Below are 137,320 nucleotides of genomic sequence, written 5' to 3'. Positions count from 1 at the left end.
TTGTCTGCGCTCCCTTTGGGATGCCTTTGGCAGCTGCAGCAAGCCTGGAACTCAGGGCTTCCTGGTTAAAAAAATCCTAGCCCTAGGCTGAACCCTGACCCCTAACCCTAGGCAGATAAATCAGCCTAGGTATAGGGATGGTGCCAAGGAAAAAAGCTGTGAAAAGCTGCCATGTTCTGTTGCACTTTTGTACTCCCCTTTGGATGCCTTTCACAGCTGCCGTGTGCCTGGAGCTCAGGGCTTCCTGGTTTAAAAAACCATGTCCCCTAGCTGAGATTGGGAGGCAGGTAATTCAGCCTAGGCTTAGCAATGGTGCCAATGAAAACGTGTGGAGGCAGCCCATTTTCTGGCACTTTTGTGCTCCCCTCTGGGATGCCTTTCGCAGCTGCCGTGTGCCTGGAGCTCAGAGCTTGCTGGTTTAAAAAGCTCTACACCTAGGCGTAACCCTTACCCTAACCCTAACGCTGGTCATTTAAATCAGCCCTGGGTTTAGGAATTATCCCAGGAAAAAGCTGTGAAAGCTGCCATGTTGTTACACTTTTGTACTCCCCTTGGGATGCCTTTCACAGCCGCCGTGTGCCTGGCGCTCAGGGCTTCCCTGGTTTTAAAAAACCATGTCCCTAGCTGTGACTGGAGGCAGGTAAATTCAGCCTAGGCTTAGCAATGGTGCCAATGAAAACGTGTGGAGGCAGCCATTTTCTGGCACTTTGTGCTCCCCTCTGGATGCCTTTCGCAGCTACCGTGTGCCTGGAGCTCAGAGCTTGCTGGTTTAAAAAGCTCTACACCTAGGTGTAACCCTACCCCCTAAACACTGGTCATTTAAATCAGCCTGGGTTTAGGAATTATCCCAAGGAAAAAGCTCTGGACACAGCCAAGTTGTGGCACATTTGCGGCCCCTCTTGGGATGCCTTTAACAGCTGCAGTGTGCTTGGAGCTAAGGGCCTTCCTAGTTTTAAAAATCCTAGCCCTAGGCCTAAGCGTCACACTAACACTGGGAAGGTAAATCAGCCTGGTGTCTAGGCTCTCTTGCCAAGGAAATAGCCGTGAAAGCAGCCATGTTGTGGCACTTTTGCACTCCCTTTTGGATGCCTTTCACAGCTCCAGTGTGCCTGGAGGTCTGGGCTTCCTGATTTAAAAATCCTAGCCCTAGGCCGAACGCCAACCCTAAGACGAGAAAGGCAAATCAGCCAGGAATTAGGCGATGTCCCCCAAGGGAAAAAGCTGTGGAGGACAGCCATGTTGCTGGTACTTTTGCGCTCTTCTTGGCTAGTCCTTCGCAGCTGCTGTGTTCTTGGAACTCAGGGCTTTCTGGGTTAAAAGGACACTAACCCTAAGGCGTAACTCAAACCTCAACCCTAGGAAGGAAAATCAGCCTATGGTTCAGGACGGTCTCATGGAAAAAGCAGCGGAGGCAGCCAAGTTGTGTCACTTTTGCGCTCCCCTTGGGATAGCCTTTAACAGCTGCAGTGTGCCTGAAGCACAGGGCTTCCTGGTTTTAAAAGTCCTAGGCCTAAGCCTAACAGTAACCCTAGGAAGGTAAAATCAGCCGGGTATTAGGGTTCTTCCGAAGGAAAAAGCTGTGAAAAGCAGCCATGTTGTGTGGCACTTCTGCGCTCCCTTTGGGATGCCTTTGGCAGCTGCAGCAAGCCTGGAACTCAGGGCTTCCTGGTTAAAAAAATCCTAGCCCTAGGCTGAACCCTGACCCTAACCCTAGGCAGATAAATCAGCCTAGGTATAGGATGGTGCCAAGGAAAAAAGCTGTGAAAGCCTGCCATGTTGTTGCACTTTTGTACCTCCCTTTTGGATGCCTTTCACAGCTGCCGTGTGCCTGGGAGCTCAGGGCTTCCTGGTTTTAAAAAACCATGTCCCCTAGCTGAGATTGGAGGCAGGTAATTCAGCCTAGGCTTAGCAATGGTGCCAAATGAAAACGTGTGGAGGCAGCCATTTTCTGGCACTTTTGTGCTCCCCCTCTGGATGCCTTTCGCAGCTGCCGTGTGCCTGGAGCTCAGAGCTTGCTGGTTTAAAAAGCTCTACACCTAGGCGTAACCCTTACCCCTAACCCTAACGCTGGTCATTTAAATCAGCCTGGGTTTAGGAATTATCCCAAGGAAAAAGCTGTGAAAGCTGCCATGTTGTGTCACTTTTGCGCGCTCCCTTTGGGGATGCCTTTTCACTAGCTGCAGTGTGCTTGGAGCACAGGGCTTCCTGGTTTAAAAAACCCACAACTTTAGCCCTAACTGGAGGCTTCTAAATCAGCCTTTGTTTTTAGGATGATCCCCAAGGAAAAAAGCTCTGGACACAGCCAAGTTGTGGCCACATTTGCTTTCTCCCTTGGGATGCCTTTGGCAGCTGCAGTGCCCCTGGAACTCAGGGCTTCCTGTTTGAAAAAAATCCTATCCCTAGGCTGAACCCTAACCCTACCCCTAGGCAGATAAATCAGCCTATGTATAGGGATGTTCCCAAGGAGAAAAAGCACTGGAGGGAGCATGTTGAGGCAATTTTTGGCTGCCCTTGGGAACGCCTTTCGCAGCTGCACAGGGTCTGGAGCTCAGGGTTTACTGATTTAAAAACCCCTATCCCTTGGCATGACCATAAGCTGCAACTGGAGGCAAGTAAATCAGCCTAGGGTCCATGATGGTCCCAAGGAAAAAGCGCTGGAGGCAGCAATGTTGTGGCACTTTTGCGCCCCTCTTGGGTAGTCCTTCGCAGCTGCTGTGTTTTTGGAACTCAGGGCTTTCTGGTTAAAAAACCCCTAACCCAGGCGTAACTCTAACCCTAACCCTAGGAAGGAAAATCAGCCTATGGTTCGGGATGGACTCATGAGAATAGCAGCAGAGGCAGCCAAGTTGTGTCACTTTTGCGGCCCTCTTGGGATGCCTTTAACAGCTGCAGTGTGCCTGGAGCTAAGGGCTTCCTAGTTTTAAAAATCCTAGCCCTAGGCCTAAGCCTCACACTAACACTGGGAAGTTAAATCAGCCTGGTGTTAGGCTTCTTGCCAAGGAAAAAGCCATGAAAGCAGCCACGTTGTGGCACTTTTGCACTCCCTTTTGGATGCCTTTCACAGCTCCAGTGTGCCTGGAGGTCTGGGCTTCCTGATTTTAAAAATCCTAGCCCTAGGCCGAACGCCAACCCTAAGACGAGAAAGGCAAATCAGCCAGGAATTAGGGATGTCCCCAAGGAAAAAGCTGTGGAGGCAGCCATGTTGTGGTACTTTTGCGCTCTTCTTGGCTAGTCCTTCGCAGCTGCTGTGTTCTTGGAACTCAGGGCTTTCTGGTTAAAAGGACACTAACCCTAGGCGTAACTCAAACCTCAACCCTAGGAAGGAAAATCAGCCTATGGTTCAGGATGGTCTCATGGAAAAAGCAGCGGAGGCAGCCAAGTTGTGTCACTTTTGCGCTCCCCTTGGGATGCCTTTAACAGCTGCAGTGTGCCTGAAGCACAGGGCTTCCTGGTTTTAAAAGTCCTAGGCCTAAGCCTAACAGTAACCCTAGGAAGGTAAATCAGCCGGGTATTAGGGTTCTTCCGAAGGAAAAAGCTGTGAAAGCAGCCATGTTGTGGCACTTCTGCGCTCCCTTTGGGATGCCTTTGGCAGCTGCAGCAAGCCTGGAACTCAGGGCTTCCTGGTTAAAAAAATCCTAGCCCTAGGCTGAACCCTGACCCTAACCCTAGGCAGATAAATCAGCCTAGGTATAGGGATGGTGCCAAGGAAAAAGCTGTGAAAGCTGCCATGTTGTTGCACTTTTGTACTCCCCTTTGGATGCCTTTCACAGCTGCCGTGTGCCTGGAGCTCAGGGCTTCCTGGTTTAAAAAACCATGTCCCTAGCTGAGATTGGAGGCAGGTAATTCAGCCTAGGCTTAGCAATGGTGCCAATGAAAACGTGTGGAGGCAGCCATTTTCTGGCACTTTTGTGCTCCCCTCTGGATGCCTTTCGCAGCTGCCGTGTGCCTGGAGCTCAGAGCTTGCTGGTTTAAAAAGCTCTACACCTAGGCGTAACCCTAACCCTAACCCTAACACGGGTCATTAAAATCAGCCTGGGTTTAGGAATTATCCCAATGGAAAAGCTGTGAAAGCTGCCATGTTGTTACACTTTTGTACTCCCCTTGGGATGCCTTTCACAGCCGCCGTGTGCCTGGCGCTCAGGGCTTCCTGGTTTAAAAAACCATGTCCCTAGCTGTGACTGGAGGCAGGTAATTCAGCCTAGGCTTAGCAATGGTGCCAATGAAAACGTGTGGAGGCAGCCATTTTCTGGCACTTTGTGCTCCCCTCTGGATGCCTTTCGCAGCTACCGTGTGCCTGGAGCTCAGAGCTTGCTGGTTTAAAAAGCTCTACACCTAGGTGTAACCCTACCCCTAACACTGGTCATTTAAATCAGCCTGGGTTTAGGAATTATCCCAAGGAAAAAGCTCTGGACACAGCCAAGTTGTGGCACATTTGCGGCCCTCTTGGGATGCCTTTAACAGCTGCAGTGTGCTTGGAGCTAAGGGCTTCCTAGTTTTAAAAATCCTAGCCCTAGGCCTAAGCCTCACACTAACACTGGGAAGGTAAATCAGCCTGGTGTTAGGCTTCTTGCCAAGGAAATAGCCGTGAAAGCAGCCATGTTGTGGCACTTTTGCACTCCCTTTTGGATGCCTTTCACAGCTCCAGTGTGCCTGGAGGTCTGGGCTTCCTGATTTTAAAAATCCTAGCCCTAGGCCGAACGCCAACCCTAAGACGAGAAAGGCAAATCAGCCAGGAATTAGGGATGTCCCCAAGGAAAAAGCTGTGGAGGCAGCCATGTTGTGGTACTTTTGCGCTCTTCTTGGCTAGTCCTTCGCAGCTGCTGTGTTCTTGGAACTCAGGGCTTTCTGGTTAAAAGGACACTAACCCTAGGCGTAACTCAAACCTCAACCCTAGGAAGGAAAATCAGCCTATCGTTCAGGATGGTCTCATGGAAAAAGCAGCGGAGGCAGCCAAGTTGTGTCACTTTTGCGCTCCCCTTGGGATGCCTTGAACAGCTGCAGTGTGCCTGGAGCACAGGGCTTCCTGGTTTTAAAAGTCCTAGGCCTAAGCCTAACAGTAACCCTAGAAAGGTAAATCAGCCGGGTATTAGGGTTCTTCCGAAGGAAAAAGCTGTGAAAGCAGCCATGTTGTGGCACTTCTGCGCTCCCTTTGGGATGCCTTTGGCAGCTGCAGCAAGCCTGGAACTCAGGGCTTCCTGGTTAAAAAAATCCTAGCCCTAGGCTGAACCCTGACCCTAACCCTAGGCAGATAAATCAGCCTAGGTATAGGGATGGTGCCAAGGAAAAAGCTGTTAAAGCTGCCATGTTGTTGCACTTTTGTACTCCCCTTTGGATGCCTTTCACAGCTGCCGTGTGCCTGGAGCTCAGGGCTTCCTGGTTTAAAAAACCATGTCCCTAGCTTAGACTGGAGGCAGGTAATTCAGCCTAGGCTTAGCAATGGTGCCAATGAAAACGTGTGGAGGCAGCCATTTTCTGGCACTTTTGTGCTCCCCTCTGGATGCCTTTCGCAGCTGCCGTGTGCCTGGAGCTCAGAGCTTGCTGGTTGAAAAAGCTCTACACCTAGGCGTAACCCTTACCCTAACCCTAACGCTGGTCATTTAAATCAGCCTGGGTTTAGGAATTATCCCAAGGAAAAAGCTGTGAAAGCTGCCATGTTGTGTCACTTTTGCGCTCCCTTTGGGATGCCTTTCACAGCTGCAGTGTGCTTGGAGCACAGGGCTTCCTGGTTTAAAAAACCACAACTTTAGCCCTAACTGGAGGCTTCTAAATCAGCCTTTGTTTTAGGATGATCCCAAGGAAAAAGCTCTGGACACAGCCAAGTTGTGGCACATTTGCTTTCCCCTTGGGATGCCTTTGGCAGCTGCAGTGCCCCTGGAACTCAGGGCTTCCTGTTTGAAAAAATCCTATCCCTAGGCTGAACCCTAACCCTACCCCTAGGCAGATAAATCAGCCTATGTATAGGGATGTTCCCAAGGAAAAAAGCGCTGGAGGGAGCATGTTGAGGCAATTTTTGGCTGCCCTTGGGAAGCCTTTCGCAGCTGCACAGGGTCTGGAGCTCAGGGTTTACTGATTTAAAAACCCTATCCCTTGGCATGACCATAGCTGCAACTGGAGGCAAGTAAATCAGCCTAGGGTCCATGATGGTCCCAAGGAAAAAGCGCTGGAGGCAGCAATGTTGTGGCACTTTTGCGCCCCTCTTGGGTAGTCCTTCGCAGCTGCTGTGTTTTTGGAACTCAGGGCTTTCTGGTTAAAAAACCCCTAACCCAGGCGTAACTCTAACCCTAACCCTAGGAAGGAAAATCAGCCTATGGTTCGGGATGGACTCATGAGAATAGCAGCAGAGGCAGCCAAGTTGTGTCACTTTTGCGGCCCTCTTGGGATGCCTTTAACAGCTGCAGTGTGCCTGGAGCTAAGGGCTTCCTAGTTTTAAAAATCCTAGCCCTAGGCCTAAGCCTCACACTAACACTGGGAAGTTAAATCAGCCTGGTGTTAGGCTTCTTGCCAAGGAAAAAGCCATGAAAGCAGCCACGTTGTGGCACTTTTGCACTCCCTTTTGGATGCCTTTCACAGCTCCAGTGTGCCTGGAGGTCTGGGCTTCCTGATTTTAAAAATCCTAGCCCTAGGCCGAACGCCAACCCTAAGACGAGAAAGGCAAATCAGCCAGGAATTAGGGATGTCCCCAAGGAAAAAGCTGTGGAGGCAGCCATGTTGTGGTACTTTTGCGCTCTTCTTGGCTAGTCCTTCGCAGCTGCTGTGTTCTTGGAACTCAGGGCTTTCTGGTTAAAAGGACACTAACCCTAGGCGTAACTCAAACCTCAACCCTAGGAAGGAAAATCAGCCTATGGTTCAGGATGGTCTCATGGAAAAAGCAGCGGAGGCAGCCAAGTTGTGTCACTTTTGCGCTCCCCTTGGGATGCCTTTAACAGCTGCAGTGTGCCTGAAGCACAGGGCTTCCTGGTTTTAAAAGTCCTAGGCCTAAGCCTAACAGTAACCCTAGGAAGGTAAATCAGCCGGGTATTAGGGTTCTTCCGAAGGAAAAAGCTGTGAAAGCAGCCATGTTGTGGCACTTCTGCGCTCCCTTTGGGATGCCTTTGGCAGCTGCAGCAAGCCTGGAACTCAGGGCTTCCTGGTTAAAAAAATCCTAGCCCTAGGCTGAACCCTGACCCTAACCCTAGGCAGATAAATCAGCCTAGGTATAGGGATGGTGCCAAGGAAAAAGCTGTGAAAGCTGCCATGTTGTTGCACTTTTGTACTCCCCTTTGGATGCCTTTCACAGCTGCCGTGTGCCTGGAGCTCAGGGCTTCCTGGTTTAAAAAACCATGTCCCTAGCTGAGATTGGAGGCAGGTAATTCAGCCTAGGCTTAGCAATGGTGCCAATGAAAACGTGTGGAGGCAGCCATTTTCTGGCACTTTTGTGCTCCCCTCTGGATGCCTTTCGCAGCTGCCGTGTGCCTGGAGCTCAGAGCTTGCTGGTTTAAAAAGCTCTACACCTAGGCGTAACCCTTACCCTAACCCTAACGCTGGTCATTTAAATCAGCCTGGGTTTAGGAATTATCCCAAGGAAAAAGCTGTGAAAGCTGCCATGTTGTTACACTTTTGTACTCCCCTTGGGATGCCTTTCACAGCCGCCGTGTGCCTGGCGCTCAGGGCTTCCTGGTTTAAAAAACCATGTCCCTAGCTGTGACTGGAGGCAGGTAATTCAGCCTAGGCTTAGCAATGGTGCCAATGAAAACGTGTGGAGGCAGCCATTTTCTGGCACTTTGTGCTCCCCTCTGGATGCCTTTCGCAGCTACCGTGTGCCTGGAGCTCAGAGCTTGCTGGTTTAAAAAGCTCTACACCTAGGTGTAACCCTACCCCTAACACTGGTCATTTAAATCAGCCTGGGTTTAGGAATTATCCCAAGGAAAAAGCTCTGGACACAGCCAAGTTGTGGCACATTTGCGGCCCTCTTGGGATGCCTTTAACAGCTGCAGTGTGCTTGGAGCTAAGGGCTTCCTAGTTTTAAAAATCCTAGCCCTAGGCCTAAGCGTCACACTAACACTGGGAAGGTAAATCAGCCTGGTGTTAGGCTTCTTGCCAAGGAAATAGCCGTGAAAGCAGCCATGTTGTGGCACTTTTGCACTCCCTTTTGGATGCCTTTCACAGCTCCAGTGTGCCTGGAGGTCTGGGCTTCCTGATTTTAAAAATCCTAGCCCTAGGCCGAACGCCAACCCTAAGACGAGAAAGGCAAATCAGCCAGGAATTAGGGATGTCCCCAAGGAAAAAGCTGTGGAGGCAGCCATGTTGTGGTACTTTTGCGCTCTTCTTGGCTAGTCCTTCGCAGCTGCTGTGTTCTTGGAACTCAGGGCTTTCTGGTTAAAAGGACACTAACCCTAGGCGTAACTCAAACCTCAACCCTAGGAAGGAAAATCAGCCTATGGTTCAGGACGGTCTCATGGAAAAAGCAGCGGAGGCAGCCAAGTTGTGTCACTTTTGCGCTCCCCTTGGGATGCCTTTAACAGCTGCAGTGTGCCTGAAGCACAGGGCTTCCTGGTTTTAAAAGTCCTAGGCCTAAGCCTAACAGTAACCCTAGGAAGGTAAATCAGCCGGGTATTAGGGTTCTTCCGAAGGAAAAAGCTGTGAAAGCAGCCATGTTGTGGCACTTCTGCGCTCCCTTTGGGATGCCTTTGGCAGCTGCAGCAAGCCTGGAACTCAGGGCTTCCTGGTTAAAAAAATCCTAGCCCTAGGCTGAACCCTGACCCTAACCCTAGGCAGATAAATCAGCCTAGGTATAGGGATGGTGCCAAGGAAAAAGCTGTGAAAGCTGCCATGTTGTTGCACTTTTGTACTCCCCTTTGGATGCCTTTCACAGCTGCCGTGTGCCTGGAGCTCAGGGCTTCCTGGTTTAAAAAACCATGTCCCTAGCTGAGATTGGAGGCAGGTAATTCAGCCTAGGCTTAGCAATGGTGCCAATGAAAACGTGTGGAGGCAGCCATTTTCTGGCACTTTTGTGCTCCCCTCTGGATGCCTTTCGCAGCTGCCGTGTGCCTGGAGCTCAGAGCTTGCTGGTTTAAAAAGCTCTACACCTAGGCGTAACCCTTACCCTAACCCTAACGCTGGTCATTTAAATCAGCCTGGGTTTAGGAATTATCCCAAGGAAAAAGCTGTGAAAGCTGCCATGTTGTGTCACTTTTGCGCTCCCTTTGGGATGCCTTTCACAGCTGCAGTGTGCTTGGAGCACAGGGCTTCCTGGTTTAAAAAACCACAACTTTAGCCCTAACTGGAGGCTTCTAAATCAGCCTTTGCTTTAGGATGATCCCAAGGAAAAAGCTCTGGACACAGCCAAGTTGTGGCACATTTGCTTTCCCCTTGGGATGCCTTTGGCAGCTGCAGTGCCCCTGGAACTCAGGGCTTCCTGTTTGAAAAAATCCTATCCCTAGGCTGAACCCTAACCCTACCCCTAGGCAGATAAATCAGCCTATGTATAGGGATGTTCCCAAGGAAAAAAGCACTGGAGGGAGCATGTTGAGGCAATTTTTGGCTGCCCTTGGGAAGCCTTTCGCAGCTGCACAGGGTCTGGAGCTCAGGGTTTACTGATTTAAAAACCCTATCCCTTGGCATGACCATAGCTGCAACTGGAGGCAAGTAAATCAGCCTAGGGTCCATGATGGTCCCAAGGAAAAAGCGCTGGAGGCAGCAATGTTGTGGCACTTTTGCGCCCCTCTTGGGTAGTCCTTCGCAGCTGCTGTGTTTTTGGAACTCAGGGCTTTCTGGTTAAAAAACCCCTAACCCAGGCGTAACTCTAACCCTAACCCTAGGAAGGAAAATCAGCCTATGGTTCGGGATGGACTCATGAGAATAGCAGCAGAGGCAGCCAAGTTGTGTCACTTTTGCGGCCCTCTTGGGATGCCTTTAACAGCTGCAGTGTGCCTGGAGCTAAGGGCTTCCTAGTTTTAAAAATCCTAGCCCTAGGCCTAAGCCTCACACTAACACTGGGAAGTTAAATCAGCCTGGTGTTAGGCTTCTTGCCAAGGAAAAAGCCATGAAAGCAGCCACGTTGTGGCACTTTTGCACTCCCTTTTGGATGCCTTTCACAGCTCCAGTGTGCCTGGAGGTCTGGGCTTCCTGATTTTAAAAATCCTAGCCCTAGGCCGAACGCCAACCCTAAGACGAGAAAGGCAAATCAGCCAGGAATTAGGGATGTCCCCAAGGAAAAAGCTGTGGAGGCAGGCATGTTGTGGTACTTTTGCGCTCTTCTTGGCTAGTCCTTCGCAGCTGCTGTGTTCTTGGAACTCAGGGCTTTCTGGTTAAAAGGACACTAACCCTAGGCGTAACTCAAACCTCAACCCTAGGAAGGAAAATCAGCCTATGGTTCAGGATGGTCTCATGGAAAAAGCAGCGGAGGCAGCCAAGTTGTGTCACTTTTGCGCTCCCCTTGGGATGCCTTTAACAGCTGCAGTGTGCCTGAAGCACAGGGCTTCCTGGTTTTAAAAGTCCTAGGCCTAAGCCTAACAGTAACCCTAGGAAGGTAAATCAGCCGGGTATTAGGGTTCTTCCGAAGGAAAAAGCTGTGAAAGCAGCCATGTTGTGGCACTTCTGCGCTCCCTTTGGGATGCCTTTGGCAGCTGCAGCAAGCCTGGAACTCAGGGCTTCCTGGTTAAAAAAATCCTAGCCCTAGGCTGAACCCTGACCCTAACCCTAGGCAGATAAATCAGCCTAGGTATAGGGATGGTGCCAAGGAAAAAGCTGTGAAAGCTGCCATGTTGTTGCACTTTTGTACTCCCCTTTGGATGCCTTTCACAGCTGCCGTGTGCCTGGAGCTCAGGGCTTCCTGGTTTAAAAAACCATGTCCCTAGCTGAGATTGGAGGCAGGTAATTCAGCCTAGGCTTAGCAATGGTGCCAATGAAAACGTGTGGAGGCAGCCATTTTCTGGCACTTTTGTGCTCCCCTCTGGATGCCTTTCGCAGCTGCCGTGTGCCTGGAGCTCAGAGCTTGCTGGTTTAAAAAGCTCTACACCTAGGCGTAACCCTAACCCTAACCCTAACACGGGTCATTAAAATCAGCCTGGGTTTAGGAATTATCCCAATGGAAAAGCTGTGAAAGCTGCCATGTTGTTACACTTTTGTACTCCCCTTGGGATGCCTTTCACAGCCGCCGTGTGCCTGGCGCTCAGGGCTTCCTGGTTTAAAAAACCATGTCCCTAGCTGTGACTGGAGGCAGGTAATTCAGCCTAGGCTTAGCAATGGTGCCAATGAAAACGTGTGGAGGCAGCCATTTTCTGGCACTTTGTGCTCCCCTCTGGATGCCTTTCGCAGCTACCGTGTGCCTGGAGCTCAGAGCTTGCTGGTTTAAAAAGCTCTACACCTAGGTGTAACCCTACCCCTAACACTGGTCATTTAAATCAGCCTGGGTTTAGGAATTATCCCAAGGAAAAAGCTCTGGACACAGCCAAGTTGTGGCACATTTGCGGCCCTCTTGGGATGCCTTTAACAGCTGCAGTGTGCTTGGAGCTAAGGGCTTCCTAGTTTTAAAAATCCTAGCCCTAGGCCTAAGCGTCACACTAACACTGGGAAGGTAAATCAGCCTGGTGTTAGGCTTCTTGCCAAGGAAATAGCCGTGAAAGCAGCCATGTTGTGGCACTTTTGCACTCCCTTTTGGATGCCTTTCACAGCTCCAGTGTGCCTGGAGGTCTGGGCTTCCTGATTTTAAAAATCCTAGCCCTAGGCCGAACGCCAACCCTAAGACGAGAAAGGCAAATCAGCCAGGAATTAGGGATGTCCCCAAGGAAAAAGCTGTGGAGGCAGCCATGTTGTGGTACTTTTGCGCTCTTCTTGGCTAGTCCTTCGCAGCTGCTGTGTTCTTGGAACTCAGGGCTTTCTGGTTAAAAGGACACTAACCCTAGGCGTAACTCAAACCTCAACCCTAGGAAGGAAAATCAGCCTATCGTTCGGGACGGACTCATGGAAATAGCAGCGGAGGCAGCCAAGTTGTGTCACTTTTGCGCTCCCCTTGGGATGCCTTGAACAGCTGCAGTGTGCCTGGAGCACAGGGCTTCCTGGTTTTAAAAGTCCTAGGCCTAAGCCTAACAGTAACCCTAGGAAGGTAAATCAGCCGGGTATTAGGGTTCTTCCTAAGGAAAAAGCTGTGAAAGCAGCCATGTTGTGGCACTTCTGCGCTCCCTTTGGGATGCCTTTGGCAGCTGCAGTAAGCCTGGAACTCAGGGCTTCCTGGTTAAAAAAATCCTAGCCCTAGGCTGAACCCTGACCCTAACCCTAGTCAGATAAATCAGCCTAGGTATAGGGATGGTGCCAAGGAAAAAGCTGTGAAAGCTGCCATGTTGTTGCACTTTTGTACTCCCCTTTGGATACCTTTCACAGCTGCCGTGTGCCTGGAGCTCAGGGCTTCCTGGTTTAAAAAACCATGTCCCTAGCTGAGATTGGAGGCAGGTAATTCAGCCTAGGCTTAGCAATGGTGCCAATGAAAACGTGTGGAGGCAGCCATTTTCAGGCACTTTTGTGCTCCCCTCTGGATGCCTTTTGCAGCTGCCATGTGCCTGGAGCTCAGAGCTTGCTGGTTTAAAAAGCTCTACACCTCGGCGTAACCCTAACCCTAACCCTAACACGGGTCATTTAAATCAGCCTGGGTTTAGGAATTATCCCAAGGAAAAAGCTGTGAAAGCTGCCATGTTGTTACACTTTTGTACTCCCCTTGGGATGCCTTTCACAGCCGCCGTGTGCCTGGCGCTCAGGGCTTCCTGGTTTAAAAAACCATGTCCCTAGCTGAGACTGGAGGCAGGTAATTCAGCCTAGGCTTAGCAATGGTGCCAATGAAAACGTGTGGAGGCAGCAATTTTCTGGCACTTTTGTGCTCCCCTCTGGATGCCTTTCACAGCTACCGTCTGCCTGGAGCTCAGAGCTTGCTGGTTTAAAAAGCTCTACACCTAGGCTTAACCCTTACCCTAACCCTAACACTGGTCGTTTAAATCAGCCTGGGTTTAGGAATTATTCCAAGGAAAAAGCTGTGAAAGCTGCCATGTTGTGTCACTTTTGCGCTCCCTTTGGGATGCCTTTCACAGCTGCAGTGTGCTTGGAGCACAGGGCTTCCTGGTTTAAAAAACCACAACTTTAGCCCTAACTGGAGGCTTCTAAATCAGCCTTCGTTTCGGGATGGTCCCAAGGAAAATGCTCTGGACACAGCCAAGTTGTGGCACATTTGCTTGGCCCTTGGGATGCCTTTGGCAGCTGCAGTGCCCCTGGAACTCAGGGCTTCCTGTTTGAAAAAATCCTATCCCTAGACTGAACCCTAACCCTAACCCTAGGCAGATAAATCAGCCTATGTATAGGGATGTCCCCAAGGAAAAAAGCACTGGAGGGAGCATGTTGAGGCAATTTTTGGCTGCCCTTGGGAAGCCTTTCGCAGCTGCACAGGGTCTGGAGCTCAGGGTTTACTGATTTAAAAATCCTATCCCTTGGCGTGACCATAGCTGCAACTGGAGGCAAGTAAATCAGCCTAGGGTCCATGATGGTCCCAAGGAAAAAGCGCTGGAGGCAGCCATGTTGTGGCACTTTTACGCTCCTCTTGGGTAGTCCTTCGCAGCTGCTGTGTTTTTGGAACTCAGGGCTTTCTGGTTAAAAAACCCCTAACCCTAGGCGTAACTCTAACCCTAACCCTAGGAAGGAAAATCAGCCTATGGTTCGGGATGGACTCATGAGAATAGCAGCAGAGGCAGCCAAGTTGTGGGATCTCAGCACCTCAGGATGGAGGTGCAGAGTGGCCGAGAACACCCTTGGGGGGCTCGGGAGTCCTGGAACGTTGCCAGAAGTGTGTGGTGGCTGGACTTTGATCCGACACAGGAGACGACGCCTTTATGAGGACTGGGAAGGTTTCACTGGGTGTATGGTGAAGGGATAAGTTAATTAGAGTGTAAAACACAGGGTTTAGGATTTTGGTACAGGGGGGTCTAAGAAGTAAGATGGAGGAATTGGGGCGTGTCCTGTTCTTCTTCTTCTTCTTCTTGGCCTCCATCTTCTGCTGTGATGGTGGCACTTGGGGATTGGTTATTACTAAAAGTGCACCGGTTAATAAGGGTAGAAGGTATTGGGGAAAAATGATAAGTATTGTACACGTAACTTCGGGTATAAAGATAAGTTACCGCCCCGGGGGCTTGCAGTGTGCCCATGGCTGACTTGCTGTGCAGACCTCTGTCGGGCTGAAAGAAAATCTTTTAGATAAACAATTAATAAACACCGAGACCGAGACAAGATCAGAAGTCTCTCCTCGTCCTTTGAAGCTCCGGGCTCTTCAAGGCCATCCCTGGGCCTTTCCAGGCCACCTAGAAAGCACAGAAAACTTACAAGTGGCGTTCGCTGCGTGGGCACCCCCCACCAACCCTTTCGGCTGGGGATCAGCCTTGAAGAGCTGAAGAGCTGAAGAGCTGAAGAGCCGAGGGGGCAGCTCTGATCTAGGACGAGTTCCCAGGAGAGCACTGACAGCTCCTGAGGAGAGAAGCCTGAAGAAAAAAGGAAAAGAAGAAAGAAGAAAAAAAATGGCCAGAAGAGTCTGCAAAAAAAAACAGCAGTCACTGAGTATTACATCTCTCAGCTTCTACCGAAGACAGTTCGTTGCAGAGCAGTCCGGATCGGAACCGGAAGGTGCCTCTGGATCCTTCTCCTCTGACCTGCTGGGCGGAGTACAGGAGCCTTCGGACAGCTCTGACGACAGATTCGTTGAGAATGTCAAAAAATAAGAATATGGGGCGTACACTCTCCCAGGAGCAGAAGTAAATTTTGTCCGCCTTACAATGCGTGGCCCAAGCATATACAGAAGGGATCCCAAAGAAAGAATTAAAACAGCTATTGTTGTGGGCAAGGCTTAATTACCCACTGGCCGAAACATGCCTGCTATTCGAAGTGGGGTTTTGGCAGGAAATTAATAGGCACTTATATTTCTTAGCAACAAATAAGGATGAGACAGCGTTAAAGCTGCTCTCGCCGGCAAGGATAATGCTGGAAGGCATATCGGAGCAGTCGAAAAGACTGGAAGAGCAACGAAAAGTTGCGGCACCCTCTAAAAGAGGAGGGGAGCAATGCTCTAAAAAAAATTAGCTCTGGCCTCAAGAAGCCAGGAGGAAAGGGCTCTCGAGGAAAGAGAGCAGGAAATAATATTAAAGCCCCCGGTCCCAAAACCCAGAAACCCCAGGAAGCTCCTAAAGCATCCTGAAACTCCGGAGAGTACAGGGGAGTCAGGATCGGAAGGGGGGGTGAAGGGGGGAGAAAAGGGATCGGGGGGGGCGCTTCCTCGCGGGGGGCACGGCACGGCAGCGGCGGAGCCGGCGGGGAGCGGGGGTGAAGAGACAGAGAAGGGAGACACGAGTGCAGACGCAGCTTTTGTCAGCACAGCGCTGGGGGTGGCGGCCGCCCCGGCCGGCAGATTAGCGGAAACGCGCGGGGCGGGCAAAACTCGCAAGAACCGGGGGGGAGAGTCACAAACCAGCGCGGAGGCGGTAAACACGGGCGGCGAAATGGGGGAAATTGCACAGCCCCAAAGGGCCACCGTAGTGAGACGCGGGAGGCGCATGATTGTGACATCAGACCCGGTGCGGAGGTCCGCTCGGATTTTGGAGAGGACCCGGGGGCCGGCGGGGGGCGGGCGGTACACACCGGTGGGGGGAGTGGACACAACGTCGGAGGGGGAGGAGACAGAGTCAGGGACAGACCGAGGGGAGGAGACCTCGGAGGTGGAACAAGGGGGGGAGAGTGACATCAGCTCGGGAGAGACAGAGAGCGGCTCGGAGAGCACGCATGCGCAGAGAGTAGAGCGCAGGCAGGGGCGGGCCCGATCCTTTGTGACGTCTCGGGCGAGGAGGGGCCGTGCTCGGGACTCTACGTCCCCCGGCACCACACCCTCTCCTGAGTTGATACCTTCAGATGAAATCCTCGGAGTCCCAGTCCCTTCCCTTCAAGGGAGACGTTCTGGTGTTCAAGCTCCATTTTCAGTTGAATTAAAAGCCAAGCAAACACGGTCTCAAGTGAGATCGCCGACACGGCAGCCGACCGGAAGAGGAACCGGGGCAGTCGAGCTCATTCCGTCATCCGAGCTGGGGAGGCCGGTGACAGCGCCACCTAGTGGCAGGAGGACAGAAGTGCACGACATGCCGGACCGGTTCGGCGGAGCCACAGCGCCATCTCGTGGCGAGACTGCAACAATGCAGCAATTTTTTCCAACATTATATAAAAAGAAAAGCACTTTAAAGAAAACAATATTAACACAACAAAGGGATTATCCATCGACTTCGGGATTTCATGAAGATGATGAAAGCTCAGATGAAGAACAGCTACAAGGAGAAGATGTCATAAGGATCACAGCATCGGAAGGTGTTCCGACATGGATGTTGTCAGCAGCAGAAGCAGCAAAAAGCTTCTTGCATTCGGTTGATGCAGCGAAAAAGAAATATCAACGGGATCCTCGAGTTTCCTTTTCGGATTTAGGAGCGAGGCCAAAAACCTCAAGGCGAGAAATGAGGCACAATGAATCACCAATGACATCCACAACACCATTGTTCATGCAAATCCCAATGGAACCTCAAGAAGAGGAATTTCAAGAGCCAGTGAAGACGATGGACTGGAAACAAATTAGAAAAGCATTAGCAAAGGAAAAGCATTTTTTTCCAGGATCAGGAGATTTGACAATGCCAGTGACATATGATGCCCAGGGGCAGAACCCAAGGTGGGAAAGGATGGGTCACGAGACACTTAAAGACTTGGGGAAGGCGGCTCAAACTTTTGGGCTGAATTCACAATACTTCAAACAGCTATTAAGAGGGACATTCACTACATATGACCTCACACCATATGACATTCGAAGTATTGTGGCAATGATTCTTACTGACACGCAAAGTCTTGTCTGGGAAAAAAGGTGGAGAAAATATCTTGCTGAATTACGGAACAGATATCAAGGCGGGCCAAACGCGAACCTCACAGAAGGGCAGTTAGCAGGAGATCCTCCAGATGACAACCCAGGGGAGCAAGCAGCGCGGCTTCCGCGAAGAGTGTTGAGTGACATCAAAGAAGCGGGGCGATTGGCAATCATGCAAATTACACCAACAGGAGCTCCAGAAGTCCCGTTCTCTTGCATCAGGCAAGGTCCCACAGAGCCATTCATGTCGTTCATTGATCGACTCACGCAAGCCGTGGATCGACAAGTGACGAACGAAGAAGCGAAGAGGCCTCTCTTGGAGAGTTTAGCTTTCGGCAATGCCAACCCGGATTGTCAACGGGTGATTAGCGCCATGCCAGGACGGCCATCCTTGGCAGAGATGGTGGAGGCATGCAGCAAGGTGGGAACGCCTCAGCATGTCGCATCGATCGTGAAGAGTGAATTAAGAGAGGAATGGGAAGAACAGTTAAAGGGACATTCAGAAAGGCAAACAGAGAACAAGACACTGGAGAAGATGTTCGAAAAAATACTGCAACAGCAGGACGAGAACATCAACAAAGTTCTTGCGACGATGCAGAAAAAGAACAATCCCCCGAGAGGACAGTACTACAAATGTGGGGAGTTTGGCCACATGAAAAGGAATTGTCCACGGACACATACGCCAGCGCCAGCACAGAAGGCGGAAAGGCCAGTTTGTGCGCGGTGCGGAAGAGGCAGACATTCAGCGAAAGAATGTTATTCCCGGACAGACGTGGACGGAAACCCGTTACCGCATCCGGGAAACGGAAAGCCCAGCGCGCCCTTAAACCAGCGCGCTCAGACACAAGTACTGGCGGTGTCACAAGAGCAGACAGGGCAATCATCAGCGAGCGACAAGCAGATGCCCTCAGCAAAACCCTCAGTCGGTTCCACAGTGACCCAGACCTCCTCCCACCAGGGGCACAGTGTGCACTGGCAGCTTCAAGACTAATATGCTTTTTAGATGAAAGTCATGCGGAGATACCAACGGGTATCCGCGGGGACTCATATAAGAAACAAGATTTCTTGATAATCGGACAAGATAAATGCAGTATTCTTGGACTTATTGTCTATCCAACAGTCATCTCAGCGGACAAAAATACAGAATTAACAGTTTTGGCAAGAGTGCTTCATCCACCATTGACTGTACCAGAAAACACTGTGGTTGCGAGGGCTTTCGCATTGCCACCACACGCAGTTGGAGAGGTCATGTCAATCTTCGACGAAGAAGGTTTCCCTATGAAAGAACATGTTGAAGTACATACAACATGGGTGAAACACATAGGTCGAGACCGACCCACGCTCACATGCCAATTGACATGTGGGGACAGGACAATAGCGATCAGAGGTATGCTCGACACAGGGGCGGATGTAACGGTAATATTGTACATCTTTTGGCCACGCAGTTGGAGCTTGGTCGCGCCATTGGGGTCTCTCTCAGGCATAGGGGGAGCATCTCTGTGTCTGCAAAGTGAGAATTCTGTCGTTGTCACAGGACCAGGAGACAAGACGGCGATCATTCGTCCTTTTGTCATCCAAAAGCCGATCACAGTCTGGGGTCGGACCTTTTGGCACAATGGGGCGCCAAGATCGAGGTGGATTTTTAATAGGGGTCACTGCAGCACTCGCCACACTGAAGCTGACATGGAAAACCGATGATCCAGTTTGGGTGGATCAGTGGCCCCTTGAGTGAAGAAAATTGAGTGCTTTGAAAGACCTGGTCCAAGAACAATTGCGAAAGGGACACATCAAGCCAACGGACAGCCCTTGGAATTCTCCAGTGTTTGTCATCAAGAAAAAACTATCGGGCAAATGGAGATTGTTACACGATCTCAGGAAGATCAACGAAGTCATAGAAGACATGGGACCTCTTCAGTTGGGACTTCCATCTGTCTCAATGATTCCCAGAGATTGGCAGCTTGTGGTCATTGACCTCAAGGATTGTTTTTTCAGTATTCCACTCCATCCAGATGATGCTCCGAGATTTGCCTTTTCAGTTCCGAGTATCAACAGGGAAACGCCTCTGCAGCGGTACCATTGGGTCGTTCTTCCGCAAGGTCTAAAAAATTCTCCGACGATCTGTCAATGGTACGTGGCACGAGCTTTGGCACCAGCGCGGAAGAAATTTCCGAAGGTGAAAATCATTCATTACATGGATGATTTGCTCATTGCAGCATCAACACGACAGGAGCTGCAAGAAGCTCGTGACTGTGTGATTGCAGAGGTGCAAAAGGCAGGTCTGGATATCAGCATTTCAAAGATTCAAGAGGTTGCACCTTGGAAATATCTAGGGTGGAAAATTTCACAAAGAACAATAAAACCTCAAAAAATGGAGATCAGCACCAAGGTCAGCAATTTGCATGATCTGCAACAGCTTTTAGGAGAAATCAACTGGATGAGGCCAGTCTTGGGAATCGCGAACAGCGACATCCCAGCGCTGCTCGATCTTTTGAGAGGAGACACAGACATCCGGTCTCCCAGGACACTCACGCCAGAAGCGAAAAAGGAGTTGGAGAGAGTCGCAGACGCGATACAGAAAAGGCAGGCACATCGATTTGTTCCAACGTTGCCTTTTCAGTTGGCAGTGCTGGGGAAGAAAACACAGTTCCATGGTTTGATCTTCCAATGGGACGAATCGCAAAAGGATTCTTTAATAATCATAGAGTGGATTTTCCTACCACACAGGCCCGCAAAAACAATTCTTACAGATTTAGAGATGGCAGCACAAATCATCATAAAGGCGAGAACAAGGTTGCTGACGATGGCAGGAAGAGAATTCTCAGTCATCAGACTACCTTTGAAGCGAGACTATTTCGATTGGGCGATGCAACAATCGAAAGACCTGTTAATCGCGTTGTTGGCGTTCCCAGGAACTTGTACAGTCCACTTTCCGCGACATAGAATACTGCAATCGCAGATATGCTATAGAGCAAAACCAAAAATAAGTGAAGAGCCTTTGGACGGGATCACAGTGTTCACGGATGGCTCAGGAAAGACACACAAGTCAGTGATCACGTGGAGAGACTCAACGACAGGGGATTGGGAATCTGACGTGAGGATGGTTCAGGGCTCTCCACAAATTGTGGAGTTGGCAGCCATTGTCCGAGCATTTCAGTTGTTTGAACAACCTCTCAATCTGGTGACAGACTCCGCGTATGTTGCGGGTGTGGTCAGGAGATTGGAAGGTTCACTCTTGAAAGAAGTCAGTAATGAGGTTTTATACTCATATCTGACAAGCTTGAAAATACTGCTAGAGAGCAGGGAAAGAAAGTATTTTATCACACACATTAGAGCGCACACAACACTTCCGGGGTTTTTAGCGGAAGGGAATGCTCGGGCGGACAGGTTGACGATGCCCATTTCGCAAACACTGCCGGACATTTTTGAGCAGGCAAGATTAAGTCATGCGTTCTTTCACCAGAATGCGCAGGGGCTAATGGAATCCTTTCGCCTCACCAAGAGTCAGGCGAGGGAAATCATTAGTGCCTGTCCAGACTGCCAGCTTGTGCAGCCACCTTCTTCTACTGGAGCCATCAATCCGCGGGGCTGCAAAGTCTTCAGTTGTGGCAGGCTGATGTCACAAAATACCCATCTTTTGGGAGGCTCAAAAATGTTCATGTTTCTGTAGATACATTCTCAGGGGCAGTCTTTGCTTCAGCACATGCAGGGGAAATGGCAGACCATGCTTGCCGACATTTCCTGCAAGCATTTGCAGCGTTAGGTGTGCCTCAGGAGATAAAAACAGATAATGGGCCAACGTATACAGGCAGGGTGCTTGACAGATTCCTGAAGAGGTGGGGTGTCAGACATACGTTTGGTATTCCACATTCGCCCACAGGTCAGGCAATCATTGAAAGAACACATCACACCCTGAAATCACTTCTGGACAGACAGAGAAGGGGTGAGCCAGAGGCAACACCTCACATGAAATTAAATAAGGCGCTGTATGTGTTGAATTTCCTAAATAGCTCATCCTCAGAACCTAATCCACCAATCGTGAGACATTTTTTGAACAGCACACAGGCAAAGCTAAAGGAAAATCCTTTAGTTTTGATCAGAAACCCAGAGACAGGACAAATAGAAGGTCCTTTAAAGCTAATCACTTGGGGCAAGGGTTTCGCTTGTATCTCCACAGATCGAGGTCTGAAGTGGGTGTCGGCACGGCACGTGAAGCCATTCCGAACGCGAGAACACGAGAACGTTGATCCAAGAAACAAAAAAACGAGTACTCAAATGGAAGTCGAGACTCAGACTGCACAGAACGATTCAGAAGAAAAATAAAGAGAAGCTAAAGACTTTGGGGGAATCTTCTCTAGGGTCTTGAATGTAAAACAGAATAATGATTTCACGCAGAAACAGAATTATGGGTTTCATGATGCTTATGTGCATCATCTTTTCATTCATTACAGTAAACAATGGGGGTAATTTACCTATTACTCAACCAAGGCAAAATGCATGGGAGACTTTAGCTCAGGCAGCGAATTTAGATAGTATTTGCCTGACACATTCGAGGCCAGGAAAACCATTTTCAGCATGCATGGTTGGATTGCCAGTGGACGAATGGCTAGTTCCAGGGCACTCCGCAGTTAACATTTCGCAGGTCATTAAAGATCCTGTGAAAGAGTGGTGTGCTTGGACACGTCTACTTCCTGTGGCTTCTACAGAACCTCAGGAATTGGAGATTTTTGGGTCCATGACAATGGAACTCTGCATGCAGTTTGAGGCTCCGAATGTCACAAAGGCGAAAACTGTCGATTTGACTCCCATTCATGAATTCTATAAGAATGCGTCAGCATGGTGTAAATATACAGAGAAAACTACCAAAGGATCGGTCCAAGTCCCAGTGCAATTGCCACAGGGTTTGTTCTTAATTTGCGGGGACAGAATTTGGCACGGCATTGGGGATGCAGCATTGGGGAAATTTCAATACTATCGCCTGATTTGAACATGTTAAGAGAGAAAAAACACAGAGAAAAAAGATCAATAGAACAATATGCGGAAGATTGCAATGATAAAATATTTTCTTGGGACAAGAAAGCGAGTATTGCTACCGCAATTTTCTCACCTCAAACAGCATCAGGGGTAGCCTTGACTCAAATCGACCGCATGGGTTGTTGGTTGAGCAAACATGCACGGTCTGTGTCTGTCGCATTGGATGACATGTTAAAAGACATCAGTGGTATAAGGCAGGCGACTCTTCAAAACAGAGCGGCGATCGATTATCTATTGCTCACTCATGGACATGGGTGTGAAGAGTTTGAAGGGATGTGCTGCATGAATGTTTCAGATCATTCAAGGTCAATTCATGAAAGTATCAAAAATATAAAGGACAGCATAAATAAACTTGGCGAGATCACAGGATCATGGATCGATCAGCTGGTAGACTTCTTTGACATCTCTCCCATTTGGAGAGGAATTTTAAGAATAGGGTTCTATGTTTTAATAGTTCTCCTAGTCCTCATACTTGTCGTCCCATGCATATTTGCATGTTTAAAACACGCTATGAATTGGATAGCAAAAGAGGTCTTCCTAGTGCAAACAGAAGGGGGAGATGTGGGATCTCAGCACCTCAGGATGGAGGTGCAGAGTGGCCGAGAACACCCTTGGGGGGCTCGGGAGCCCTGGAATGATGCCAGAAGTGTCTGGTGGCTGGACTTTGATCCGACACAGGAGACGATGCCTGTATGAGGACTGGGAAGGTTTCACTGGGTGTATGGTGAAGGGATAAGTTAATTAGAGTGTAAAACACATAGTTTAGGATTTTGGTACAGGGGGGTCTAAAGAAGTAAGATGGAGGAATTGGGGCGTGCCCTGTTCTTCTTCTTCTTCTTCTTCTTCTTGGCCTCCATCTTCTGTGGTGATGGTGGCACTTGGGGATTGGTTATTACTAAAAGTGCACCGGTTAATAAGGGTAGAAGGTATTGGGGAAAAATGATAAATATTGTACACGTAACTTCGGGTATAAAGATAAGTTACCGCCCCGGGGGCTTGCAGGGTGCCCATGGCTGACTTGCTGTGCAGACCTCTGCCGGGCTGAAAGAAAATCTTTTAGATAAACAATTAATAAACACCGAGACCGAGACAAGATCAGAAGTCTCTCCTCGTCCTTTGAAGCGCCAGGCCCTTCAAGGCCATCCCTGGGCCTTTCCAGGCCACCTAGACAGCACAGAAAACTTACACCAAGTTGTGTCACTTTTGCGGCCCTCTTGGAATGCCTTTAACAGCTGCAGTGTGCCTGGAGCTAAGGGCTTCCTAGTTTTAAAAATCCTAGCCCTAGGCCTAAGCCTAACACTAACACTGGGAAGGTAAATCAGCCTGGTGTTAGGCTTCTTGCCAAGGAAAAAGCCGTGAAAGCAGCCATGTTGTGGCACTTTTGCACTCCCTTTTGGATGCCTTTCACAGCTCCAGTGTGCCTGGAGGTCTGGGCTTCCTGATTTTAAAAATCCTAGCCCTAGGCCTAACGCCAACCCTAAGACGAGAAAGGCAAATCAGCCAGGAATTAGGGATGTCCCCAAGGAAAAAGCTGTGGAGGCAGGCATGTTGTGGTACTTTTGCGCTCTTCTTGGCTAGTCCTTCGCAGCTGCTGTGTTCTTGGAACTCAGGGCTTTCTGGTTAAAAGGACACTAACCCTAGGCGTAACTCAAACCTCAACCCTAGGAAGGAAAATCAGCCTATCGTTCGGGATGGTCTCATGGAAATAGCAGCGGAGGCAGCCAAGTTGTGTCACTTTTGCGCTCTCCTTGGGATGCCCTGAACAGCTGCAGTGTGCCTGGAGCACAGGGCTTCCTGGTTTTAAAAGTCCTAGGCCTAAGCCTAACAGTAACCCTAGGAAGGTAAATCAGCCGGGTATTAGGGTTCTTCCTAAGGAAAAAGCTGTGAAAGCAGCCATGATGTGGCACTTCTGCGTTCCTGTTGGGTAGTCCTTCGCAGCTGCTGTGTCCTTGGGACTCAGGGCTTCCTAGTTTTAAAAATCCTTGCCCTAGGCCTAAGCCTAACAGTAACCCTGGGAAGGTAAATCAGCCTGGTGTTAGGCTTCTTGCCAAGGAAAAAGCCGTGAAAGCAGCCATGTTGTGGCACTTTTGCACTCCCTTTTGGATGCCTTTCACAGCTCCAGTGTGCCTGGAGGTCTGGGCATCCTGACTTTAAATATCCTAGCCGTTGGCCTAACGCCAACCCTAAGACGAGAAAGGCAAATCAGCCAGGAATTAGGGATGTCCCCAAGGAAAAAGCTGTGGAGGCAGGCATGTTGTGGTACTTTTGCGCTCTTCTTGGCTAGTCCTTTGCAGCTGCTGTGTTCTTGGAACTCAAGGCTTTCTGGTTAAAAGGACACTAACCCTAGGCGTAACTCAAACCTCAACCCTAGGAAGGAAAATCAGCCTATTGTTCGGGTTGGTCTCATGGAAATAGCAGTGGAGGCAGCAAAGTTGTGTCACTTTTGTGCTCCCCTTGGGATGCCTTTAAAAGCTGCCGTGTGCCTGGAGCTCAGGGCTTCCTGGTTTAAAAAACCATATCCCTACCTAAGACTAGAGGCAGGTAATTCAGCCTAGGTTTAGCAATTGTGCCAAAGAAAACGTGTGGAGGCCGCCATTTTCTGGCACCTTTGTGCTCCCCTCTGGATGCCTTTTGCAGCTGCCGTGTGCCTGGAGCTCAGAGCTTGCTGGTTTAAAAAGCTCTACACCTAGGTGTAACCCTTACCCTAACCCTAACGCTGGTCATTTAAATCAGCCTGGGTTTAGGAATTATCCCAAGGAAAAAAGCTTTGGAGACAGCCATGTTGTGGAACTTTTGTACTCCCCTTGGGATGCCTTTCATAGCTGCCGTGTGCCTGGAGCTCAGGGCTTCCTGGTTTAAATAACCATGTCCCTAGCTGAGTCTGGAGGCATGCAATTCAACCTAGGCTTAGTAAAGGAGAGCACTGTGAGCGGCACAATCGCCTTTGCGCCAAAAAGCCGCTTCTTGGCCTCCTGGAGACAGAGAGAGCAGCAGCTTTGGAATGGAGAAGAAGGAAGCTGTACAACACTGGGATTGTGTGCGCAACTTGCCAACTGATAGAAAACAGAACCTTACCACTCTCCGGACTTTTACAAACACATGAACATTCGATTGGAAGCTGTTTTGGACAACTTTTCTTTTCTTCTTGCCAAAAACTTGGCAGACCACCCTGCAACGTCTAGAACACGATGGGAGATGTTTTCTGTGCTTTCTGCTAGGTGGTAGACCACAAAAGACGCTAAAGAACAAGGTACGATTCTCTCCGGAGCTAAGCGCCGCTCCCGGGCGTCTTTCGGCAGAAGCCGCGCTAAGGAGAGCACTGTGAGCGGCACAATCGCCTTTGCGCGCAAAAGCCGCTTCTTCGCCTCCAGGAGCCGGAGAGAGCGAGAGCTTCGGAAAGGTGAAGAAAGAAGATGTACAACCCTGGGATTTTGTGCGCAACTTGCCAACAGATAGAAAACAGTACCTTTGCAATCTCCTGACGTTTCCAATCACATGAACATTCGATTGGACGCTGTTTTGGACAACTTTTCTTTTCTTCTTGCTAAACACTAGGCAGACCACTCTGCAACGTGTAGAACACGATGGGAGATGTTTTCTGTGCTGACACAGTTTTTCCTTGCAAGACACAGTGGAAAAGCTTTCTGCTAAGATGTAGACTACAAAAGAGGCTGAAGACGAAGGTACGATGCTCTCCACATTTAAGAGCCGCTCCCGGGCCACTTTCGGCAGAAGCTGTGCATCGGAGAGCACTGTGAGCGGCACAATCGTCTTTGCGCGAAGAAGCCGCTTCTTCGCCTCCAGGAGCCAGAGAGAGCGGCAGCTTCGAAAAGGTGAAGAAGGAAGCTGTACAACACTGGCATTGTGTGCGCAGCTTGCCAAATGATAGAAAACAGTACTTTCAGATTTTCCTGATTTTGCAATCACATGAACATTCGATTGGAAGCTGATTTGGACAACTTTTCTTTTCTTCCTGCCAAACACTTGGCAGACCTCCGTGCACAGTCTAGAACATGATGGGAGATGTTTTCTTCGCTGGCGGAGGTTTCCCTCGCCAAACATAGTGGAAAAGCTTTCTGCTAAGATGTAGAACACAAAGGACGCTAAAGACGAAGGTACGATGCTCCCTGGAGCTAAGCGCTGCTCCCAGGCTTCTGTCTGCAGAAACCCTGTTAAGAAGAGCACTGTGAGCGGTACAATCGTCTTTGCGCGAAGAAGTCGCTTCTTCGCCTCCGGGAGCCGGAGAGAGCGGCAGCTTCGGAAAGGTGAAGAAGGAAGCTGTACCTCACTGGTATGGTGTGCGCAACTTGCCAACAGAGAGAAAACAGTACCTTTGCAATCTCCCGACGTTTCCAATCACATGAACATTCGATTGGAAGCTGTTTTGGACAACTTTTCTTTTCTTCTTGCCAAAGACTTGGCAGACATGCATGCAATATCTAGAACACGATGGGAGATGTTTTCTGTGCTGGCACATTTTTTCCTAGCAAGACATAGTGGAAAATCTTTCTCCTAAGATGTAGACTACAAAAGACGCTAAAGACGAAGGTACGATGCTCTCCACATTTAAGAGCCGCTCCCGGTTGTCTTTCGGCAGAAGCCGCGCTAAGGAGAGCACTGTGACCGGCAAAGTCGTCTTTGCGTGAAGAAGTCGCTTCTTCGTCTCCGGGAGCCGGAGAGACCGGCAGCATCGGAAAGGGGAAGAACGAAGCTGTACAACCCTGGGATTGTGTGCGCAGCTTGCCAACTGATAGAAAACAGTACCTTGCAACTTTCCTGACTTTTCCAATCACATGAACATTCGATTGGAAGCTGTTTTGGACAGATTTCTTTTCTTCCAGCCCAACACTTGGCAGAACTCTCTGCAACTTCTAGATCACGATGGGTGATGTTTTCTGAGCTGGCAGAGGTTTTCCTAGTCAGACATAGTGGAAAAGCTCTCAGCTAAGATGTAGACCACAAAAGACACTAAAGACGAAGGTACGATGCTGTCCGGAGGTAAGCGCTGCTCCCGGGCGTCTTTCTGCAGAAGCTGCGCATCGGAGAGCACTGTGAGCAGCACAATCATCTTTGTGCGAAGAAGCCGCTTCTTCGCCTTTGCGAGCCGGAGAGAGCGGCAGCTTCCAAAAGGAGAAGAAGGAAGCTATACAGCATTAGGATTGTGTGCGCAACTTGCCAACAGATGGAAAACAGTACCATTGCACTCTCTTACTTTTCCAATCACATGAACATTCGATTGGAAGCTGTTTTGGACAACTTTTCTTTTCTTCATGCCAAACACTTGGCAGACCTCCGTGCAACGTCTAGAACATGATGGGAGATGTTTTCTGTGCTGGCACAGTTTTTCCTAGCCAGACAGAGTGAAAAAGCTTTCTTCCAAGATGTAGACGAGAAGAGACACTATAGAGGAAGGTACGATGCTGTCCGGAGCTAAGCGCCGCTCCCGAGCGTCTTTCTGCAGAACCGCGCTAAGGAGAGCACTGTGAGTGGTACAATCATCTTTGCGCGAAGAAGCCGCTTCTTCGCCTCCAGGAGCCGGAGAGAGCGGCACCTTCGGAAAGGTGAAGAAGGAAGCTGTACAACACTGGGATTGTGTGCGCAGTTTGCGAACTGATGGAAAACAGTACCTTTGCACTCTCCTGACTTTTCCAATCACATGAACATTCCATTGTAAGCTGTTGTGGACAACTTTTTTTTTCTTACTGCCAAACACTTGGCAGACCTCCGTGTAACGTCTAGAACACAATGGAAGATGTTTTCTGTGCTGGCACAGTTTTCCCTAGCCAGACAGAATGGATAGGCATTTTGCTAAGATGTAGACAACAAAAGAAGCTAAAGACAAAGGTACGATGCTCTCCAGAGTTAAGCGCCGCTCCCTGGCGTCTCTCTGCAGAAGCCGCGCTAAGGAGAGCACTGTGAGCGGCACAATGGTCTTTGGGCGAAGAAGCCTCTTCTTCGGCTCCGGGAGCCGGAGAGAGCGGCAGCTTCGGAAGGGTGAAGAAGGAAGCTGTACAACACTGGGATTGTGTGCGCAGCATGCCAACTGATAGAAAACAGTACCTTTTCAATCTCCTGACTTTTACAAACACATGAACATTCGATTGGAAGCTGATTTGGACAACTTTTCCTTTCTTCATGCCATGCACTTAGCAGACCTCCGTGCAACGTCTAGAACACGATGGGAGATGTTTTCTGTACTGGTGAAGGTTTTCCTAGCCAGACATAGTGGAAAAGCTTTCTGCTAAGATGTATACCACAAAATATGCTAAGGACGAAGGTACGATCTTCTCCGGAGCTTAGAGCCGCTCCCGGGCATCTTTCGGCAGAAGCCACGCTAAGGAGAGCACTGTGACAGGTACAATCGTCTTTGAGCGAAGAAGCTGCTTCTTCGCCTCTGCGAGCCGGAGAGAGCGGCAGCTTCGACAAGGGGAAGAAGAAAGCTGTACGTCACTGGTATGGTGTGCGCAACTTGCCAACAGAGAGAAAACAGTACCTTTGCAATCTCCTGATGTTTCCAATCACATGAACATTCGATTGGAAGCTGTTTTGGACAACTTTTCTCTTCTTCCTGCCAAAGACTAGGCAGACCTCTGTGCAACGTCTAGAACACGATGGGAGATGTTTTCTGTGCTGGCACAGTTTTTCCTAGCCAGACAGAGTGAAAAAGCTTTCTTCCAAGATGTAGACGAGAAGAGACACTATAGAGGAAGGTACGATGCTGTCCGGAGCGAAGCGCCGCTCCCGAGCGTCTTTCTGCTGAAGCCGCGCTACGGAGAGCACTGTGAGTGGTACAATCATCTTTGCGCGAAGAAGCCGCTTCTTCGCCTCCAGGAGCCGGAGAGAGCGGCACCTTCGGAAAGGTGAAGAAGGAATCTGTACAACACTGGGATTGTGTGCGCAGCTTGCGAACTGATAGAAAACAGTACCTTTGCACACTCCTGACTTTTCCAATCACATGAACATTCGATTGGAGGCTGTTTTGGACAGCTTTTCTTTTCTTCCTGCCGAACACTTGGCAGAACTCTCTGCAACGACTAGAACACGATGGGAGATGTTTTCTGTGCTGGCACAGTTTTTCCTAGCCAGACATAGTGGAAAAGCTTTCTGCTAAGATGTAGACCAGAAGAGAGGCTAAAGACGAAGGTACGATGTTTGTCAGAGCTAAGAGCCGCTCCCGGCTGTCTTTCGTCTGAAGCCGCGCTAAATAGAGCACTGTGAGCGGCACAATCGTCTTTGCGCGAAGAAGCCGCTTCTTCGCCTCTGGGAGCCCGAGAGAGCGGCAGCTTCGGAAAGGAGAAGAAGGAAGCTGTACAGCACTATGTTTGTGTGCGCAACTTGCCAAAAGATTGAAAACAGTACCTTTGCACTCTCTTTCTTTTCCAATCACATGAAGATTCGATATGAAGCTGTTTTAGACAACTTTTCTTTTCTTCTTGCTAAACACTCGGCAGACCTCCGAGCAAATCTAGATCACGATGGGAGGTATTTTCTGTGCTGGCACTGTTTTTCCTTGCCAAACATAGTGGAAATATTTCTGCTAAATGTAGACCACAAAAGACGCTAAAGACGAAGGTACGATGCTCTCCGGAGTTAAGCGCCGCTCCCGGGCGTCTTACGGCAGAAGCTGCCTAAGGAGAGCATTGTGAGCGGCACAATCGTCTTTGCGCGAAGAAGCCGCTTCTTGGCCTCCGGGAGCCGGAGAGAGCGGCAGCTTCGGAAAGGTGAAGAAGGAAGCTGTACAACACTGGGATTGTGTGTGCAGCTTTCCAACTGATAGAAAACAGTACCTTACCACTCTCCTGACTTTTCCAATCACATGAACATTGGATTGGAAGCTTTTTTGGAAAACTTTTCTTTTCTTCTTGCCAAACACTTGGCAGACCTCTGTGCACCGTCTAGAACATGATGGGAGGTGTTTTCTTCGCTGGCGCAGGTTTCCCTAGCCAAACATAGTGGAAAAGCTTTCTGCTAGGATGTAGACTACAAAAGACACTAAAGACGAAGGTACGATCCTCCCCGGAGCTAAGCGCTGCTCACTGTCGTCTTTCGGCAGAAGCCGCGCTAAGGAGAGCACTGTGAGCGGTACAATCGTCTTTGCGCGAAGAAGCCGCTTCTTCGCCTCCGGGAGCCGGAGAGAGCGGCAGCATCAGAAAGGTGAATAAGGAAGCTGTACAACACTGGGATTGTGTGCACAGCTTGCCAACTGATAAAAAAGCCCCACTCCTCTCACTGGCAGTTCAACATTCTAATTAGCGGCAATCAACAGCAATTAGCTCGTTACTAATCGTTAATGACCCACCAATCAATGCCCATGGAATTCCTATAGGGGATCATTGGGATATCGGTGATCAATAACCCTCCCCAAACCCCCCAACCAGGCCACTTTCCCCACTCTTAATTAGCGTTAATTTGTTCATTAATAGCCTGAATTACAGTTATTAACATTAATTAGTTCATTATTAGCCTTTAATAAGTCTCTCATCAATCAATCGTTAATTCCGATAACGGATCAATAAAATATTGGTGATCAATAACCCTCCCCAAACCCCCCAGGGCAATTTTCCCCTCCTAATTAGCATTAATAATTCATTAATACCACTCCTTAGCCTCGATTAAAATTCATTAGCTCATTAATAATCGTTAATAACCCCCAATCAATCTGAACTAATTCTAATAAGGCATCAATAAAATATCGGTGATCAATAACCCCCATCCCACCCCCGTGACCCTTCTCCACTCCTAATGAGCCTTAATTGCTTCATTAAAACCCCTCATTAGCCTTAATTAGTTAATTGATAGCCCTCACTGCCCTCAATTAGCATTAATTAATTAATCAATAACCCGCCAATCAATCAATCAATCAATAATCAATTCTGACATTGGAGCGATCAAACGCCAGTGATCAATAACCCCCCCCACCACCTCTCCGGCCTCATTAGCGCTAATTAGCGCTCATTAGCTCCTTAATTGTCATTAACAACCGTTAATAATCTCTGACGGCAAGGATCAGCGGTTATTGATCGATTATCGGTTACTGATTATTGATCGGTTATCGGTGATCAATACATCACCCAGGGCATTGATCAGTACTGATCGGTTATTGATCAGTTATCGATTATCGCTCAGTTATTGATTATTGATCGATTATCGGTTATTGATTATCGATCGGTTATCGGTGATCAATACGTCACCCGTGGTATTGATCAGTAGTGATCGGTTATTGATCAGTTATCGATTATCGATCAGTTATTGACTATTGATCAATTATCGGTTATTGATTACCGATCGGTTATCGGTGATCACTACTCGCGTGATGACGGCGTTGGGGTTCTTCTCCACAGCATAGAGCCGCACGCGGGGCATTGATCAGTACTGATCAGTTATTGATCCGTTATCGGTTATCGATCAGTTATTGATTATTGATCAGTTATTGGTTATTGATCGGTGATCAATACTCACGTGACGACGGCGTTGGGGTTCTTCTCGACGGCGTAGAGCCGCACGCGGGTCCCCGCCTGCCGCGCCGCCCTCAGCACGGCCGACACCAGCGGGCCCCGCCCGGCGCCCAGCACCATCACCACCCTGCGGGAACGGGGCAAAAACACCCAAAATCGGGAAAATTCACCCCAAAAGCGGGGCGGGGAAGCAAAAAACAACACCCCGAAATAATCCCAGGAAAAAGAAACCCCAAAATTGGCAAAATTCACCCCAAAAGCGGGGCGGGGACGCAAAAAAAACACCCGAAAAAATCCCAGCAAAAAAAACCCCAAAATTCATCAAAATCCAGCCCAAAATCCACCCCAAAAATCTTCAAAATCTACACCAAAATCCACCCCAAAATCACCAAAATTCACCCCAAAATCCCCCCAAAATACCCAAAACCATCAAAATTCACCCTAAAACCACCAAATCCACCCCAAAATTCACCCAAAAGCCTCAAAAATCCACCCAAAAATCTTCAAAATTCACCCCAAAATCGGGTCAGGGACGCAAAAAAAACCAAAAAATCCCAGCGAAAAGAAACCCCAAATCCCAAAAAATCCACCCCAAAATCCCCCCAAAAATACCCAAAAATCTTCAAAATCCACCCAAAATCCACCCCAAAATCAACAAAATTCACCCCAAAATCCCCCTAAAAATACCCAAAACCAACAAAATTCACCCCAAAATTCAACCAAAAACCCCCAAAAAATCCAAGCAAAAAAATAAACAACCAAATCCCAAAAATTCACCCCAAGAAATCCCCCGAAATTAAACCCAAATTGATCACAAAATTCTCAAAATTCACCCCAAAATCGGGTCAGGAACGCAAAAAACCCCCCCAAAAAAAATCCCAGCAAAAAACCCCCCAAAATTCATCAAAATCCCCCCCAAAATCCACAGCCAAAAATCTTCAAAATTCACCCCAAAATCCACCCCAAAATTTCCCAAAAATCTTCAAAATCCACCCCAAAATCCACCCCAAAATCAACAAAATTCACCCCAAAATCCCCCCCAAAAATACCCAAAACCATCAAAATTCACCCCAAAACCAGCAAATTCACCCCAAAATTCACCCAAAAACCCCCAAAAATTCCAAGCAAAAAAAACCCCAACCAAATCCCAAAAATTCACCCCAAGAAATCCCCCGAAATTCAACCCAAATTGATCCCAAAATTGTCAAAATTCACCCCAAAATCCACCCCAAAATCCACCCAAAATCCACCCCAAAACCACCAAAATTCACCCCAAAATTCAACCAAAAACCCCCAAAAAATCCAAGCAAAAAAAAAAAACCAACCAAATCCCAAAAATTCACCCCAAGAAATCCCCCGAAATTAAACCCAAATTGATCACAAAATTCTCAAAATTCACCCCAAAATCGGGTCAGGAACACAAAAAACCCCCCCAAAAAAAAATCCCAGCAAAAAACCCCCCAAAATTCATCAAAATCCCCCCCAAAATCCACAGCCAAAAATCTTCAAAATTCACCCCAAAATCCACCCCAAAATTTCCCAAAAATCTTCAAAATCCACCCCAAAATCCACCCCAAAATCAACAAAATTCACCCCAAAATCCCCCCCAAAAATACCCAAAACCATCAAAATTCACCCCAAAACCAGCAAATTCACCCCAAAATTCACCCAAAAACCCCCAAAAATTCCAAGCAAAAAAAACCCCAACCAAATCCCAAAAATTCACCCCAAGAAATCCCCCGAAATTCAACCCAAATTGATCCCAAAATTGTCAAAATTCACCCCAAAATCCACCCCAAAATCCACCCCAAAAATCTTCAAAATCCACCCAAAATCCACCCCAAAATCAACAAAATTCACCCCAAAATCCCCCTAAAAATACCCAAAACCACCAAAATTCACCCCAAAATTCAACCAAAAACCCCCAAAAAATCCAAGCAAAAAAAAAAAACCAACCAAATCCCAAAAATTCACCCCAAGAAATCCCCCGAAATTCAACCCAAATTCATCCTAAAATTGGCAAAATTCACCCCAAAATCGGGTCAGGAACGCAAAAACCCCCCCAAAAAAATCCCAGCAAAAAAAACCCCAAAATTCATCAAAATTCACCCCAAAATCCCCCCCAAAAATACCCACAACCATCAAAATTCACCCCAAAACCACCAAATTCACCCCAAAATTCACCCAAAAGCCTCCAAAATCCACCCAAAAATCTTCAAAATTCACCCCAAAATCGGGTCAGGGACGCAAAAAACCCGAAAAAAAATCCCAGCAAAAAAACCCCAAAATTCATCAAAATCCACCCCAAAATCCACCCCAAAATCAACAAAATTCACCCCAAAATCCCCCCCAAAATACCCAGAAATCTTCAAAATCCACCCAAAATCCACACAAAAATTTCCAAAACCATCAAAATTCACCCCAAAACCACCAAATTCACCCCAAAATTCACCCCAAAGCCTCAAAAATCCCCCCAAAAATCTTCAAAATTCACCCCAAAATCGGGTCAGGGATGCAAAAAAAGCCCAAAAATTCCCAGCAAAAAAACCCCAAAATTCATCAAAATCCACCCCAAAATCCACCCCCAAAATCCGCCCCAAAATCCACCCAAAATCCACCCCAAAACTTCCCAGAAATCTTCATAATCCACCCCAAAATCCACCCCAAAATCGGCAAAATTCACCACAAAATCCCCCCGAAAAATACCCAAACCCTTCAAAATTCACCCCAAAATCCAACGCAGGTATTGACCAAAATCCAACCCAAAAATACCCAAAAATGACCCAAAAATGACCCAAAATTCACCCCAAAATCGGCTCCAGCACCCCCAAAACCCAAACCTCAAAAATGGGAAAATTCACCCCAAAAATAGGAAAATTCACCCCAAAAATGGGAACCACTGGGGCAGATTTTGGGGTGAATTTGGGGGATTTTGGGGTGGATTTTTGGATGGATTTTAGGGTGAATTTTGGGGTGAATTTTGGGGTGCATTTTGGGGTGAATTTGAGGGATTTTGGGGTGAATTTTGTGGTGAATTTTGGGGTGAATTTGAGGGATTTGGGGGTGAATTTTGGGGTGAATTTGGGGGTTTGGGGTGAATTTTGGGGCACCTTAGGTTGAATTTTGGGGTGAATTTTGGGGTGAATTTGAGGGATTTTGGGGTGAATTTTGGTGATTTCGGGGCAAATATTGGGGTGAATTTGGGGGATTTTGGGGTGAATTTTGGTGTGAATTTGGGGGATTTTGGGGTGAGTTTTGGAGCATTTTAGGGTGAATTTTGGAGCATTTTAGGGTGAATTTTGGGGTGCATTTGAGGGATTTTGGGGTGAATTATGGAGCATTTTAGGGTGAATTTTGGGGTGAATTTGGGGGATTTTTGTGTGAATTGTGGGGCATTTTGGGGTGAATTTTGGAGCACGTAAGGGTGAATTTTGGGGTGAATTTGGGGGATTTTGGGGTCAATTTTGGGGGATTTTGTGGTGAATTTTGGGGTAAATTTGGGGCATTTTGGGCACTCACTGCACGTTGGTCTCGCCCTCCGCCTTGAGCACTCGGTCCTGCAGGCACTTGAAGATGGCCTGAAATCATGTAAATTTATGCAAATTTATGCAAAGACACACCAATTTATGCAAATCAGTGGCACGGCATCACCCAAACCACCCCCACCAGCCCTAACCCAGACGGTGGGCGTGGCCATGCCAATGAGAGCAGCGGCCACACCCACCAAAGCCTCATTCAGCCAATAAAAAAACCGAATCTATGCAAATGAGGAGCTCCATTATGCAAATCGCAGCTGCATTATGCAAATTAGGGGAGCTTCTATGCAAATTACGCATATATATAGCTTAAAAGGACTCTAAAAGAGGCGTGGCTATGCAAATTAGGACCATTTTAGGCAAATCAGGGACTTTAATGTAAATTAGGATCATACCACAGCAAATCGCATTGCGGTATGTAACTATAATAATTAATATGCAAATAAGGTCATGAATATGGAAATAAGGACTGCCACGTGCTTGCATTTAATGGTGTTTATGCAAATTAAAGCAGTAATTATGCAAGTCATCTGTTAAATTATGCAAATTAAAAGAAAACCACACAAAAAGCTGACTAAATTATGCAAGTCACCAATTAAATTATGCAAATCACTCACAAATACATGCAAAATAAACACATTATGCAAATCAGCAATTAAGGTATTCAAACCTATAACTAATCGCTAATTAACACAAATCAACACCAATCAAATAATGCTAATTACCCCCTAATTTATACAAGTAATTATAATAATAAAAATTTTAAAAATTTTAAAAAAGCATTAAATATAAATATAAAATAAAAATAACAAAATATTTTATTAATATTATAATAATAAATATTCTATTTCTTATTTTACCGCAATATCGATTATTGCGCCGCCGATTAATTCAGCATTGGTTAATTTGCATAAATCAGTGATTCATTTATGCAAAATTTTTTTCATAAATCAGTGATTCATTTATGCAAATTAAGGCAGAGTTGGATCCAAGGCGATGAATGAGAAGGGAGACGCCCATGCAAATTAGCCGCATGAATATGCAAATGAGGAGGAAAGAGGGCGGAGCAAAGGGGGGAGGAAGGGGGTGGGGTATGCAGATGAGATGCAAATGAGGGGGCGGTACCTGCTGGTATTGGCAGTATTTGATTGGATCCTTCTCGAAGACCTCGTAGGTCTGAGACTCCAGGTTGTCCATCAGGGGCTGCCGAGACCCAAAATCCGCGGAATTCACCCCAAAATTCACCCCAGAAATGGGCAAAAAGTCACCCAGAATTCACCAAAAAATCCCCAAAAATTCACCCCAAAAACTCCCCCAAAATTGGAGAAATTCGCCCAAAATTTCACCCAAAATTCCACCCAAAATTTCCCCAAAATTCCCCCAAAAATCGACACCAAAATTTCCCAAACTGTCCCCAAAATTCCTCCAAAAATTGACACAAAAATTTCTCAAATTTCCCCCAAAATTCCCCCCAAAATTCCCCCCAAAATTTCCCCAAAAATTGACACAAGAATTTCCCAAATTTTCCCCAAAATTCCCAAAAACTTTCCCCAAAAATTGCTCAAAAAAATCCCAAAATTCTTCCAAAGTTCTGGAGGGACTGGGAGGGACTGGTTTATACTTGTTTATACTGGTTTATACTGGTTTGTACTGGGAGGGACTGGTTTATACTGGTTTGTACTGGGAGGGGACTGGTTTATACTGGTTTATACTGGGAAGGACTGGTTTATACTGGTTTGTACTGGGAGGGGACTGGTTTATACTGGTTTGTACTGGGAGGGACTGGTTTATACTGGGATCAAACTGGGATATACTGGGAGGGAACTGGGATGGACTGGGAGTTACTGGTTTGAACTGGGACGGGTTTTGGGGTTACTGGGAGTTACTCGTTTGGGCTCAGGGGGTCCCAGTGGGTTACTGGTTTGAACTGGGAGGTTACTGGGATGGACTGGGATGAACTGGGATCAAACTGGGATGAACTGGGATGGACTGGGATGAACTGGGATGGACTGGGATCAAACTGGGATGGATTGGGATGAACTGGGATGGACTGGGAGTTACTGGTTCGGGGTTTTCCCTTACTGGGAGTTACTGGTTTGGGGTTTTTGGTTACTGGGGGGTTACTGGGCTGCACTGGGATGGACTGGGCTGCACTGGGATGAACTGGGAGGTTACTGGTCCATACTGGTCTCACCTGGAGCGGGCTCTGCAGGTAATCCTGGGTACTGGGAGTTACTGGTTTGGGGGTTTTGGCTACTGGGGGGTTACTGGGATGAACTGGGGGGTTACTGGGATGAACTGGGATGAACTGGTCCATACTGGTCTCACCTGGAGCAGGCTCTGCAGGTAATCCTGGGTACTGGGAGTTACTGGTTTGGGGGTTTTGGCTACTGGGGGGTTACTGGGATGAACTGGGGGGTTACTGGGATGAACTGGGATGAACTGGTCCATACTGGTCTCACCTGGAGCAGGCTCTGCAGGTAATCCTGGGTACTGGGAGTTACCGGTTTGGGGTTTTTGGTTACTGGGGGGTTACTGGGGGGTTACTGGGGGGTTACTGGGGGGTTACTGGTTTGAACTGGTTTGAACTGGTCTCACCTGCAGCGGGCTCTGCAGGTAATCCTCGCAGCCCCTGGCGTAGAGCTCGTAGGCCGAGGGCGGCGGCTGGTGCTGGCCCAGGTGCTCCAGGTAGTGCAGGTACGCGGCCAGGGGGGCGCCCGCCGTGCCGGAGGCTGCCCTGCACCACGATCTGCACGTCCAGCTGCGGGGGAAACCAGCACAAATCAGTACAGACCAGTACAGACCAGTACAGACCAGTACAAACCAGTATGGGCACAAACAACAGAAAAAACCCCGAAAAAAATCCCCCAAAAATCCCAGTTTTTCACCATTTTTTGCCCATTTTTTGCCACTTTAAAGCCCCAAATCCACTCCCAGCTCATCCCAATCCCAGTACAAACCAGTACAAACCAGTACGGACCAATATGCTTACAAAAAGCAGAAAAAACCCCGAAAAAATCCCCAAAAAATCCCAGTTTTTCACCATTTTTTGCCCATTTTTTGCCATTTTAAAGCCCCAAATCCGCTCCCAGCTCATCCCAATCCCAGTATAAACCAATATAGACCAGTACAAACCAGTACAGACTATATGCTTACAAAAAACAGAAAAAAACACCAAAAAACCCAGAAAAAACCCCGAAAAAATCCCATTTCTTCACCATTTTTTGCCCATTTTTCGCCATTTTAGAGCCCCAAATCCGCTCCCAGCTCATCCCAATCCCAGTATAAACCAGTATAAACCAGTATGGTTACAAAAAAGAGAAAAAACCCCAAAAAGTCCCCCCAAAATCCCATTTTTGGCAATTTTTAGCCATTTTAAAGCCCAAAATCCGCTCCCAGTTCATCCCAATCGCAGTACAAACCAGTATAAAACCAGTATAAACCAGTACAAACCAGTACAAACCAGTATGGAGCAAAATATCCCAAAAAAACCCCCGAAAAAATCCCAAAAAAATCCCATTTTTTTCACCATTTTCCAGTCATTTTCTCACCATTTTTTCCCCACTTTTGGTCATTTTTTCATAATATTTTCACAGTTTTTTCTCCATTTTTCCCCATTTTTTGGTCACTTTTTCACCATTTTCCCCCCATTTTCTGGTCATTCTTTTCACCATTTTTTCCCCGGTTTTGGTCATTTTTTTCACCATTTTTTCCCCGGTTTTGGTCATATTTTTCACCATTTTCCCCCCATTTTTGGGCATTTTTTTCACCATTTCCCCCCCCCCCCCATTTTTTGGTCATTTCTTTCACCTTTTTTCCCCCGTTTTTGGTCTTTTTTTTTACCATTTCCCCCCCATTTTTGGTCATTTTTTCCCTATTTCCCCCCATTTTTCCCATTCCCCCCCCCCCCCCATTTTTTGGTCATTTTTTCACCGTTTTTTCCCCATTTTTTTGGTCATTTTTCCCCCCCCCATTTTTTGGTCATTTTTTCACCGTTTTTTCCCCATTTTTTTGGTCATTTTTTCCCCCCCCCCCCATTTTTTGGTCATTTTTCACCGTTTTTTTCCCCATTTTTTTGGTCATTTCCCCCCCCCCCCCCATTTTGTGGTCATTTTTTCACCGTTTTTTCCCCTTTTTTTGGGTCATTTTTCCCCCCTTTTTTTTGGTCATTTTTCCCCCCATTTTTTCGCTCATTTCTTTGCCATTTTTCCCCCATTTTTTCCCCACATTTCCCCCATTTTTAACCCTTCACGTCCCATTTTTCTGGGTCATTTCCTCACCGTTTCTCCCCGTTTTTTCACCATTTTTCGCCGTTTCTTCGCCCTTTTCCCCCCATTTCCCGCCCTCCCGGTCCCTCCCAGTACAAACCAGTCCAAACCAGTACAAACCAGTACTTTGAGCAGCTGTCCCAGCAGGCGCTGGTGGCCCCGGCCCAGCACTGGGAACCCTTTCTTGTTGGTGAGGAAGAGGCGGGTGGGGAGGAAGGCCCGCGCGCACAGGTTCGCCCAGCCAGCGCGCCAGGGCCTCGGGGGACGGCAGGTCCGGCCCGATCTCCAGCGCTGGAAACCAGTACAGACCAGTACAGACCAGTATGGACCAATAACGATAAAAAAAACCCCGAAAAAAATCTCATTTCCCCACCAATTTTTCGCCCATTTTTCACCATTTTAAAGCCCCAAATCCGCTCCCAGTTCATCCCAATCCCAGTATGGACCAGTACAAACCAGTATGGGCCAGTACGAAACAAAAAAAGGAGAAAAAAACCCCCAAAAAATCCCATTTTACACCCATTTTTAGCCATTTTAGAGCCCCAAATCCACTCCCAGTTCATCCCAATCCCAGTATAAACCAGTACAAACCAGTACAAACCAGTACAAATTGGTACAAACCAGTACAAACCAGTATGGACCAGTACAACCCCCCTAGGTGAAGCCACACCCATTCTGGTTTAAGCCCCACCCCACTCCTGTAGGCCTCGCCCATTTCCCTGTTAGCCCCGCCCCTTACCCAGCGCCACCCATTTGTTGTAGTGCGTGCTAAGCCCCGCCCATCTGGGCCAAGCCCCCGCCCCTTTTTGCCAAGCCCCGCCCCTTTCCCAGCGCCACCCGTTTGTTGTAGTCGAGCAGGGTGCGGAAGTTGTGCCACCTCTGGGGAACGGCCCAAAACAGCCCCAATTCACCCCAAATTCACCCCAAAATTCACCCCAAAATTCACCCCAAAATGCCCCAAATTCACCCCAAAATTAACCCCAAAACAGCCAAAATTCACCCCAAAATCCATCCAAAAAATCCAGAATTCACCCCAAAATTCACCCCAAAACAGCCAAAATACACCCCAAAATTCACCCCAAAATCCACCTGAAATTCACCTCAAAATTCACCCCAAAACAGCCCAAATTCACCCCAAAATTCACCCCAAATTCACCCCAAAATCCCCTGATTTCCCCCCCAGATTCCCTTTTTTCCCCCCAAATCCCCATTTTTATTCAAAATCCCCATTTTTATCCCCAAAATCCCAAGTTTTTTTCCAAAACGCCCTTTTGGTTTTTTCCCTCTACATTCCCAAATTTTCTCCAAATTTTCCTTTTCCTCTCCCCAAAAACTCCCAACTTTTCCCCAAAATTTCCATTTCCCCCCCAAATTTCCCCTTTTTTTCCCCCCAAACCCCCAAATCCCTCCCCCGAATTCCCATTTTGCCCAAAATTTCCCATTTTTTCCCCAAAATTTCCCATTTTTTCTCCCCAAAAATCCCCAAATTTTTCCCCGATTTCCAGTTTTTTCCCCCCAAAACTCCCGTTTTTCCCCCAAATTTCCACTTCTTTCCCCCCAAATCCCCAAATCCCGGCCCCAAATTCCCGTTTTGCCCAAAATTTCTAATTTTTTCCCCAAAATTTCCCATTTTTTCCCCCAAATTTCCCATTTTTTGTCCCCAAAATTTCCCATTTTTTCTCCCCAAAAATCCTCAAATTTTTCCATGATTTCCACTTTTTTCCCCCCAAAACTCCCATTTTTCCCCCAAATTTCCACTTTTTTTCCCCCCAAACCCCCGAATCCCGGCCCCAAATTCCCGTTTTCCCCAAAATTTCTCATTTTTCCCCAAAATTTCCTCGTTTTTTGCCCGAATTCTCCGTTTTTTGCCCCGTTCCCCCTCACCACTCCCACGTGTTCTCCTCGTCGCCGCCGGTGGGCGGGGCCTCGTTGGCGATGACGTCATCGCGGCCGTCCTCGGGCGGGACAAGCGGGATCTGGACCCAGAACTGCCCACAAAAACCAGTTTAAACCAGTACAAACCAGTTTAAACCAGTACAAACCAGTACAAACCAGTATAAACCAGTATAAACCAGTACAAACCAGTACAAACCAGTATAAACCAGTACAAACCCGTAAGGACCAGTAAAAGCAGAAAAAACCCCACCAAAAATCCCATTTTTTCACCATTTTTTGCCCATTTTTCGCCATTTTAGAGCCCCAAATCCACTCCCAGTTCATCCCAATCCCAGTACAAACCAGTACGGACCAGTACAAACCAGTATAAACCAGCGCGGACCAGTAAGGACCAGTAAAAGCAGAAAAAAAAAAAACCAAAAAAAATCCCATTTTTTCACCATTTTTTGCCTATTTTTTGCCATTTTAGAGCCCCAAATTCACTCCCAGTTCATCTCAATCCCAGTATGGACCAGTACAAACCAGTACAAACCAGTAAGGACCAGAAAAAGCAGAAAAAAAAAAAAACAAAAAAATCCCATTTTTTTACCATTTTTTGCCCATTTTTCCCCATTTTAGAGCCCCAAATTCACTCCCAGTTCATCCCAATCCCAGTACAAACCAGTACAAACCAGTACGGACCAGTAAAAACCAGTACAAACCAGTACGGACCAGTACAAACCAGTAAGGACCAGTAAAAGCAGGAAAAGAAACCCAAAAAATCCCATTTTTTCCCATTTTTTGCCCATTTTTCGCCATTTTAGAGTCCCAAATCCACTCCCAGTTCATCCCAATCCCAGTATAAACCAGTACAAACCAGTACAAACCAGTAAAAGCAGAAAAAAAACCACCAAAAATCCCATTTTTTCAACCTTTATTGCCCATTTTTTGCCCATTTTTCTCCATTTTAGAGTCCCAAATCCACTCCCAGTTCATCCCAATCCCAGTATAAACCAGTACAAACCAGTACAAACCAGTAAAAGCAGAAAAAAAACCACCAAAAATCCCATTTTTTCACCCTTTATTGCCCATTTTTTGCCCATTTTTCACCACTTTAAAGCCCCCAAATCCACTCCCAGTTCATCCCAGTTCATCCCAGTTCATCCCAGTTCATCCCAGTACAAACCAGTCACACCCAGTAACCCCAAATCCCATTTTAACCCTTTCCCCCCCATTTTCCACCCTATTTTCCCCATTTTTCACCAATTTTCACCCAATTTTCACCATTTTTTCCCATTTTTTCCCCATTTTCCCTCTCCCAGTCCCTCCCAGTACAAACCAGTCCAACCCAGTAACCCCATTTCCCATTTCCCCCATTTTTAACCCTTTCCCCCCTATTTTTAATCCTATTTTCCCCATTTTCCACTGATTTTTACCCAATTTTCACCATTTTCCCCGTTTTTTCCCCATTTTCCCCCTCCCAGTACAAACCAGTCCAAACCAGTTACCCCATTTCCCATTTCCCCAATTTTTCCCATTTTTAACCCTGTTTTCCCCATTTCCCGCCACACTTTCCCCATTTTTTGCCATATTTTCCCATTTTTTCACAAATTTTCACCCAATTTTCACCATTTTTTCCCATTTTTTCCCCATTTTCCCCCTCCCAGTCCCTCCCAGTCCAACCCAGTAACGCCATTTCCCATTTCCCCCATTTTTAACCCTTTCCCTCCCATTTTCCACCATATTTTCCTAATTTTTTCACCCATTTTCGCCGTTTTTTTCACTGTTTTTCCCCGTTTTTTCCCCATTTTCTTACCCTCCCAGTACAAACCAGTCCAAACCAGTGACCCCATTTCCCATTTCCCCCATTTTTAACCCTGTTTTCCCCATTTCCCACCACACTTTCCCCATTTTTTGCCATATTTTCCCATTTTTTCACAAATTTTCACCCAATTTTCACTGTTTTTTCCCATTTTCCCCGCATTTTCCCCCTCCCAGTCCCTCCCAGTCCAACCCAGTAACGCCATTTCCCATTTCCCCCATTTTTAACCCTTTCCCCCCCATTTTTAATCCTATTTTCCCCATTTTTCTACCGATTTTCACCCAATTTTCACCATTTTCCCCCGTTTTTCCCCCATTTTTCCTTCTCCCAGTCCCTCCCAGTCCCTCCCAGTACAAACCAGTAACCCCATTTCCCATTTCCCATTTTCCCCATTTTTAACCCTATTTCCCACCACACTTTCCCCATTTTTTGCCATATTTCCCCATTTTTTCACCCAATTTTCACCCAATTTTCACCATTTTCCCCCTCCCAGTCCCTCCCAGTCCAAATCAGTTACCCCATTTCCCATTTTCCCCATTTTTAACCCTGTTTTCCCCGTTTCCCACCACACTTTCCCCATTTTTTGCAATATTTCCCCATTTTTTCACCCAATTTTCACCATTTTTCCCCATTTTCCCCCTCCCAGTCCCTCCCAGTATAAACCAGTATAAACCAGTACAAACCAGTGACCCCATTTCCCATTTCCCCCATTTTTAACCCTTTCCCCCCCACTTCCCACCCTATTTTCCCCATTTTTTCACCGATTTTCCCCATTTTTTTACCGATTTTTGCCGTTTTTTCACTGGTTTTCCCTGTTTTTTCCCCGTTTCCTCACCCTCCCAGTCCAAACCAGTATGGCCAGTTACCTGTGTGGCGTGGTGGCTGCTGTGCAGGTGGGCGCTGAGCCCCTGGGCCAGGTTGGGGTTGTGGCTGCCCCTGAGCAGCACCAGGTGATCGGCCAGGCCCAGGTAAGTGCCGAAATCCAACTCCTGCTGCAGGGCCTGGCCCCCAAAAACGCCAAAATTACACCCAAAACCCACAATTTATCAAATTCACAACGTTCATTAAACACCCCGCAAAATTTCCTCAAAATTCCCCCCAAAAATCCGGGAAAAACTCCAAAAATTCCCCAAAAAATTCCCCAAAATTCTCCCAAAATATCACCCAAAAATCAAAAAAAAAAAACACCTAAAAAATTCCTAAAAAAATCCCCCCCAAAAATCCCCAAAAGTTCCCAAAAAATTCCACAAAATTCTCCCAAAATATCACCCAAAAATCAAAAAAAAAAAAAAAAAATTCCTAAAAAAATTCCCCAAAAAAATCCCAAAAAATTCCCCAAAAATTCCCAAAAAATTCCAACAAATTCAACCCAAAACCCAGAATTTATAAAATTCACAACGTTCATAAAAAAATCCCGCAAAATTTCCTCATAATTCCCCCCCCAAAAATCCGGTAATTCCTCAAAAATTCCCCACTCTCCTCCCCTTTCCAATCCCATGAACATTTGTTTGGAAGCTGTTTTGGACAACTTTTTTTCTCTTCTTGCAAAACACTCGGCAGACCTCCCTGCAACTTCTAGAGCACGATGGGAAATATTTTATGTGCCGGCACAGTTTCTCCTTGCCAGACATAGTGGAAAAGCTTTTGCTAAGTTGTAGACGAGAAGAGACGCTAAAGACGAAAGTACGATGCTCTCTGGAGCTAAGCGCCGCTCCTGGGCGCCTTTCATGGAAGCCACGCTGCGGAGAGCACTGTGACTGGTACAATCGTCTTGGCACAAAGAAGGCGCTTCTTCGCCTCCGGGAGCTGGAGAGAGCGGCAGCATCGGAAAGGTGAAGAAGGAAGCTGTACAACACTGGGATTGTGTGCGCAGCTTGCCATCTGATAGAGAACAGTACCTTACCTTTCTCCTGCCTTTTCCAATCTGCTTTAGAAGGAAATAAATTTAAACCTGATCTCCGCACAGAGTGTCACTAATTTCTGTTAATTTATAATACAAAATACATTTAGGAAATGTTGGAAGTTAGTATTTTGGGAAAGAAATTGCAGTTCCACAGAACATTCCATTTAACAGAGGTTCTTGGAAAGATTTATTTTGTACCTGCTGTCACTGCAATCAGTTGGTGTTTCGGCCTTGAAATGTGCACTTGCCCTTCTATAAAGCACTGTTTCATTTGCCTTTCAGTGCTATGAGTCTTGATAAATTGGAGAAGAGCCCAAGAGAAATTTATCATCCTGAGCTACAAAAGGTCAGAAGTTACTTTTTTTGGTTTGGTTCTTTTTCTTTATAATTTTCTGGAAATAAAAGTAATTAAGTATAGATACTACTGGTTTTTTTTCCTCCAGTAGCAAATGATAATAACAGTAGCAGTAGTAATAATAATAATAGAAATGTAATACTACTTAAACTGTCTTTACCCATTGAATTGGCCATTTCAAATCAAAACTTCTAAACACAAATCAAACCATCATCCTTATAGAATCTCTAGTAGGAGTGGACTACAGATCCTGGTTTTGTTGACAGGATTTATTGGTTCTGGAAGAACAAGAGGGAAGTACAAGCCTAACTACTCCTAGCTCACAGACCCATCCAGTGAATACAGCTTTGTATTTTGATGGGCATATGATGACTTTGAAATCAATTGCTCATTACAGAAAAAAAATTAATGTTTTTTTTTATGTGACAGCAGAAATAACTTTAAGCACCAAATTAATAATAACAGATTACCAATTTAAGTTCATAATTTTATGCTATACTATCAAAGTTTAAAGGTAAATTTTTACATATTTGGAGATGGTATAAAGCGTATGTTCCAATGTGTAGGATGTATGCTGTGGTAGCTAGGGAAGAGGCGCTGCGGAAGATGACGGGATGTGACGGAAAGGCAGGACCCTCGGTTTCCCGTAGATAAGACCCCCTGGTACTCATAGATAAGAAACTAACAATAGGAATGTAACTCCACTAACAAGGAGAGTGCTGTCACAGCAACTCTCTATCCCTTACCCAGCACTTTTCCACTCCTTACCCAGTACTTTTCCATTCCCTACTAACTATAGGTAAGAAAGACAAACCCCTTTTTGACGTAGAGACCCCCAAGACTATAAGACCCCAGAAGAAGAAGTAATAAACGCCATTTGACCGTCCACCACATTGGTGTCTGCGTGTGTCATTGGCCCGAACGGCCCTAGAGAGAGAGGGCTGTCGAGCTGTACCTCAGAACCAGGTCGCCTGCCTTGGAATAGAAGGCAACATTCTGGTGCCGGAACCCGGGACAGCGGCTTGCGCCCGGCGAACGGGGACACTCCTGGAACGAGGACGGCGGCTGCGGCAGCAGGTCTGACCGCAGCGGGGAGGACGCTCCCGGACCAGCTTGGACGATGGAAGCCATAGCGAAGGTCGTAACAGAGATGCATGCGCAATGGGGTATAGAATGTAAACTTAGGGACTTAACTCTCGCATTGTCGAGATTGATTAAGCTTGGGGCTATTGAAAGCCCCGTGGACGTCCTACATTCGGACGTGTGGGATAGTTGTACAAAAGCCCTGGCGGAGGACACTATGTCCTTGGGCTCAGGGAAAGCCTTAAAATCGTGGGGCAGAGTTGTTCAGGCTCTGCAAAAAGCTCGACAAGAGCAAGAGACCTGGAAAGCCGCTCGAACTTGTTTATTAGCCGTGCCGCAGTTGGGGGTGGGCGCAGCGACACAAACCGCGGAGGTGCCTGATCCGGACAGGCACGCGGAGGCGCGAACGCCAGATCCCCCTCAGAGAGCGGACTCACCATCGGAGGGGGGGGAGCACACGCGGGCGTTCTGGCAGGGGCTTGCGGAGGAGGCGCGGAACGCGGCCAGAATGTCGGACCCCATAGGAACCGATAGAAACGCCCCCCCACCATATGCGTTTGAAAATGGCGCCGGACCGCATGGTCAGGGCGGAAAGGAGGAGAAGGGGGGCGGAAACGCAGTCAGCCCGCGGAACAAAGCATGCACGGGCGAGCGGGGAGACGGGGCGGCCCCCGCGGAGGCGCGTAAGACCAATCAGAGCGCTTTATTCAAATTAAGTCCTTGTAGGGCAAGGACCTCCCCCAGCAGGAGGCGGGGGGACCCCAGGGGGAGGGAACGGCCCGACCCCCGCAAGAAGGGGCGGGGTCGGAGCCCGAGCAAAAGGCAGAGCAGCCCGGAAGCGTTTCTTTACTCGACTTCCGGCTCGGACTCGGATTCGAGCTCGGAGCCCGAGACAGGGTCGGAGGATTCCGGCTCAGATTCTAGCTTTAACAGAGAGAGAGCAGTGGCGTGTAAAGTTACTAGCCACAGCACTCCTGCATGGGTGAAGGAGTTACCAGAGAAAAACCGAACCCCGCTTACAAACTGGCGGAAAATAAAAATGGCTTGTGCGGAATGGGCTCCGTCCACCACTCTGGTGTTCCCGGTTCGTGTGGGGGGTGCAGGCGGAAACCAAAGGATTTATTCACCGGTCAATCCGAAAGATGTGCAGGCAATTATTAAAGCGATCGCGGATAAGGGAATTAATTCTGCCATGGTTAGCACACTTATTGACGGCCTTTTCGGTGGGGACGATATGCTTCCCTTTGATATTAAGCAGACGTGTAGAATGATATTTGATGGTGCGGGGATGATCGTTTTTAAACAAGAATGGGAGGATAATTGCCTCAAACAGCTAGCCTCGATAACAGGGGCAGACCACCCACTGCACGGCTCCAGCATACAGAGGCTAATGGGCACAGACCCCACTATGATCACCCCCCAGCTACAGGCTGAGGGCTTGCGGGCCCATGAGGTCATGACAACAACCCGTGCTGCCCGAGAAGCTATCTGTTATGAACAAAAATTCGGTTAATATTTTTTGTGAGAAAAGGTTACAAAAAGGCAGCCAGATCACTGTGGCTGCCAAAGTTCTGCGTGTTTTGTTATTGTAATCACGGGTCGTTGTCGTTGATGGTTGTTTTTGTATTAGTAAAAGCCCTGGCTGGGGCGAGTTAATGGCCCTTCTCCTGAGACTGTAAGGGGTGGGGGCCTTCCCAAGGCTAAGTTGTACCTTTCCCAGAATAGTGAAGACACCTGAGAGGGTGGGGGGGGTTATGCAAAGTGACTCCCAAGACCAGAATGCTTTGTGGAACCCCCGACTCCAAACCCACGGAGAAACCCCAAAAACAACGAGCCACCTAAGAGTTGAGAGACTGGAGTGATGTCTGGATGTAAGGAGCCGAGTGCTGAGCCTGCAGAGACGCAGAACACCTTCGGACCCTCTCACCCTGACCATGGGAGTTGACCCCTGCGGTGAGACCAAGCTGACGGAATGGGAGGGGTAACATCTTATGGGATCAAGCCCTAAAGGCTCCCAAGAGGATCTGATCCCCAGCTCTGCCCCTGGTGGACAGAGCTGTGCATATCCTCCTCCTCTGAGTCGCCCTGGGAGAGACGACGGGAGACTGCAGCCCCGCCGAGCTACCCAATCCTGAGCTGATCACTTTTAATAAAGGCATTAAACAGGAGAAGAAGTCTCCTGGCCCTTTGTTTATTTCAGCTGGGGGCTCGTCCGGGATAGCCACGCCGCAAGAGGACTCAGGACTGGCCATCTTGGATCTTCAGAGGACAGCTGGCTACCAGGACCAGAGGGACCGGCTCAGGACAGCGACGCAGAGGAGCACCGGAGCACTGGACTGGTGAGAAATCCGGTGGCGGGAGTGGGAGACGTGCGCATGTGTGTGTGAGTGAGACGAGGGCCGGCAGCCGGACCTTCGAAGCGAGAGTGGACCCCTCAGTACTGCGGTTCCGGCTTTTCGCGAGAAAAGCGGCCAGGAACAGGGGGACGCGAGTGGAATTAGCGCAAGTGAGTCGTCTCCCAAGGGGGAATAAAGGGACCCCCCACTCCGGGCGTGCGGAGTGAATTACTGTGTATGAGTGGCACGCACCCCAAAGTCCTGACAAAGGGAGGTCAGGCACTTTTGTAAGGCTCGAGAAGGATTCGAGTAAGATTTGTCAGTCCCGAGAAGGATTCGGGTGTTTCACAAGCCCTGCAGGCAAAGTAAGTCCTGACAGAGGGAGTCAGGCACAAACCCCAGCGAAGGAGGCTGCGGTTTGCTTTTAAGTCCTGATACGGTGAAGCCTAAAAATTGGCGGGTTAGGCGAACTAAAAATCAGGCAGTTGTTTTTCCTGACTGAGGGTGTCAGGCACGACCCGGATTCTTGGCCGGGGCTTCGTGTGCTTAAGTCCCGATAGATGTAAGACCTGACGCTGGGAAGTTGGGCAATCAAGAGATTGGGCAGTTGTTTCATTATAAAGTCCTGAGCGTCAGGCAGAAATTTGAAGTTCAGTGGAGGAGGCTGGGGCTCCTCAAAGAAGGGTTTCTCGGTCAGTAGAGGCACCTTTGGGATTTTTTTATTGAGACCTGAAAAATGGGATGTTGTAGTAGTAAAAAGACTGGCAAGAGACTGAGAGATATACCTCCTAGTAGTCCCTTAGGGGAACTGTTAGTGAAATGGGATTTTATAGAGGCCACGGAGGGATTAGATAAAGTGAAAATGATCCATTATTGTATGGAAGTGTGGCCAGAATTAGAGGTGCAAGGAGGATGGCCTTGGTGTGGGACAAAGGATAAGTGGATGTGCCAACAATTAAATAATTATCTGACAGCTCGAGGCGATACTGATCCTGAGCAATTACTGTATGTGGCTTGCTGGTTAAAGAGTGCTGTTGAGGATGAAGGGGTGCGAATTTGTAAGGTACAGAGGAAGAAAGAGGGGAATGAAGGAGGGGATGATAGAACTAGTAAAAAATGGGACCCCCTGGATTATTTGCCTCCTTCTGCCCCTCCACCTTATAATCCTCTTCTTCAAGCACCTCAAATGGCAGGTCCGGTTCCTCCCCCGGCTGCCATCTCATTACCACCTGCTCAAATTCCTTCTTCTACCTCTTCAGCTTCAGCTATGACAAACTCAGTATCTCCTCCAGTTCCTTCTGCACCACCACGAGTGCATACTCCACCTGCTGCATTCTCCACCCCTTCTCCAGCTCCGCTTAATATCTACTCAGGCTCTTCTCCCCCTCCTATTGCTGTCCCTTTACCTCCTCCTAGTTGGGACACAAATGTCTCCTCACCCGATAAACAGCTATCAGCAAATACACCTGCTGATGGGCAGAACATTCAGGGTAACCCAGAGAACCCTCAAAGTAGCTTGGCATCTGAAGATGGGCCTTACTGTAGCACCAGATCCAAGACCTCCAAGGCAGAGAAACTCTTTCCCCTCAGAGAGGTTCCTATGGGAGGAATAGCGGGAGGTGTTGGCTTTGTGAATGCTCCCCTAACTGCTTCTGAGGTGAGAGGATTCAAGAAAGAGTTGGGGCATTTAGTTGAGGACCCAGTGGGCATAGCCAAGCAAGTGGATCAATTTCTAGGTCCGAATATCTACACTTGGGGGGAGATGAATTCCATCCTGAGTATATTATTTTCCCCAGAAGAGGTCCAGATGATTAGGGCGGCTGGCATAAAAATTTGGGAGAAAGATAACAGTCCAGGACCCCAGGTGCCAACAGGTGAACAGAAGTTGCCACTAACAGAGCCCAACTGGAACCCTAATCAGGAGGAGGGGAGGAAGGCCATGAGGGAATATAGGTCTTTGATAATACGGGGGATCAAAGAGTCAGTTCCCAAAGGAACCAATACCCAATTGGCATTTGAGGGTACACAGGAGAAGGATGAAGCTCCTGCTGCCTGGCTTAATCGCCTAAGGCGGAATTTCCAGTTGTACTCTAGAATAGACCCAGACACCCCAGAAGGTCAAATGCTACTAAAAGTCCAATTTGTTACCAAATCTTGGCCTGATATACGGAGAAAACTGGAAAAGATGGAAGATTGGCAAGAGAAGGACATTAATGAGTTATTAAAAGAGGCATTGAAGGTGTATTTAAGAAGGGAGGAAGATAAAGCAAAGGCCAAGGCTAAGATCATGGTTGCTGTAGCTAGAGAAAGTGCTGGGTGGGCAGGTCCACCACCAGGAGGAGGCAAGGATAGGCCAGTACTGACCGGTGCACGAAGGGTGGTGAGACCTCAGGAAGTCCCTTTGAGAGTACGACAGTGTTATTACTGTGGGGAGGCAGGACACATCAGGAGGTTTTGTAAAAAGCTCAGTCTCGATGAGGCAATAGCCAAGGAACAGGACAATTTAGGAAGAATTCTTAAGGGGGAGGACTAGGGGTGTCAAGGGCTTTTTACTATAGGGGACCCGATGAAACATCTAGAAGAGCCCTTGGTAAATTTTGAAGTGGGACCCCTAAATGAAGAATTTGAATTTTTGGTTGATACAGGGGCAGATAAGTCCTGTCTCAACAAAATACCACAAGGTATGGAAATTGGGAGACAATTTTGTGAAGTATTGGGTGCAGAAGGGAGACCATTTAGAGCATCTGTGATTGAAGAAGTGAAAATAATTGGAAACTCAAGGCAATGTAAAGCTAATTTTCTTTATCTGCCTAACTTAGAAAAAAGTTTGTTAGGAAGGGATCTGCAAGTCCATTTGGGGGTTGGGATTGTTCCAAGGGAAGGGAGAATGGTAGTACAAGTGATGAAGCTGTCTCAAGGAGATGTTGCAGAAATAAATCCTGAGGTATGGGCTGAGGGGGGAAAGAGAGGCTTATTAGACATTCCACCGATAACAATAAAAATGCAGGATGATACCTCACCCATACGGGTTAAACAGTATCCGATTTCCCTAGAAGGAAAGAAGGGGCTTGCTGTAGTCATCGAGCAACTGTTGCAGGAGGGAATTTTAGAACCCTGCATGTCACCACATAATACCCCTATACTGGCAGTTAAAAAGGCTGAAGGGAAATATAGGCTGGTACAAGATTTGAGGGAAGTCAACAAAAGAACCATTGCCAGACATCCAGTTGTGCCCAACCCATATAGTCTCCTAAGCAGAATTCCAAGAGAACATGCTTGGTTCACTGTCATAGATTTGAAGGATGCTTTCTGGGCGTGTCCTCTGGCAACAGAATGTAGGGATTGGTTTGCCTTTGAATGGGAGGACCCGAGTACGAAAAGGAGGCAACAGCTAAGGTGGACCCGATTACCACAGGGGTTCACTGAATCCCCCAATCTCTTTGGACAAGCTTTAGAGAGTTTGTTGGAACAATTTGTCCCTGAACAAGAAGTAACATACTTGGGGCACATAATAGGGGGAGGGTATAAGAAACTAAGCCCTGACAGGATTTCAGGTATTTTAGCTCTCCCGGCCCCAAAAACGAAAAGAGATGTGAGAAAACTCCTGGGCTTGTTTGGATATTGTAAGTTATGGTTGGATCAATACACACAGAGTGTGAAATTTCTGTATAATAAACTAGTAGATCCAGAACCCCTAATTTGGACAGTTGAAGATGATCAACAATTGGAAAACTTAAAAGACAAATTGTCTTCTGCCCCGGTCCTAAGCTTACCAGATCTCAGAAAGGGCTTTGACCTGTTTGTGAGTGCAGAAGGAGGTATAGCCTATGGAGTATTAACTCAGGAGTGGGGAGGGTGCAGGAAACCTGTGGCATACATCTCCAAATTGTTAGATCCAGTGGCTAGAGGCTGGCCAGTTTGTATACAGGCAGTAGCAGCAACTGCAATCCTGATAGAGGAGACTCAAAAATTGACCTTACAAGGAAAAATTAAAGTGCATACTCCTCATGATCTTAAGGCAGTACTGAGACAGAGAGCTCCGCAGTGGTTAACCGATGCTAGAATATTAAAATATGAGATAATACTAATGAATACAGAAGACTTAGAATTTATCACATCAAATGCCCTCAATCCAGCACAATTCCTAATGGGAGAGCCTATAGAGAATTTAGAACATGACTGTCTAGAATTGGTTTATCTCCAAACAAAAGTAAGAGAAGATTTGGAAGATCAGCCTCTAGCAACTGGAAGAAGCTTATTCATAGATGGCTCTTCGAGGGTAGTAAATGGAAAAAGAGCTTCAGGTTATGCCATTATAGATGGAGAAACATTACAAATTGCAGAAAAAGGGAAACTATCCCCAAGCTGGTCAGCCCAAAGTTGTGAAATATATGCCCTGAAAAGGGGACTGGACTTACTGGAGGGGGACCGGGGAACCATTTATACGGACTCCCAATATGCATATGGGACAGTTCATACATTTGGGAAAATATGGGAGGAACGTGGGTATTTAAGTTCAAAGGGAAAGAGCTTAGCCCATGAGAACCTAGTGCGATCAGTACTAGAGGCCCTACAAAAACCTATAGAAATAGCAGTGGTCCATATAAAGGGGCACCAAAGAGGAGACAGTTTAGAAGTTAAAGGAAACCGACTGGCTGATCAGATAGCCAAAGAAGCAGCTCTAGAACCAGGAGATCCAGTAAAAATTTTGAAGACAAAAATGACACCTGAAAAAGGGGAGGAACCTATATTTAGTGAAGAAGAATTAGAAGCAATAAAAGATTTAAAGTTACATCAAGGACAACAGGGAGAGTGGTTAACCTCAGATGGACGGGTGTTTTTGAATAAAGCACTGGCTCGGACAGTGCTAACAGAACTACATAAATTAACTCACTGGGGAGTCCAAGGACTATGTGATCATTTCCTAAGAAATAACCTATGCATCGGGGTATATAGCCTGGCTAAAGCTGTTACCAGAGGGTGTATCATTTGTCAAAAAGTGAACCAAAAAGTTATGAGAAAAGTAGCACCTGGAGGAAGGGAATTAGCCTTGAGACCCTTCCAAAGCATACAGATAGATTTCACTGAAATGCCCCCAGTGCAAGGATACAGATATTTACTGGTTATAGTTGATCATCTCACGCACTGGGTAGAAGCCTTCCCGACCAGGAGGGAAACAGCTCAAGTCGTGGCAAAAGCAATCCTAGAGAATATTATCCCCAGATATGGTATTGTGAACACCATAGACTCAGACCGAGGTCCACATTTTGTGTCCCAAACATTACAAAATATAATTGAGGCTTTAGGAATGAAATGGAGGTTGCATACTCCGTGGCACCCCCAGAGTTCTGGGAGGGTGGAGCGAATGAACAAAACTCTCAAAAATGTATTAACTAAATTGATTGAAGAAACAAAGATGAATTGGCTGAAGTGTTTGCCCCTAGCGCTGTTGCGCATCAGAACAAGACCTCGGGCTGACATAAGAATTTCACCTTATGAAATGATGTTTGGGTTGCCATTCTTGTTAACACCTTATAGCACAGGAGACTATCTGGAAGGGGAAGAAGCTACCAGAAAGTATTTAGAAATAATTGGAAGAACTCTGGAGGGACTTAGAAAGAAAGGATACCTTCCTCAAACTTCCCCTCTCGACACAAAAGTTCACAACATTAGTCCAGGAGATTGGGTTTTGATAAAATCATGGACTACAGGAACATTAATGCCTAAATTTGAAGGCCCCTTCCAGGTGCTCCTGATCACAAATTCAGCTGTGCGGACCAAAGAAAAAGGTTGGACTCATATCACAAGAATAAAGGGCCAGTCTCACCCCCAGGTACAGGACTGGATCCAACATCAGCTTCCCCCTCTGGCATTGGACCAGAGTCCACACCACTCTCACCCCCCGGCGCTGGACGAGATTCATCTGCTTCACAAGCTAAATCATCTGAGTACACTGTGGTAAAAGGACCAAAGGATTTAAAGTTGACTCTCAGAAGGAAGAGTCAAAAAGACTGAACTGTGTGGGAAAAAAAATTGTTTGTTAAGAGTTCTAATATTGCTTAAAATGTTTTAAGACTGTTCTGTGTAAACTATGTTGGTAAAAAGTTTAAGACTGTAAATAAGTAATTCTAGTTAAGTTCCCCAATTTATTTCTAAAGACTCCAGGTTAATCCTCTACAGAACACTCCCCTGGGAGGGGAAACCAAAATTGGTAGGGAACAGACCAAGAGAGGTTTAACCAGAGAAACGGATAGAAGGGACTCTAAAGAGCTTGGAAGCTTTTCTTCAGTAAAGTTCCCCAAGAGGCAAGGCCGGGTGGGCAGGCTGTGCAAGATGACCCATACCGGACTCTTGGGAAGGGTAGTGCTGATGGCTCTGATTGCTGGTGGTGCTCAGGGGAGCCCAGCTGAGCCGTGCAATGAATGCTACCAACCCCTCTGTGAGGAGAAAGTGAGCTCCTTGTCGAGAGTCCACATCAGTTCTAACCCTCATTGTGTTAGCCTCTCCCAATTGGTCTTTTATCAAAAAAATAAGAGAGTGTATTGGATAGTATACAATACTGCCACTTTTAGGCAGCCACTCCTAGGAGAGTGCCCTATAGAGGAAGCCTGGTTGTGTTTTGAATGGGATACTGCTGAAACAAGCTCAGCAGATCTAGTAAAAAGCAAAGAAATGGTGAAAATGGTAAGAAAAATTGTTTGTTACAAGTATTTATATGAGTGTACTGGAAAAGAGATAAACCCCTTTAAGAACACATTTCAGGGGAGCCTTAAACCCCTAGATTTGATCTTGTCTGGCAGCTGCACCGCTGGAGTGATAAAACCAATTTTCTTATTACCCAAAGAAACTGGATCAAGTTTGGGAGTTCCTATATATAATGATTTGGGAGAAATTAAACAGAACAGGCACAGTGAAATAGAAATTGAGAAAATCCAAAATTGTAAAAGCCAAATTCGTATCCCAATATCTATGTTAAACAAAGTTATTCGGCTCCAGGCAGTATTAAAAATAAAGAATTCAATTATTAGGAACATTTCAAACGAAATAAAAAGGTTAGCATGTGTAAATAATGAAGATCAAACTCCTACACTTGATCCCAGTGGGTGGGAGAACCTGGAGATTTTCAAAAAGGATGTGTGGGAAAAGGTAGTTTTTCTCGCTGTGTGTGTACTTGGAGGATTGCTATTCTTACTATGCTTATTTATCTGTTTCAGTAAAATAGTGTTTGCCGTGAAGACAAACCTGAAGAAACCAAGGAAAGTAACAACGTTAAGTAACCATGATTACCAAAGTGCACAAGAGATTTATAGTAGATTCAAAACAAAAATCGGGAGTTGATGCGAGCTTAAAATTTAAGCTCGATCAAAGAAAAAGAGGGGGGACTGTTATGAACAAAAATTCGGTTAATATTTTTTGTGAGAAAAGGTTACAAAAAGGCAGCCAGATCACTGTGGCTGCCAAAGTTCTGCGTGTTTTGTTATTGTAATCACGGGTCGTTGTCGTTGATGGTTGTTTTTGTATTAGTAAAAGCCCTGGCTGGGGCGAGTTAATGGCCCTTCTCCTGAGACTGTAAGGGGTGGGGGCCTTCCCAAGGCTAAGTTGTACCTTTCCCAGAATAGTGAAGACACCTGAGAGGGTGGGGGGGGTTATGCAAAGTGACTCCCAAGACCAGAATGCTTTGTGGAACCCCCGACTCCAAACCCACGGAGAAACCCCAAAAACAACGAGCCACCTAAGAGTTGAGAGACTGGAGTGATGTCTGGATGTAAGGAGCCGAGTGCTGAGCCTGCAGAGACGCAGAACACCTTCGGACCCTCTCACCCTGACCATGGGAGTTGACCCCTGCGGTGAGACCAAGCTGACGGAATGGGAGGGGTAACATCTTATGGGATCAAGCCCTAAAGGCTCCCAAGAGGATCTGATCCCCAGCTCTGCCCCTGGTGGACAGAGCTGTGCATATCCTCCTCCTCTGAGTCGCCCTGGGAGAGACGACGGGAGACTGCAGCCCCGCCGAGCTACCCAATCCTGAGCTGATCACTTTTAATAAAGGCATTAAACAGGAGAAGAAGTCTCCTGGCCCTTTGTTTATTTCACTATCCGTGATGCTTCTAAAGTGGTAGCTAAACCATCCCCGTGGTCTCTCATAAAACAGGGTGAGAGTGAGAGCTTCACTCAGTTTGTGGACAAACTTCAGGCTTCATTAGATTCCTCTGCATTACCCCCAGAGGCGAAGGGTCCCGTGATGGCAGAGTGCCTACGCCAGCAATGTAACTCAGCCACCAAAGACATTTTAAGGTCGCTACCGCTGGGGTCCAGTATAGCTGCCATGATCAGACACGTTGCAAAGGAGGAACATCTAGTTCCCATTCAAGCAGCAGTTCAAACTGCAATAACTAGTGTGATGGCGTGCCTTAAGTGTGGCCAGGCAGGCCACTTGGCAGTAAACTGCCCTCAACCAAAGCGCCCATCAGCAGATGCTCCACCACGCCAAGGGGGAGGTAGAGGACCGTGCTGGGTGTGTGGAAGGAAGGGGCATTTAGCTAAGGAATGCAGATCCAGGTTTCAGGGAAACGGGAGAGGGAGGGGGCAGCCAGGCCGTATTCAGCCCCCTCCCACCTGGAATATGCAGCGGCCCAGCTACAGCAACCCCCAGTGGGGCAGGGGACCCTCGTACCCTATGCCCCCACAGGGAGCGGTCAACTTTGCATCCCCTCCAGCAATACAATGGCAGAGTTCTGCAGCACCCTCAATACCTTCACACCCCCCACCGCCACAAGCCGCGCCGGTGTCACAGGAACAGCAGGGGACACCCCAGAGCGGGATCCCTGGGTGGCCTTGGTCATGAAAATAGGGAAGGAACCCCTAATGGTGTGGGGGACATGCCGCCTTCACGGCAGCCAGGACCCCCACGTCATAGGGTTTCAGTTCTGGGCGGACACGGGATCAGACTGCACGGTTTTTCCCCAAGCGCATTGGCCCGGCCATTGGCAATTCAAAGAAGTCCCTCCAGTGAATGGAGTGGGGGGGCAGTCCCGGGCATGGAAAAGCACCCAGCTGGTGGCTATAACACTTCACACGAAAAAGGGACCAGAAAAGACAGTAGCAATCTACCCTTACATTTTGCAAAATTCCCCACCCCTGTTGGGAAGGGACGTTCTTTCCCTGCTCGGATTTCGGATTACAAATTTATCCTGAGGGCCACTGCCGTACACCCTCCGCTGCCAATCAAATTGACTTGGAAATCATCAGATCCTGTATGGGTTGAGCAGTGGCCCCTGACAGAGCCTCGAATGGCAGCCTTGCTGGAACTGGTCGACCGCGAACTGCAAAAGGGTCACATAGAACCCTCCACCAGCCCATGGAACACCCCTGTATTCGTGATCCCCAAAAGGTCCGGACAAGGCTATCGTCTCGTCCACGACCTGAGAGAGGTGAACAAGACGATCCGACCCTTGGGTCCAGTCCAGACACTGCTACCCGCGAACTCAGCCATCCCCACAGGGCAGCCGTGCGCAGTACTGGACATCAAGGACTGCTTCTTCTCAATACCCCTGCACCCTGAGGACAGAGAACGATTCGCCTTTTCCGTGGCGTTTCGGAACGGCGAGCGGCCCAACCTTCGCTTCCAATGGAGAGTGCTCCCACAAGGTCTGGTCGACAGCCCGACCATATGCCAGATCACCGTGGACAAAGCACTGACGCCCGTCCGACACTCCAATCCCACCGCAACCATCATCCAGTACATGGATGACATCCTGGTTGCAGCACCATCGGCAAGCCAAGTAGATGACCTGGTGACCACAATCACAGAGACCCTTCAGGCCAACGGCTTCGAGATCGCGAGCGCAAAGATCAAGAGAGGACCCTGCGTGACCTTCCTGGGAGTAGGAATCACAAGCTCCTACGTGACACCCCCCAAGATGAAGATCAACCGAGAAGTCGAGACGCTCCACGACGTGCAACGCCTGGTGGGATCCCTGCAGTGGCTTCGCAACATCATCCTGATCCCCCCCGAGGTCATGGACCCTCTGTATGACCTCCTGAAAGGGAAGAACCCCTGGGATCCCAAGGAGCTGACGCCACAAGCAACGAGCTCCCTCGACTTCATCGAAAACCAGATGGACACTGGCATCCTTGCCAGGTGGAACCCAGCCGTGCCACTGGACTTGTACGTCCACTTTACACCGAAGGGGGGAGTGGGGGCACTGGCCCAAGGACCTTCTGAAAAGGCCCGACCGATCCAATGGGTGGTCCTCGGAAGACCTGCTCGTGCATTTTCCCCGGGAATCGAATGCATCGCCAACCTCATCATGAAAGGCAGGAGACTCGCCTTGAGACACCTAGGGACAGAACCGACAAGCATCCACCTTCCGTTCCGCAAGCAGCCGACCTCAGAGTCAGCCACAATATCGGAGTACCTGGCCCTTGCTCTTTCCGGCTTCGGAGGAGAAATCTCCTACTCTTCCAAGCCACCCTGGACGAAGCTGCTGACCGTAGTCGACATGGACATGCCACCGAAGGTCAAGGACAGACCGCAGCCGGGACCAACGGTTTTCACAGACGCTTCCTCCACGACTTCAACCGCAGCAGCAGTGTGGCAGGCAGGAGAGCAATGGCACTGCGTCAAAGCGTGTGACCCCACACTGTCAGTGCAACAGCTGGAGGCAGCAGCAGTGGTTTTGGCGTGCGGGCTCTTCCAAGACGAACACCTCAACATCGTAACAGACTCCATATTCGTGGCAAGGCTTTGCCTAGCCATGGCAGGACCAGGAGTATCGACATCAGCAGCAGCCCTAATGCTGGAAGAAGCGCTTTCCTCGCGACAGGGCACCGTGTCAGTCATCCACATCAACAGCCATGACCCAGTCAAAGGTTACCTCCAGACCGGCAACGACAAAGCGGACGCCGCAGCGAAAGGCGTCTGGACGTTGCAAAGAGCTCGTCAACTGCACGAGTCACTCCACATCGGAGTCAAAGCACTGGCGAAGAGATGCGGAATCTCGACGGCGGACGCGAAACACGTGGTAGCCACCTGCCCTTATTGCCAGAAGTCACCCCTTTGGACCTACGGAGTCAACCCGAGAGGACTCAAGCCCTCAGAAATCTGGCAGTCGGACTTCACCTGGTGCGAACTGATGAGGCCCCGAGCATGGCTTGCAGTGACAGTAGACACTTACAGCGGGACGATCATAGCCACACAGCACCCCAAAACTAACTCCAAAAACACAATTCAGCACTGGCTGACAGCCATGGCTTGGCTTGGTATCCCCAAGCAGATCAAAACGGACAACGGTTCCAATTTCACCTCCAAACAAATACAGGAATTCGCCGCGAAATGGGGCATCACGTTAGTGCAAGGCATCCCATACAACAGTACCGGGCAGGCCATAGTTGAGAGAGCAAACCAGACCCTGAAAACCAAGCTAGAAGTGTTGGCGAAAGCAGAGGGCTTTGCCAATGCCATTCCCCCAGGAGATCAGGCACGTATGCTGGCGACCGCTTTGCTGGCACTGAATCAGTTCCCTAGGGGAGACGAAACAAACAGTCCCGTCCAAAAACACTGGGCCACTCGAGCGCTAGAAGAGGGCCCACAGGTGGTAATCAGAAACGAGCTAGGCGAGTGGGAACGGGGCTGGAGGTTGATGCTCACAGGGAGAGGGTACGCGGCGGTCAAAAAGGACGGCAAAATCAGGTGGTGTCCACTTAAGTCAATTAAACCGGACCTTCATAGCGAGCAGAATGAGACTGACGAGAATTGCGAGTCTTTGTTTACAGGACCTGCTCGTGGGACGTGCTCGTGACGCGTACATTCCGGTTCCAGACGAAAGCGACAGACCACCAAGCCGCCAGGCAGAACCCGAGAGACCCGCACGGGTGAGACCCAAGCACCAAGGGTGTTTCTGTGTGATTTTGCTGTTGGGGCTTGTCGCCAGAGGGCAAGCCAGCCCAGACCACTACCCCCATCGACCATTCAGGTGGGTCATGCGACACCTTAGTAGTGGCAAAGCACTCAGAGAAATCACCACTCCAAACACCCCATCCTTCGTGCTTCGCATCACCAACCTGTTTCCAGGACAGCCAAGGGTAAACCCCTATTCCACACACGTCACACACTCGTACCTATCCTACTGGTGCCCAGCTTCAAACCCTGGGAAAAGCTACTGCAATTACCCAGGGTGGGGATATTGTGGGCACTGGGGCTGCGAAACCATAGTTACAGATGCCAGACCGTCGGGGCCTGGGTGGGACCCACAAGAGCCAGACAAATTTTTACAATTCACCTGGGCACCCATTGGCTGCAAAATACCATTCTTCTCCCACGGAAACTTCCATCGAAACCAACATAAAGTCCCAAGTTTTCGGGCGTGCACTGATTACAACATGACGGTCTTGCAGCCAGATCACCCTAGCTGGGCCACAGGCAGAACGTGGACAGTGGTCCTTCAAGGGTCAAAAGAGAGGGTGAACGTGCAAATTATCAGGCTCCAACCGTCAGCACCCCGAGCAGTCGGACCCAACAAAGTGATTAAAAGTGTGCCGAAAGGGAGAAACACAACCTACCCCAAAACCTTACCCACAGGGGTCAGCAATGTCCCGACCGGTCAAGCGGAAACCTTTCAGATGAGCCGCTTAACCGAGTCAGACGCAGACCCAATCCTTCGTATGTTAGAAGCTACCTTTGTATCCCTGAACGAATCCAACCCTAACCTAACCGAGTCCTGCTGGCTTTGTTACGATGTCAAACCCCCCTTTTACGAAGGAGTCGCTTTAGACACTCCCTTCAGTTATTCCTCAGCCGACGCCCCTCACCAGTGCAGATGGGACACCCCTCGCAAAGGAATCACCCTGAGTCAAGTCACAGGCCGAGGCAGATGCTTTGGCAATTCAACCCTAGCTAAGCGGGGAGGTAACATCTGCACCAAAATTGGCAGGCCGAACAGGAAAAACAATAAGTGGGCGATCCCATCCGCATCGGGGATGTGGGTTTGCCAACGATCCGGAGTGAGCCCTTGTGTGTTTCTTCCCAAGTTCAATGACTCTATCGACTTCTGTGTCCAAGTTCTGATTGTTCCTAGGGTTTTGTACCACTCAGACGAAGAAATGTACCACCTTCTTGAGGGACCCAGCCGGATCCACAAAAGAGAAATAATGACAGGTATAACTATCGCAATGCTGCTCGGCCTGGGAGCAGCCGGAACGGCCACAGGAGTCTCAGCCCTAGCGACACAGCACCAAGGACTGTCACAGCTGCAGGCAACGATTGACGAGGACCTGCAGAGGATCGAGAAATCCATCTCCTATCTAGAGAAGTCGGTCTCCTCACTCTCAGAAGTGGTCTTGCAGAACAGGCGAGGTCTGGACCTCCTGTTCATGCAGCAAGGGGGCCTGTGTGCCGCCTTGAGAGAGGAGTGCTGTTTCTATGCAGACCACACGGGAGTCGTGAGAGACTCCATGGCAGAACTCCGGAACAGACTGGCTCAGAGGCAGAAAGAGAGGGAGGCCCAACAGAGCTGGTACGAGTCCTGGTTCAATCAATCACCTTGGCTAACCACTCTAATTTCTGCCCTGATAGGTCCATTGGCGATGCTGTTTCTAACAGTCACCTTCGGACCATGCCTGCTGAACAAGCTAGTCTCGTTCGTTCAGAGCCGCCTGGAACGGGCCAACATCCTGTTCATAGGGCGACGACAACTGCTGTGAATTCAACCAGGGAATTCGACCCAAGAAACACTGCCAGTCACAAGACTTTCCAAACTTGTCTGGCAAAAGCTTACTCAGGTTTCCCAAAATCCCTTTCCCTTGTTAAGTTACAACCTCATACCTCAGTTCACTACCTATGTGCATGACTACCTCATTCATTTGTGAAAAGGGGGGGGGAGATGTGGTAGCTAGGGAAGAGGCGCTGCGGAAGATGACGGGATGTGACGGAAAGGCAGGACCCTCGGTTTCCCGTAGATAAGACCCCCTGGTACTCATAGATAAGAAACTAACAATAGGAATGTAACTCCACTAACAAGGAGAGTGCTGTCACAGCAACTCTCTATCCCTTACCCAGCACTTTTCCACTCCTTACCCAGTACTTTTCCATTCCCTACTAACTATAGGTAAGAAAGACAAACCCCTTTTTGACGTAGAGACCCCCAAGACTATAAGACCCCAGAAGAAGAAGTAATAAACGCCATTTGACCGTCCACCACATTGGTGTCTGCGTGTGTCATTGGCCCAAACGGCCCTAGAGAGAGAGGGCTGTCGAGCTGTACCTCAGAACCAGGTCGCCTGCCTTGGAATAGAAGGCAACAGTATGCAAAGATATGTACATACCTGAAAGTCCTTAGAGGAAACAAAATTTTACATCTGTTGTTTGACTGTTTATCATATAATATTTGGTTTTATTTCCCAGGGATCAGTGAATTTTAACTTTGGAGTCCTCTATGCTAAGGATGGTCAACTTACAGATGTTCAGTAATGGTGAGTTTTTCACATTCTCCTTAATTGCTTTGTTCATTTGCATTAAAAAAAAAGAAGAGTAAAAAAAAAAAAAAAAGAATGTTTATTATTTTTTACCCTGTTATATCTGTTTCGTCAGTATTTGCTGGAGCTCTGCTTACCGAAGCTCTGGGTTCCTTCTGTCCCACTGGGTTTCCCAGTTTGGTTGCATCTGGTGAAATTCACCCTGAGACCTTACAGAAGTAGCTCAAACTACGTGAGAGCTATTTGCAGTTCTCTCCACACACCTGGAGAATGGGTGACGTTTCTGAGGATCCGGCGAGTGTGCTTCTATCAAAACTCAGTGTGTGAAATTTCTGGGGAAAACCTTTCTGTGTCCTGAAGGGTTCAAACTCTGGTGAGGATCCACTTATCAGTTTCTCACCTGGATGGTTCCAGCTCTTAAAGTTAACACTTGTACTCTTGCCCTGTAGTTTATATCTATTGTATTTTTGTTATTTTGCAAGATTTTACAGCTTTGCAAAATATTGTGCATTTCACTCTGGAACCTCTCAGATGGTTCTTTGGTGCAGCACCACCCCATGGGACACTTGGCTGCTGTTCTGAAGGGGTTGGTCTCTAGAATTGTAAATCCAGGAGAGTTTGTAAGTCTTCTGTCCCCAGGGAGGTATCATGCTTTGTTTACTTTTGTTCTGTTTGTTAGGTGCTGCTTCTCATTGGAAGTATGAATTTCAAACTACCCTGTTCTTTTTTTAACTGTTTTCCCGGTTCTCTCCGTACAGCAGGGAAAGACTCTCGTATCCTTGTCGTCGGGCTCGGTGCTGTCCAAGAAGATGCAGAGACTAAAAAAATCATAAGAAGCAAAATATGACTGCAGAGAAAACAAGCTGGAGAGAACAAAAGGTGATATTGTTATCCTTACCCTGTATTAGAAACATCCGCTGTGCTTTGATGCTGGCAGCTGCCAGGGGCTTGTTAGCTCTTTGTAGGCAGGTGTAGGTGTTCACTTGTAGGTTTTTTTCTCTGGACAAGTCAATTCAAACTTTGCTAAGCTTATATTTGCAGATTACTCTCTAGCACAGTCCAGCATGACATTTTGTAAAATTAATGTTGTAAAAATACCATATTACTTGGAAATTGCTAATGATGAGAAGCCTTAGGGAAAAATAAGATGTCAGGGTTGGGAGATATGAGAAGAATGTTGTGGGGATGTTAGACTGAAATAAAGCACGCTTTAAGCTGGACTGGCACGCTGGCAGGTCCCCTATTAAACAGTAGTGCTGAGATTAGCCTGGGGGTTGCCCATTGTTTCTGTAGAAATCAATGTTTCCGGGTCTTCAGAGGTAAGCTGCTTTGAAAAGCTGGAAGGTGCAGCATACTGACAATCCCCATGCTTCAGATTAAAAGTAGATTTCAGAAGGGTGATAGGCTTTTGTCTTTTCCCAGAAGTCGATGTAATCCTATCGAGGAGGTTTTAATTCTGTGTTGCCATGTCATCCATCAGGGCCCTGTCGTACTAATCGTCATACAAGTACAAAACAAAAAATCAGACCCTGTCCCAACCACTTAGAGCCCAGAACACGATTTCCTCGGGCTGCCATTTGTGTGCCCTCGGTACTCACCACGGAAGCGAGCTGGGGATTGTTGCACCTGTTGGGAACAAACTGCTTCTCGTCACACAGAAATGGAATTGGGACGATGCCTCGGCCAGCCCCTCTCTGCCATCGTCTCCTGAATCTGCAGCAGAGCAGTTCCAGTCCATCCGGGCACGTGTAATCCAGCTCCTGATGATCTGAGCACACGGAGCAGCGCTCAGCTGCTGTGGGGGGCTCAGGGAAGGCAGAGTGTGCATTGTCATCTTCCTGAACCTACAGATGAATCCAAGTGAGAAACCACAGGGTGGAAATCAGTCGCATATATGCTAAACAAAACTTGCAGATTTTTTAAAGAGTTGTTTCTGCTTGTTCTTTGTTGTGTTTCTGTGCTTAGAAAACATCCCTTTAAAATCAGCTCTGTTCATCAGTTGAACCTTTGTTTGCAGACACTCCCTGAGCAGAATTTGTTGCAGACTCAGTGCACGCTGTGCTGGCCTCCCGGGAGTGTGAGGAGCTCATGTGTGCTACTTTTTGCTTTAGGACGCTCTGCGGTATTTATTCCTTTTGGGATAAATGATGAGAATTCCCAAGAGAGGTAGTTATAAGATATGACATTGGGAAAAAGCCTGTGTGGTTGGAATGTTGTTGCTGTCAAAAGTTAATTTTTTCTTAGCCAGTAGTTAGCTTTTTGCTTTATTTTTGTGGTATCAGTATTGTATTGTTTAAAAAATTGCTTCAAAATCACTTCACTGGTCGCCCACCAGTACCTTGTTCAGATTTGCCTATTTGCTTGTAGCTAAAATGTTCACATCTTGTTTATCCTTCTATTTAAGAAACTGCTGCCCAGCCAACTAATAACTGAATATCCATCTGTCTAGGACACGGGGAGAGGATTTAGGTAATGTCTTTGTTGCCAGAAAAAAATTCCAGTGTAGTTTCTAAATAGAGGAGAAGGGGGTGGAGACTCGGGGCTCTGATGCCATTGGGGCACCCCAAGGTCCCCAGGAGAGGGAGCTCTACTGGGGCGCCGGAGCAGGTGTGTTCTCATGTAATTTAGAACAAATTATAAATATGAATATAAAAATTATAAATAAAGAGATATTTTTAAATAGTTAAATAAAGCGGGTTTTTTTAATGTGTCAAAAGGCAGGGTTTTGATTGTAAAAATTATAAATACAAATAATATAAAAGTAGAAATCTAAGTTCAGAAATATATAATAAATACATACAGAGAAATATAAAATTTAAAAATTAAGAAAAAATTAGTTGCAGCAATAAATATTATACATAATTTAAATAATAATTTAAATATATTAAAATTTTATATATATTATATATCATTATTAATGTAATACATCCAAAGAAACAATAAATTAAACTATGAATGTATAATTATACAAAGTATAAATAAAAAAAATTTCAATATCCTTTAAAAGAAGAGGTTTTTTTATTTATTTGGTTAGAGATGGGGTTTTTATTTGGAATAAAAGAAGTATTACAGAAGTATAAAACTAAATATAAAAATATACAATCAATATGGAAAGATATTTATAAAAACTCAACCGAATGATGCCGCCTTCGGCCGAATCGAACGAGCTCAGCCAAACCAAGGCGAGACCAATCAAACCTGACGGCCTCGAGCGAACCTAGGCCAGGCTTCCGAGGCTGCCTGAACCGAGCCGAGCTCAGCCGCACCGTGCCGCCTGCTCTCGTGCACATTAATTAGCGCGAGTGCGGACACAACCTAGTGAGCTCCTGTCCCACCCGCGCTCCCGGTCGGGTCTGTGCCATGGGCGGGCCACCCGCGGGACGCGGCAGCAGGAGAGCCCTGAGCCGGGTGAGTTTAACAGGAGGCGGCGCCACTTGCCCGCCCTCAGGGAGCTGAGCTGAGCCGCGCCGAATGCACAGAGAGCGGCTCCGAGTTTGGCTGAAGGGAGCCGAGGTGCGCCAAAGAGCCGACTATAGCCGAGTGTCTCCGGAGCGAGCCAAGCTCCACCGAGCGCAGCATCCCAGGCAGGGCGAGGCACTGGGCCGGACTCAGGGTGCAGGCCGGGCTCAGTGAGGCTTCCCCGCCTGTCCCTCTCCCTAGCCCTCCTTTCATCTCCCCGTATTCACCTTCTGTTGCTCCCTTTCCCCCATTCTGCATTGTGCAGGATGCCTCCCGGACCCAAGCTGCCACCACCACAAAGTCAGCCTGGTTTGAGGGTCCCAAGTGGCTCCGGCAATCTGCCATCAGGAAACTGGGATGCTGAGTTTTGTTCTTCTAGGAAAGGGCTGGCATTGGTGTTCAGGAGGCCTCGCCTGGAGTAGCTGGCTGCCTGATGAAATTCTGCATTTCCAAATGTGCCTCCAGGACCCAAGCCTGCACCAGTGGCAACTCCAGCTGCTTTGAACACGGCACGTGTCTCCTGCCATCTGCCATCAGGAACCTGAGCGGCTAAGTTACACTTCCCTGTGTAAAGGGCGGTATTGGTGTCCAAGGCCCAGGGGCACTTAGTGTCCCGCTGTCTGCTGAAATTCTGCATTGCGCAGGATGCCTCCCGGACCAAAGCTGCCACCACCTCGAAGTCAGGCTGGTTTAAGGGTCCCAAATGACTCCAGCAATCTGCAGCAAGGAACCTGGGCTGCTGAGTTTTGCTTACCTGGGAAAAGGGTCAGCACTAGTGTTCATGGGCCTGTGGCCTGTAGTGGCCAGGCGCCTGCTGAAATTCTGCATTGCGCAGGATGCCTCCCGGATGCAAGCTGCCACCACCGCAAAGTCAGGCTGGTTTGAGGGTCACAAATGGCTACAGCAACCCGCCATCAGAAATCTGAGCTGGTGAGTTACACTTCCTGGTGTAAAGGGTGGCATTGGTATCCTGTGCCCCGGGGCCCTTAGTGGCTGGCGGCCTGTTGAAATTCTGCCTTGTGCAGGATGCCTCCCGGACCCAAGCTGCCACCACCTTTAAGTCAGGCAGGTTTGAGGGTCCCAAGCGCCTCCAGTAATCTGCCACACGAACCTGGGCTGCAGAGTTTTGCTTACCTGGGAAAAGGGTCAGCACTAGTGTTCAGGAGGCTGTTGCCAGGCATGGCCGGCTGTCTGTCTGCTGAAGTTCTGCATTGTACAGGATGCCTCCAGCGCCTACACTGCCACCACCTTTAAGTGAGGCAGGTTTGAGGGTCCCAAGTGGTCCCAGCAGTCTGCCATCAGGAACCTGAGCTGGTGAGTTACACTTCCTTGTGTAAAGGGTGGCATTTTTATCCTGTGCCCAGGGGCCCTTAGTGGCCAGCTGCCTGTTGAAATTCTGCATTGCGCAGGATGCCTCCCGGACCCAAGCTGCCGCCTGTGCTGTGTCGAGCTCGTTTGAGTGTCCCAAGCGCCTCCAGCAATATTCCACACGAACCTGGGCTGCAGAGTTTTGCTTACCTGGGAAAAGGGTCAGCACTAGTGTTCAGGAGCCTGTTGCCTGGCATGGCCGGGTGTCTGCTGAAATTCCACATTGCGCAGGATGCCTCCCGGATCCAAGCTGCCACCACCGCAAAGTCAGGCTGGTTTGAGAGTCACAAATGGCTGCAGCAACCTGCCATCAGAAACCTGAGCTGGTGAGTTACACTTCCTTGTGTAAAGGGCGGCATTGGTATCCTGTGCCCAGGGGCCCTTAGTGGCTGGCTGCCTGCAGAAATTCTGCATTGCGCAGGATGCCTCCTGGATCCAATCTGCTGCCTATGCTGTGTCGAGCTCATTTGAGAGTCCCAAGCGCCTCCAGCAATCTGAAAGCAGGAACCTGGAATGCTGAGTTTTGCTCCCCTGAGAAAAGGGTCAGCCCTCATGTTCAGGGGCCTGTGGCCCAGAGTGGCCGGCTGTCTGCCAGCTGAAGTTCTGCGTTGTGCAGGATGCCTTCTGGACCAAAGCTGCCACCATCACAAAGTCAGGCTGGTTTGAGAGTCCCAAGTGCCTCCAGCAATCTGCCACATGAACCTGGGGTGCAGAGTTTTGCTTACCTGGGAAAAGGGTCAGCACTAGTGTTCAGGAGCCTGTTGCCCGGCGTGGCCAGCTGTGTGCTGAAATTCCGCATTGCGCAGGATGCCTCCCGGACCCAAGCTGCCATCACCTCAAAGTCAGGCAGGTTTGAGGGTCCCAAGTGGTTCCAGCAGTCTGCCATCAGGAACCTGAGATGGTGAGTTACACTTACCTGTGTAAAGGGCGGCACTGGTGTTCAGGAGGCCTAGGGGCTCTTAGCGGCTGGCTGTCTGCTGAAATGCTGCATTTCCAAATATGCCTACCAGACCCAAGCCTGCACCAGTTCCAACTCCTGCTGCTTTGGCCTCGGCACGTGTCTCCTGCCATCTGCCATCAGGAACCTGGGAGGCTGAGTTACACTTCCCTGTGTAAAGGGCGGCATTGGTGTCCAAGGCCCAGGGGCACTTAGTGTCCCGCTGTCTGCTGAAATTCCGCACTGCACAGGATGCCTCCCAGACCCAAGCTGCCACCACCGCAACGTCAGGCTGATTTGACAGTGCCCAGTGTCTTCTGGAATCTGCCATCAGGACCCTGGACTGTTCAGTGTTTTTTCCCAGGGCAATGGGTCAGCATTTTTTTTCAGGTGCCTCAGGCCCGGAGTGTCCCGCTGCCTTTTGAAATTCCCTATTGCACAGGATGCCTCCAGGTCCTAAGCTGGCACAACTCGCAGGTCAGGCTGGTTTGAGCGTCTTAAGGCACTCCCGCAATCTTCCATCAGGAACCTGGTCTGTTGCGTTTTCTTTCCAGGGAAAAGAGCTGGCTTTGGTGTTTGGGGGCCTGTGGCCTGTAGTGGCTGTCTGGCTCCCTAAATTCTGCATTGCACCAGATGCCTTGCAGACCCAAGCTGGCACCAGTGAACACTCAGGCCGCATTAACAGTACCAAGTGCCTCCTGCAAAGGGACGCCAGGAACCTGGAATGGTTAGTTTTGTTTACTTAGGAAAAGGGCTGGCATCTTTGTTAAGGGCTCAGGTGCCATGAGTGCCCGTCTGGCTCCTGATATTTTGCATTGCACAGGATGCCTCTCCAGCCCACACCGCCACCACTGCAAAATCAGGCTGCATAGTCAGTGCCAACTGCTTCCTGCGAACCTGGCCTGGTGAGTTTTGTTTGGCAGGGAAAAGGGACAGTGTTTGTGTTCACGGGCCTGTAGCCCGGAGTGGTGTGCTGCCTGCTGAAATTCTATTTTGTGAAATATGCCTCCCAGATCCAAGCTGGCACCAGTGACAACTCAAGGTACTTTGGTAGTGCTAAGTGCCTCTTGCAAACTGCCATCTTGAACCTGGAATAGTTAGTTTTCTTTGATAGGGAATAGGGCCTATAGGCCCTTCTGAACACACTGGTGTTCAGAGGTCTATGGCCCAGAGTGGCCGGCTGCTTGCTGAAAATTGTGCATCGAGCCAGATGTCTCCCAGACACAAGCTGCCACCATCGCAAAGTCAGGTTGCTTTGTGAGTCTCAAGTGCCTCCTGAAAACCTTCCCCAGCTGTCCCTTGTTGGTAAGGGTTTTGATTGACGAAAAAAATTCTGTTTTTTTATTGCTGGAGGGATTTAAATTGAGGAGAACCCTTCTTTTCACAATATTTTTGGAAAATAAATTATAGGGTAGAATCGGTTTATTTGCCATTTTATCAGTTTCAGCAGAGCTAACTGCCCCGCTTTCTAATTTTTACAGGTTCACTGGAAGGAAGCTCTGTCTTTTTCAGCATTTTTAGGATTTAAATATTAATTTCTGGCCACTTTTTTCTGTGCCTTTGGACCAGCTATCTTAGACAAGAGCAAGCCTGGAGTGTACTTAACACATAAGCCGCCCAGGAGGTTTTTCTTCTCATTTTTCTTTCTAATCTAGATAGGCCTAATTAGGGGTCCCAATGAGACTTAGGCTATTTATGTCATTACCATTCTTCTCCACTCTACTTAGTCATACTTGATGTTCTACTTAGCAATCACCAAAGAATAATTATGTAAGGTAGCAGCAAATGACCCAATCTATCCAGCTATGTAACCTTAATACAAAGTTTTATGTCTTACCAGTTTTTTGTTCTTCTGCTGCAAGTAGTCGTTGTGAAAAAAGAAAGCGCTGTTGTTTTTCTGAAGAGTTTTCTTCTAAAACAAGCCCTTTACTCCCCTTGAATCTGAGTCAGAGGAGCAAAACTGCTGCAGCTCTTCTAAGGGCTTTTATACCCGGTGGGATTAGCCCCCTCCCTTTTCCCGGGCATCATGGGAATGAGAGGCGGGCACAATCAGGGGTATATTAACCCCAGCCTTGGCTAAGGGGCTTCATTCCCTCTGTGGGATGTGCTGGGGTAAGAGCTCTCCTCTCATTTCAGTGAAGAAGCTCTTTCAGCTCATCTCAGCTTGTTTTCAGCAGGTGTTTCTGGGCATCTAAAGCAACTGAGGCTTGGAAAATACTGTGAAGAAAACACCATGGAATACAGGGAGTATTTAAGTTTGTGATTTTGGGTTTTGTGTGTAGGGGTGATAAAGCATATTTGTAATTTCTGGTTTTGTTATGTTTTTTTATTGTTTTTAGGAGGAGTGCAGCTTCCAGAGATTCCAGGTGGTGTCAATTACATTACTTCTTTCAGCCGATTGCTTCTGTCACAAGAGCGATCTTCCCAGTGTCCAAGAAGATGTTTGAGATTGAGGCTTCGGGTGACTTGAGGATTGTGAGTAGAAGGGAGGGTGAGCAGGAATACAGTTGAGAGTTCTTGGGGGGGGGCTTGAAGGCCACAGGGTGAGAAAGGGTGTTTATTTGAGGGCTCCCTCACACCAGGTTTTTCAGAAGCATAGCAGAGGCATTCTCATGTCTTCCTCACACAAGGTCATCCACTGCACTCACGGGAATGCCATTTAACTTTGGTTTTTTCAAATCCAGGTGCCACTCCTAATAAAGGCCACAGCCTTGGAATCAGGATGAAGCTGGAGCCTGAAAGAGCCAGGCATAATCAGGAGAGGGCAAGTAGTTCCCTTGCTGGGATTTGGCCCACATAACACTGAACTCATGCTTTGGTTTTGGTTTTCTTTATTGTAGCTGACTGAGAGGCTATCCGGCCATCACAGGGCCCTCCGAGGCAGACTCATATCAGGTGCAAAGTGGATTCCCATCACCGATAATTCAAAAGATAAATTGGGGGCCACAGCCTGGAGATGGGAGGGTAGTGGGTTGGGAGTTATTGGGACAGATTTAAAAGTTAGCAGAGGGAAAAGCAATTTTCTCCACAAGGGGGTCTTAGGACAGCTAAAGGGAGAGGCTCTACTTTTGATGGCAGCTTTCAGGCGGGCAGTGCAGAACAGCTCTGGCCTGTGTCGTGTTGTCTGGTGTGCCGTGTTACCTAGTGTGTCTTTGGGGTCCCTTTTGCCTTCTCCCCTCGAGGCCCTCACCACAAGCATAATGTGTCGTGTTTAATGTCCCCGTTTGTCACGTTCTGTGTTATGGGTGTCTGCACACATTGGTGCCGGAGCTGTTCTGCCCTGCCGCATGGCCTGCTGGAATAGGACAAGCCCTGGGGAGTTGGAATTTGTAATGTGGGGTTTACTTTGCCTCTAGATGCTATTCCTAGATTGACATAAGGTGCTTGCAGCTTGTGAGTTATCCTGGTGGTGTTTGACATACGTTCTATCTTTCTTTCAGGTGCAGATCCATGGCAGAGGGTTAGGGTTAGGAGGTGCCAGGTCTGCTTAGTAGCACGGTGAGTAGCAGACTGGTGGGGTTTTGGCTGATGTGGTGCCAGGATCAGGCACTGATGTTTGGTTTTCTTTACTCTAGCTGTTTGAGAGACACCAGCCCGGTGCCAGCAGGACCTTCCCAGCTGACGAGTTGGCCTTTCTTTGCACCTGACATGGACCAGCATCCCCAGATGTCTGAGAGATAAGTAGAGGGCTACAACCCACAGAGGGGATGAAAGCAGGGTGCTTGTTTGGGAATTACTGGGAGGGGTTTTTGAGTCCGCTTTGGAGGTGGGGGGTGTTCATGAAGTGGCCCCTTAGGCCCCATAAAAGCAAAGTCTCACTTTTGATTCCAGTGCTGAGGTGTGCAGGGCAGAGCAGTCCCGGTGTGTCTCGTGTCACTTGTCTATTTTGCATTATGTGTTGTTTGTGTGTCTCATGTCTTTTACCTTAGCCCTTTGAGGGGCCTGTCAGAAACCCTGGCATCATTCTTAGCATCTTTGATCTCTTCATTCCTTGGCCTGGCACCCAGGCCATAGTTATCATTCTGATACCTGTCTGAGCTCCCCAGTCAAAAGCTCTCTCTTTGGAAGCATCCAGTCAGGTGTCTTGTCAGGTCTTGTTCTGAGCTGTATGGGCAGCTATGCCCCACCTGATCCACTATGGTGGATTAGGACTTGAAAGAATGTGAGGGCAGGTAGAGGATTCTGACCGTAGGATTCTCGAGCATCCATCTTTGCAGTTCTTGGAATAAATCATTCAGTTAGCATCTTCTTCCTCCAGGGTTCTCTGAGCCTCATTGGCTCACCATCGGTCTCAGCTCAGTCATCTTCTTTTGCATTCTCTCAGTCCTTGCAGCCATTTTCCTTGCCAAGAGATTTCTGTCTGTGTCTTGTGCCCATTGTTTGTCACGTCCTGTCTGTCCTGTGTCACGGGTGTCTGCACATATTTGTGCCGGAGTTGCTCTGCCCTGCTGCATAGCCTGGTGTAATAGGACAAACCCTGTGGGATTTAAATTTGTAATGTGGGGTGTACTTGGACTCTAGATGATATTCCTAGATTGGTATAAGGTGTTTGCAGCTTTTGAGTTATCCTGCAGGTGTTTGACATGTGTTCTAACTTTCTTTCAGGTGCAGATGCATTGCATCCATGGATGAGCACCCCATCCTGTGTGAGGGGGTTCCCACAATCAGGTCAGTCACCATCTGTCTGTGCAGGGCGTTTGTCAAGTGTGACCCTGTTACAGCACTGCTCTTTGTCTTTGTTTTTAGGAAGCATAGCTGGATCTCAGAAGTCAAGTTGAAGAAGGCAAGGTGAGCAGTGACCAGTAGCCTTTGTTGCTGAGGTCTCAATTCCTGGGGCAAGTCCAAGTCTCCATTCTCATTTTTGTGCCCTAGGCAATCCACTCTGAGCATGTCAAGCTCCCATCCCCAACCAGATGACAGACCGGGTTTGCCGCCCTTGCAAGCCCCGTCTTCCAGGTAGCCGTCAGGAACCGCCGAGGAGTTGCGGTGAGTTGGGGAAGTAGGGAGGAGAAGCGAGGGTCCACTCAGTTTTCAGCAATGCCATATCATCTCCTGTCCTCTTCACCCAGGTGTACTACGTGACAACGGCATCGGCGTCTGAGCACGGCTGAAGCGTGCGACTTGAGGAGCTGGGCCATTGTTAGGAGAATGGTGAGTAGCAGACTTGTGGGGTTTTTGCTGATGTGGTGCCAAGATCAGGCACTGATGTTTAGTTTTCTTTAATCTAGCTGTCTGAGAGACAACAGCCCGGTGCCAGCAGGAACTCCCCAGCTGGCGAGGCAGCCCTCCTTTGCACCTGATACAGACCAGCATCACCAGATGTCCGAGAGGTAAGTAGAGAGCTATGACCCACAGAGGGGATGAAAGCGGGGTGCTGGGTCAGGACTCCCTGGGCGAGGGGTTTGAGTTGGCTCTGGAGATGAGGGTAGCCAAGCCGTGGCCCCTTAGGCCCCATAAAAGCCAAGTGTCACTTTTGGTCACAGTGCTGAGGTGGGCAGCAGGGCAGAGCAGTCCTGGTGTGTCTCATGTCACTTGTCTATTGTGCATTATGTGTTGTTTGTGTATCTCCTGTCTTTTACCTTAGCCCTTTGAGGGGCCTGTCAGAAACCTTGGCATCATTCTTAGCATCTTTGATTTCTGCCTTCCCTGGCCTGACACCCAGGCCATAGTTATCATTCTGATACCTGTCTGAGCTCCCCAGTCAAAAGCTCTCTCTTTGGAAGCATCCAGTCAGGTGTCTTGTCAGGTCTTGTTCTGAGCTGTATGGGCAGCTGTGCCCCACCTGGATCCATTATGGTGGATTAGGACTTGTAATAATATGAGGTTGGGTAGAGGATTCTGACCATAGGATTACTGGGCATCCATCTTTGCAGTCCTTGGACTAAATCATTCAGTTAGCATCTTCTTTCTCCAGGGTTCTCTGAGCCTCATTGGCTCACCATCGGTCTCAGCTCGGTCATCTTCTTTTGCATTCTCTCAGTCCTTGCAGCCATTTTCCTTGCCTAGAGGTTTCTGTTCCTGTTGTGTCCCCGTTGTCTGTCACATCCTGTCCTGTGTCACGGGTGTCAGCACACATTTGTGCCGGAGCTGCTCTGCCCTGCCGCACAGCCTGGTGCAATAGGAGCAGTCCTGGGGACTTGGAATTTGTAATGTGGGCTGTATTTAGACTCTCGATGGGATTTGTTGATGGACACAAGATTTGTGGAGCTGTTAAGCTATTCTGCAGCCATTTGACTTTTGTCCTTTCTTTCAGATGCAGAAGGATAAAAACTGGGCAGAGCCCTCATCCCGGGTGATGGGATTGCCCCAAGCAGGTCAGTCACTGTTTTCCTCAGTAGAGGAAGCAGAAATGATGGCTGTTACAGCAGTGTTCTTTGGCACTCTTTTTAGGAAGTCCAGGCAGAGAGCAGCAGTCAAGGCCAGCGGGCAAGGTGAGCATTGAGTAGTGCACAGAAGCAGTTTTATTGTTGAGGTCTCAGTTTCTGGTTCAGCTCTAAGCATCTCCTCTTGTTTTTTTTTTTTTAATTTTAGGTGGTCCACTTGCGATCTATCCTGGCCGAGCATGCCCATGCCAGGTGGGTGCAAGCTCAAGGTATCGGTGTGGCACACTTGTCACGGTAGGGAGGCTGTGTTTTCACAGTATCTCAGCATGCTTTTCTGCTTTGTGTCCTTGCAGGTGTGTTTGTAAAATTTTGGTGAAAATTTGTGAATTTGGGTAATTTTGGAATTTTAGGGAAGTTTTGGGGAATTTTTAGTGAATTTTCAGATTTTTTCTGGGATTTTTTTGAGTTTTTTTAAAGATTTTTGGGAGTTTTCTTCTGATTTTTCAGGACCATTTTAGGAAGAATTTTGAGAAATCCTGAGGGAAATTTTGTGATAAATTTGGGATATTTTGGTAAAATTTGGGAATTTTCAGCAAAATGTTAAAAATGTTAAAGAAATTTTAAATTTTGGGGATTTTTTATTAAATTTTTGGAATTTTTTTTGAGGAATTTTGGGGTTTTTTTCTGACCTTTCAGGACCATTTTTTGGATTATTTTCAAAGATCCTGAGGGGAAATTTTGAGAATTTTGGTTAAAATTTGGGAATTTTGGTAAATTTATGATTTTATGGAAGTTTTGGGGAATTTTTAGTGAATTTTTAGAATTTTTCTGGGAATTTTTTGAGGTTTTTTTAAAGATTTTTGGGATTTTTTTTCTGATCTTTCAAGACCTTTCTAAGCTGAAATTTGGGAGATCCTGAGGGAAAATTGAAAGTAAATTTGAACAATTTTGGTAAAATTTGGGAATTTTCAATTAAATGTCAAATATATTAAAGAAGTTTTAAACTTTGAGGATTTTTTATTAAATTTTTAAAGATTTTTTTGAGGAATTTTGGGTTTTTTTCCTGGCCCTTTCAGGACCTTTGAAGCATTTTATGGCTGCTAGATAAAATTTTGGGGTAAAATGTCAGAATTTTGCCTTCCTGGTGAATAAAAATCAGAAATTTTGGCTGAAATCCTGGAGGATTTCCTAACTGAACAAAATTATAGATTTTCATTCCATTTTCTTTAAATTTTATTTCATTTTCTGGCTTTTTTTTAGCGCCCTTCCAGGACCTTCCCCTCAGGAAACCCGGGAACATTCTGAGGGGAAAAAATCGGAATTTTGGCCTTTTCTGAGGGAAAATCTTCAAATTTTGGGCTTTTCTTTGGTCAAACCCAAACATTTACCAGTTTCTGCCTCTCCCAGTGCTGATTTTGGGTCATTTTTTGCCAATTTTGGGTCATTTTTGGCCTTTTTTTTGTACATTTGTGTCGTTTTTGTGCCGATTTTCTGCTGATTTTCGCCGTTTTTCCCCAATATTTCGCCGTTTTTCTCCTTCCCGCCCTCTCCCCCACCCTTTTCCCCCTCACCCCTCTCGTTTTTTGGGTGAAATTTTGCCGTTTTTGGGGTCGGGCCGAACCCGGAAGTTGCCGCTGCTGGAGGGGCCGGGCCGAGGCGGCTGCACCAGCGGCCGCAAGGGGGCGCTGCTGGCGCTGGCTGCGCTTGCGCGGGGCTGCGGCTCCGCCCTGCGCCAGTGGTGAGCGCCTTATATGGGCAAAAAGGGGCGTGGCTTCGCGGGAAGGGGCGGGGCTTACGCCTTTTATCGGCAAAAATAGGCGTGGCTTCACAGGAAAGGGGCGGGGTTAGACCATATAAGGTTAAATGGGCGGGGTTTAAAGCCTATTTATGGTAAAGGGGGCGGGGTTTAAAGCTGTTTGTGGGAATGTGGGCGGGGTTTAAAGCCTATTATGGGGGTGTGGGTGGAGTTAAAATCCTTTTGTGGGAAAATGGGCGGGGTTTGAAGGTTGTGGGTGGGGTTTGAAGCCTTTTATGGGCTTGTCGGTGGGGTTTGAAGGTTGTGGGTGGGGTTTAAAGGCATTTATGAAAATGTGGGTGGGGTTTAAATGCTGGGGGTGGGGTTAAAAGCCTTTTATGCAGTTGTGGGCAGGATTTAAAGCCTTTTATGGGAATGTGGGTGGAGTTTAAAGGCTGTGGGTGGAGTTTAAAGGTTGTGAGTGGGGTTTAAAGGAAATGGGAGGGGTTTGAAGCCTTATATGGGTATGTGGGTGGGGTTTAAAGGTTGTGGGCGGGGTGTAAAGGAAATGGGAGGGGTTTGAAGCCTTATATGGAATGTGGGTGGAGTTTAAAGGTTGTGGGCGGGGTTTAAAGGAAAAGGGCGGGGTTTAAAGCCTTTTATGGGTATGTGGGCGGGGCTTAAGAGCTTGAGGGCGGGGCTTAAAGACATTTATAGAATTGTGGGCGGGACTTGTGACTTTAAAAGGAGCTGTGGGTGTGGTTTAGGCTGGTGGGTGGAGCGTCAGGCCTTTTATGGGCTTGTGGGTGTGAATTAATGATGTGGGCGGGGCTTAGAACCTTTAATTGGCTTGTGGGCGGGGCTTAAACCTTTTAATTAGGCTTAAAGGGTGAAGCGAGGTGGGCGTGGTCTAAAGAAAAAGCGGGTGTGGCCTAAACTACCTCGGGTGCCATTTTAGGTGGGGTGGGCGTGGCTTAATCGGGGTGGGCGTGGTCTGAGCATCTGTGGGCGTGGCCCGCAGGTACCTGGGTGTGGTCCTGGGGGCCCTGCGGGCCGGGCTGGGAGACCCCGAGGGCGCTGTGAGGGGAGCGGCGGCCGCGGCCGTGAGGGAGCTCCGGGAGGAGCTGCAGGTACTGGGATGGACTGGTTTGGACTGGTTTGGGGTCACTGGTTTGTACTGGGAGAGAACTGGGATGAACTGGGATCAAACTGGTTTGTACTGGTCTGGGGTTACTGGTTTGTACTGGTTTGTACTGGTTTGGGGTTACTGGTTTGTACTGGTTTGGGGTTTGGGGTTACTGGTTTGTACTGGGAGGGACTGGGATCAAACTGGGAGGGGATTGGGAGAGGTTTGGGGGTTACTGGTTTGTACTGGTTTGTACTGGGATCAAACTGGGAGGGGATCCGGGATTACTGGGACGGACTGGTTTGTACTGGGAGGGAGTTCAGGGGTTACTGGTTTGGACTGGGAGGGACTGGGGTCGAACGGGAATGGGTTAATCTGTTACTGGTTTATACTGGTTTGTACTGGGAGGGGATTGGGCCATACTGGGAGGGACTGGGGGGTCACTGGAGGGGGATCGGGGGTCGCTGGTTTGTACTGGTTTGTACTGGTTTGTACTGGTTCTTACTGGGAGGGGCTGGCAGTGGCTTTGGGGTCGCTGCTTTGTACTGGTTTGTACTGGGGCGAACTGGAATCAAACTGGGATGGACTGGGAGGGGGTTTGAGGTTACGGGGAGGAGACTGGGCCATACTGGTTTATACTGGGATGGACTGGGAGAGACTGGGATCAAACTGGGGGGGACTGGGAGGGGATTCGGGGACACTGGTTTGGACTGGGAGGGAACTGGGATGAACTGGGATCAAACTGGTTTGTACTGGTTTGGGGTTTGGGGTTACTGGTTTGTACTGGGAGGGAACTGGGATCAAACTGGGATCAAACTGGTTTGTACTGGTTTGGGGTTACTGGTTTGTACTGGTTTGTACTGGTTTGTACTGGTTTGTACTGGTTTGTACTGGTTTGTACTGGTTTGGGGTTTGAGGATTTTGGGATTTTTGGGGGAATTTTGGGCATTTTGGGGTGAATTTTTGGGCGTTTTTTGGTGAATTTTTGGTGCTTTTTTGGGGAAATTTTGGCTGAATTTGGGGCCGTTTTTGGGATGAATTTTGGGGCTTTTTGGGCTGAATTTTCAGCTGAATTTCCCGCAAATGTTGGGGATTTTTGGAGTGAATTTTTGGGAGATTTTGGGGAGATTTTGGGGATTTTGGGGGCGATTTTGGGCTCAGATTTCTGGGGTATTTTGGGGAATTTTCGGGGTGAATTTTGGGGTGATTTTTTAGGGTGAATTTTGTGGAATTTTTCAAAATGTTTTTGGGCGAATTTTGGGGCAAATTTTTGGGCAAATTTTGGGAGTAATTTTTGGGGTGAATTTTGGGGATTTTTTTTTGGATGAATTTTGGTCAAATTTTAAGGTGAATTTTGTGGAATTTTTGTTTAATTTTGGGGTGAATTTCAGGGATACTTTGGGGTGAATTTTGGGGCAAATTTGGGGATTTTTGGGAGGAATTTTGGGTGAATTTCTCCCAAACTGGTTTGTACTGGTTTGTACTGGTTTGTACTGGTTTGTGCTGGGACAGCCCGAGGTGTCCCAGGATTTTGGGGCAATTTTGGGGATTTTTGGGCTCCGATTTTGGGATTTTTTTGGAGAATTTTGGGAGATTTTTTTGGGATTTCTGGGCTCATCTTTGGGGATTTTTCGGGACTGATTTTTGAAATTATTTTTGGCTGAATTTTGGAATTTTTGGGGGGAATTTTGGGGGATTTTCGGGAGGTTTTGGACTCCAATTTTGATGATTTTGGGTGAAGTTTAGTGAGAGTTTTTGGGGAATTTTGGGTGAATTTTGGGGGATTTTAAGGTGAATTCTGTGGAATTTTTGTTGAATTTTTGGCTGAATTTTGGGCAAATTTTGGGCAAATTTTGGGCAAATTTTGGGGATTTTGGGGATTTCTGGGATGAATTTTGGGCTCAGAATTCTGGGATATTCTGGAGATTTTTGGGGGGATTTTTGGGGCGAATTTTGGGGGTAAATTTTGGGGATTTTTGGGCTGAATTTTGTGGATTTTTAAAAAATTTTTGGGTGAATTTTGGGGCAAATTTGGGGATTTTGGGGATGAATTTTGGGTGAATTTTGGGGGATTTTAGGATGAATTCTGTGGAATTTTTGTTGAATTTTTAGGGAATTTTTGGGTGAATTTTTGGGCTGAGTTTTGGGCAAATTTTGGGGATTTCTGGGATGAATTTTGGGCTCAGATTTCTGGGATATTTTGGAGATTTTTTTGGGGAATTTTTGGGGTGAATTTGGGAGATTTTGGGGTGAATTTTGGGGATTTTTGGGCTGAATTTTGTGGAATTATTTTTTAATTTTTTTTTTTTTTAATTTGGGGCAAGTTTGGGGATTTTTAGGGTGAATTTTGTGGAAATTTTTTTTAATCTTGGGTGAATTTGGGGGGATTTTGGGAGTGAATTTGGGGGATTTTTGGGTGAATTTTTGGGGCGTTTCTGGGATATTTTGGGGTGAATTTTGGGCAAAATTTGGGAATTTTTTGGCAATTTTTGGGGGAATTTGGGCTCAGGTTTCTGGGATATGTTGCGGAATTTTGGACAATTTTTGAGATGTTTTGGGGAATTTTTGGGGTAAATTTTGGAGGATTTCTGGGAGGTTTGGGGCTGTAACATTTGGAATTTCTTGGGCTGAAATTTGGGTTATTTTGGGGTGAATTTGGGGGATTTTTGGGGTGAATCTGGGGGGATTTTCAGGGGGAATTTTGGGCGAAATTTGGGGATTTTTGGGTGAATTTGGGGGGATTTGGGGAGTGAATTTGGGGTGAATTTTGGGGAATTTTGGGTGAATTTTTGGGGCGTTCCTGGGATATTTTTTGGGCATTTCTTGGTGAATTTTTGGGCAATTTTTGGGGATTTTTTCGGCTGAATTTTCTGGGATTTTTGGGGGGAATTTTTGGGCTGAATTTGGGGGATTTTGGGGTGAATTTTGGAATTTTTGGGCGCAACTATTGGGAAGTTTGGGGTGAAATTTTGGGGTGAATTTTGGGGATTTTTGGGGTGAATTTTTCTGGGATTTTTGGCTGAGTTTTTGGGGGATTTTTCGGTGTTTCTTGAGAGATTTTTTATTCCAATTCTGGAGATCTTTTGGTGAATTTTGGCGCTTTTGGGGTAAATTTTCTGGGATTTCTCGGGGGATTTTTTGGGCAAATTTGGAGTGAATTTGGGGAGGTTTGGGGGGGATTTTTTAGAGATTTTTCTTGGCTGAATTTTGGGGGTTTTGGGTGAATTTTGAGGGATTTTTGACTCCAGTTTTTGAGGGGTTTTTGGGTGAATTTTCAGGATTTTGGGGGGAATTTTGGGCTGAATTTTGGGCAAAATCGGGGAATTTTGGGGCAATTTTTGGGGAATTTTAGGGGGAATTTGGGCTCAGGTTTCTGGGATATATTGGGGAATTTTGGGGGGAATTTTGGGCAATTTTTGGGATATTTTGGGGAATTTTTGGGGTGAATTTTGGGGGATTTTTGGGAGGAATTTGGGGCATTTTGGAGTTTTGGGGGTGACATTTTGGGGTTTTTGAGGTGATTTTTGGGTGCATTTTTGGGTAAATTTTGGAGGATTTTTGGGAGGTTTTGGGCTCTAACGTTTGGAATTTCTTGGGCTGAAATTTGGGTTATTTTGGGGTGAATTTGGGGGATTTTTGGGGTGAACCTGGGGGGGATTTCCAGGGGGAATTTTGGGCGAAATTGGGGGATTTTTGAGAGATTTTCGGTTCAAATTTTGTGGGTTTTTTGGATGAATTTTTGGGATTTTTGGGGTGAATTTTGGGGGATTTTTGGGGTGAATTTTGTGGTGAATTTCCGGCTAACTGGTTTGTACTGGTCCGTGCTGGTCCGTACTGGTCCGTACTGGTCTGTACTGGTCCGTACTGGTCCGTACTGGTCCGTACTGGTCTGTACTGGTCCGTACTGGTCCGTACTGGTCTGTACTGGTCCGTACTGGTCTGTACTGGTCTGTACTGGTCTGTACTGGTCCGTACTGGTCTGTACTGGTCTGTACTGGTCCGTACTGGTCCGTACTGGTCCGTACTGGTCCGTACTGGTCCGTATTCGTCCGTGCTGGTTTCTGTGCCGGTTTCCAGCCCGAGCTGTCCCAGGTGGCCGCCCAGGCCCTGCCCGCGGTTCTGGGGCCGTTTTGGGGCTCCCCCAATTCCCCAAACTCCGACCCCAATCCTGGTTCGTGCTGGAGGCGCTGCTGGAGGCGCTCGGTGAGGAAAGCACGGGGAAAACGCGGAAATTCCGGGGGAGATCGGGGAAATCCGTGGGAAAATGGGAAAAATTGGGATAAAAATGGGGAAATTTGGGCGAAAATTGGAAAAAATTGGGATAAAAATCGGGAAAATTCGGGATAAAAATGGGGAAATTTGGATGAAAGTCAGGAAAAGTTGGGATACAGATCGGGAAAGTTGAGTGAAAATTGGCAAAATTCAAGATAAAAAATGGGAAAATTTGGGTGAAAATCAGGAAAAGTTGGGATAAAAATGGGGAAATTGGGGAAAATTTGGGGAAAATTGGGATAAAAATTGGAAAAATTGGGTGAAAATCAGGAAAAGTTGGGATACAGATTGGGAAAATTGGGATAAAAAATGGGGAAATTTGGGCAAAAGTTGGGAAAATTGGGGTGAAATTGGGCAAAATAGGGAAAATTAGGGAGAAAAACTTGAAATGTTTGGGGAAAATTTGGAGAAAGTTGGGATAAAAATGGGGAAATTTGGGTGAAAATTGGGATAAAAAGGGGGAAATTTGGGCGAAATTTGGGAAAAATTGGGATAAAAAGGGGGAAAATTGGGTGAAAATGGGGAAATTTGGGTGGAAATAGGAAAAAATTTGGGGGAAATTTGGGGAAAATTGGGATAAAAATGGGGAAATTTTGAGGGAAAAATGGGGGGAAATGGGAAAAATTCGGGAATTTGGGAAATATTTGAAGAAAATTGGGGCCCAATGTGGAAAATTGGGAAAATTTGGGGAAAATTGGGATAAAAATCGGGAAATTGAAGCAAATTTGGAGAAAAATTGAGAAAATTGGGGAAAATTTTCCTAATTTGAATAACTTCATATGGATCGTTATTAATTAGCGTTAATTTGTGTTAATTACCCCTCAGGTGCTGCCAGGGGCTTCATTTTGGGTTAATTTCTGTTAATTTCTGCTCATTTTTGTCCTTTTTTTTGCCAATTTTTTGCTGTTTCCTTGCTAATTTTAATGTATTTAGTCTTCATTATTATTAATTAGTGTTAATTGGTACTAATTACCCACCAAGGGTTCCATTTTGGGTTCATTTCTGCGAATTTTGAGTTGATTTCTGTGAATTTGTTTCCAATTTTTGCCCAATTTCCTCCCAATTTTTCCCCGACTTTTCAGAATTTTTGTGAATTATTATTAATTAGCGCTAATTACTTTAATTAATCAGGGGAGGGGGTGCAGCCCTGGCTGCCCCAGGGTTTCGTTTTGGGTTAATTTATGCTAATTTTATGCTGATTTCCCCCAATTTTTTGCCATTTTTTCCCCAATTTGTTGGTAATTTTCATGACTAATTATTAATTAATGTTAATTAATGGTAAATGACCAGGTGAGGGGGTGCAGCCTTGGCTATCCAGATTTCACTTTGGGTTAATTTCTGTTCATTTTTGCCAATTTTTTTCCAAATTTTTTGCCAATTTTTGCCCAATTTTCGTGGGTTATTATTAATTAATGCTAATTATTTTAATTAAGCGGGTGAGGGGGTGCAGCCCTGGCTGCCCCAGGGTTTCATTTTGGTGAATTTCTGTTCATTTTTGTCAATTTTTTCCCAATTTTTTTCCCAATTTTTTCCCAATTTTTGCCCAATTTTTGCCAAATTTTCATGATTTACGATTAATTAATGCTAATGAATGTTAATTGGCAGGTGAGGGGGTGCAGCCGTGGCTGCCCCAGGTGCTCCCCAGGATTTTGGCGGCTCTGGAGGCCCCGGAGGAGCCGCGGGGTCGGGAGCTGGCGCTGAGCGCCCTGCACGCCCTGGGTGAGCAAAGTGACCCCGAAGTGCCCCAAAAATCCCCAAAAAGTCCTGAAATTGTCCCAAAAATTGCCCCAAAAATGCCCCGAAAATGCCCCAAAAATATCCTGAAAATGTCCTGAAAATGCCCCAAGAATGCCCCAAAAATACCCAAAAAATGCCCCAAAAATGCCCCAAAAATATCCCCAAAAGTTGCCCCAAAAATTTCCTAAAAAAAAATCCCAGAAATGCTCTGAAAGTGCCCTAAAAATGCCCTCAAAATTGTCCCAAAAAATGCCCTAAAAAGGCTGCACAAATACCCCAAAAAATCCCAGAAATATCGCCAAAAATGCCTCAAAAGGATCCCAAAAATTGTCCCACAAATGTCCCAAAAATGTTCCAAAAATACCCCAAAAATATCCTGAAAACCTCATAAAATTATCCCAGAAATAGCCCAAAAATATCCTGAAAGTGCTCTAAAAATATCCCAAAAATTGTCCTAAAAATGTCCCCAAAATATCCTGAAAATTTCACCAAAAATATCCCAAAAAATCCCGAAAAAATACCCCAAAAATATCCCAAAAATACCCCAAAATGTCCCCAAGGGGCCCCAAAAATATCCTAAAAATGCTTTGAAAATGTCCCCAAAAATATCCTAAAAATACCCCAAAAATTGCCCCAAGAGTGCTCTGAAAATGTCCTAAAAATGCCCTGAAAATTGTCATAAAAATATCCCAAAAATTGGCCCAAAAATCCACGAAAATTGTCATAAAAATGCTCTGAAAATGTCCTAAAAATATCCTGAAGATTTTCCCAGAAATTGCCCTAAAAGTGTCTCGAAAATATCCTGAAAATATTCCAAAAAATACTCCAAAAACGCCCTGGAAATGTCCTAAAAATATCCCAAAAATTTCCCCAAAAATGTCCCAAAAATATCCTGAAAATGTCCCAAAAATGTCCCAAAAATATCCTGAAAATGTCCCAAAAATGTCTCAAATATATCCCCACAATGTCTGCAAAAAGGCTCTGAAAATGTCCTAAAAATAACCCAAAAATGAGCCCCAAAATACCCCAAAGATTTCCTAAAAACATCCCAAAAATGCCCTGAAAATTGTCCCAAAAAGAGCCCAAAGATTGGCCCAAAAATCAGCAAAAAATGTCCCAAAAATGACCTGAAAATATCCCAAAAAATACCCCAAAAATGCCCTAAAAATCACAGAAACACCCCTGAAATGGCCCCAAAAATATCCCCAAAAATATCCTGAGAATTGTCCCAAAATATTCCAAAAAACGCCCCAAAAATTTCCTGAAAATTGTCCCAAAAATGTCCCAAAAAGAGCCCAAAAATTGCCCCAAAAATGTCCAAAAATCAGGACAAAGCGTCCCAAAAATATCCTGAAAGTGTCCTAAAAATATCCTGAAAATTCTCCTAAAAATATCCCAAAAATTCTCCTGCAAGCGTCCCCAAAATATCCCAAAAATGCCCTGATATTTGTCCCAAAAATGTCCAAAAATCGGCGAAAAACGTCCCGGAAAATACCCCAAAAAACCCCAAAAATCAGCCCGAAAATGCCCCAAGAATATCCCAAAAATTGCCTCAAAAATGAGCCCCAAAATACCCCAAAAATTCCCCAAAAAGATCCCAAAAATGCCCTGAAAATTTCCTGAAAATATCCCCAAAATGCTCTGAAAATTGTCCCAAAAACGTCCCGAAAATTACCTGAAATAACCTCCAAAATAACCCAAAAATGCCCAAAAAAAGTCTCCAAAATGTGTCAAAAATATCCAAAAAATATCCCCAAAGTGTTCTGAAAAAATCCCAAAAATACGCGGAAAATGCCCCAAAAATATCCCAAAACTGCTCTGAAAATGTCCTGAAAATTGTCCCAAAACTGCTCTGAAAATGTCCTGAAAATTGTCCCAAAAATGCCCCAAAAATGCTCTGAAAATGCCCAAAAATTATCCTGAAAATGTCCCCAAAAATCAGCCAAAAAATGCCCCAAAAAATCCCAAAAATACCCGAAAATATCCCAATAAATACCCCCAAAATGCCCTGAAAATGTCCCAAAACATCCCCAAAAAATCACCAAAAAAATCCCCAAAATCCACAAAAAATTCCCCAAAAAATTCCCCAAAAATTCCCCAAAAATTTCCCCAAAAATCCTAAAACATTCCTTAAAAATTCACCAAAAAATCCCTGAAAATTTACAAAAGAAATCCCAAAAAATTCCCCAAAAAATCCCTAAAAAATCCCCTAAAATAAAAAAATCCCAAAAAATTCACCAAAAGTTCACCAAAAAATCCACAAAAAATCCCCCAAATAATCCCAAAAAAAAACACCCCCAAAAATCCTAAAAAATTCACAAAAAATCCTCAAAAATTTGCTGGAAAATTCCCTATTTTTCCTCAAAAATTTCCAATATTTCCCCCCCCAAAAATCCCAAAAAAATTCAAAAAAATTCCCCCAAAAAATCCCCCCAAAATCCCCCAAAAATCCCCCAAAAATCACTCAAAAATTCTGAAAAAAAAAACCAAAACAAAAAATGCCCCAAAATCCCAAAAAATTGCCAAAAACTTCACAAAAAAAAATCCTAAAAAACCCCTAAAAATTTCACCAAAAAAAATCACAAAAATCCCCCCAAAAAAATCCCCCCAATTCCCCATTTTTCCCCCAAAATCCCCACATTTTTCCCCTCATAAAATGCCCCAAAATCCCCAATTTTTAACCCAAAAATCCCCAAATTTCCCCCAACATCCCCAATTTTTCCCCAAATTTCTGAATTTTCCCTCCAAAAATCCCTAAATTAACCCCAAAATCCCAATTTTTAACCCCTAAATCCCCAATTTCCCCCCCAAAATTCCCAATTTTCTCCAAAAATCTCCAATTTTTCACCCCGAAATCCCCAAATTTTCCCCCAAATCTGCAATTTTCCCCCATAATCCCCAATTTTCCCCCCAAACTCCCAATTTACCTAAAAATCCCCAAATTTTCCCCTAAAATCCCCAACTTTTAACCCGCAAAATTCTGAATTTTCCCCAAAAAATCCCCAATTTTCCACCAAAATTCCCATTTTTTCCCCAAAATCCCCAATTTCCTCCCAAACTTCCCAATTTTTAACCCCCAAATTCCAAATTTTCCCCAAAAATCCCCAATTTTTAACCCCCCAAATCTGCAATTTTCCTCCAAAATTCTGAATTTTACCACCAAAAATCCCCAATTTTCCCAAAATTCCCAATTTCCACCCAAAAATTCCCAATTTTCTCCAAAAATCTCCAATTTTTAACCTCAAAACCCCCAAATTTTCCCCCCAAAATTCTGAATTTTCCTCAAAATTCCTGATTTTTAACCCCCAAAATCCCCAATTTTCCCCCAAAATTCCCAACTTTCCCCCCAAATCTCCAATTTTTAACCCCCAAAATTCCAATTTTTTTCCCCCAAGTCCCCAATTTTCCCCCAACATCCCCAATTTTCGCCCCCAAATCTCCAAATTTAACCCCAAAATCCCCAATTTTCTCCCCAAAATCCTCAAATTTTCCCTTCAGATCCCCGATTTTTCCCCAAATCCCCAATTTTTAACCCCCAAATCCCCAATTTTCCCCCAAAATTCCCAATTTCCTCCCAAAATCCCCAATTTTTAATCCCCAAAATCCTGAATTTCCCCACAAAATCCCCAATTTTTAACCCCAAAATTCCCCATTTTCCCCCAAAATCCCCAATTTTCTCCCCCAAATCCCCAAGTTTTCCCTTCAGACCCCCGATTTTCCCAAAATCCCCAACTTTTAACCCAAAATTTGGATTTTTCCCCAGCCTGCGGCTCCGGGCCCCTCCCCCTCCCCTCCCCCCCCATCGGCGCCGTCGCCGCCCTGGCCCGGGGGGGAGCAGCAGCTGCGGGCGCTGGGTGCGCACCGGGAGGGCAAAAAATGGGCGAAAAACGGGAAAAAATGGTGAAAAAACGGCGAAAAAAGGGTAAAAATGGGGAAAATGGGGTTAAAAATGGGGAAAATGGGGTTAAAAATGGGGAGGAAAGGGTTAAAAATGGGGGGAATGGGGGAAATGGGGATTTCGGGTGACTGGTTTGGACTGGTTTGAACTGGGAGGGAACTGGGGGTTACTGGTTTGTACGGGGAGGGGGAAAAATGGTGAAAAAACGGTGAAAATGGTGAAAAAATGGCCGAAAAAAGGGGTAAAAATGGGGGAAATGCGGTTAAAAATGGGGAAGAATGGGTTAAAAATGGGGGGAAGTGGGGGAAATGGGGATTTGGGGTGACTGGTTTGGACTGGGTTATACTGGGAGGGACTGGGAGGGGAAAAATGGGGAAAAAATGGGGGAAAAACGGGAAAAATGGTGAAAAATGGCAAAAAAAGGGTTAAAAATGGGGAATAAAGGGTTAAAAATGGGAGGAATGGGGGAAATGGGGATTGGGGGTGACTGGTTTTTACTGGTTTGAACTGGTTTGGACTGGGAGGGCAAAAAATGGGGGAAAAACGGGGAAAAATTGTGAAAAAACGGTGAAAATCGGTGAAAAAACGGCAAAAAAAGGGTTAAAAATGGGGGAAATGCGGTTGGAAACAGGGAGGAAAGGGTTAAAAATGGGGGAATGGGGGAAATGGGGATTTGGGGTGACTGGGTTGTACTGGGTTATACTGGGAGGGAACTGGGGGTTACTGGTTTGTACTGGGAGGGGGAAAATGGGGAAAAAATGGGGACGTATTGGTCCGTACTGGTTTGTACTGGTTTGTACTGGTCTGTACTGGTTTGTACTGGTTTCCAGAGGTTCTGGCTGCCCTTGGCCCCGCCCATGTGGGGGAGGGGCTGCTGGAGGCGCTGGAGCTCGCGCTGCCATTGGCTGACGGCGGCGACCCCGAGGCCACCAGGGTCATGTGAGTCAAAATTCCCAAAAATTCCCCAAAATTCCCAAAAATTCCCCAAAATTCCCCAAAATTCCGGAAATTTCCACCAAAAAATCGCCCCAAAAACGGCCAAAAAAAAAAAGGGAAAAAATGGGGGGAAAATAGGAGAAAAAAATGGTTAAAAGCGGCAGGAAATAAAATACTAAAATTCCCTGAAAATTTTTTTTTTTAAAATTCCCAAGTTTCCTGAAATTCCCCCCCCCCAAAAAAAAAAAAAATTTGTCGAATCTTTTTTTCTGGGAAAAAGGGGTTAAAAAGTTATGAAAAATAGGGGGGGGAAAGGGGGAAATGAGCAAAAAATGGGGGGGAAAAAACCCCAAAATTCCATGGAAAATTAAAGGGGAATTGGTGGAATTCACCAAATTTTTAAAATGTTGGAAAATTCCCGAAATTTTACCAAAAAATTGGGAGAAAAAAATCCCCAAAAATTGGGCAAAATAGAGGGAAAAGTGAAATTCTCCTGATTGGCCCCGCCCACTCCGCTTAAGCCATGCCCACACCACCCAAGCCACGCCCACACACACTTTGCCCCGCCCATCTCATTAAAGCTCTTTTAACCAAAGCCACGCCCACCTTATGCAAGCCCCGCCCACTCCTCTTACAACATGCCCATCTCATCCAAGCCCCACCCACTCCATGCAAGTCACACCTGCTCCATGCAAGCCACGCCCCCACACATTTGGCCACGCCCTTTTTTGTGCCTTTTGGTCACTCCCAGTCCATCCCAGTCCATCCCAGTTCATCCCAGTTCATCCCAGTAACCCCAGATCCTCCTCCCAGTACAACCCAGTCCCTCCCAGTATAAACCAGTAACCCAAAACCCCCTCCTAGTTCATCCCAGTATAACCCAGTCCCTCCCAGTATAACCCAGTCCCTCCCAGTTTCATCCCAGTATAACCCAGTTCACTCCCAGTTCCTCCCAGCCCATCCCAGTCCCTCCCAGTTTGCTCCCAGTCCCTCCCAGTATAACCCAGTCCCTCCCAGTACATCCCAGTACAACCCAGTTTGTCCCAGTCCATCCCAGTCCCATTCCCAGTTTGATCCCAGTCCCTCCCAGTATAACCCAGTCCCTCCCAGTCCCTCCCAGCCCCATTTCCAGTTTGCTCCCAGTCCATCCCAGTATAACCCAGTTTGTCCCAGTCCCATTCCCAGTTTGCTCCCAGTCCCTCCCAGTTTGTTCCCAGTCCCTCCCAGTCCCTCCCAGTCCCTCCCAGTCCATTCCCAGTACAAACCAGTAACCCAAAACCCCCTCCTAGTTCATCCCAGTTTGCTCCCAGTCCCTCCCAGTATAACCCAGCCCCATTCCCAGTCCCTCCCAGTGCCCCCCAGCCCCACTCCCAGTATATCCCAGTATATCCCAGTATAACCCAGTATAACCCAGTCCCTGCCAGCCCCATTCCCAGTCCATCCCAGTTTATCCCAGTTTGCTCCCAGTCCCTCCCAGTATATCCCAGTATAACCCAGTCCCTCCCAGTGCCCCCCAGCCCCATTCCCAGTCCATCCCAGTATAACCCAGTCCGTCCCAGTCCCTCCCAGTATAACCCAGTCCGTCCCAGTCCATCCCAGTATAACCCAGTCCGTCCCAGTCCCTCCCAGTATAACCCAGTCCATCCCAGTCCCTCCCAGTATAACCCAGTCCGTCCCAGTCCATCCCAGTATAACCCAGTCTGTCCCAGTCTGGCGCTGCTCGCGGCCGTCTCGGAGCTGTTGGGGGCGGGGACGGCGCCGCTACTGCCGCGGCTGCTCCCGGTGCTGCAGGGGGCGCTGCGCCCGCCGCCGGTGAGTGCGCACTGCCTGGACTGGTTTGGACTGGTTTGGACTGGTTTATACTGGTTTGGAGTCGGGGGTTACTGGTTTGGACTGGGAATGGACTAGGAGGGGCTTAAAGGGTTAAAATGGGGGAAAAAGGGGGAGAAAATGGAGGGAAAATGGGGGGAAAATGGGGATTTTTCTATACTGGTTTGTACTGGTTTATACTGGTTTATACTGGTTTGTACTGGGATGGGGTTTGGGGTTACTGGTTTGTACTGGGAATGGACTGGTTTGGGGTTTGGGGGTACTGGGAAGGAGGTAAAGGGTTAAAAATGGGGAAAAATGGGGGAAAATGGGGGAAAATGGGGATTTTTTATACTGGTTTGTACTGGTTTATACTGGTTTTGGGTTTGGGGTTACTGGTTTGTACTGGGAGGAGGTTTGGGGTTACTGGTTTGGACTGGGAATGAACTGGGAGGGGGTTTGGGGGTGCTGGGAGGGGAGTAAAGGGTTAAAAATGGGAAAAAACACGAAAAATGGGGATTTTTCTATACTGGTTTGTACTGGTTTGGACTGGTTTGTACTGGGATGGGGTTTGGGGTTACTGGTTTGTACTGGGAATGGACTGGGAGGGGGTTTGGGGTTACTGGTTTGTACTGGGAATGCAGTGGGATGGACTGGGAATGAACTGGGAGGGGATTAAAGGGTTAAGAACGGGGAAAAAAGGGGGAAAAATGGGGGAAATTGGGGATTTTTCTATACTGGTTTGTACTGGTTTGTACTGGTTTGTACTGGGATGGGGTTTGGGGTTACTGGTTTGGACTGGGAATGAACTGGGAGGGGGTTTGGAGGTACTGGGAAGGAGTTAAAGGGTTAAAAATGGGGAAAAATGGGGGGAAATGGGGATTTTTATACTGGCTTGTACTGGTTTGTACTGGTTTGTACTGGGACAGGGTCTGAGGTTACTGGTTTGTACTGGGAATGAACTGGGATGAACTGGGAGGGGATTAAAGGGTTAAAAATGGGGGAAAATGGGGGGAAAATGGGGATTTTTCTATACTGGTTTGTACTGGTTTGTACTGGTTTTGGGTCTGGGGTTACTGGTTTGTACTGGGAGGGGGCTGGGGGTGCTCCAGACTGTTTTATACTGGTTCATACTGGTTTATACTGGTCCATACTGGTTTATATTGGTTTACTCTGGTCTCTGTTTCCCCCCAGCCGCCCTCGGACGCTCCTGATTGGCTGCTCGGTCTCCATGACGACCTGGAGGGGGCGGAGCCTATGGAGGATGACGCAACCACAGAGTGGGCGGAGCCTGAGGAGTGAGCGGGCGTGGCCCGGGTGGGGTGGGCGTGGCTTGGGGGGGAAATCAGACTATGCCCATTTATGGTCATGCCACGCCCCCTTTCCCCTCACAGGGCGGAAGTGGGCGGAGCTTTCGCTGGATTGGCCGAGGCGGTGCTGGGGGCGCTGGGGGATCTGGCGGAGAACTGCGGGTAACTGGGATATACTGGTTTATACTGGGATGGACTGGTTTATACTGGGATATACTGGTTTATACTGGGATGGACTGGGATGGACTGGTTTATACTGGGATATACTGGGATGTACTGGGTTATACTGGGATATACTGGTTTATACAGGGATATACTGGGATATACTGGTTTATACTGGGATATACTGGTTTATACTGGGATATACTGGGTTATACTGGTTTATACTGGTCCATACTGGTCCGTACTGGTCCATACTGGTCCATACTGGTTTTTACTGGTTTCCAGCTCCGCTTTCCTGCCCTACCTGGAGCCCTCGCTGGACGCCATCTTGGACCGGACCCAGGTGAGCCCGAACCAGTACAAACCAGTACAAACCAGTAACCCCCCTAAAACCCCTCCCAGTAGAAACCAGTAACCCCCCTAAAACCCCTCCCAGTACAAACCAGTAACCCCCCAAAAACCCCTCCCAGTAGAAACCAGTAACCCCAGACCCCAAACCAGTACAAACCAGAAACTCGTGGTTTCCTCCCAGTTTCCCCAGTCCCAGGTCCGAGGCGCCGCCTACGAGGCCCTGGTGAGCCTCTGCTGCTGCGGGAGGGACGCCCAAACTGGTTTGTACTGGTTTGTACTGGTTTGGACTGGGAGGGGCTCTGGGGTTACTGGTTTGTACTGGGAGGGGTTTCGGGTTACTGGTTTCTACTGGGAGGGTTTTAAATGGGTCCGTACTGGTCCATACTGGTCCATACTGGTTTCAGGCCCCTCCCCCTCCCAGCACGAGGCCTTCCGGGCCCTCCTGGGCGGGGTCAGGAAGGACCCGGAAGTGGGCGGGGCCCTGGCAGCCGTGGGCGGGGTCGGCCAGATCCTGCAGCCGCCAGGCCACGCCCACAAGGAGTGGCTGGAGCCCATTGGACGAGCGCTGTGTGACGTCATCACCGGGGAGGTAAGGAGGGGGGGTGGGGCTTGAATATTCATGGGTAAAATAGGAGGGGCTTAAATGAGATGGGCGGGGATTTAGGGGGGTTTAATTAAAGTGCTGTGGGCGTGGCGTCGCTAAAGTGGGCGGGGCTTGATTGAACAGTGGGGTGGATTGAGAAGGGGGCGTGGCTTAAATTATGTGGGCGTGGTCTAAAAGGGCCAGTACAGGGAATGTGGGCATGGCTTTGTCATGTAGGCGTGGTCGAAATTTTGGTAACATTGAAATGTGGGCATGGCCTAAATGGGTTAATGCGGAAGTGTGGGCGTGGTTTAAATGGTATGGGCGTGGCCTAAAAGGGTAATATGGAGATGTGGGTGTGGGTTTATTATGTGGGCGTGGCCTAAATTGGGTTGATCTGGAAATGTGGGCATGGCATGAATAAAGTGGGCGTGGCCTAACACTGTTAAAATGGAAATGTGGGCGTGGCCTAAATGGGTTAATATCGAGATCTGGGCGTGGTCTAATAATGTGGGCGTGGTCTAAATGGTTTTGAAATTGGAATGTAGGTGTGGCTTAGATATTGTGGCGTGACCTAAAGAGTTAAACAGTGGAGATGTGGGTGTGGCTTTTTATATGGGCGTGGCCTAAATGGGTTAATAAAGGGAAGGTGGGTGGGGCTTTAATAAATGGGGGTGGCCTAATATGGGTTGATATGGAAACATGGGCGTGGCCTAAATTGGGTTGGGATGCGTATGTGGGCGTGGCTTAAATGATATGGGTGTGGCCTAAAGGGGTTTGTAGTAGAAATGTGGGCGTGGCTTAAATGATATGGGTGTGGCCTAAATGGGTTTATAGTAGAAATGTGGGCGTGGCTTTAGCGATGTGGGTGTGGTTTTAAAGGGTTGGTGCTGAAATGTGGGCGTGGCCTAAATGGGTTGCTATGGAAATGTGGGCATGGTTCAGATAATGGGGGCGTGGCCTAAATGGGTTAATACAGAAATTTGGGTGTGGCTTAATAATGGGGACGTGGCATAAATTGGGTGGATATCAAACTGTGGGTGTGGTCTAAGTGGGTTATTATGGAAAAGGGGGCGTGACTTAATCATGTGGTTGTGGCCTGGACTGGGTTGATATGGAGGTGTGGGCGTGGCTTAAGTAATGTTGGCGTGGTCAAAGTGGGTAATATTGAATTGTGGGTATGGCTTAGTAATGTGGGTGTGGCCTTTACTGGCACGTGAATATGGGCGTGGCCAAAATGTGCTAATATGGAAATGTTGGCGTGGCCCAAACGGGTTGATACGAAAATGTAGGCGTGGCTTAAATAATGTGGGTGTGGTATATTTGAGTTATAGTGAAATGTGGGCGTGGCTTAAGAAATGGGAGGGGCTTAACTGGTTGTGGGCGTGGCTTAAGGATTGCTTAATGTCATGGGCGTGGTGTTAAGGATTGTGGGCATGGCCTAAACGGTGGGAGGGGATTAAAATGTATTGAGGTGTGGCCTAAAGGGTTTTAACAAATGGGGCGGGGACTAGAGGAGTTGTGGGTGGGGGTTTAATGGGGCAGGCGTGGCCTAATGAAGCCCCTCCCCCATTTCAGATTGCCTGCCTGAGATCCCGGGAGGATGACAATGACGAGGAGGTGGGGGAGGGGCTCCCAGTCCATTCCCAGTACAAACCAGTGACCCCAGAGCCCAAACCAGTACAAACCAGTATCAAAAAAAATCCCATTTTGTCCCCATTGCCTCCATTTTTAACCCTTTAATCCCCTCCCAGTTTTCCCAGTTCTCTCCCCGTTCATTCCCAGTACAAACTGGTGACCCCTGACCCCAAACCAGTACAAACCAGTATAGAAAAATCCCAACCTTTCCCCATTTTTGCCCATTTTTTCCCATTTCTTACAACTTTTAACCCTTTAACTCCCTCCCAGTACCCACAAACTCCCTCCCAGTTCATTCCCAGTGCACACCAGTAACCCCAAACCCCAAACCAGTACAAACCAGTACAAACCAGCAACCACAAACCCCTCCCAGTACAAACCAGTAACCCCAAATCCCCTCCCAGTACAAACCAGTAACCCCAAATCCCCTCCCAGAACAAACCAGTACAAACCAGTACAAACCAGTTTCCTCCCCCCCCTCCGACCTCCCAGCGCTCCGAGCTCCGCGAGACGGCCTCCGATTGGCTGCCGGAAGTGGGAGCGGCCATGGCCCGCGAGGGCGTGGCCCGCACCGCAGGGGGCGTGGCCTTCCCGCCCCGCCTCTTCCGCCACATCCTCCCCCCCGTATTGGCTGCCCTGGCTGACCCCGCCCACCAAAGGGCGCGGTCCTGGGTGGCCGCCGTGATTGGCCAGCTGGGCCACGCCCTGGGCCCCGAGGCCACGCCCTTTTTGCCGGATTTGGGTCCCGCTTTCCGATTGGCTGTCGGGGATCGGGACGATGAAGTCAGAGCCAACGCCTTCTACGCCATTGGTCGGATCGGGGAGGCCATGGGACACGCCCACCATGAGTATCCACCAATCAGAGTGAAGCGGGAGGGGTTTGAGGATAAGCCACGCCCGCCAGCCTTAAACTCCACCCACCAGCCTTAAACCCCTCCCATATTTCCATGAAATTACTTAAGCCCCTCCCACCCCTATTAAACGCCACCCACCACCCTTTAACTCCTCCCATATTTCCATAAAAGGAGTTAAGCCTTTCCCATCATCCTTAGTTTCCTCCCACTGCCCTTAAACCCCGCCCATTTCACTCAGACCACGCCCACAACACCATAAAAAGCTTTAAACCCCGCCCACATTTCCCTTAAATGCTTTAAGCTCTTCCTAGCAACCATAAGCCCCGCCCACATTGCTTTTATAGGCGTTAAACCCCTCCCACATTTTCTTTAAAGGCTTTAAGCTCCTCCCACCACTTTTAAATCTTGCCCACAATCCCTTATAATGCTTTAAACCCCTCCCACCACTTTTAAGTCCCGCCCACATTTCTTTAAATGGCTTTAAACCCCGCCCACATTTCCTTCAAACACTTTAAGCTCCTCCCACCACCTTTAAACTCCATCCACATTCCCTTAAAAGGCTTCAGGCTCCTCCCACCACCTTAAGACCCTGCCCACATTCCTTTAAATGGCTTGAAACCCTGCCCACGTTCCCTTTAAAGCCCTTAAACCCCTCCCACCACAATTAAGCCCCGCCCCCATACCCATAAAAGGCTTCAAGCCCCTCCCACCACACAAAACCCCACCCACAGATTACTAAATCTCTCTAAACTCCGCCCACAGTCCCATTAAATGCTTTAAACCCCGCCCACATTCCCTTAAATGGCTTCAAACCCCTCCCACTCTCCTTAAACCCCGCCCATCTTTTCAAGCCACGCCCCCATCCCCATACAAAGCCCTGTAACCTTGCCCCAATTCCCATATAAGTCCATCCCCCACTCTAATTTCCATACAAGCCCCTCCGCCTTTTTTTCCAAACCCTACCCCCTTTTTTTTCCCCCCTTTTCCTTAATTGGGCGCTCAGGGGGGCGTGGCCGGGGGCGGAGCTCTGTAGCCAAGCCCTCCGCCCCGCGGGGGGGGAGGGGCCGGGACGGGTCCAGGACAACTCGGTGGCGGCGCTGGTGAGGCAGTCGGGGTTGCCATGGCAACGGGTAAGCGTTACTGGTTTGGACTGGGAGGGAACTGGGAACAAACTGGGAGGGGCTCTGGGGTTACTGGTTTGTACTGGTTTGTACTGGTTTGGGGTTACTGGTTTGTACTGGTTTGGGGTTTGGGGTTACTGGTTTATACTGGTTTGTACTGGTTTGTACTGGTTTGGGGTTACTGGTTTGTACTGGTTTGTACTGGTTTGGGGTTACTGGTTTGTACTGGTTTGGGGTTACTGGTTTTTACTGGTTTTTACTGGTTTGTACTGGTTTGTACTGGTTTGGGGTTTGGGGTTACTGGTTTGTACTGGGAATGAACTGGGAGGGACTGGGATCAAACTGGGCCATACTGGTTTAAACTGGGATGGGGTTTGGGGTTACTGGTTTGTACTGGGACGGACTGGGAGGGGGGTTTGGGGTTACTGGGAGGAGACTGGTCCATACTGGTTTATACTGGTCCATACTGGTTTATACTGGGATTGGGATGAACTGGGAGTGGATTTGGGACTCTAAAATGCTAAAAAATGGGCCAAAAATTGGATTTTTTTGGGTTTTTTTCTGCTTTTACTGGTCCATACCGGTCCGTACTGGTCCATACTGGTCTGTACTGGTTTATACTGGTCCATACTGGTCCATACTGGTTTCAGGCCCTGCCCCTGGTTCTGGGGTCCCTCCCGGTCACGGCGGATCTGGAGGAGGAGGAGCCGATGCTGAGATTCCTGCTGGGATTGGGGGCCGAGAGGGTGAGACCCAAAAGCACCAAAATTCACCCCAAAAATCAGCACCGAAATCAACAAAAATTCATCCAAAATTGGGGGAAAATGGGAGAAAAAAAGGGGAAAAACTGCAGAAAAACTGGAGAGAAGTTGTGGGAAAAAATCGGAAAAAAACTCAGGAAAAAATCAGGAAAAATTCAATTTAACTCTGGGGAAAATTGAGAGATATTTGGGGGAAAAAAGGAGAAAAATTGGAGAAAATTTGTGGAAAAAATTCAGGAAAAACTCAAGTAAAATTTAATAAAAATCTGGGGAAAATATAGAGTTATTTGGGGAAAAAATAGGAGAAAAATTGGAGAAAATTTGTGGAAAAAATGGGGAAAATTTAGGAAAAAATCAGGTAAAATTTAATAAAAATTGGGGGAAAATTGAGAGATATTTGGGGGAAAAAATAGGAGAAAAATTGGAAAACTTAGGGGAAAATTAATTAAAATTTGAGGGAAAAAATTCCGAGAAATTCGAGGGAAAATTGAAGAAATAATTGGGAAAAAATGGGTGAAAATTTGGAGAAAAATTGGAGAAAATTCAGGGGAAAAATTGAAAAATGAAAATAGAAAAAAATTTTGGAGGGCAGAAATTGGGCGGGCAAAATGAGAAATTTTGGATAAAAAATTGGGAAAATTTTGGGGAAAATTGGGGTGAATGTGAGAGCAAAAGAGGGAAAGTTGGACAAAAATTGTGAAAAAAATTGAAAAAGTATTTGGAAATTTAAAGGAAAAATTGCAAAAATTGAAAATAAAAAATTTGGGAAAATTTGGGGCAAAACAGGAGAAAATCAGAAGAAAAATTGGGGAAAATTCAGGAAGAAATTGAAAAATTTGAGTAAAAGTGGAGGAAAAAAGAGAAAATTATTGGGAAAATTTGGGGTAAAAAATTGTGGGAAAAATGCAGGAAAAATGCAGGAATAAATTGGGAAAATGTGGGAAAACCGGAGAAAATTCTGGGGAAAAAATTTGGGGGGAAAATGGAAAATTTGGGGAAAAATTGGAGGGAAAATTTGGAAAAAAATTTTTAAAAATTTAAGAAAAATCTGGGAAAAATTTGGGGAAAAAAGAGGGAAAAATTCAAGAAAAAATCAGGAAAAAATTAATAAAAATTCAGAATAAACAAGAAAAATTTGGGGGGAAAATTGAGGGAAAGTTAAGGAAAGTTTGGGGGAAAATCTGGAAAAAAAGGGAGGAAATTGTGGAAGAAATTGGGAAAAAGTCAAGAAAACATTTGGAAAAATTGGAGAAAAAATGGAGGAAGAAAGAGAAAATTCTTGGGAAAATTTGGGGTAAAAAATAGAGAAAAAAGGGAAAATGTGGGAAAACCGGAAAAAATTTGGGGGAAAAAATTTGGGGAAAAATTGGAGGGAAAATTTGGAAAAAAATTTTAAAAATTTAGGAAAAATCTGGGAAAAATTTGGGGAACAAAAAAAGAGGGAAAAATTCAGAAAAAAAATCAAGAAAAAATCAGGAAAAAATCATTAAAAATTCAGAATAAAACAGAAAAATATGGATAGAAAATTTTTCAGAAATTTTCCCAAATTTTGTGATTTTTAACCCAAATTTCTCCCCCAGCTCCTCCCCCACCTTCCTGAGCTCGTCGGCGCCGTCGGCCCCGCACTGGCCCTGGGACAGCTCCAGAAAGGTCGGAAAATTCCAGAATTTTGGGGAAATTTGGGAATTTTGGGGAATTTTGGAAGAAATTTGGGAAATTCTAGGAGAAAATCTGATGATTTTAAGGGAAATTTTTGCAATTGAAAGGGGAATTTTGGGGAAACAATCCAAAGTTTTGGGAATTTTTTGGGGATTTTTGGCGGATTTTGGGCGGATTTTGAGGGAAAATTGGGAGTGTTGGGGGAATTTGAAATGGGTTTGGGAGAATTTCAGGTTTTGGGGGGATTTTGAGAGAAATTGGGGAAGGTTTAGGGGAATTTTAGGGATTTTTTGGCGAATTTTTGGGTGGAAATTTCAGGCATAAAATGAGAATTCTACGGAAATTCAAGGAGGATTTGGCGGGAAAAAATGGGAATTTGGAAAAAATTCTGGGAAATTTGGGGGAATTGCAGAGAGAATTTTGCAGGAATTTCGGACTTCAGGCAATTCTTGGGAATTTGAAGAGGAATTTGGGTTTTTTGATGGAAAAGTTGGGGAATTTTCGGGAAAAATTTGGGGTTTTTTTGGTCTTTTTTTCTCATTTTTTTCTCATTTTTGTCGCTTCCGGTTCCCCTCACGCACTTTGGCTCCGCCCCCTCAGATCTCAGCCAATCGCTGCTCGTGCTGCTCCGCCAGGTGGGCGGGGCCGACCCTGAGCGCTTCCGGGTGGGCGTGGCCTCGCTGGACCCCGCCCAGGCAGCCATCTTGTGCAGGATACTGGATGACATCATCGGCGGCCAATAAAAACGGAGGATGACAAAAAATGGGCGTGGTTTCTTCTTGGGGGGTTGGGGCTTAAAAATTTTAAAACTTCCACAAAATTTTTAAAAATTTCTTCAAATTTTAATGAACTTCTCAAGATTTTCTTAAATTTAACAGAATTTCTGTTAAAAATTCCATAAAGTCACCCGAAAATGCAAAAAAATTATGTGTGAAAATAAATAAAAATTACCCGAAATTTGCGTAAAATTTGCATAAAATTATAATATATTTAATGTAAAAACTGAAAGAATTTTACTTCAAATTCCACCCAAAGTTGGTGGAAATTTTTCCCCAATTCCCCCCAAAAATTGAAAATTTTTGCCAAAAATTTAATAAAATATTTCAATAAATTTTAAAATTTCACTCAAAATTTGAAAAGTTTCCCCCAAAAATGTCCCAAAACTTGCTGAAAACCACAGTTTTCACCCCAAATTCTCCAAATCCCAAAAAATTATCAAAAAATGCCTCAAAATTTCACCCAAATAATCTCAAAAACTGCAATTTTACCTAAAATTCTCCAAAATTCCTGAAAATTTAAGATTTTGTATCAAAATTTCTTTAAATTTCCTCAGAACTCCCCAAAATGACCCAATAATTCCAAAAATCCCCAAGTTCTACTAAAAATTTGCCCAGAAATCTCGTAAGAATTCCACATTTTGCAAAAATCATGAAAAGTTTCTTAAAAGCACCCTAAATTTCCTTTAAAATTCCTCAGAATCCACAATTTTCAACCCAAAATATCCCTAAATTCTAAAAGAGGAAGATTCCGGAAAAAATGCAAATTTTTTTTTTAAATAATGTCTTAAACATCCCAAATTTCACAAAAATTCCCAAGTTTTTCTCCAAAATTTGAAGTCTTTTTCAAAAATTTCCAAAAAAATCTTGAGAATTTTTTGGATTTCACCCAGAAGTTTTTTTAAATTTCCAAAAATTTCCTCAAAACTCCCAGAAATGGCAAGAAAAACCCAATCTTCTTCAAAATTCAGAGATTTGTAGCAAAACTTCCCAGAAAAACAAGCAAATTTTGCAAACAATTCAGTAAAGTCCCCTAAAATTCTCAAAAATTTCCACAAAATTCTCAAATTTCCGCCCAAAATGTCCCAAATTGCCCCAAATTCCAACAAATTCCCTTAAAAAATCCCAAAAATTCCCAAGAAAACAAGACAAGTCCATATATGGTAAAGTGGGCGTGGCTTTTTGGCGCCGTGGGCGGAGCCTGATCCGGAGGAGGCCGTACGGGCGGGGCTGCTCCAGCTTCAGCCAATGGGAGGGGCAGAGCTCTGTGGGGGCGGGGCTTGAGCCAAATAAGGGCAAAGGGGGCGGGGCTTGGGGGGTGGGGGTCCATGGGGCGGGGCTTAAGTGAGAAAGGAGTAAGTGGGTGGGGCTAAAGGCAAAATAAAATGGGCGGGGCTTCAAGGGAATGGGTTAAACGTAGGTGGGGCTTTAACTCGGAGGAATTTGGGGCGGGGATTAAAGTGGGAGGGGCTTACAGTGGGTGGGGCTTAAATTGCAATAGGATAAAAAAGAGGGTATTAAAGTGGGCGTGGTTTCAAGTGAGTGGGCGTGGCTTTACCAAAAGAGGGTGGGGCTTTAAAGTGGAAGGAATGAAAGTGGGTGGGGCTAAAATAAGAATGAAAAATGGGCGGGACTCGAGTGGGCGGAGCTTTAAGGAAGTTGAATTTTTGGGGCAGTCCCCAAAGTGGGCGTGGCTTAGAGAAAAGCGGGTGGGGCTAAAGCGGGAAGGGTTGGAAGAGGGAGGGGCTAAAATGGAAATGAGAAAATGGGCGGGGCTTGGGTGGGTGGGGCCTTAAGTGGGTGGGGCCAAAAAGGGTTAAGATGAAGTGGGCGGGGCTTAAGGGAAATCAATTAAAAGTGGGTGGGGACTAAATTATACAGAATTTAGGGCAAGGCTTAAGGGTGGGGCTCATAGTGGGCGGGGCTTAAAGGGAATGACCAAAAAAGGGCAAAGTTTAAGGGGAGGGGCTTAAAATGGGCGTGGCTAAGGGAGAAGCGGCGTGGCCAAAGCTCACCCAGGCAGAGAGCAAAGGCCTGAGCCACTCGTGGGCGTGGCCAATCCGGGCCCAAGATGGTGCCAAGCTCCGCCCCCTCCGGGGCTTGGGCATGGTCCAGGATCAGCCTGGGAGGAGGAGGGGAATAAGAAAGGAATTAATTAAAATAATTAATGGGAAAATTACAAAAAATAATCATTAAAAAAGCCGGGGAAAAAAAAAAAATCTGAAAAATTTATTTTAAACACTCCTGGAAAAAATTCCAAATAAATAATTCCTGGGAGATATTTAAAACATAGATATTTAAAAAATAACGAAATGCTTTTAAAATTACTCAAAATTTTACGAATTCAAAAAAAAAAAAATCCTCCAAAAATTCCCGTATTTTGTAAACTTTACTAAAAATCTAAAAAAAAATCCTGAAAATTTTGTAAAAATAAATCCCCCCAAAATCCCCAAATAATCTAAAAATGCACAAAGATTTCATTTAAAATTTTAAAATACTTTCAAAATTCTGGAAAATACAATAAAAACTTCAAAAATACTTAAAAATTAAAAAGAAATTCTAAAAGAAACTCACAAGAACCAAAAAATTCAATTTTTTTTCTCAAATATGTCAAAAATTCATAAAGCTTGCAGAAAACTTAAAAAGCTTTCAAAAAATTCCACTAAAATTCCTATAATTCCCAAAAATTACCCCTAAATTAAAAAAAGCCCCAGAAATTTCCCCGTAAAAATTAAAAAATTTTTTGTCAAAAATTGGAAATTCCCAATATTTTCAAAAAGAGCCCAAAAAAACTTCTAAAAATTCCCCAAAATTTCGGCTAAAATCTTCAAAATTTTCCCTTTAACAATAAAAAAATTCCCTTCAAAAATTTCCCTTAAAAGTTAAAAAAAAAAATTAAAAATTTTCACAAATTGTTGGGAAAAATTCCACAAAATTTTCCCGCTCTGGTCTGCAGGAAAATCTAAAATTAAAAATAAAAATCCCCCAAAATTGCCCAAAATTTCTAAAATTCGCCCCAAATCCTTTAAAAAGTTTTAAAATCACCTAAAATTTCCCAAAATACAAAAGATTTCCCCAAAATTCCAGAAGGTTCCGGCCCCACCTCCCGAGGTCGATGGGCGGAGCCTCCGGAAGCTCCGGGTGAAGCTCAGGGGGCGGAGCCGGAAGTGGGGGGATGCTGTGGAGGAGTCACAACGTTTGGCCACGCCCCTTCCCCACAAACCACGCCCCCGTCTTAAAACCATAGCGTCCATTTACATCACTCTACTGTCCCTTTAAATGACGTCACTTCCGGGTTTAGCTCCGCCCACTTTCAACATTATTTCCAAAATTTTTTCTTAGTTTAAAATATTTTCCCCAATGTTTTATAGCCCACTTCCGGTTTTGGCCCCACCCAATTCCGGCCGCCATTTTGGATCAGATTTTTTTTCCTTTCTTTGAAAAATTTGTCTCAAAAATTTCAAGATTTTCTCAGAATTTTGAATTTTCTGGAATTTTCTTTCACTTTAATCCTAATTTTCCCTCTAATTCCAATTCTGGTCCCATCTTGTAAGGCCACGCCCACTTCCGGTTCCAGTGGCCGCCATTTTGTCTTAGATGTTTTTTACTTATTTTAAATTTGTCCCAAAAAAGTCAAAATTTCTCCAAAAATTTTGCATTTTCTGGAATTTTCTTCTACTTTTTATGCCAATCTTGTCTCTAATCCGATTTCCAATCCAACACTGAAAACATTTAAATTATCTTTGGTCACTTCCTGCTTAGGCCCCGCCCAAATCGGGTTCCTATGGCCGCCATTTTGTCCAGAAATTTTTCAAATTTTCTTAAGGTTTTCAACAAAAATTGCTCAAATTCTCCCAAAATTATCAGAACTTTGGTGATTTTCCAGAATTTTCCTCCACTTTTCAACCCAATCCAGCCTCTAATGTAAATTTCTTTTAAATCCTCACAATTTCAAAATTATTTTTTATTGCTTCCTGGTTAGGCCCTGCCCACTTCCAGTTTCTGTGGCAGCTTCTGGCCGCCATTTTGTACCCGAATTTTTTCCCATTTTCTTCAAAATTTATTCAAAAATCGACGAAATATTCCCAAATTTTCTGCGATTTTCTGGAATTTTCCACAATTCTTGCTCCCAATTCCACTTCCTGCTTGAATTTGATATTTTTTGGGTGATTTTCAGGCACTTCCGGGTTTGGCCACGCCCATTCCTTGGTTAGGCCACGCCCCTACCTCGGCTCCTCCTCCAGCGGCCCCAGGGAAATGCCTGAGGGGGGGAGGAGAAAACTCAGCGACAAAAATTCACAAAATTTCAATAAAAATCCCCAAATTTAAACCCAAATTCCCAAATTTTTCCCTTAAATTTTCCAATTTCCTCAAATAATTCCAAAATCTCCAAAATTTTCCCAAACATTACCTCAAAAATTCCAACTTTTTGCTCAAATTCCCACAAATCTCCAATTTTTTCTAAAAAATTTCCCCAAAATTCCAAATGTTTTCAATAAAACTGAACTTTTTTTAAAATGTCATAAATTTGTCCAAAATTTTCTACATTTTCTTAAAAATTCCCAAAAAAAGTCACACAAAATAAAAATTAAAAATTTCAGATTACAAAAATATCCCCAAAATTGTTCTAAAAATCCCAAAAAATGTTAAAATAAATTTTTAAAACACATCAAAAATAGAAAAAATAGTTAAATTTTTTTTCCAGTATTTCCCAATTTTCAAAAACTTCTCAAAATTTACCACAAAAATTTAAGCAAACCAAAGCAACAAAATTTTTCCCAACTTTTCTCAAAAATTTCAAGAACAATCTCCAAAAATTTCAAATTTCCCTCCTAAAAATTCTTAAATTTTTCTAAAAATTCCCAATATTTTTATTCCCCAAATATTCTTTAAAATCCCCAAAAAATTCCTGAAAATTCCCCAAATTCACCCCAAAATTTCCACATTTTCCATAAATTTTCCCAAATTTTTCCAACAATCCCTTAAATTTCCCAGTTCCCCTTCAAATTTTCAAAAATGTTACAATAATTTCCCAAATTTCATAAATATTACCAAAAAATCACATTTTTTCCTAAGATTACCTAAAAATTTCCAAAAAATTTTAGATATTCCTCAAAAATCCCTAAATTTTGCCCAAAATTTTCAGTTTTTTCCCTAAAATTTTGAATTTTTTCTCAAAAATTTCCTCACCGGAGCCGGGGGGGGGGGGGGGGGGGCAGGCTCGGGTCCAGCGCCTCCCGCAGGACCTGGGGGAGAAATTTGGGGCAAAATCCCAAAAATTTGGGGAAAATTGGGAATTTTGGGGAGTTTAAGGGTTAAAATTGGGATTTTGGGGCAAAATTTTGGATTTTTGTGGGGTAAAAATTCAGAATTTTTAGGGAAAAGTGAAGAAAATTTTGAATAGGAAAATTTGGAATTTTAAGGGATAAATTTAGGAATTTAAAGGGTTAAAATTAAATAAAAATTAAAAAAATAAATTTCCCGATTTTTGTCCAAAATTTCCCCATTTCTCCCCTAATTTCTCCCCAAAATTTCCTCCCTAAAAATCCTGTCGTGGGTTGACAGCCTTTATCCCAATATCGTGTGTTGTGTCTGGCAGCTGTGCTTTTCCTCTCTTCCCCCCCCCCGGCCGTCTTGCTGCGGCGGGGCGGGGAAGAGAGGGGGGAGTGTTTGACCAGGCCTTTTTGCTTTTGGGCTTTTTGGCTGCTTGGCTTGGCTAGCCGCTTTGCTTGCTTGCTTTCTGCTTTTTGCGCTGTTTTTTTTTCCTTTTCTCTTGCTCCCTCTTTCTTACCCTTCCCTGAAGATACTGGACCGGCTCCGGACCTGACCTGAGACGTCCAGGACACCTGGAGCTTGCGACAGAAGCTTGACGCCCTCACAACACAGTCGGTTTTCTTTTCTTTTCTTGTGTTGGGGAGTGTTCTTTTGTTACTTGTAAATAAATAGGTTTTGTTTTCCACTTTGCTCCTCCGAGAAATTCCTTCCCGAACCCGGTATTGGGGGAGGGGTGGTTGGAGGTTTGTTTTGTTTTGGGGGGCTCCCTTTTGGAGATTTCCCCTAATTTGTCCTAAACCAGGACAGTATATTTTTGGTGCGTTGGCCGGGAAACGAGGCCAAAAAAAAAAAAAAAAAACACAGTGGAAAAAAAACCTATAACAGTAATATTTTGGTTTTGGTTATTTTGTGGCCATATTGGTGATTCATAATGTCATTTGGAGTGGAAGTTTGCCGGTATTTCTGGTCTCTAGGGGTTTTTGAAGTTTTGCTACCCTTATGGTCCCTGGGGTTATTTCCTTACTCAAAAATAGCTCTGGTGTTGTCCCTAATAAGTAGCTTTTGTAAGCGGGGGGCACTAACCAGAATAGTCATTGTGCTGGTCTTATGTGTGGTGATGTGTCAGTCAGGAATGTATGGACTGTTGTTATGGCTGTGTACTCAGTTTGTTTGGGGAGAAGAAGGGGAAGGGGTTTTTCAGCCTGTGTCTTCCTTCTTCTCCTCCAAACTGTTGACATCTCTATTAGAAAATACTGAATTTCCCCTGAGTTTGAAAGAAACCATCTTTCTGGCATTTAATTTATTAAGCCTTTTCTATACTGTCTGGAGTGTGTATAAAATGAAAGCTGAAATTTCTAGAGGGGTTAGAGACACTCCTGACTCAGGAGTAAAACAAAGCAGGAAAAATCTTGCCTGGAGTGGGAAATGGGAGGATATGGGCTAGACTTTAAAGGGATTTTCTGATCCTATAGACTGGGACTTTCCATCTGATCAAATTCAGAATCCAGTCGAGGTGGCAAAGTATTTGAGGGAGAAGTGCCATGGTAATACTAAGGAAGAAAGGATTACTGCAGTGAGCTGGGCCTTGGCATTTGTTTACCGTACTCTGCTAGATACTGTGGAGCAGCAGATAGCAGAAAGGGAACAGGGAGATAAGTTAGTTACTACCCCAGTGACCCAGGCTGCAGCTAACATCCCAGGCTCCAGGCTAGCAGCTGCATCAGACAGTAGGCCCCAAACCATGGCTGTTGCAGCTAATACAAGAGGTGGAAAGTGTAAAGGCAAGACTGATCGAAAGGTGGAGGATGATGATGATGATGATGCAGGAGAAGGACCCTCACCAAAATCAGAGGCCACATCAAGGGGCACAGAATCTGGAGCTAATATTGACTCCTTTTCTCTGAAGGACCTCAGAGGCCTAAGAAAGGATTACAGACGACAACCTGACGAATCTATAATTAGTTGGTTAGTCCGCCTTTGGGATGCTGCAGGGGAGGTTACGATTTTGGATGGTACCGAAGCGAGGCATTTGGGATCCCTGTCACATGATCCTGTTATCGATCAAGGTATGATGAGGGGGGCTAACCCTCACAGCCTCTGGGAACGGGTCCTAAGAAGCGTAGCAGAACGATACCTGTGTACGGATGATCTCTATATGCAGCAGACATGGTGGAAGACCATAGAACAGGGGATCCAACGCCTGAGAGAGATGGCGGTGGCAGAGCTTATTTTCTCAGATGATACAACAACTAGGAATCCGGACCTGGTACCATGCACACCTGTAATGTGGAGGAAACTTGTGCGACTTGGGCCACCTGAATACGCTTCTGCCCTAGCAATAATGAAGCGGGATGATACATATGAGACTGTGCTCGATATGGCAAAGAAGCTTCGAGCGTATGCAGATGCTGTGCATGGCCCAACTCATGCCAGAATTGCAGCAGTGGAAACCCGACTGCAGAAACTAGAGGATAAAATTGAGGAGAATCATAAGAAACTCCTGGAAGAGATTAAGGAGGATCTTATTCAAATCTCAGCTGTACAAATGAGAGGTCCTGGTGTCCAACGCTGGCGCTCCTTTGATGGGGAGAGAAGGTACACCCCACAGACTGAGTTATGGGCTTTCCTGTGTGAGTCTGGAGAAGACATGAGGAGATGGGATGGAAAACCCACCGCTGCTTTGGCACAACGGGTGCGTGATTTGAAGAAAAGAGAAAGTATCACCAAAAGGATAGCAGCTCCGGTCGCTCGTAGCCGAGATGTTAAGTATAATGATGACGATGACATGTCCGATCCCCTTGAAGGAACTATTAAGGCATATGCCCAAGGAAAGAAGGACAATCTGGCTTAGAGGGGCCCTGCCTCCAGCCAGGAAGAGGCACGGGAGAACCGGGTTTTTTGGAAGGTGTGGATCAGATGGCCTGGCACATCAGAGCCACAAGACTATGAAGCATTGGTTGACACTGGATCACAGTGTACCTTAATGCCATCGGAACACGTGGGGACAGAACCTGTTTCCATTGCTGGAGTGATGGGGGGATCACAACAGTTGACTCTGTTGGAAGCTGAGGTGAGCTTGACTGGGAAGGAATGGCAGGAACACCCGATTGTGACTGGTCCAGAGGCTCCGTGTATTTTGGGCATAGACTTCCTCCGGAATGGCTATTACAAAGATCCTAAGGGATTCAGGTGGGCTTTTGGAATAGCTGCAGTGGAGATAGAGGGTATTAAACAATTGAATACCTTGTCTGGACTATCAGAGAACCCATCTGCAGTAGGACTCTTGAAGGTAGAGGAGCAGCGAGTGCCAATTGCCACCTCAACAGTGCACCGCAGGCAGTACCGGACGAATCGAGATGCCGTGATCCCCATCCACAAAATGATCCGAGAGCTGGAGAGCCAAGGGGTGGTTAGTAAAACCCACTCACCCTTTAACAGCCCTATCTGGCCTGTGCGAAAATCTGACAGAGAATGGAGACTGACTGTGGACTATCGTGCCTTGAATGAAGTGACTCCACCACTGAGTGCGGCTGTACCGGACATACTGGAACTGCAGTACGAGCTGGAGTCTAAGGCAGCAAAGTGGTATGCGACCATCGATATTGCTAACGCGTTTTTCTCCATCCCTCTGGCAGCAGAATGCAGGCCTCAGTTTGCTTTTACATGGAGGGGAGTGCAGTATACCTGGAACCGACTGCCCCAGGGGTGGAAACACAGTCCTACCATCTGTCATGGACTGATCCAGGCTGCACTAGAAGAGGGTGAGGCTCCAGAACATCTGCAATATATTGATGATATCATTGTTTGGGGGAGCACGGCAATAGAAGTGTTCGAGAAAGGAGAGAAGATAATTCATATTCTCTTGGAAGCTGGATTTGCCATTAAGAAGAGCAAAGTCAAGGGACCTGCCCGAGAAATTCAGTTCTTGGGGGTGAAGTGGCAAGATGGACAGCGTCAGATTCCTGTGGATGTTATTAACAAAATCACTGCCATGTCCCCACCAACTGATAAAAAGGAAACACAAGCTTTCTTAGGTGCGATAGGTTTCTGGAGGATGCACATCCCTGAGTATAGTCAGATTGTGAGACCCCTTTATCTGGTTACCCGCAAGAAGAACGACTTCCATTGGGGCCCTGAGCAGCAGCAAGCTTTTGTCCAAATCAAGCAGGAGATCGCTCATGCTGTAGCCCTTGGTCCAGTCAGGACGGGACCAGATGTGAAGAACGTGCTCTACTCTGCAGCCGGGAGCCATGGTCTGTCCTGGAGCCTTTGGCAGAAGGTACCTGGCGAGACCCGAGGCCGACCATTGGGATTTTGGAGTCGGAGCTACAGGGGGTCTGAAGATAACTATACCCCAACAGAAAAAGAAATCTTGGCCGCCTATGAAGGAGTTCAAGCCGCCTCGGAGGTGATTGGTACAGAGGCACAACTTCTTCTGGCACCCCGACTACCGGTGTTGGGATGGATGTTCAGAGGAAAGGTTCCCTCTACCCACCATGCCACCAATGCTACTTGGAGTAAGTGGATTGCCCTCATTACGCAGCGCGCTCGAATTGGGAAGTTAAATCGCCCTGGGATCCTGGAAATAATTACAAATTGGCCTGAAGGTGAAAGCTTTAGTGTCACGGATGAGGAACAAGAGCCAGTGACCCGGGTTGAGGAAGCTCCGCCATACAATCAGTTACCAGTAGAAGAAACACGTTATGCTCTATTCACCGATGGTTCTTGTCGCGTCATAGGGATGAAACGGAGGTGGAAAGCAGCTGTGTGGAGTCCCACTCGACGGGTTGCAGAGGCTACTGAAGGAGAGGGTGAATCCAGTCAATTTGCTGAAATCAAAGCTATTCAACTGGCCCTAGGTATTGCAGAGAGAGAGAGGTGGCCAAGGCTCTATTTGTATACCGATTCCTGGATGGTAGCCAATGCTCTATGGGGATGGCTGAAGAGATGGAAAGAGGCGAACTGGCAGCGAAGAGGAAAACCAATTTGGGCTGCGGAAGAGTGGAAAGATATCGCTACTCGGGTAGAGAAGTTACCTGTGAAGATTCGCCATGTAGATGCCCATGTCCCCAGAAGTAGAGCTAATGAAGAGCAGCAAAACAACCAGCAAGTCCATCAGGCTGCAAAGATAGGGGAGTTGAAGATAGATCTCGACTGGGAGCATAAGGGAGAGTTATTCTTAGCACGATGGGCCCATGATGCCTCAGGCCACCAGGGTAGAGATGCCACCTATAAGTGGGCACGAGACCGAGGGGTGGATCTAACCATGGACAGTATCTCTCAGGTTATTCGTGACTGTGAGACGTGCTCTGCCATCAAGCAGGCCAAGCGGGTGAAGCCCCTCTGGTATGGGGGGCGGTGGTCTAAGTACAAATACGGGGAGGCCTGGCAGATTGATTACATCACACTGCCTCAAACCCGCCAGGGCAAGTGCTATGTACTAACCATGGTAGAAGCCACCACGGGATGGTTGGAAACCTACCCTGTGTCTCATGCCACAGCCCGTAACACTATCTTGGGCCTTGAAAAGCAGGTCCTTTGGAGGCACGGTACTCCCGAGAGAATTGAGTCGGATAATGGAAGTCATTTTAAAAACAATCTTATTAATACTTGGGCTAGGGAACATGGCATCGAGTGGATATACCATATCCCCTATCATGCACCAGCTGCAGGGAAAGTGGAAAGGTATAATGGATTGTTAAAAACCACCTTAAAAGCATTGGGTGGGGGGTCTTTAAAAAACTGGGAGCAGCATTTGGCAAAGGCTACCTGGTTAGTTAACACTCGAGGTTCCACCAACCGAGCGGGTCCTGCTCAGTGTGAGCTCCTTAATATAGTAGATGGGGATAAAGCCCCAGTGGCCCACGTCAGAGGTTTGTTGGGAAAGACAGTATGGATCAACCCTGCCTCGAGTACAGACAAACCCATCCGTGGGATTGTCTTTGCTCAAGGACCAGGTTATATATACATGGTGGATAATGCAGAAAGATGGAACAACACGGTGTGTGCCTCAGGGAGACCTGATTGCGGGATGAGACTCATATATGAATGTCATTGTTTGTTGAATGTGAGACAGAAGGAAACTGTAAGTGTCAAAGGTCTGAGCAAGTAAGATGAGAGGAATGCGTAAGTGTCAAAGGTGTGAGTAAGTGAAATGAAAGTTTTTATTGTATATTCACGATATGGGATAAGGGGTGGAGTGTCGTGGGTTGACAGCCTTTATCCCAATACCGTGTGTTGTGTCTGGCAGCTGTGCCTTTCCTCTCTTCCCCCCCCCCGGCCGTCTTGCTGCGGCGGGGCGGGGAAGAGAGGGGGGAGTGTTTGACCAGGCCTTTTTGCTTTTGGGCTTTTTGGCTGCTTGGCTTGGCTAGCCGCTTTGCTTGCTTGCTTTCTGCTTTTTGCGCTGGTTTTTTTTCCTTTTCTTTTGCTCCCTCTTTCTTACCCTTCCCTGAAGATACTGGACCGGCTCCGGACCTGACCTGAGACGTCCAGGACACCTGGAGCTTGCGACAGAAGCTTGACGCCCTCACAACACAGTCGGTTTTCTTTTCTTTTCTTGTGTTGGGGAGTGTTCTTTTGTTACTTGTAAATAAATAGGTTTTGTTTTCCACTTTGCTCCTCCGAGAAATTCCTTCCCGAACCCGGTATTGGGGGAGGGGTGGTTGGAGGTTTGTTTTGTTTTGGGGGGCTCCCTTTTGGAGATTTCCCCTAATTTGTCCTAAACCAGGACAATCCCCAATTTAATTCCCCCTAAATTTCCCCATTTCCTCCCCAAATTTTCCCTCAAATTTTTCCATTTCCCCCAAAAATTCTCCCAAAATTTTTCCATTTTCCCAATTGTCCCCCAAAATTCCAAACAATTCCCAAAATTTTCCCAAAAATCCCCAAATTTTACCCTATTTTTTGCCAAAAATTCCACCAATTTTCCCAAATTCTCCAAATTTTCACCAATTTCCCCCCAAATTTCACCATTTTCTCCCCCAATTTTCCCTCAAATTTTTCTTTTTCCCTCCAAAAGTTTTCCATTTTCCCAATTGTCCCCCGAAATTCCAAAAAATTCCCAAAATCTCCCCAAAAGTCCCCATTTTTTCCCCAATTTTTTGCCCAAATCTCACCAAAATTTCCCCAATTTTTTGCCCAAAATTCCCCCAAATTTCATCCAAATTTCCCGCAATTTTTCCCATTTTCTTCCCAAATTTCCCCCCAATTTCCCAGTTTTCCTCCATTCTTCCCGAATTGCCCCAAAATTTCCCCCGAATTTCCCCAAATTTCACAATTTTCCCAATTTTTTTCAAATTTCCCCAACTTTCCTCTTTTCTTCCCAAAATTCCCCCAAATTTCTCCCAATTTTTCTCCAAAATTCCTGGGTCCAATTTTCCCCAAAATCCCCAATTTTCTCTCCAATTTCACCCCAAATTTCCCCCGCTTTTTCCCTGGAATTTCCCCATTTCTCTCCCAATTTCTCCCCAAAATTTCCTCCCCAAAAATCCCCAATTTTATCCCCCCAAATTTCCCCAAATTTCCCCCCAAAATTTTTCTATTTTCCCCCAAAATTCTCCCAAAATTTTTCCATTTTCCCAATTGTCCCCCAAAATTCCAAACAATTCCCAAAATTTCCCCAAAAATCCCTAAATTTTCCCCAATTTTTTCCCAAATTCGCCCAATTTTTTCCCAAATTCGCCCAATTTTTTCCCAAATTCTCCCAAATTTCCCCCAAATTCCCAATTTTTCCTCAATTTTCATTCAAAATTTTCCAAATTTTTCCCCATTTTTCCCAATTTTCTTGGTTTTTGCCCCATTCCAGCTCCCTGATCCGAATTTCACCCCAAAATTTACCCCAAAATGTCACAAAAAGTCCCAAATTCACCCCAAAATCCAACCCAAAAATGGCTCAACTTTACCCCAAAATCCAACCTAAAAATACCAAAAATTTACCCCAAAATTCACCCCAAAAAATCCCCAAAAAATCCCAAAATTATTCACAAAATTCGCCCCAAAATCCCAAATTCCCCCCAAAAACCTCAAAATTCACCCCAAAATTTACCTCAAAAAATCCCAAATTTACACCAGAATATCCAAAATTCGCCCCAAAATTTACCCCCAAACTTCACCCCAAAAATCCCAAATTCACCCCAAAATTTTCTGTAAAATTCCCCCCAAAATATCTCAAATTTACCTCAGAATCCAACCCAAAAAATCCCAAAATTTGCCCCCAGAATTCACCCCAAAATCCCCAAAACTTACCCCAAAATTTACCCCAAAATTCACCGCCCAAATTACCCCAAAATGTCTCAAATTCACCCCAAAATTACCCCAAAAATTCCAAAATTCACCCCAGAATTCACCCCAAAATTCACCCCCAAATCCCCAAATTTACAGCAAAATTCACCCCAAAATATCTGAAAATTAAACCCCAAAATTTACCCCAAAATATCTCAAATTTACCCTGAAGTTCACCCCAAAATTACCCCAAAAAAATCCGAATTTCACCCTAAAATTCACCCCAAAATTATCTCCAAAATATCCCAAATTCACCCCAAAATTCACTCCAAAATCACCCCCAAAACGCCCTAAAATATCCCAAATTCACCCCAAAATTTACCCTAAAATATCCCAAATTTACCCCAAAAAATCCCCAAAAAATTCCAAATTCACCCCAAAATTTTCTGTAAAATGACCTCCAAAATATCTCAATTTACCTCAGAATCCACCCCAAAAAATCCCAATTTCACCCCAAAATTTACCCCCAAATTATCTCCAAAAACTCCAAATTCACCCCAAAATATCCCAACTTTACCCTGAACTTCACCCCAAAATTACCCCCAAAAAATCCCAAAATTCGCCCCCAAAATTACCCCAAAAAAACAAAAATTCACCCCAAATTCCACCCAAAATCCCCAAATTTACACCAAAACTTACCCCCAAATATCTGAAAATTAAACCCCAAAATTCACCCCAAAATGTCCCAAATTCACCCCAAAATTTACCCAAAAAACCCCAAATTTGCCCCAAAATTTACCTCCAAAAAACCCCAATTTCACCCGAAATTTGACCTTAAAAGGACGAAATTTCCCTCAAAATTCCCCCCAAATTCAGCTCCCGGCGCTGCCCCCGATATGAGCGACCCAAAAACCCCAAAATTCACCCCAAAAAATATCCCAAATTCACCCAAAATTCACCCAAACTCACCCGAAATTCACCCAAAATTCCCTTAAAATTCACCCAAAATTCACCTAAAACTCACCCAAAATTCACCCCAAAATTCACTCAAAATTCACCCAAAACTCACCCAAAAGTCACCCAAAATTCACTTAAAATTCACTTTAAATTCACCCAAAATTCACTTAAAATTCACCCAAAATATCTCAAAAATGTCTCCGATTTTCCCCAAAATTGACCCTAAAATGCCCCACAATGGTCCCAAATTGACCCCAAAATTGTCCACAAAATGTCCCCAAAATGTCCCCAAATTTCCCCCATAATTGACCCTAAAAATTCCAAATTTGCCCCAAATTTTCTCCCCTATCCAATCCCAAAAGTCCCAAAATTTCCCCAGAATTGTCCCCAAATTGTCCCCGAAATGTCCCAAAATTGCCCCTAAAATTTCCCCAATTTGTCCCCAAATTTTGCCCCAACTTTGCCCCAATTTCCCCCAGAATTGTCCCCAAAATGTCCCAATTTTCCCCTAAATTTTACCCCAAAATTGACCCCAAATGTCCCCAATTGTCCCAAAAATGTCCCCAAATGTCCCAAATTTGCCCCAAAAATGCCCCAAATTGACCCCAACAGTCCCAGAATTGGCCCCAAATGTTCCCCAAAATGCCCCAAATTTGTCCCCACAATTGATCCCAAAATGTCCCAAAATTGTCCCCAAATGTCCCCAAATATTCTGAAAATTGACCCCAAACTGTCCCCAAATAACCAAGAATTGTCCCCAAAATTGTCCCCAAATCTGCCAAAAATTCAACTCCAAAATTGTCCCCAAAATGTCCCCAAATATCCTGAAAATGTCCCCAAATTGTGCCCAAATTGTCCCTAAAACGTCCCCAAATTGTCCCCAAAGGGCCCCAAAATTTCCTCGTTTTGTTCCCGGAATTGTTCCTGAAATGTCCCAAAAATGTCCCCAAAACTCGGACCCCAAAATTGTCCCCAAAGTGTCCCCAAACCCCCAAATTTCCCCCAAGTTTTACACCAAAGGGTCCCAAAATTGTCTCCAAATGTCCCTGGATTGTCCTCAAATCCCCCAAATTTCCCCAAATTGTCCCCAAAATTGTCCCCAAATTTTCCTCAAATTTCCCCAAAATTGACCCCAAATGTCCCTGAAATGTCCCCGAAATGTCCCCAAGTCCCTCCGGTTTTACCCCAAAACGCCCCAAAGTTTGCTCCCATTTCCCCATAATTGTCCCTGAATGTGACCCCAAAATGGCCCCAAAGCCCACAAAGCGTCCCCAATGTCCCCAAATGTCCCCAAATGTCCCAGAATGGCTCCAAATGTCCCCAAAGCCCACAAGGTGTCCCCAATGGCCCCAAATGTCCCCAAAATGTCCCCAGTGTCCCCAGTGTGTCACCCACAGGTGTCTCAGTGTCCCCAATGCCAGCTGGGGGCACTGCGGGCACTGGGGACCTTGGCACGCTCGGTGCCGCTGCTTTGTCCCTTTTTTGTCCCTTTGGTGCCAACTTTGTCACTTTGGTGCCATCTGGCACCCCCGGCGCCACTTTGGTGCCATTTAGTGCCACTTTTTGTCACTTTGGTGCCGCTGTGGTGCCACTTTGGTGCCACTTTGGTGCCATTTAGTGCCACCTGGTGCCACTTGATGCCACTTAGTGCCATTCCAGTGTCATTTAGTGCCACTTTGGTGCCACTTGATGTCCCTTTAGTGCCACCTGGTGCCATTTAGTGCTACTTGGTGTCACTTTGGTGCCACTCAGTGCCACTCTAGTGCCATGTAGGGACACCTGGTACCACTTTGGTGCCATTTGGTGCCATTTTTGTCACTTTAGTGCCACTTTGGTCCCACCTGGCACCCCCTGGCACCACCTGGTGCCATTTGGTGTCACTTTGGTGCCATTTCTGTCACTTTGGTGCCATTCAGTGGCACTTGGTGCCACTTTTTGTCACTTTAGTGCCACTCTAATGCCATTTAATGCCGCCTGGCACCACCTGGTGCCACTTTGGTGCCACTTGATGTCCCTTTAGTGCCACTCTGGTGCCATTTGGTGCCACTCTGGTGCCACGTAGGGACACCTGGCACCCCTGGCACCCCCTGGCTCCCCTTTGGTACCACTTTGGTGCCACTTTGGTGCCACTCTTTGCCTATTTAATGCCAATTAGCGCCACTCTGGTGCCACTCGGTGCCATTTTTGTCACTTTTATGCCACTCTGGTGCCATTCAGTGCCACCTGGTGCCGCTTTGGTGCCACCTGGGTGACATTTGGTGCCATTTGATGTCACTTCAGTGCCACGTGGTGCCACTCTGATGCCACTCGGTGCCATTTGGTGCCACTTTATGCCACTCTGATGCCGCCTGGTGCCACTTTGGTGCCACTTAGGTGACACCTGGCACCACTTGGTGCCACTCTGGTGCCATTTGGTGCCACCTGGCGCCACTTGATGTCCCTTTGGTGCCACCTTAGTGCCACCTGGTGCCACCTGGTGCCATTTTTGCCACTTTGGTGCCATTTGGTGCCACCTGGTGCCACTTTGGTGCCACTTTGGTGCTACCTGGCACCCCTTGGTGACCCTTTGGTGCCATTTGATGCCACTCTAGTGCCACTCTAATGCCCTTTAGTGCCACCTGGTGCCATTTGGTGCCATTTTTGTCACTCTGGTGCCATTTGGTGCCGCCCGATGTCCCTTTAGTGCCACTTTGTGCCACTCAGTGCCGCCTGGTGCCACCTGGCTGCCATCTGGTGTCCCTTTGATGCCCCTGGTGCCACTTCGCTTCCACTTTAATGCCACTTTTTGTCACTTTGGTGCCACTCAGTGCCACTCTGGTGCCATTTGGTGCCACCTGGTGCCACTTGACGCCCGTTCAGTGCCACTTTTGGCCACTTCGGTGCCACTTTGGTGCCATTCGGTGCCATTTCAGCCCCGTTTGGTGCCCCTCCCCCAGATGGGCGTGGCCCTGGAGAGGCCCCGCCCCCCGCGGCTCCAGTGCGCAGGCGCGGGGACTGGGACGGACTGGGACAAACTGGGAGGGACTGGGACAAACTGGGATGGACTGGGACAAACTGGGATGGACTGGGACAGACTGGGACAAACTGGGATGAACTGGGATGAACTGGGACGAACTGAGACAAACTGGGATGAACTGGGACGAACTGGGAGGAACTGGGATGAACTGGGACAAACTGGGACGAACTGGGAGGAACTGGGATGAACTGGGACAAACTGGGACGAACTGGGATGAACTGGGATGAACTGGGACAAACTGGGATGAACTGGGACAAACTGGGATGAACTGGGAGGGACTGGGACAAACTGGGAGGGACTGGGGGAAAAAATCCGGGTATTTAAGGGTTAAAAAATGGGGATTTAAGGGTTAATAATGGAGATTGAAGGGTTAAAAATCGGGAGTTTGGAGGGGAAAACGGGACTGGGTTATACTGGGAGGGACTGGGAAAAACTGGGAGGGACCAAAGGGAAAAATTCTGGGGATTTTGGGGAAAAAAATGGGGATTTAAGGGGTGAAAATAGGACTGGGTTATACTGGTTTGTACTGGGAGGAACTGGGAGGGACTGGGGGGAAAACATCCGGGGATTTAAGGGTTAAAAATGGGGGATTTTATAGGGGAAAATGGGACTGGGTTATACTGGGAGGGACTGGGAGGGACTAAAGGGAAAAAATCCGGGGATTTTAGGGTTAAAAATGGGGATTTTACGGGGGAAAAAATGGGGATTTAAGGGTTAAAAATGGGGATTTTAGAGGGGAAAATGGGACTGGGTTATACTGGGATGGACTGGGAGGGACTGGGCGGGAAAATCCGGGGATTTTTGGGGTTAAAAATGGAGATTTTCGGGTTAAAAATGGGGATTTTATAGGGGGGAAAATGGGACTGGGTTATACTGGGAGGGACTGGGAGGGACTGGGAAATGAAAATTTGGTGGTTTTAGGTCAAAAATTGGGGATTTTCGGGTTAAAAATGGGGATTTTATAGGGGAAAATGCGACTGGGTTATACTGGTTTGTACTGGGAGGGACTGGGAGGGACTGGGCAGGAAAATCCGGGGATTTTGGGGTTAAAAATGGGGATTTTAGAGGGGAAAACGGGACTGGGCGGGGCTGGGAGTGTCCCCAAATTTTCTGATTTTTCCCCCATTTTGTGTCCCCAGAGCTGTGGCCGTTCCAGCCTCCCAAAAATCCCAAATTTCCCCAAATTTTCCCATTCTTAACCAAATTTTGGTGTGAAAAACTCCAAATTTTCCCATTTTTCACCAAATTTCCCGTTTTTCCCCCGTTTTAAACCAAATTTTCTGATTTTTGTCCCCATTTTCTGTCCCAGGAGCTGCGGCCATTCCAGTCTCTCAAAAATCCCAAATTTCCCCAAATTTTCCCATTTTTAACCAAATTTTGGGGTGAAAAACTCCAAATTTTCCCATTTTTGTCCCCATTTTGTGTCCCCAGAGCTGCGGCTGTTCCAGCCTCCCAAAAATCCCAAATTTTCCCCAAATTTCCCCAGATTTTCCCCAAATTTCCCCAAATTTTCCCATTTTTAACCAAATTTTGATGTGAAAAACTCCAAATTTTCTGGGTTTTTTCCCCATTTTGTGTCCTCAGAGCTGTGGCTGTTCCAGGCTCTCAAAAATCCCAAATTTTTCCAAATTTCCCCAAATTTTCCCATTTTTAACCAAATTTTCCCATTTTGGACCAAATTTCCCGCTTTCCCCCCCATTTTTAACCAAATTTTCCCATTTTAGTCCCCGTTTCGTGTCCCCGGAGCTGCGGGGAAATTGGGAAAAATGGGGAAAGAATTGAAAAAAATGGAAAAAAGGGGGGAAATTGGCAAAAAAATGGAAAAAATGGGAAAAACAAAGGGAAAACCAGGGGGAGGTTCTGGCTCAGAGCGTGGTCAATGGGGAGAGAAATTGGGGGGAAAATGGGAAAATTGGGGAAAATGGGGAAAATTTAAAATTGGGGGGGAAAACGGGGAGAAATGATAAAAAATTGGGAATAAAATGGGAAAAAATGGGGGAAAATGGGGAAAAACAAAGGGAAAATGAGGAGGAGGTTCTGGCTCAGAGAGTGGTCAGTGGGGAGAGAAACTGGGGGGAAAATGGGGAAGTTGGGAAAAATGAAGAAAATTTAAAAATTGGGGCAAAAAATCGGTAAAAAAACAAAAAATGGGGGAAAAAAAGGAAAAATGGGGTAAAACAAAGGGAAAATGGGGAAAAAATAGGAAAAAAACAGGGGAAAATGGGGGGGAAATGTGAGGAAAAAAATGTGGGAAATATGTGGGAAATATGTGGGAAAAATAGGGAAAAAACAGGGAAAAATGGGGAAAAACGCCAGGGAAAAAAGGGGGGGAAATGGGAGGAAAAAACAGGAAAAAATGTGGTAAAAATGGGGGAAAAATAGGAAAAAATGTGGGAAAAATGGGGGAAAATGAGGAAAAAATAGGAAAAAAACCAGGGAAAAGTGGGGAAAAAGTAGGAAAAAACCGGGGGAAAATAGGGAAAAATGTGGAGGAAAATGGGGAAGAAATAGGAAAATAAACAGGGAAAAATGGGGGGAAAATGGGGAAAAAAAAGGAAAAATGTGGGGAAAATGTGAGGAAAAAATGTGGGAAAAATGTGGGGAAAAAATAGGAAAAATGTGGGGAAAATGGGGAAAAATAGGAAAAAACCAGGGAAAATGGGGAAAAATAGGAAAGAAAACAGGAAAAATATGTGGGAAAAAATAGGAAAAAATGTAGGGAAAATGGGGAAAAAATGTGGGGAAAAATGGGGAAGAAATAGGAAAAAAAACGGGGAAAAATGTGGGGAAAATGGGGAAAAAAATAGGAAAAAAATGTGGGAAAATGGTGAAAAAATAGGAAAAAAATGTGGGGAAAAATGGGGGGGAAATGGGGGAAAAAAAGGAAAAAAAAAGGAAAAATGTGGGGGAAAAGTGAGGAAAAAATGTGGGAAAAATGGGGAAAAATAGGAAAAAAAACAGGGGAAAATGGGGGAAAAATAGGAAAGAAAACAGGAAAAAGATGTGGGAAAAATTGGGAAAAAATAGGAAAAAATGGGGGGAAAATGGGAGGAAAATGGGAGGAAAAACAGGAAAAAATGTGGGAAAAATGGGGTGGAAATGGGGAAAAATAGGAAAAAATGTGGGAAAAATGGAAAAAATAGGAAAAAATGTGGGGAAAATGGGAGGAAAAAACAGGAAAATAATGTGGGAAAAATGGGGGGAAAATGGGAGGAAAAAACAGGGGAAAATGGGGGAAAAATGGGGAAGAAATAGGAAAAAACAGGGAAAAATGGGGGAAAATAATAAAAAATGTGGGAAAAATGGGGGGAAAATGGGGAAAAAATAGGAAAAAGAGAGGGAAAAATGTGGAAAAATGGGAGGGAAAAACGGGTAAAAAAGAGGAAAAACCCAGGGAAAAATGGGGGGAAAATGGAGGGAAATTGGAAAAAATGGAGAAAAAATGGAAAGAACTGCAGAGAAATGGGGAAATTGGGGGGAAACAGGGAAAAAAGGGGGAAACCAGGGAAAATCAGGGGGGAAATGGAAAAATTGGGGAAATGGGAAGAAATAGGGGGAAATGAGAGAAAAAAAAATAGGGGAAAAAATGGGGGGAAAAGGGAGGGGAAAAGAGGGAAAAAATAGGAAAAAATGGTGAAAATGGAAAAATAGTGAAAAAATGGGGAAAACTGGGTGGAAAGTGGTGAAAATATTGGGGGGAAATGGTGAAAAATGGGTTAAAAATGGTGAAAATTTGGTTTAAAAGGGTGAAAAATGGGTGGGAAATGGTGAAAAATGGGTTAAAATGGGTTAAAATGGTGAAAAATGGGTTAAAAATGACGAAAATGGGTTAAAAATGGTGAAAATTGGTTAAAATGGTGAAAATTGGGTTAAAATGGTGAAAAATGGGTTAAAATGGTGAAAACATTGGGGGGGAAATGGTGAAAAATGGGGTGGGAAATGGTAATAAATGGGTTAAAAATAGTGAAAATGGGTGAAAATGGTGAAAATTTGGTTTAAAATGGTGAAAATTGGGGTGGAAAATGGTGAAAATGGGTTAAAAATGGTGAAAAATTGGTTAAAATGGTGAAAATGGGTTAAAATGGTGGAAAATGGGGTAAAAATGGTGAAAATTGGGTGGGAAATGGTGACAATGGGTGAGGGACATCAAGATGGAGCCCGAGGACACCGAGGGTGACAATGCCAGCCCAGGAACGGCCCTGGGGACACCGAGGGTGACAATGCCAGCCCAGGAATGGCCCTGGGGACACCGAGGGTGACAATGCCAGCCCAGGAACGGCCTTGGGGACACCAAGGGTGACAATGCCAGCCCAGGAACGGCCTTGGGGACACCAGGATGGGCTGAGGGACACCAAAGTGGCCTCGGGGAGAACGATGGCCCCAAGGTCTCCTCAGATGTCCCCAAGGTCCCCAAGGTCTCCAATGTCCCCAAGGTCCCCAAGGTCCTCAGATGTCCCCAAGGTCCCATCACCACAACATCTCCAATGTCCCCAAGGTCCCCAAGGTCCCCAATGTGCCATCACCCCAACATCTCCAGTGTCCCCAGAGTCCCATCACCCCAACATCTCCAATGTCCCCCAGGTTTTCCAATGTCCCCAAGGTCCCCATCACACAAACATCTCCAATGTCCCCAGTGTCCCATCACCCCAACATCTCCAAGGTCCCCAACATCTCCAATGTCCCCAATGTCCCATCACCCCAACATCTCCAATGTCCAAACATCTCCAGTGTCCCCAAGGTTTTCCAATGTCCCCAAGGTGCCATCACCCCAACATCTCCAAGGTCCCCAAGGTCTCCAATGTCCTCAGTATCCCCAAGGTCCCATCACCCCAACATCTCCAGTGTCCCCAACATTCTCCAATGTCCCCAAGGTCCCCAAGGCCCCATCACCCCAGTGCACCTGATGTCCCCAGTGCCCCCGATGTCCCCAAGGTCCCAAAGGTCTCCAACATCTCCGATGTCCCCAAGGTCCCCAAGGTCCCCATTACCCCAACATCTCCAATGTCCCCAGTGTTTTCCAAGGTCTCCAATGTCCCATCACCCCAACATCTCCAGTGTGCCCAAGGTCCCCATCATCCCAATGTCCCCAAGGTCTCCACTGTCCCCATCACCCCAACATCTCCAATGTCCCCAACATCTCCAATGTCCCCAAGGTCCCAAAGGTCCCCAACATCTCCAATGTGCCCAACAACCTCCATATTCCCAAAGTCCCCAACGTCCTCAAGATTCCCAAGGTCTCCAACATCTCCAACATCTCCAAGGTCCCCAGTGTCCCCAAGCTCCCCAAGGTCCCCAAGATCCCCATCACCCCAACATCTCCAAGGTCTCCAAGGTCTCCAAGGTCTCCTCACTCGTGTCCCCTCTCCCCCAGGCTCGTCCCTGGTGTCCTGCCACCCCGTCCTGGCGGGTGACGCGCTGCTCCTGGTGGTGGCCCAGCTGCCCCGGGTGTTCCTGTGGGGCGCCGGTGGCTTCGCGCCACACGCGGACATCCCGCACGCGGACATCCCGCACAGGGACATCCCACACGGGGACATCCCGCACGGGGACATCCCGCACACAGACATCCCGCACGGGGACATCCCGCACACAGACATCCCGCACGGGGACATCCTGCACGTGGACATCCCGCACAGGGACATCCCGCACAGGGACATGTGGTTATGGGGGTCCATCAGGGTTATGGGGTCATGTGGTTATGGGGGTCCATCAAGATCATGGGAGTAACCAGGGTCATGGTGTTATGGGGGTCCATCAGGGTCATGAGGGTCCATCAAGGTCATGGTGGGTCAGCAGGATCATGGGGTTATGGAGTTCCATCAGGGTCATGGGGTTATGGGGATCCATCAAGGTTATGTGGTTATGGGGGTCAATCAGGGTCATGGGGGTCCATCAAGGTCCTCGAGGTCCATCAAGGTCATGGGGTTATGGAGGTCCATCAAGGCCATGTGGTTATGGAGGTCCATCAGGGTGATGTGGTTATGGAGGTCCATCAAGGTTATGGGGTTATGGAGGTCCATCAAGGTTATGGGGTTATGGGGTTCCATCAGGGTTATGGGATCATGGGCTTATGGGGGTCCATCGTGGTTATGGGGTTATGGGGTTCCATCAAGGCCATGGGGTTGTGGAGGTCCATCATGATTATGGGATCATGGGGTTATGGGGGTCTATCAGGGTCATGGGTCCAGGGGTTTCCATCAGGGTTATGGGGTCATGGGGTTCCATCAGGGTTATGGGGTTATGGAGGTCCATCAGGGTCATGGGGGTCCATCAGGGTCATGAGGGTCCATCAAGGTCATGGTGGGTCAGCAGGATCATGGTGTTATGGAGTTCCACCAGGGTCATGGGGTTATGGGGGTCCATCAAGGTCATGTGGTTATGGAGGTCCATCAAGGTCATGTGGTTATGGGGTCCATCATGGTTATGGAATTATGGGGTTCCATCAAGGTCATGGGGTCATGGGGGTTCATCATGGTTATGGGGTTATGGGGTTCCATCATGGTTATGAGGTTATGGGGGTTCATCAAGGCCGTGTGGTTATGGAGTTCCATCATGGCTATGAGGTCATGGGGGTACATGGAGGTCATGGGGTTATGCAGTTCCATCAAGGTCATGGGGTCATGGGGTTCCATTAAGATCATGTGGTCAAGGGGGGTCACCAGGGCCATGCGGGGCCACCATGGTCATGATGGTCACCACATGGCCACGGGGGCCAACTGGGGTCACGTGAGCCACCTCTGACTCCCTGACCCCATGAGCAGGTAGGTGATGGTGCTGGGAGGGCTCCAACCCCACCCAACCCAAACACCCCATGGTCCCACCACCCATCTCATGGGCCCACTGCTGACCCCATGGTCCCACCACCACCCCATGGTCCCACCACCCATCCCATGGTCCCATCACTGAGCACAAAACCCACCCAACCCAACTCAACCCAACTCAACCCAACCCAACCAACCCAACTCAACCCAACCCAACCCAACCCAACCAACCCAACCCAACTCAACCCAACCCAACCCAACCAACCCAACTCAACCCAACTCAACCCAACTCAACCCAACCAACCCAACCCAACCCAATCAACCATGGTCCCACCACCCATCCCATGACCCATCATCCATCCCATGGTCCCACCACCACCCCATGACCCACCAGCACCCCATGGTCCCACCACCACCCCATGACCCATCATCCATCCCATGGTCCCACCACCCATCCCATGGTCCCACCACTGATCCCATGGTCCCACCACCATCTCATGACCACCCTGGTGCCCAGGTGATGCTCTGGGAGGGCTCCAACCCAATGAACCCACCCCATGGTCCCACCACCCACCCCATGACCCATCACCCACCCCATGGTCCCACCACCATCTCGTGGTCCCACCTCATGCCCAGGTGATGCGCTGCGAGGGCTCCATGGCCACCACCAGCTTCAGGGGTGCCACGCAGATCTACACCCATGTCACCGAGGACATCGGCACCTAGGGGCCTGTGGTGGTGGCATCTGGAGGGACGTGGGGGTGGTGGCCACCACGGTGTTGTGGAGATGGGGACATCAGGGGACACCTGGGAACACATGGTGGCATCTGGAAGGACGTGGGGATGGTGGCCACCATGATCTTGTGGAGATGGGAACATCAGGAGACACCTGGGGACATCTGGAGGGACGTGGGCATGGTGGCCACCACGTCACCATGGAGATGGGGACATCAGGGGACATCAGGGGACACATGGTGGCATCTGGAGGGACGTGGGGACGGTGGCCACCATGTTGTTGTGGAGATGGGGACATTCTGGGGACACCTTGGGGACGTTGCTGCCGCCACCATGGCCTCGTGCAGCTGCAGGGACCGGGGGACGTCCCCTGGGCTCGGTCACCCGAGGGACGCGGGGACATCGGGGAGCGGACACAGCCGGACCTGGGGCCACCCTCACCCCCTGTCCCCACGGCCACCACTGACCCGGTGTCCCCAAGGCCACCCTCACCCCCTGTCCCCACGGCCACCAGTGACTCAGTGTCCCCAGAGCCACTGTCACCTTGATGTCCCCTCCTGGTGCCACCATGGCCACAATGTCCCCAAGGCCACCATTCACTCAGTGTCCCCTCCTGGTGCCACCATCGTCCTGATGTCCCCAAGGCCACCATCACTGACCCAATGTCCCCACAGTCACTGTCACCCCGATGTCACTCTTGGCTTTGTGTCCCCTCCTGGTGCCACCAATGACCCGATGTCCCCAAGGCCACCATTGTCACCTCAGTGTCACCGCTGCCCTCGTGTCCTCTTCAGGTGCCACCATCGCCTCAGTGTCCCCAAGGCCACCATCACCCCGATGTCCCCAAGGCCATGATGGCCCCGATGTCCCCTCCCGGTGCCACCGCTATCCCCGTGTGCCCTCCCCCAGTGACCAAAATCCCATTTTTTCATCCATTTTTATTCATTGCCTTTGCTGGGGACATTTGGGGACATTTGGGGACATTTTGGGGCCATTTGGGGCCATTTGGGGACTTTTGGGGACATTTTGGGGACATTTTGGGGCCATTCTGGGGCCATTTGGGGCCATTTGGGGACATTTTGGGGCCATTTGGGGACATTTGGGGACAGTTCGGGGCCATTTTGGGGACATTTGGGGTCATTTGGGGACATTTTGGGGCCATTTGGGGACATCTCAGGCTCCTGTGGAGAGAGGGGTGGGTCAGGGGTGGCACTGTCCCCTCAGTGTCCCCTCAGTGTCCCCTTGGTGTCCCCAAAGTGTTCCCAATGTTTCCAATTACCCCAAATGTCCCCAAATCCTCCCCAGTGTCCCCAAATGTCCCCAATCCCTTCAGTGTCCCCAAATGTCCCCAAAATGTCCCAAAGTGTCCCCAATCCCCCAAATGTCCCAAATGTCCCCAATCCCTTCAGTGTCCCCAAATTTCCCCAAATGTCCTCAAACCCCTTTTATGTCCCCAAGCCCCTCAATGTCCCCAAATGTCCCCAATGTCCCCAACCCCCAAATTACCCCAATTGTCCCCAAAGTGCCCCAAAAGTGTCCCCAATGTCCCCAAGTATCCTCAACCCCAAATCCTCCCAATGTCCCCAAAGTGTCCCCAAATCCCCCCTGATGTCTCCAAATGTCCCCAACCCCCAATGCTCTCCAAATGTCCCCAAATGTCCCCAAAATGTCCCAAAGTGTCCCCAAATGTCCCAAAGTGTCCCCAAAGCTTCCAACGACCCCAATGTCCCCAAATCCCCTCCAGTGTCCCCAACCCCAAATGTCCCCAAATGTCCCCAACTCCTTCAATGTCCCCAAGCCCCCAAGGTGCCTGATGTCCCCAAATGTCCCCAGAGGGTCCCCAAAGGTCCCCAATGTCACCAAATCCCTCAAATTCCCCCAAATGTCCCCAGACGTCCCCAGATGTCCCCAAATGTCCCCAATGTCCCCAAATCTCCCCAGATGTCCCCAAATGTCCCCAAATGTCCCCAGGTCCCACCTGGCCTTGTTGCGGCACTTGCACTGCCCACCTGAGGGGACACAGAGGGGACACAGGGGACAATGACACAGGGGACAGGGACACAGGGGACAGGGACACAGGGGACAGGGGACAGTGACACAGGGGACAGGGACACAGGGGACAGGGGACAGTGACACAGGGGACACAGGGAGGTGACAGAGACAGGTGACACAGGGGACACACGGGTGACACAGGTGACACAGGTGACACAGGGGACAGTGACACAGGGGACACAGGGAGGTGACAGAGACAGGTGACACAGGGGACACTGGGGACACACAGGTGACACAGGGAGGTGGCACAGAGGGGACACAGGTGAAAATGATACAGGGAGGTGACACAGGTGACACACAGGTGTCACTGAAGAGCACGGCGATCCCCAGCACGCTCAGCACACACAGGTGACAATGACACAGGTGACAGTGACACACAGGTGACACACAGGTGACAATGTCACTGAGCAGCACAGCAATCTCCAGCACACACAGGTGACACATGACACAGATGACAATGACACACAGGTGACAATGACAGTGACACAGGTGACACAGGTGTCACTGAAGAGCACGGCGATCCCCAGCATGCTCAGCACACAGGTGACAGTGACACAGGTGACAATGACAGTGACAGTGACACAGGTGACACTCAGGTGTGACACAGGTGACACAGGTGACAATGTCACTCACTGAGCAGCACGGTGATCCTCAGCGCACACAGGTGACAGTGACACACAGGTGACAATGACAATGACACACAGGTGACACAGGTGACAATGACAGTGACACACAGGTGACAATGACAATGACACACAGGTGACACAGGTGTCACTCACTGCAGACCGCGGTGATCTCCAGCACACACAGGTGACACAGGTGACACAGGTGACAAAGGTGACAAAGGTGACTCAGGTGACACCGGTGACTCAGGTGACACAGGTGACAATGACAATGACACACAGGTGACACACAGGTGACACAGGTGACACTGACAGAGGTGACACAGGTGACACAGGTGACAATGACAGTGACACACAGGTGACAATGACACAGGTGACACAGGTGACAGTGACAATGACAGAGGTGACAGTGACAGTGACACTCAGGTGACAATGACAATGTCACTCACTGAAGAGCACAGTGATCCCCAGCACGCTCAGCACGCACAGGTGACACAGGTGACAATGACAGTGACACAGGTGACACAGGTGACAGTGACACAGGTGACAATGACACAGGTGACACAGGTGACAATGACAATGTCACACACTGAACAGGACAGCGATCCCCAGCATGCTCAGCACACACAGGTGACACACAGGTGACAGTGACACACAGGTGACAGTGATACACAGGTGACAGTGACACACAGGTGACAATGACAATGACACACAGGTGTCACTCACTGAACAGGACAGCGATCCCCAGCACACAGAGGTGACAGTGACACACAGGTGACACAGGTGACACACAGGTGGCACAGGGAGGTGACAATGACAATGACAATGTCACTCACTGAACAGGACTGCGATCCCCAGCACGCTCAGCACACACAGGTGACAGTGACACACAGGTGACAATGACACAGGTGACAATGACACACAAGCGACACAGGTGACAATGACACAGGTGACAATGACAATGACACACAGATGACACAGGTGAGAGTGAAACACAGGTGACACAGGTGACAATGACACACAGGTGACACACAGGTGACAATGACAATGACAATGTCACTCACTGAACAGCACAGTGATCCCCAGCACGCTCAGCACACACAGGTGACACAGGTGACAATGACAGTGACACTCAGGTGACAGTGACACACAGGTGACACAGGTGACAATGACAGTGACACTCAGGTGTCACTCACTGAACAGGACAGCGATCCCCAGCACGCTCAGCACCGCGGCCACCACGAGGCCACTGACGCGCAGGTGACACCAGTCTGGGAACACACAGGGACACCTTGGGGACACCTGGGGACACCTTGGGGCACTTTGGGACACCTGGGGACACTTTGGGGGACATTTAGGGGACTATTTGGAGACACTTTAGGACGTTTTGGGGACATTTGGGGACATTTGGGGACAGCTGGGGACACCTGTGACACACCTGGAGACAACTTGGGGTCACCTGGGGACACCTTGGGGACACTTCGGGGACACCTTAGGGACATCCTGGGGCCATTTGGGGCCATTTGGGGCCATTTTGGGGCCATTTGGGGCCATTTTGGGGCCCTCCCAGTTTGTCCCAGTTTGTCACTCACCGTACTGGAACGGACTGGAGGCACCTGGGGGGGAGGGGAGGGGTCAGAAACCAGTACGGACCAGTATGGACCAGTATAAACCAGTATGGACCAGTATGGAGCAGTATGGACCAGTATGGACCAGTATAAACCAGTATGGACCAGTATAAACAGTATGGACCAGTACAAACCAGTATAAACCAGTATGGACCAGTATAAACCAGTATGGAGCAGTATGGACCAGTATGGACCAGTATAAACCAGTATGGACCAGTACGGAGCAGTACGGACCAGTATAAACCAGTATAAACCAGTATGGACCAGTATAAACCAGTACGGACCCTCCCTCCCAGTATAAACCAGTATCCCCAGTTTGTCCCAGTCCCTCCCAGTATGACCCAGTTCCCCCCAGTTCCCTCCCAGTATAAACCAGTCCCTCCCAGTTTGTCCCAGTTCATCCCAATCCATCCCAGTTCCCTCCCAGTATAACCCAAATCCCTCCCAGTTTGTCCCAGACCCCTCCCATTATAAACCAGTCCATCCCAATTCCCTCCCAGTATCTCCCAGGTCCTTCCCAGTATAACCCAGTCCCTCCCAGTTAATCCCAGTTTATCCCAGTAACCCCAAAACCATCCCAGCTCAGACCAGTTTGTCCCAGTTCCTTCCAGTAACCCCCAAATTCCCTCCCAGTGCCCTCCCAGTATAAACCAGTACCCCCCAGTCCCTCCCAGTCCATCCCAGTTCCTCCCAGTTCAATCCCAGTTCCATCCCAGTCCCTCCCAGTTTCCCCGTCTCCCCCAGTCCCTCCCAGTTCCCTCCCAGTATAAACCAGTATCTCCCAGTCCCTCCCAATCCTCCCTCAGTTGCCTCCCAGTCCTTCCCAGTTCCCTCCCAGTTCATCCCAGTTCCCTCCCAGTCTGTCCCAGTTCCCTCCCAGTTTGTCCCAGTATCACCAGTGCCCGCAGCCGCTCTCGCTCCATTCTGTGACCTTTGAGGGAACTTGGACAGACTGGGATGGACTGGGAGGGACTGGGATGGAATTGGGAGGGACTGGGATGGTTTTGGGGTTACTGGGATAAACTGGGATGGACTGGGAGGGACTGGGAGGGAACTGGGACAGACTGGCGGATACTGGTTTATATTGGGAGGGACTGGGAAGGAATTGAGGGATACTGGGAGGAGGGAATGGGACAGAATGGGACAAACTGGGGGATACTGGGAGGGAACTGGGGGGAACTGGGAGGGACTGGGAGGGACTGGGTTATACTGGGAGGGTATTGGGACAAACTGGGAGGGGACTGGTTTATACTGGGAGGGCACTGGGAGGGACTGGGTCATAGTGGGAGGGAACTGGGATGGACTGGGAGGGAACTGGGATGGACTGGGAGGGAACTGGGGTGAACTGGGAGGGACTGGGATGGTTTTGGGGTTACTGGGACAAACTGGGAGGGAACTGGGAGGGAACTGGGGCAACTGGGGGAGAATTGGGACGGACTGGGATATACTGGGAGGGGACTGGGATAAACTGGGATAAACTGGGAGGGGATTGGGATGGACTGGGAGGGAACTGGGACGGACTGGAGGGATACTGGGAGGGACTGGGACAGACTGGGAGGGGATTGAGGGATACTGGGAGGAGGGAATGGGACAGACTGGGACAAACTGGGAGGGACTGGGAGGGACTGGTTTATACTGGGAGGGACTGGGATGGAATTGAGGGATACTGGGAGGAGGGAATGGGACAGACTGGGAAAAACTGGGGGATACTGGGAGGGAACTGGGACAAACTGGGAAGGACTGGGGGGGAACCAGGAAGGGTCTGGGACAAACTGGGAGGGGACTGGGAGGGACTGGGAGGGAACTGGGTTATACTGGGAGGGACTGGGTTATACTGGGAGGGGACTGGGGCCAGGTGAGTCACTGGGATTCCTGAGCAGGGTGGGACTGGAACAAACTGGGACAAACTGGGGGGGACTGGGATAGACTGGGAGTTACTGGGATGGACTGGGAGGGACTGGGAGTTAATGGGAAGTTACTGGGAGGTTACTGGGGAGTTACTGGGATGAACTGGGATGAACTGGGGCCCCACTCACCTTCCCAGAGCAGCCCCTGGAACTGGAAATGATGGGGGGAAACTGGGAGGGGCGGGGCCAATGGAGGGGGCGGGGCCAAGGAAAGAAAGGGCGTGGCCAAGGAAAGAAGGGGCGTGGTAATAGAAGGGGCGGGGGTAGAGCTGAGGAGGGGCAGGGGAGGGACTGGGACAAACTGGGGCATACTGGGATGGACTGGGAGGGACTGGGATGGACTGGGAGTGATACTGGGATGTACTGGTCTGTACTGGGATGGACTGGGAGATACTGGGAGGCACCGGGACAAACTGGGATGTACTGGGAGCGATACTGGGACTGAGAGGATGGACTGAGAGGCACTGGAGGGTTAAAGGGGCTGTTCCCGCCTCCACCGCCTGCCATTGGCTGACACTCCCGCCCGTCACTTGCTGAGACCAATCAGCGCCCGGGAACACGACCTTGGGGCGGGGCCTGGAGGCGGTGCCATTTTAGAAACTTTTAGCCTTCAACTCCCATCATGCACCGCAACCCTATAGACGCCTAATGGAGCCAGGCCTACTGCTCCTGTCATGCCCCGCGGCCCAATAGATCCTAATGGAGCCGGGCCTTCAACTCCCAGCATGCCCCGCGGCCCAATGGACCCTAATGAAGCCGGGCCTTTAACTCCCGTCATGCACCATAGCCCCACAGACGCCTAATGGAGCCGGGCTTTCAACTCCCATCATGCCCCGCGGCTCAATAGACCCTAATGGAGCCGGGCCTACAGCTCCCGTCATGCCCCGCGCTCCCCACAGCTCCCGTTATCGCCTTCCCGTGCCCCATTGGCGCCCCCAGACCCTGCGGGACCCCCGGCTGCCCCCCAGAGCTCATCGGGACCCCCAAACTCCTCCTGGGACCCCCAAACACCCCAGGGCACGCAGAGACCTCCGAGCGCCGCTTTCGGGCCTACATCTCCCGTCATCCCCCGCGGCCACAGAGCCCCCTCATGGCCAAGTTCGGGCCCTGCCACTCCCGTTCACGTCCCGCGCCCCAAGGAGACCCCTCAGAGCCCCCTCAGATGACCCCCAAGGGCGCCCCGAGCCAACAGGGTCCCCCCAGAGGCCCTCCCGGACCCCCAAACGCTTCTCACAGCCACTTCTGGGACTACAGCTCCCATCGTGCCCCGCGGCCCTTTTAAGCACCATTAAAGCAGCGCCTCTATCCCCCATGATGCCCCGTGGCCTGATTAAAACAAAGCCTTCATCTCCTGTGATGCACCGGGGCTCTAATAAAGCAGCGTCTACAACTCCCATCATCCCCTGGGCCCCATAGATCCCTATTATATCAGTGCATACATCTCCCATCATCCCCCCCGCTCCATAGAGCCCCATTATACACGGGCCTCCATAGAGCTCTATTATACCCGTGCCTACATCTCCCATCATCCCCCGTGCTCCATAGAGCCCCGTTATACACAGGCCTCCAACTCCCATCATGCCCCGTGCTCCATAGAGCTCATTATACCCGCACTTCCAACTCCCATCATCCCCTGCGCCCCTAAGTTCCCTATTATATCCGTGCAAACAACTCCCATCATCCCCTGAGCCCTATAGAGCTCTATCATACCCGCGCATACAACTCCCATCATCCCTCACGCCCTACAGATCCCTATTATACCCGCGCCTACATCTCCCATCATCCCCCGCCCCCCGTTGAGCCCCATTATACCCGCGCCCACATGTCCATTATATCCGCGCCTCCAACTCCCATCATGCCCCGCGCCCCATAGATCCTCATTATATCCGCGCCTCCAACTCCCATCACACCCCGCGCCCCACAGATCGCCGTTAATTCCCTCCCACACCCCAAAAACCCCCCAAAACAATGAAAAAAACCCAAATTTCTTTGACCACCAACACTCAGACACCTCAGAGCTCCCAAATCCTTTAATATTCGCAATTTCCCCCTGTTTAACCCCTGCCTCCCATCGAGTTCAGCTCAGCGTGTGTGACTGAGCTCCATCTCCTCCACCGGGGGTTTTTGGGGGGATTTGGGGTTTTTTGGGGGGGTTTTTGGGGTCCCTCAGAGCAGGGCCCGGCCCCGCTGGGTGGGCAGGACCCCGAATCTTCGTTTCAGGGCCAGGCGGAGCCGCGAGAATTTGTCATCGGGGGAGAAGCGGGCGGGGTGGGCCGAGCGTGTGGGGAGCCCGGCCAGGGACACTTTCTGAGGGGAAAATTACACACAATTGTTATGAACAAAAATTCAGTTAATTTTTTTCTGTGAGAAAAAGTTACCACTACTGCTGGGCTGCTGCCTTTGTTATTGTAATCACGGGTCGTTGTCGTTAATGGTTGTTTTTGTATTAGTAAAAGCCCTGGCTGGGGCGAGTTAATGGCCCTTCTCCTGAGACTGTAACGGGTGGGGACCTTCCCGAGGCTAAGTTGTACCTTTCTCATAGTGAAGACACCTGAGAAGGTAGGGGGGGGGTTATGCAAAGTGACTCCAAGACCACAATGCAGCATGGGTCCCCCACTGCACGGAGAAACCCCAAAAACAATGAGCCACCTAAGAGTTGAGAGACTGGAGTGATGTCTGGACGTGAGGAGCCGAGTGCTGAGCCTGCAGAGACGCGGAACACCTTCGGACCCTCTCGCCCTGACCATGGGAATTGACCCCGGCGGTGAGACCAAGCTGACGGAATGGGAGGGGTAACATCTTATGGGATCAAGCCCTAAAGGCTCCCAAGAGGATCTGATCCCCAGCTCTGCCCCTGGTGGACAGAGCTGTGCATATCCTCCTCCTCTGAGTCGCCCTGGGAGAGACAACGGGAGACTGCAGCCCCGCCGAGCTACCCAATCCTGAGCTGATCACTTTTAATAAAGGCATTAAACAGGAGAAGAAGTCTCCTGGCCCTTGTTTATTTCAGCTGGGGACTCGTCCGGGATAGCCACGCCGCAAGAGGACTCAGGACTGGCCATCTTGGATCTTCAGAGGACAGCTGGCTACCAGGACCAAGAGGGACCGGCTCAGGACAGCGACGCAGAGGAGCACCGGAGCACCGGACTGGTGAGAAATCTGGTGGTGGGAGTGGGAGACGTGCGCATGTGTGTGTGAGTGAGAGGAGGGCCGGCAGCCGGTCCTTCGAAGTGAGAGGGAACCCTCAGTACTGCGGTTCCGGCTTTTCGCGAGAAAAGCGGCCAGGAACAGGGGGAAGCAAGTGGAATTAGTGTGAGTGAGTCGTCTCCCAAGGGGGAATAAAGGGCCCCCCCACTCCGGGCGTGCGGAGTGAATTACTGTGTATGAGTGGCACGCACCCCAAAGTCCTGACAAAGGGAGGTCAGGCACTTTTGTAAGTCTCGAGAAGGATTCGAGTAAGATTTGTCAGTCCCGAGAAGGATTCGGGTGTTTCACAAGCCCTGCAGGCAAAGTAAGTCCTGACAAAGGAGTCAGGCACAAACCCCAGCGAAGGAGGCTGCGGTTTGCTTTTAAGTCCTGATACAGTGAAGCCTAAAAATTGGCAGGTAAGGCAAACTAAAAAAAAAATCAGGCAGTTGTTTTTCCTGACTGAGGGTGTCAGGCACGACCCGGATTCCTGGCCGGGGCTTCGTGTGTTTAAGTCCCGATAGATGTAAGACCTGACGCTGGGAAGTTGGGCAATCAAGAGATTGGGCAGTTGTTTCAGTATAAAGTCCTGAGCGTCAGGCAGAAATTTGAAGTTCAGTGGAGGAGGCTGGAGCTCCTCAAAGAAGGTTTTTTTTGAAATTCCCGGTCAGTAGAGGCACCTTCGGGATTTTTTATTGAGACTTGAAAAATGGGATGTTGTAGTAGTAAAAAGACTGGCAAGAGACTGAGGGATATACCTCCTAGTAGTCCCTTAGGGGAACTGTTAGTGAAATGGGATTCTATAGAGGCCACGGAGGGATTAGATAAAGTGAAAATGATCCATTATTGTATGGAAGCGTGGCCAGAATTAGAGTTGCAAGGAGGATGGCCTTGGTGTGGGACAAAGGATAAGTGGATGTGCCAACAATTAAATAATTATCTGACAGCTCGAAGAGATACTGATCCTGAGCAATTACTCTATGTGGCTTGCTGGTTAAAGAGTGCTGTTGAGGATGAAGGGGTGCGAATTTGTAAGGTACAGAGGAAGAAAGAGGGGAATGAAGGAGGGGATGATAGAACTAGTAAAAGATGGGACCCCCTGGATTATTTGCCTCCTTCTGCCCCTCCACCTTATAATCCTCTTCTTCAAGCACCTCAAATGGCAGGTCCGGTTCCTCCCCCGGCTGCCATCTCATTACCACCTGCTCAAACTCCTCCTTCTATCTCTTCAGCTTCTGCTATGATGAACCCAGTATCTCCTCCAGTTCCTTCTGCATCAACACAAGTGCCTACTCCACCTGCTGCATTCTCCACCCCTTCTCCAGCTCCACTTGATATCTACTCAGGTCCCTCTCCCCCTCCTATTGCTGTCCCTTTACCTCCTCCTAGGTGGGACACAAATGTCTCCTCGCCCAGTAAACAGCTATCAGCAAATACACCTGCTGATGGGCAGAACATTCAGGGTAACCCAGAGAACCCTCAAAGTAGCTTGGCATCTGAAGATGGGCCTTACTGTAGCACCAGATCCAAGACCTCCAAGGCAGAGAAACTCTTTCCCCTCAGAGAGGTTCCTATGGGAGGAATAGCGGGAGGTGTTGGCTTTGTGAATGCTCCCCTAACTGCTTCTGAGGTGAGAGGATTCAAGAAAGAGTTGGGGCATTTAGTTGAGGACCCAGTGGGCATAGCCAAGCAAGTGGATCAATTTCTAGGTCCGAATATCTACACTTGGGGGGAGATGAATTCCATCCTGAGTATATTATTTTCCCCAGAAGAGGTCCAGATGATAAGGGCGGCTGGCATAAAAATTTGGGAGAAAGATAACAGTCCAGGACCCCAGGTGCCAATAGGTGAACAGAAATTGCCATTAACGGAGCCCAACTGGAACCCTAATCAGGAGGAGGGGAGGAAGGCCATGAGGGAATATAGGTCTTTGATAATACGGGGGATCAAAGAGTCAGTTCCCAAAGGAACTAATACCCAATTGGCATTTGAGGGTACACAGGAGAAGGATGAAGCTCCTGCTGCCTGGCTTAATCGCCTAAGGCGGAACTTCCAGTTGTACTCTAGAATAGACCCAGACACCCCAGAAGGTCAAATGCTGCTAAAAGTCCAATTTGTTACCAAATCTTGGCCTGATATAAGGAGAAAACTGGAAAAGATGGAAGATTGGCAAGAGAAGGACATTAATGAGTTATTAAAAGAGGCATTGAAGGTGTATTTAAGAAGGGAGGAAGATAAAGCAAAGGCCAAGGCTAAGATCATGGTTGCTGTAGCTAGAGAAAGTGCAGGGTGGGCAGGTCCACCACCAGGAGGAGGCAAGGATAGGCCAGTACTGACCGGTGCACGAAGGACGGAGAGACCTCAAGAAGTTCCTTTGAGAGGACGACAGTGTTATTACTGTGGGGAGGCAGGACACATCAGGAGGTTTTGTAAAAAGCTCAGTCTCGATGAGGCAATAGCCAAGGAACAGGACAATTTAGGAAGGATTCTTAAGGGGGAGGACTAGGGGTGTCAAGGGCTTTTTACTATAGGGGACCCGATGAAACATCTAGAAGAGCCCTTGGTAAATTTTGAAGTGGGACCCCTTAATGAAGAATTTGAATTTTTGGTTGATACAGGGGCAGATAAGTCCTGTCTCAACAAAATACCACAAGGTATGGAAATTGGGAGACAATTTTGTGAAGTATTGGGTGCAGAAGGGAGACCATTTAGAGCATCTGTGATTGAAGAAGTGAAAATAATTGGAAACTCAAGGCAATGTAAAGCTAATTTTCTTTATCTGCCTAACTTAGAAAAAAGTTTGTTAGGAAGGGATCTGCAAGTCCATTTGGGGGTTGGGATTATTCCAAGGGAAGGGAGGATGGTAGTACAAGTGATGAAGCTGTCTCAAGGAGATGTTGCAGAGATAAATCCTGAGGTATGGGCTGAGGGGGGAAAGAGAGGCTTATTAGACATTCCACCGATAACAATAAAAATGCAGGATGATACCTCACCCATACGGGTTAAACAGTATCCGATTTCCCTAGAAGGAAAGAAGAGGCTTGCTATAGTCATCGAGCAACTGTTGCAGGAGGGAATTTTAGAACCCTGCATGTCACCACATAATACCCCTATACTGG

General features: G+C 47.6%; 1 long non-coding RNA gene and 1 pseudogene across 1 annotated transcript; one reads left to right on the top strand and one right to left on the bottom strand.

Annotated features, from left to right (window-relative positions):
• Positions 1 to 31,235: 31,235 nt before the first annotated feature.
• On the bottom strand, positions 31,236 to 46,726 carry LOC132086108 (protein arginine N-methyltransferase 5-like; annotated as a pseudogene).
• A 16,494-nt stretch (positions 46,727 to 63,220) lies between these two features.
• LOC132086109 (uncharacterized) lies at positions 63,221 to 65,472 on the top strand. Its single transcript, XR_009420358.1, has 3 exons — positions 63,221 to 63,403; positions 63,789 to 63,909; positions 64,511 to 65,472. It is a non-coding gene; the product is annotated as an uncharacterized LOC132086109 (long non-coding RNA).
• Positions 65,473 to 137,320: the final 71,848 nt, after the last annotated feature.

The sequence above is a fragment of the Ammospiza nelsoni genome, chromosome W, assembly GCF_027579445.1.
Source record: "Ammospiza nelsoni isolate bAmmNel1 chromosome W, bAmmNel1.pri, whole genome shotgun sequence".
Classification (NCBI taxonomy): Eukaryota; Metazoa; Chordata; class Aves; order Passeriformes; family Passerellidae; genus Ammospiza; species Ammospiza nelsoni.
The sequence above is the reverse complement of the archived record's forward strand: the minus strand, read 5'-3'. Positions and strand labels throughout refer to the sequence as shown.